This window comes from Parasteatoda tepidariorum, chromosome 2 (assembly GCF_982258835.1).
Source record: "Parasteatoda tepidariorum strain Cologne lab strain chromosome 2, Ptep-v5.0, whole genome shotgun sequence".
NCBI classification, from domain to species: domain Eukaryota; kingdom Metazoa; phylum Arthropoda; class Arachnida; order Araneae; family Theridiidae; genus Parasteatoda; species Parasteatoda tepidariorum.
Window position 1 is genome coordinate 115,858,390 of NC_141756.1, and position 131,703 is coordinate 115,990,092.

Here is a 131,703-nt window from a genome sequence, read left to right on the forward strand (position 1 = left end):
AAAAAAAGGAGAGAGGAAAAAAAAAATTAGTTTCATTTCATTTTTTAAAATTACATACGGTTGCTGCTCAGGCCGCATGTGGCCCGTGTGCCGCAAGGTGTGTATCCCTATATTTATGAAACTTTATCTCATAATTGCGTGTTTTCGTAGCTAACTATTTTGCAAACTATTAAATTATATTTTTTACATTTTTCAAAATCTTATTTCGAAACACAATCAAGTAGATTATATTTTCCATATTATCCTAATCAATTGTTTTAGTAAGTAAATGTAGGTTTTTCTTTAAATTAAACGTTCGTTTTTAAATTATTTTATTTTATAACAGTCGTATTAACAGCCGACCCAATTATCTCGATTTGCTCGACGGCACAGGGATTCGACGAATTATAAGCTATTATTCTTTCAAATTAGGAGCCAAAATCTTACATAAAACTTACGTGTAAACTTATTTAAATTCAATATACAGTCAAACCCCGCTATAGTGAACACGGTTTATAGTGAACTCCCGGATATAGTGAACAAAATGTTCGGTCCCGTGCCTTGCTATACATGTATAATGTTATTTTATGTGGATATAGTGAACCAAAAAAGTAAGGAAGTTGGATATAATGAACTTCTTTCAGTGATCAACTGATTTTTTTAAAAAATTTTTTGTAATAATTTTGAAATTTCTACTTCAAAATAAATTCATATACTGATTTTTAGAACCAGCTATATAGAGGAATGTAGCGATAAGCATTTTTTTATTGTTTGCTTCTTTTATTTCACTCTCACATCCCTTAACAAACCAAACAGATGTTTCCAACCCAGGCAAATGATGCACCTGTAAGGTGTCAGTGGGATGAATATGTATTTTCTGTCAGAGGGATTGAGTAATTATTCATTATTGGTCAAAGGGTTGGATGCTAATCTGTGTCGATAAGACCTTCATTTCATCTCCTTTTTGCTCTCAGCTCAGTTAAAAAAAGCCTGCAAACAAGTATCTCAAATTTAACTATGGTGAGAAGTAAACGTAAAACTCTCCATTGATGGTAAAATGAGCATAATCAGAAAAATTGAAAATGGATGCAATCAAGCTGATATTTGCAGGGAATATAAACTATCCAAATCTGCAGTTTGTAACATATGGAAAAATGGGCATTTAATTTTTGCTCATGAAAAAAATTTAGATGGCAGAAAAAAGTGGAGAAAAGCAGATCACAAGGATGTTGAAGAAGCATTACTGAAGTGGTTCACCAATCGAAGAAGCCGCTATCTTCCAGTATCTGGACAAATGTCGATGAATTTGCTAAGCGATTTTATGAGACTACTTTTATGTGCTCGAATTGCAGGTTTAAAAAGCGGAATAACGGAAATTCAGGAAAAATTATCTAAGAGTCGGGAAGTGTTTCCATATCTGATGTTGAGGATTGCTCATCAGCTAAAGATTACTAATTTTTTTTTGTACGCAAGACGAAGAAATGAAAAATAACACATTTTTTGCGACTGCATAATATTTTTCAGTCATTTATTTGAATAATGTGTAATAAAAGGGAGGAGTTTGGGAACCATTAGTTAAATTGCCTGCGTAACGGATATAGTGAACTCCCGGTTATAGTGAACCAAAATTTCGGTCCCTTGAAGGTTCACTATAGCGGGGTTTGACTGTACTTTGTTACTAAGTTGATAATACCAAGACTCTAAAGTGGACAAATGAAAAATGACATTTAACTTCAAAAAATATGAAGATGTCAGTAAAAATCGACATGTTTTGGGCCCTCGAAAATTCATGTCACTAGTCATTTACGTTAAGCAAGTTCTGAGATTGCCAGTGTTTAAAGCGAATGTTTAGCGTTCTCAAATATAGGCACCCATTTTCAAGACCAGCCAGATTTGAATGAGAAAAATAAGAGTGATTTGAAAAAAAAAATGTTTAGTTGCAAATGGAGGGCTTTTTGGTGGAACTAACCTGCATTTGCGTTACATGGAGAGGAAAGCCACTATTTTTTTTTTTTTTTTGAATTATTGTCAAGTTTTTATTAGAAGAAAGCTTAGAATTATTACTAGTTAATTGAAAATAAAACCTTATGAAGAAATTAAATACATTCTGCTGCTTTAGAATTACTTGATGCAAAACAGCTGACTATTTAGTAAGCATTTCTATTTTTTCGAAAAATTGATTATAAATTATTGATTATCTTTTTTATTGTTTCCTATTAGAGTAATGAAAAGTAAATGCATATATGCGCAACTCAAAAAAAAAGGAAAAAAAACTACAACAGGTTACTTTGCTTTTTTTAAAGGGAGAAAAAATTAATGAGTTGCAATTTTATCTTGACGTTCAAACTTATTCTCTCCCGCTATCTTTAAGAAAGTTGCCTTTTTTTTTAAAGAAAAAAATGAATTTTTTAAAATTTTATTTAAAGAAGCTTGTAATATTATTTTTCAACTTTAGCACAATTCACAAAGTATTTTTATAGCAGTAAAATGGTCGGTAGGACTTATTTTGTTTAACAGCAAATACTAAAAATGGAAAATTGTAAAAAAAATTCCAAAACCGTCCTAATTTTAGAATCGTCATATCAAAAATTCTTTCTTTTTCTAAGTTTAGGTTTTTCTTAATAATCATATAAAGTATATGCATTTTTGAATTTTAAATTATTTTATAGCTGTAATTATCATGTTCAGAAAATAGTTTTAATATACGTTTTCTTTCATAAATTTTAAATAGAAATTGTTTTTATTTCGCAGTAAGGAGTTAATTCATTAATGTTTATCGTGCTTTCATTAATGTTCATCGTGTTATCATTAATGTTCAATTAAACCGCGACAATGATTTTTTTTAACCCCAGAATTGAAATAATTTTGGACGATTTACTGCTTGAAACAATTTAACTTATTAAAATTATTAGAAATCGAATTTATTTCTTTACTTTGTTAAGACGGCAAGAAAGATAGAGGAAGGCAGTAAGAATTGCATATAATCATATAACTTGCGTAATTTTAAGTAAAAAATATTTAAAAAAATTAATGGGTGTATAATATAAACTCTATCATAATATGTCCTAAGTATATCTTAAAACATATCTAAATTAGATTTTGAATCGAAGAATAAAAAATCTATTCAAAATTTTCGAATCGGGGGAAGATGTCAAGTTGTTCGAAATAATTGACCTTTTAACCATTTAACATTGTATCGAGGGAAGATTTATATCATTGTTTCATTCGACTTTTCAAATTTCAATTGCTGACGGAATTGTTTAACTTGCCAGCTGTCAAATAAAACAATAAAATATAATTAAGTAAATTGCACTATTTTGATTTTTTAGAAAGTTGCGACGAATTACAAATCATTAATTTTTCAAATTAAAACCAAAAACTATTATCTTACTTAAAATTTATTTTAATATCATTGTGAACTTATTTTAATTTAATATACTTTGTTACGAAGTGTATAATGCCAAGACCCTGAAATAAATTTTTAGGTTTGTATTGTATTAAGTTTTGTATTATTGCAATTAATTTTGGCAAAATATTAGTCTAATTTTTCTTTTCATTTTTTAGTTTAGTTATAATGTTTTTCTTATTTATTTTATTTCATTTATATATTTTATTTTATTTAGTTATTTATTTCTGTTCATAGATTTATTAATTTTGCTTAAATACTAGAATTAGATTTTCTTTCCTTTTTTTTATATTATTTAGTTTTCATTTTTGTGATTTTTGAAAGTTTATACAATTTTTCTTAGTTTATTATTAATTTGTTGTTATTATTTAATGGCTCTATCACACGAAACCAAGAAGCGGAGGTCTTTGTTATCATTCTATAATTGTAAAAAATGTGTTATGAAGAGGTAATAATAATGTACTTTCTATTTACAGTGTATACAACAAGGGATCGGGGGTGCCCCAGACTTGCCAGCCGAATTAAACAACGCTCTTCAACCTCATTTCGGAGGATTTCATAATGATCTGGGATCTACAGGAAGTCGTTATACAGACTAAATAGACTACAAAAAGAATTAACTTTTCCGTATCAGTTTAAGAAACGACTATCTGTTAAAATGGTGTATTTCAAGAGAATTGATTATTCCCTGTACCGAATATCTTGGTTCTAATTCTGCAGTTAAAACAAAGTAGCGTGATATTCATTGTAATTAATATTAATGCAGGTTATTCATATACTGGTGGATGTAAGTAAAATAATATTTGGTGTTGGTGTCTTTATTTACTTCCGAAACATAAATTTTAAAATCGAATCTAGTCCTCACACATACATTTTAAATATAAAGAAAGTCATGTATGTACTCTAAATATTTTTACTCATATTGACCTTTACCAGGACAAACACAAAATGCTGTGCTGGAGATAAGGTGGTAAACTGTTGTAACGTGTTTTCTTAGCATTTCTACACATTCAAATAATTAAAATCGAAAAAGTTATTTTTAATTTACCCATACAGTTTTATAAAGAACATGCTCATATTATAGTCTTTTAATTTGCTTGGTATGAGCTATCACGTGATACTATCCATCAGGGTAGGTAATTTACAATAGGTAATTACACTAATATTATAAAGGAAACTTTTTTTTTTTTTACTTTTTCGGGGAAGGGGTGCGTGATTCAAAAATGATATACTATATGATACGGATGCAAAACAAGTGACTCACCAGCTGGCGCAAGTTGTTTACCCCTGTCGTATAGTGATGTACTACCCGCGGTAACCCCAGATTGTAATAAAAAACTTAGATTTTTTTTTTAAAAGTAAAGTACTGATATTTTTAAGTAGTGCACCGAAGTTTTAGAATCGTCTAATCTAAGTTTCGATCACTTTTCTCAATATTTTTAACGCAGCAAAAGAATAACGTAATACTTTCGAATTAATGTAATGACTTTTAAAGGTCTATGATACCTTTTCATAGTTAATGTAAGTTGCTTTTAGAACTTGCTGGTTTACTACGCGTTTCCTAAAATCCCAATCTTTTAAATACGATATTATAACTACTCGCAAATTTCGAAGCGAGTACTTTTGATGTGCTTAAGTGTCAATTTTATCGTAAATCCAAGTTTTTTATTTTCTTTAATTTTTTTTTATCCTGTTACATATTCTGTACTCAATTGTGCGACTTTATTTTTGCTAATATTATAGCAAATCTAAAAGGTTTATTCATTTAACAGATATTGCTGTTCTTTTTACCAGGGCTTCGAAAAACCTGATATTTTTAATCAGTCTAATAACGACTCGCAATTTTCTATTCAGGCAATCTAATCATCACTTTTAAAATTTGGTTTATTTTTGCCGATTTAATCATAGATCCATATTTTTTTAATTAGCCCACTTGATTCATGACTGTTCTCATTCGCTTAAACGAGAAAAAATCAAAAGGACACAGTATTTCACTTGTATGCATAACAATATAAACTGCTTAATAAGTGCAAGCACAAAATTATATAATTGCTCCTAAAGAGAAGAAAAACGTTCGCTAATTCTCTTTTTCACATCGAAAATTTAAAACATTTCACTATGGCAGACTTCATAATATGTAAAAGAAACTAGCAAATTATTTTTAAAAATAGTTAATCTTATTAGTAAACATATGATAAATTCAAAATAACTTATACATAAAATTGCAATATATATATATATATTATATGCATAAAATTGTTTTTTTATTAATTGAAGATTTGTTAACTATTTATAATCATCCCTTTCATTTTAATTTATGTAATTTATTTTGAATTAGATTAATATCAATTAATAAGGAATTAATAATTAAGATGGAAAGGAGAAATTTAGAAAAAGTGCGAAATCAGAACATGGTATGCACTTACCACATTGAAATGAAATTTATCTTATAGATATGAGAATAGAGCTCACAGTGAATTAAAAAATCTTATAAAATAAATTATTATTATAATTCATATTAGTAGGGATACACAGCCTTTTTTGACTGATGGCAATTATGGTTATTTTAAATTAAACAACAATGTTTCAGACACAATGCTTTTTTTTATCAGTCAACTAAGAAACATATTTGCATAAAATTAAAATTCTTTTAAACAAATATATTCAAAGCCGAGGAATACCACAATCTCACTTTGAAAAGATGAGGTAAGTATTAAATCAAAAAATAGATTTGAAAAAAAAAAATATCAAGATTGCGGAAACGTGATGATTTTTTTTTTAAAATCACATCACGTAATACAAAAGTGCATTTTAAAATTAATTAATCAAAATGCTCTTGAAGTGAAGTAAAAAATAAAGGATTATTTTATTGGTCAAATCTTATTAGCCAATTAAATATTTTAATTCGAGAAATTAAAATTTTTCGCATTTAAAGAAAGTTTCTTCCTTTTTAATAACATAGAAATTATAAATAATAATCACTACTAAATAATAATAAACCAACAACCTTGTTTACTCAGCTCGCTATTGACATATAAAAACGCAATCTTTAAATAATCCCAATCCTTTAAATAATCCCAATGTAGGGGACGACACTTCCCGTGTCCCTTACCTTCTGACCCTCTGGTCAGGGGTCAATCAAATGCGTGGGAGGGGAATCAGGATCCTGACAGCTTCTAATATAGAAAAAACAATTCAGAGACATGTTTTTTTTACGTAAAAAAAGATTTATGAAGCAGCATTTGTGCATCCGAAGTGAGTCAGTAATGTTTTTACTAAAACGCAAAAGATATCAATTTAGTATTGAACGATTATTTCTTTCAAAGTAAATAAAAAACAATAAACTGAATACTAAAAAATACTTCTGTAACTAACAAAGCTTTTAATACAAAGATCAGTTGTAGATATTTCTATGAATAAAAATTGTGATAACTTTCAGTTCTCGAACTATCACAAATATAATTTCAAATTAAAGTGAAAATTGACGTAATTTTATCTAGCAAAACACGTAGTTTAGATCATCACACGGAGAGATATTTTCATATAATTCTCGAATAAGCCACCTCAAAACTAGTGAGTTTACCTTTATACAGAATAAAAAGGAATTTCAGAACCAAGTATTGAAATCCCAAACTTTAGTTAATTGATCCTATTGCACGCGTTACTACGCTAACATAAAATGAATCGAAATGAAGGCTGTTCAAGCTTGATTTGAATGTAAAAATCTGAGTTTTCTTTTTATCTTCAGTTTGTAATAAAAAAGAAAAGCATTGTACTTTAGACGATTTTACATGTTTTAAATGCAAAGTTGAAATAAAATTATAAAAAAAGTGAATTGTGTTTTTAAATTACAAATACTTTGATTTATTTAAGAAACAAACTTAATTTCAAGAATTTATTGATTATATTTTATATATATTTAAAAAAAAAAAACTTTAAAATACCAATATTTCTTTCATATAAAGAAGTGTAAACAAATCTACAAATATTTAATTATTTGTTTTCAATAATTAATATTTCTATATAAATTGTCCAGGTGTATTTTTTACAGTTTAGAGACCTCAACAATTTTAAAATAATATTAAATCTTCATATTAAATACTTAGAAAATTTAAAATCCGCGTACTTAATATTTAAAATAAATTATTTATATTCAATATAAGTTAGAACTGTTGAACTCAATATTTATAATGAGTTTAATGTTTTTTGAATTAGTTTTTTCTTAATGGAGACAATTATATTTTTTTTGTTGAAATTATATTAGATATTTTGTTGTGGGAGAAGTAATTCTAAAAATTACTTATTAAATTTATATTTAAATTTTAGTTTATGTTCCTAAATGTCTCACTTGCTACATGTCTTGAGGATTTCCTTTAGAAATATTTAGGTTTTGGAAACTTAAAAAAAAAGATTGTCTTTTTCAATCTCATAACGTAAGTGCCAACTTGTATTTATTTTCGAATTTTTATATGCCCACTGAATTTTTTATATTCAATCAAATAATGTATATAAAAAAAGTTCTTTTCAAAAAAGACTGAAACCAGAGGGGCCAACTATTGCATTTATCTATATATAATAATTATAATTTCACAGTCAAAATTTCGATTTTATGGTTGAGTAATAAAAATTTACTTTTTTAGTATCTCATTAATAATCAGTGTAAAATACGTTTTTTTTCCCCTCTTAAACCACCAAGCGTTATCAAAACTTTGTTGTTTGCAACTGATCCACGATCATTTTTTTTCTGCTGTTATAAGAACTTTGGTCCCAGAATGGTAAAGAATTTAGTTTAAATCCCGGGTGACAGCGACTTCTTTAGCTACTCGCCATAATTGATCCGGATTTAGAACTGTTTGATCGCCAACTGGTGCAGATGCCCTCTAAAATGCTGTGGTTCTTGCGTATTTTCGCACCAAACCTTTTGTTTTCATCCAGTTCGAACATTCACTATTATCTCTGGAAATCTCCTCTTGAAAATGTGGAACTGAAGGGTTCCTACACCGAAGTGTTTTATCCACCATAAAGATGCTGTTACCTTCTGAGATATTTTGTTGGATGTGTGGATTTACTGTAACTTAAGAGTGTAGAGAAACACTTAGATAGACCGCTTGCTAATCTTCAAGCGAAATGTCGTCGTCAGTATGCTCTGCCCCTGTATTGCTCTCTTCGCCTGCTATTTCTCACCAAAAAACGGCCAATAATTTTTTTAAATAAAAATTGCAATTAGGTGAGGATCAATATAATAACTATAGTCTAATAGTAAATTAATATAATTATAGTCTCTTGTAGAACAGTAAATTAATGTAAATTTTTATTATTTAAAGAGTTAACTATAATATAGACTTTAAAATTGCGCAAATTTGCATTCCTTAAACGCTAACTGCATATTTTATTGAATTATCGAACTTCTGATGGAATGTTGGCACCTCTGGTATTTTTTTAAGAATTGAATTAATTGGTATTTTTTTAAGAAAGAATTGAGCTATTTGGAGTTTTTAAAATTTCTACATCTGTTATTTATTTATGTTTATAGTTAATAATTTGACTTGAAAGCATACAGAAAAAGTAAATTGCTCAAAATTTGAAATGTCAAAACAAGAAAAATGGTAACCAGCAATTTAAAGAAATAAAAGAAAAATTTTTAAAGAAAAAATTAATTAATTAAAATTAAAAAAAACTTAGTAAAATGATTAAGGATTCACAGATGTAAAGTTGACCTCTGCGCAGAAATGGAATCATGATTAGGTATAGAGTTTACAATTAAAATTTTGAGGATTTTCAATTCAATGCAAATGTTCAATTAAATTTAAATTTGTTCGATCGATCAAACCCTACAGGAATGAATCTTTACTTATTATAGTAAAAGGAAATGAAATGTTTTTTTTTTGTTGAAAAAAAGTAAACTTGTACTTTGAATGCATGCAACGAGTACTGTTAGATTAGTACTGTACATCACTGAAAAGTAAATACACCTGGTAAAAAAATAGAGTTCGTCGACATTACAGTAGGTATCTTATTCACCCCCTCCCCCCTATTTAGTTAATTTGGAAATTTCTAGTGTACTTAAGTATTGCTAAAACGTAAGTGGTCAAATTTCGAATTTATTGGTGATATGTTCTATAATTTTTTTCTTCCATTCTCTTTTTTTTAATAGATTTTAGTTTCGCAATTATTTTGGCGAAAATACCGATAACGGAAATTTCCCAAATTATAATTTAATATTTCTCCACTTAATATTTATATTAGACCACGTATTCTATCGCCGGTCACTAGTGTACACTACCAGAGGAAATATTTATAGTCTCATTATTCTGTCTTTCAACATAGCCGTATTCATTTTTTAATACTTACCCATAATATTCAAATTGGACCACCTATTATATTACGGGTACTAGTGTGTATAAGAAGTAATTTTAAGCCTAATAGGGGGCCCACAGTGTTGCCCTATATATATTTAATAGTGTGTAGTGTGTAAGAATAGCGTTAAAATGATGAAATTCGATGTCAATATTCTGTATTACGACATGGCCCTATATATCTCTTTAATATTGTCCCATAATATTCTAACTGGACCATGTATTATATTATGGGGTAATAATGTACCCTACTAGTTAAAATTATTATTAGGGGGCCCGATTCTGAACTGAATCGTAATAGCAATTCTTGAAAATATTTAAATTTGTAATCTTAAAAAAATCTGAAATAGAGATCCTAACATTGAGAAGGGTTAAAAAGTTTTAATGGAATTTTAAAAAAAAAATCAATAATTAAAAAAACCTTTTCTTATATTTCTATGTAAACTATTGTACACTATTTCAATTTTTTTTATTAAACTATTTAAGTCATTAAAAACTCGCTTAAAAATATTCTAAAGTAAATAGTCTAATAAAATGATTTATCAAATAAATTTTTTTTTGAAAACTTAACTTTTTTTAAAAACTCAATGAGCATATATTTTGAAGATATATGCTGCAGCAAAGCCTATGTTTATAATGGTGATCTGATCAACGAGTGAAAAAGAATTCGGAGTGAGCGATATGCATGTTAATTTGTGATCCGCCTAATAGTGGCCCGGGACAAAAACTTTTTGGGGGGTCCTCTCTACTTCAGTAATAAAGAACCGAACTTCACTTAAATTTTTTACCTCATTATAGATAACAAGAAAACCTAAAGTAGCCCTCCCTCTCCAATGATCAGACCGTTCTGCCCGTTTTATTGATTTCCTGACAATTCTATGTCCTGAATGTTGTTTTCTAAGTTTGTCAAATAGCTGCGAAACATTCATATCGTTGGTGACATTAGAATGCTGACATGCGGAATTCAGCAAAATTTACACAGTTAGGAAGGCTCAATTAAGCCAATCAGAAGCCTGTATTTTAGTAAACATATTGTATTTTGTGATACGTAATAATACAGGCTTTTAATTGGCAAAATTTGTCCATCGTAATTGCGAAAATTTAGCTAAATTCTGGCCAAGAAGGCCATGGATTTACAAAATATAGATTGTTTTCATACTATAGATTAATGAAGAAGCTAACATAAAACTAACTGATTTTACACAGTACTGATATTTTGTTTAAAAAAAGTTCATTAAAGAAGAAAAAATAAAATAAACTTTATATTTGATTTGAGGGCCTCCTTTGATGCGTAGGTTCCGGGGCAACTGCCCCGTACGCCCCTGCCTTAGTCAGGCTCTGAATGAAATGATTGTTGCTGAAAAGAATAAGACAAAAGAAGACACTTTTTATTGAATATCTTTATTTTAAGAACATGATTTTTTTTAAATAGACATATTTTGTCAAAAAAAACTGCACAGTAATTGATAAACAACGTAACTGCAAAACATTTTTTTAAACTTAAAAATGTATATAAAAGTATTATGATATCAAGCAAATACACAGATTTAAAGAAACTACCGAAGTTCTCATTTTGAATTAAAAATTCCGATATAAAGACTTATACAAAATCGTATAATTATCAATGATTAAAAATTCTTTTCCAATATTAATTTGCGGTGTGGGAAGTTACAACATAATTTTAAAAAAAAATAATGCAATGATTCATTTATAGTGTTCCAAGAATTTCTTCATCAAATGTTTCTCTTATCAGAATGGTGAAATATTTTAAAATGGTTATATGACGCAATTTAAGACTATTCTAATTCATTAAAAAAATAGCCTTATTCAATTAAATACAACTGTTTGACACAATTTCCGGTCCATAATTACTTAATGTTGTTCCCTTTTTTCTGTCCGAAAGAAAACAGTTGTTGTTTTAAAAAAGAAACAAACATGCGAAATAATATTTTTTTGTGTTTAAAGTAGAAGTATAATTTAAATAAATGAAATCTCTTTAAATAATCATTCTCACTGGATGCGACTTTTCACAATAGCAGAAAATCGCATCCGGAAAAAAATTGGCGAAATAATTTTAATCACGAAAACTTCGCTAATCACGTTCTCATTCGCATGCGAAAAAATTGCAGACAATGAGAATGGTCCTTAAACCTGGGAAACTTTGACAAAATATTTAATTATTATTATTATTGGCAACCCTTCAAGTTCTTGAAAAGTCTGTGTAATATAACTCAAATAATTATTGAGTTTGAAACAGTATTAATGAGTATTAAGACTTTCCAATCTACATATAAACTTTATTAATTTGCAAAGATTAAAATATTCAACACTTCATAGTGCTAGCCTTTTTGAAATGCAATATTTTTCGATTGGAGCAGATTGTGAGTAACAATGATTGTCGCTGCGGCAACAGTTATTTGAAGCTATAGGTCGCTTGAGTTGAAACATTTCTCTTCTGTGATTGAAAATTGCAGAACCTTGAATTGATATAATAGTTTACCACTGCCGTTGAACACTTGATCTATAACATATAGAGAATGTTCGGCACTTATGATTAAAGCAGTAACCTCATAAATTTGTACCTGATTAAAAAGACAATGACATATTAATCTGCCTAATTTAAGACTAAAATATTTATACAATATCCGACAACAATAACAACTGATTTTTTAGTTGATTAGACCATTGGGGTTTCAGAAGGTTAATAGATCAGTATCAAAAACTGGTTTAACACGGACAGGGTTCTATCTTCTAACAGTCTTAGTAATTTTGACCCAGGTTTGACAACGCCTAACTCTTCAACCAATGAAGGAACCTCTTTAGATTTAACATGCACGAGCAGACGCCGGATGTTTTTATCGGCTGTCAGAATTGTGACCTCTAGCTCTCCACCAGTACACAGAGTGATGCCTTTACAGCAAAACTGAACACAGCATTAAAATTGCACTGACACAATTCAAGTTTCATTTACAGCCTTTACTCTTTGTATGAACTCTTGTATATGTTACCGGCAAAGTATGAAATCCGGCATTGTATAGAATGCCTAGGCATTGTATAGAATGTCTAAAATTAGCCGTCAAAATATGAAATGATTTATATTACACCCATTGCGTAGGCATTCTATAGAATGCCAAATGAGAAACCGCAAAGTATAAAATACATCTCCGATTCGTCAAAATGTCATTCAAAAATGACAAATTCAAAACGTCATCCGATTTGATATTAATTTATTCTTGGATATAATTACATTTATTCGATATTTTAATACTTACTGATGATAGATCACATTTATTCGATATTTTAATACTTACTGACGATAGATTAGAAGAAACATCAGTGTTTGGAGTATCGGGCAAATATATACCGGGCAATAGCACTTGACCTTAAAAAAATATCAGTGTAGGGTATACCGGGCAAATGTATACCGGGCAGTGTCACTACACCTGGTATATATTTCGGACATTTATCAAAGGTCTAGTCATACTAGATCTAGTTAAGTGCCATTGCTCAGTATACATTTGCCCGATACTCCAAACACTGATATTTCTTCTAATCTATCGTCAGTAAGTATTAAAATATCGAATAAATGTAAGCATATCCATAAATAAATTAACTTCAAATCGTATGTCATAAATATTTCGGACATTCACCAAAGCGACTATGTGATTGTCAACATTCACCGGTGAAAGTTAACAACCACTGATTTCTGTCATTCACAGTAACATGCACATCTTTTACATAATAACCTCATCAGGACGTTTATTTCATACTTTGCCTAAATAGCATTTGGCATTCTATAGAAAGCCTAGGCATTCTATGTAATGCCTAGGGAAAGTATGTAGTAATTCTCACATTTCATTCTTTGCCTAAAAACATCCGATGTTCTATACAATGCCTATGCATTCTACACAATGCTGGCGTTTCATACTTTGCCAGTAACATATACATCAATGTGATAGCTTAATTCGTGTCTCACTCTATTTAACATGGTGCTATTCAATATACTGACAAGCACTTTTTCACACAAGATCACGCGCCAAAGGAGCTTTAAAAAAAAGTCTTCCACCTGCAAGACACGATGATAAGCCCTGTGGGAACTGATGCAAAAGAAATGCGTCATTTCTGGAGGCAATTGTGTCCTCTGGGCTTGAGGCTTAATCACTCACTCTGAAAGTCTCCTGAAACCCCAGTTATTAATAGTTCTGCATTTAGGGCATCTAATAATGTACTATTTTCAAAGCAGGAAAAAATCGAGTTAGGACAATTACTAGTTAGCAAGTTGAAATGACTTTGGTAATTACTTCAACCTGGACTATTAAAAAAGTTGAGCTCCGCTTACAAGCTATACCATGCACATTAAGATACAAACTATATTTTTTTAATAGTTTGGTATTTTTTGAAATGTCTAAAATTATGATTGGAGGCAACGTCACAAAAAAGTTGGTCTTTTTAATGTTTTGAGACCTAAGTAGAAAAAGTAATGTAAAGGAAATTTCAGAATTTTTAGCGATTTCACGCAAAACATTCTTATCATTGACTTGTTAAACTATAGAGCATTAATGCATTTTTCAAGTCTTTTAATGTTGCTGATCTAAAGAGAATGAAGTTACCAGGAGACAATCTTTAATGTGTTTTAGAGTTAAGGAGAAGATCATAAATGCATTTAGCAACAGGTAAAAACGTTAGAAAGTCTTTCTTTTTTTCTTCTTTTTTTTTGTCCCTCAAGAAATCACCGATAACTCCGTGGTTTCACACCAGGTAAAACTGAAAGTGACCTCATGCTGTATCACGCGACTATGTCTCGGATTCGCTTTAATAAACAACCGCTAAGAGTGCGGATACTGAGTCCCTAGTAAATGCAGAAAATATAGTATAAAATGACTAACATTTTGGGACACGTCCTCTTGACATTTAACACGATTGAATGCCTGCAAGTGACGTCATCGTTGGTAAATCGTGACATGTGTCGATTCAGAAACCTATCAGGTTCGATACACACGCATGATATCGCTTACAGATACCCAATTTAATCTGATTTCAGTCATATAGTTAAGACATAATCATTTTTCGAGTTGCAAGTACCGATTTACATAAAACAGCAGGATGAAAAATGATCACAGTACAATAAAATTTACGCATTTACACACTATGTAAACCGCTGAATGAATGTAAATGAAATATTTTAATGCTGTTCTTCAAAGTCTCTTTCATCTTCTAAAACACGAATAACTATTTTTAAGCTTATTTTGAGTTTGTATCATTTATTTATGACAGCTTAGTTAAACCGTTTTTAGTCATCATTCTATATACTGATTATAAAAATGGCGCAAAATTGAGAAAAAGTTTTGTTATAATGAAAAACGTTTGTTATCTAATTTTTTAATGTTTTAAAATAAGTGACACCAACTTTGTATTGTTTGTGCCTATAAGAACCTATCCAAAAATTAAAAATTGTTCGTTAATTTTCAAGAATTTTATCTAGGTGTTCGAACCAAATTGGCAACTCATTATAAATTTTATAATTTTTTTTCAAATTATCAAGTTGTTTATCTATTTTGATAGACAATTTTTTCCAATAGAAGAGCATATACAATTTCAACTTAAAGTTTTGCTTCGAATTTAAAGCTTCAGTCAAACTATGATTTTTTAATTATTTAAGGTTGCTGTTTTATGTAATGTAAACAACAATATCTTGACCCGCCCTACTTCCGGTTAGAAAGTATACAGCTGCTTACTACAGTTTATTTTGCGAGGCTATATTTTCAAACAGATAACTTTGTTTTTAATATAAGAAATAAATTATACAATTTATCTGTGCTCAAATCTGCTCTATTTCATAAGATATTAGGTAATTCTGGTGAGTTTGAAGAGAAAATTTGTTTTAGTTATTTAAAGATAAGATTTTAAAAGAACTCGATTTTTTGACAGTCCCGATTTAACCTCTTTTGTTTATTCCTGTCCGTTCTTGTTGCAAACCATGCATACGTTTAGCATCATACGTTAGAGTTAGTAAACTGTTCGGGCAGCGAGATTAAATTCATTTTACAAATTATCATTTAGTTTTAAATTTCAATATTGTTGTCAAGGTGTTTTATATCGATTCTTTTTTCAAATGACTATTCTTGAAATGACAGGTCTTCAAATAAAAACACTTTTAAAGACAAATAATAAATCAGGTATACAAGAAATACTACTCAAGAGAATCTCAAGACAAAATGATCACGTTGTGAGGCTTCAAAATACACCGGAAACAGTGACCCGGAAGTATAGGTTTCTACACCCTAGTGTAAGAAACACCATCCATTTATTTATTACCCATTGGCTGCCATTGGCAAAATGGATCTTGGTTTGAATTGCACACACTGTGTTCAAGAGTAATAATAAACAATGCGCATGCGTTGCTGTGGCGACAGCTGCTGTTTGTCTTTTTATTTTCATTAGCAGGCATTCTTAATGTATTAACATAATAATAATTTAAAGTATTTTTATTTCCGTTTTGTTATTAACGTATAATGACTGTCTTGACGGTGATTTCAATATAAATAGAAATGCTGAAGAAGGAAAAGTATTTTGTGACGTCTTGAAACACGTACATAGACAGGATTTGAAAACCAATCCGACGACAAACTTCAATTGGGACAGTTTTTGCGACCCATTATTTGAAATGTTGTGGAAAAAGCATTTGAGGAAAAGGCAGAAAGAAAAATCATTTGACATATGGGTAACCAATGATCTAATAAGGCGATCATAACTTTTTTGTCGATTTTTTTAAAAAAATTTTAGTAGTATGTTACGATATTTATAAATTTTATTTATTTTTATTGCGAAAAAGCTTCGAAGAACACGCTTTAAGCAAATTCTTTAGTAGTAAAAAATCCCCCAGCGGTTTCAATATTCCTAAGATAACTAAGCAGTTGTAATGCACTGATAAAAACGAAAGTACATATTCGTATGATGAATTCACAACGGAAACCATTAGCAAAGTTTTTAACTTTGAATTACTTTAATAAAAAAAGTCGGTGGGACATTGATTGATTGCCATATCGTCAGGATCCATCTTACAGGCCTCTATTCTTTCAACATTAACGTTTTCTATTAATTTTTTGTATCCACTATAGATACAGCTCGAATAATTGCTTGTGTATATTAATTGAAAATGAGTAAAAATTATTTCGCGCAATGAGTTTTAATTTGAATTTTAGTTATCTTTTAACCAATGGTACAGACATAGAAAAATAAAAACAAATTTCTCAATGATTTAATGTTAATAGTTTATACAATCAAACCTCGCTATAGTGAACCTTTAAAGGACCGAAATTTTGGTTCACAATAACCGGGGAGTTCACTATATCCATACCGCAAACAATTTTAACTAATCGTTCTGAACACATTATTTAAATAAATGATCCATTTAATGAAGCTCAAAAATGACTAAAAAACAATAACAGAAAATGTGTTAAATTTAATGACTCTTCGTCTTGGGTATAAAAAATTTAGGAATGGAAAAATGAGATAAAAGAAGCAAACACATTCCACTAAATAGATGGTTTTAAAAATAGGTAAATATGTAGAAATATGTAGAAATTTCAAGAATAAAAATCAGTCGAAGACAGAAAACTCACTTTTTTTGGTTCACTCTATTCACAAAAAATAACATTCTATGTGCACGTTTTGTTCGCTATATCTGGGAGTTCACTATAGCGGGGTTGGACTGTATTAATATAATAGGAGAAAGTTTCCAGTAATGCTGGATTATATGTAATGTCGCTATGTATTGTCTGCAAATGTTGACAGTTAACGATTAACGTTATATTTTCTAATTTAATTAACTTATTTTTACACAAGTCAATATTTCTGTTAGAAAGGAACTATATCAACATAATAGATAATTGCAGTTATCTATGTAGTATTCACGATATTCTACTTGATACTTATAGAGGCCGATAATGTTCACGCTGGTATCGTATTTGAAAATTATTAATACTTATAATACCTACGATATTATCGAATACTATAAAATAGTGAGCATTATTAGTATAGATAACGATTTGGCAATTATTATTAACTCGCAATATTATCCCACTCGATAATGATCGCGATAATAATGTATTTGATAATGATCGGAACGTTATATTCGATAATACTTGTGATATAGCAATCGAAAATTATCTTGATGTCGTTGTTTATAAATTTCCTATTTGCGATATCTTAAGAGAATACTCTTTAAAATAGTGTTATAGCGATGTCTAAAAATCGACATTTCACAGTACATTGATATACCCCCATCTCTACCAAAAGTAATTAGTCATGAAATTTCGAGGAATTGAAAGATCCCAGGCTTTATCGGCCTGTGTGGGCCCTGAATAATATCACAGTGTAAGTGTTGCCAACAAGAGCGGGCACTAAAATGTATAAATTTATTTTGTCATAAGTACATTGAAAAATCCGGCTCTTTGAAAATATCCTTAACATTTTGTAATCAGACAGGCTAATTGGAAACGTCCTCATTATTTTCTAATCTGTTGTACATTTTTTATGTCTATTTAAATTCATCAATTTTGCTTTCAGATAAGATAGGAAACGAGTAAATAACTAATCTGACTCGCTTATCGCAATCCATAAATCTATAATAATACTATTTACAATAAGTCCTCTCTGATCTTGGAGTATTGCCAAATTACATAAAAATAAATCAGACTGATTGCAGTATATATTTTTCAAAGAGCCGGAATTGTTGAATTATTCAACGACGCAATATATATTCCAATGATTACTGAAGATAAAAGTCTTGATTGTCGTAACAGCAGCACTCACACTCCTTAACAAACATATAACTCTAATAGAAAATTCATAAAAAGGATATTTTCACACAACACTGTCTATGCTATACGTTGAAGAAGCAAGAGAAGGCGTTAATGTTTCGACACTGGCCAGGGGTGGTTCATTTTTAGCTCTGCAAAAATAATTAACAATGGATTAGACAAAACGAACTCATGAAATGCTTTAGCAAATCTGCTATATACAGTGCCGAGTCAAATTATTCGACGCACTGTGAGATTCTATCTAAGATCTTTACTTTCAGGTGATACACTATACAGCTGTGTGCACGATTCCATCTGCCGGCACAGCCTGGTCGGTAGGGTTCTCGGCCCATGTCCGAGATTTCATGGCTTCGAACTCCGCCGGCCGAAGACTCCCCGCGTAGTAAAGTGACTGATGCACGTTAAATCTGTCGAGTCGCAAAAGTTCTCCCTGTTCCCATAACAAATCAAAACCTCTGGGGGTACTGAATTGGAGATCGATCGTTCAGGTATTCAGATCAAAATTACGATCTGTGGATGAATGAATGTATGTATGAATGGGTCCGCCTTATAAACGGGTGTGACGTATGGTGTGGCAGAAGTCGAATTCTTGGCCATAGATGGCTCCACTGGAAAATATGAACAATGGTACCCACTCTGCCTAAACTCTGCGTCAACAACAACACTATACAGCTGTATTATTTTTATGTAACTGAAACCGGTTTGCCAAATAGGATGTATATAAAAATCTCCTGAATAAGAACCCAGGACATGTATGTTTAAATATAAAAGTATCGCATATAAACGAGCACAAAACATGTAATTATTAAAACACTACAGTGCGTCTAATAATTTGGTCCAATTATTGCAATATACTAATATAATACCAGATATAATAAATATTTTATATAATATATCGTTTAATTTATCTAATCGCCGAATTTATATTATATATCGTCTAATTTAAACAATTGATACTCGAACGTAAATAAGTGCAAACCACGTAAAAGCAATAAAGCTGTAGAGTATCACCTGGTAATAAAGATTTTACATAGAATCTTACAGTTCGTCTAATAATTCTGTATTCTTGATGATTAATATGATGTTAAATTGAACCATATCATTCTATTTTTTAAACTTGGTTTCACGATATTATGATCAACTGATATATAGTTCAAATTAGGTTTCCAATATTATAATTACGAAGTTGTATCTGGTTTTTCTGTGTAGTGGAAAACCGCTCATTAACCGTAGAATTATTTCGAATTTTTTTAAAATTCATTTGGATAATTTGATTTTAAAAAAAATATGCTGTTTCCCTAATTATGCTATTTATTAAATGCAATTAAGATAATAAAATTATTCTACTTCTACTGGAACACTAATTATTGAAGGTTTCAACGTGCAGACGTGTTTCTGAAGTGACAATTTATTCATGTACTGCGCATAAAATTAGAGATGGAACACCTAAAATAACTTTTGATACAATGATTGGGATTACGCGTTCTAACCTCAGAAATAAAATTGCACTGCATATTTTAACATTTTACATAAATTTCTTTTGAAGAAAAATTAGAATAGAATTATTTTTATAAACAATAAGTTATGATTAAAATTTGTAATAGATTTTATATAATATAATACAAGTTAGTAAAAACTACATGTTTGAATTCATTATTTTAAAGAAAGAAAATTGCAAAAAATGTTTTTTCAGGAAAATAATCCAAAAGTAGATTTTTCAATCTTCCTTCTAAGTAGACTTTCGTTATAATAATCCCATTCTTCTGAAATGGTGATCAATCAAGCTCTCCAAATCGTCTTATAAATAATAAGTAAAAGTTGAAAGATTTCTAAAAAGATTTCAAATTTAACACATCATTTTAATCTTAACAATTTTGAAAAACAGATTTTAAAATTTTATAACTGGTGTTACATGTTTTTTTTTCGGGTGTATTGTGCAACTATTAATGTACTTGCTGATTAATGATATCAGTTTGTTCAAATATTCTAAGATATATTCATACCGTACTAAGAGATCACTAATGGCGACTTCTGGAACTATCTCATGATGATGTATGGGAGATTTCTACAATTTTGATCAGAAAATTTTGCATGAGTTGGATGCTTAAATGTTGGGTGATATAGGTTAAAAGAAAAACTGAATTTGTTGATGTTATGAAAATTATTTAGAAAAATTGGTATGTGAACAAAATATTATTCAAAGAAAAGATTGATGATATACAAAATTCCATCTCTTAAGTTATCTGTTTAACAACCAATTCATTTTTATTGGCAACCGAAACGGGTTTGCGCAGAGCAGAACTCTCTTCCTATGGACAATACCATTAGCTTGTGGATGGTCGTAGAAGAAGGAAGTACGGTAGTTTCTGTCATGATTTTTAGATAGATTAAAATTTTTCAAGCTAGGATGCTAAATCAAAAACTGCATTAAACATAGTTCTTAAAGAAAGCAAATTTGATATTTAAGAAAATATTTTTGATAATTAAATGCAAAAAATACTACACAAGGGGAAATTTTTGTAATACATTCCCATACAACTGCGCAGAGGGGGCGAAGATCAAGACATGGAGCCGGTCTTTTGCCCAGATGACGCATTTGAGAGTTGCGGTCATAAATAGGTCTGGCATTGGAAATGTGAGCTCCAAATGGCAAAAAGATGTTTATAAGAAAGGTAATTTCATTCTTTATTTTATATTTGCTACAATTTTTTTTTATCTGTCATTCTTATAATTGTTTAAATTAAAACGTCTTAACTTTTTCCTGTTTCCCAAATGATCCACTTTTATTGAACATTTGAACTGTATCTTGAGTAGAGTACTGCAATGAGTATTGCAATGAGTACTGCAATGAGTACCAAGGATAAAATTAAAATAAATGAAAGAGCTTACTTCCTTTTGAAGTGATGTTTGGGTGTGTCCGGTGTGGGTAGTGTCATGATGAGATATGGGCCCATTGGATAGTCTGATTTTCGACCAGAAGGCACTTGAGAAAAATAATCAAGGCCGCTCAAAGTGAACACTTCAATTTTCTTCGCCTGGAAAAAAAAATGCATCTATTATAAAGTTTATTAAAACAATGTTTTTTTTTGTTGTTACTAGTAGTTCTAAATTGTGCAATATTTTTAAAATTGCACAGAACACATTTTAAAAAAAATCGTGTTCTATCAGCATCGAATACTTTAATTTCAAAGATAATATTCCATATAGTTAAAGTACTGTCTAAAGTTTGATTTAGAAAAAAAAATGAGATGGAAAAGAACGTTTTGCTACATTCTGCGTTTAAAACCAGAAAAATTGTCTCGCTAGATTTCAAGTTTTACATTTGTAACGTAGTGACAAAGTTCATACCCAACTAAGAGAAAGTGTAAAACAATGTTTTGCATGTTCAGATGCTAATATTTCAATCAAAATGGTCTGCCATGTTGCAAAAAACATTAAATAGCTCTTATAGACTGAAGTGCCCTCCATAAGTTACGTTACAAATCTGAAAAGCAATGTAAAAAACATTTTCTTGTTTCCTTAGCAGAACACAGCACAACCGCACATTTTATTGTTCCCTTTGTTTCTTTTTTCCCCAGTAGAACGCCGAAGTCAAGCATCATCGGCTGTGGTCAGTGGTGACCACTTTGTTCAACCTGCGTAGGGACCGAGAGTGCGTGGTATCGGCCCTCGTTAAACTCTTAGACCGTAAAGTACTCGACTTCGCGTACAGCTCGTTGGGTTACCGAAGCGAGAGTGCCATCACCTCTGTCGAGGATAAAAATTATGATGGCATGTCTTCGGCTCAATCTCAGAGATGTTTCAAGGACCGTCGCCAATAGCCCATTGTGCAGCTCTAGTGTGACGTAAATGAACTACTAGCATGAACTACTGCTACTACTAACGAGTCTAGCACTTTACGGTAGAACAGTTTAACGAGGACCTATACCGCACACCCTCGGTCCCTAAGCAGACTGATCCAAGTGGTTACCCACCCGCACACTGACAGCAGCCAGTGATGCTTGACTTCGGCGATCTGCTGGGAACCAGGTCTTAACGATCAGTCCACTGCGGGATATATACTGCATGCATAGTATTAAAATAGGAAAACAACTGAACTATACAGTTGCGTATTAACTCCTTAAAACAACTCAATAATTTAAGAGGCACAGGGTGATTCGACATATCAGTCTCTGGAGAACATGCCCTTTGAATGAGCGGTTTGTATACAGTATGCACTCAAGAATGATGTTAAAAGCTATTGCGCAGCTCTCAGGGTAAAATTTCGAAAATTCCAAATAGCAGCACCCACTTTTTTATTACCAAAAACGTAATTTTTACAGAGGAAAACCTTGAATGGAATTGGAACGATACTTTTAGCAAACGAAATGGCTACGTTAGACTTTTGCCAAGCGTCACCAATTTTCGTGATCACAAATGGAAAGAAATTTTACTTTAATTTATAACCGTCGTTGAACAGCCGATCCAATTTTATGGGTTTACAACCACTCATGTTCCACTCCGTAGTCTTGTCATTTTGAACCCATCCAGAAGACAGGGAAACTCCTGGATCAGTACCCACAGAGGTATGATTTGCTATGGGAACATGGAAGACTTTTGTGACTCGATAAATTTAACGTGCATCTGTCACCATTTACTACTTCGACAGGCAGGGATCGAACCCACGACCTCCTGAACATGGGCCCAGTGCCCTACCCACCAGGCTATCCCGGCCGATGGAAAGAGATTGTGATGCTGTTGTTGCCGCAGGCCATTAAGGCACTGGAAGTGCGATTTTTCTTTTTTCCAGTGGCGCCATCTATGGCCAAGGGTTCGACTTCTGCCACACCTATTCGTTGCACCCGTTTATAGGGTGGACCCATACATTCATTCGTCCCCAGACCGTCATTTTGGCCCGAGCCTCAGAACGATCCATCTCCAATCAAGTACCCGGAGAGGTATTATTTGTTACGGGAACATGGAAGACTTAGTGGTCCGACAGCTTTAACGTGCACCCGTCACCATGGATAGTCTTCGGCCATCTAGATTCGAACTCCCGTTCTCACAAACGTGTGTCCAGTGCCCTACCGATCAGGAGAATGTGTTAAAGACTTTGAGGCAGAAAAGGCAGTGAAAGAATGACAAAGAAAGCAGTTAAGAAGAAAAAAAAATCTTGTTTGAACTTACTTTAACTTTCTTCCAGACTGTCTTATGGAGGCAGATGTAGAAGAGAAGTAAAGCGAAAAGGACGGCTGCCCCTGCATAGAATGCTTTGTTGATAACCACTCCACATATAAGAAGTGATGAAGCCAACAATGTTATGGCTGCCACCACAGATCTTCGAAAGAATGTTTGATGGCCGCAAAGAAAGAGCCGCTTTGCCATCTCTCATCTTCCCAAAAAACTAAAAAAAGTCAAAAAATATCATTCACAAACTTCAAACTGAAAAGTTATTCTATTCCCGTTATACAGTAAAACCCCGATAGAGTGAAACTTCAAGGGACCGAAATTTCGGTTCACTATAACCGGAAGTTCACTATATTCGCACTGCAAACAATTTTAACTCATTTTTTCGAACTGTTTCCTTTTATTATACATTATTTAAATAAATGACCCATAAAAAGTAATATAAAAATGACCAGAAAACAATATGTAATAACAAAAAAATGTGTAAACTTTTATTTTTTGTAAGTCTTCGTCTTGCGGCCAAACAATTTAGGGATGCCCTTTATTTAGGGATAGAAGAAGCAAACAAGAAAAAATGCTTATGGCTACATTTCACTCAATAGATGGTTTTAAAAATCAGTATATGTATGTTATGCGCAAATTTCAAAATTACTAAAAAATAAGGAAAAAAAATCAGTCAAAGACGTTAATCAGAAGAATCAGTCATAATACCATAAATCATAGTCATAATAAACCCCTGCTATACAAGTTCATAATATACAATTTCCTCTCCACAAAAAATAATATTATATGTGCATAGCAAGGACGGGGGCGAACATTTCGTTCACTAAATCCGGTTGTTCACTATCAACCATGTTCACTATAGCGGGGTTTGACTGTATCTTCAAAATTTCAGGTACTTATTCATTTTTTGGGGGTGAGGGGTGCATAAAAAATGCATTACCAATGTACAAACATTAGATACTTATTACATTAGGCACGTGTTACCATTGTAACAGTTTACCACTATTCATTCAGCATCATTGGCTTTCGTCCATCTGTCACGGCTGCTTTATTAAATACCAAAGTATCCAGTGCACAATTTCTTAATATACTAAATACCCGAGTACTAAGTAATAAATATCAATTTCCTTATTTATAAAATACTCCCAACGAAATTAGTATTAAGTACCGAAATTCTTTATTTGTAAAATACCTAAGTATTTTATGAGTAAAGAAATTACAAAAGTTTGGTATAATGCGTTTACTATCAAGTACCATTTTTTTAAAGTACTAAATTTTGAGTATCAAGCACCAAATTTCCTTAATTATGAAGCAATTCAATAATCTTTTGGAATCAATTGCAGCGTTGTACCTTTGCACCCAGTAACCAAATTTTCCAGTTTTTAAGTAGTTTTAAAACTTTTTTAAAGCTACTTTTCTAAAGCCTTTATGTGTCATTCGATTACTTATGCATTTACTAAGTGTGTGTTCTACCAAATAGTTGCAGTAAATTTAAATAAAATAATAAAATAAAATAATGAAATAAAATAATAAAATAAAATAATGAAATAAAGTAATGAAATAAAATAATAAAATAAAATAATGAAATAAAATGAAAAAATAAAATTTATAAAAATTAGAAATAAAATTTTTCTCTATCGAACCTCAGTAACATAAACACGAAATTATGTATGGTTGTGGCATTCTTGCAAGTAATTTCGACTATTTATTACGAGTAAAAAGAGTTTGGGTGTGTCCAGAATCGTTTGTGACCTGAGACGGTAGGTGCAAGGGGGGAGGGGAGATTTCACTTAGCTCGGAGACACTTTTGACGAATGATTTTTTTCTCTTTGGTTTAGCATTAGCCATACTTTAATTTAGCTGTAAACGATCATGTTTTTTTGAAGAATTAAAAGATATATTTGCAAGTCAGCAACTCTATTTAATTAAAAAAAAAAAATTTTTTTTCACTCTCTTTAACGCTTAATTAGCCGCAATCAGGAAAATAGGATCTAAATAGTTGAATTAGGAGAGCATTAGAAAGTTTGGTAGTATGAATAAAAAGTAAAAAGGTAATTTTAACTTTAAATGATATTGAAAACTTTAATTTTGCATGTCAAAATACAAAAATCTAAATGAAATCGGTTGAATAATTTCTAAGAAATCGAATTTTAAAAAAAGTCGTAAATTTAAAATTTGATTTATCGGGAAACTATTCGACCGATTTCATTCAAACTATGTATTTTACTAGGTAAAATTAAATTTTTTCGAACTGATGTGTAAACATTACATACCTTACAATTAAATATTTTTAGACTATTATTAAATTAAATTATATAAATATTTACTATAAGTTATTTTTTCCATGGAATTATCTTCGGATGAACGAATTTTATAATTAAATGCACAAATTTCACGATTCGCTTAAAAAGTTCTGTGGCAAAATGCGTAAAAAAGTAAAATTAAGATTAAGAGGTCCAAACTTTGGAACGCACTCTTGGCTATACTATTCGGATCATATTTCCGAAGGGGTAAAAAATCTGAATCCTTCAACAACAACAAAAAAATATGCTTTTAAAGTACGTTTTTGTGTCTGCTCTCTTAACTTAAAATATAGTCTAAACTTACTAATTAGTATAATTGAGATCATCCTTTCGAACCACTAAAATTGAGTCCTAAAACGCGAAGAACTGATCATTAGATCAAAAGTCATACAGGATGGACCGTTTTTATTTTCTAGAGCACAGTACATGCTATAAGTAGTATGTTTTCTATGGACACTCATACCGGAGAAAATTGCATAATTCTGGTTAATTTTCTCGATCGTGGTGAGTTTTATATTTTATAACCATCATTGAACAGCGGACCCAATTTTTGGATTTACGATCAATGTTTAACTCCGCGGCCTTGTCATTTTGAACCCAATCCAGAAGACAAGGGAATTCCTGGATCAAGTATTGGGTGGAATGTGCCTTCGTGGAGGACTTTCTGATGGAACTAAACAACATTTGAGTCACAGGGAGAGGAAAACCACCCATGGTTATTCCGACGACAAGGGGACTCTAGCCCATGATCCGTCTACCACTGAGTATATTTTACGTCAGCACTGTGGTCAGTGCAAGCCGGATGCGGAATTCGTATCGACCAGTCATAGCTGGGATTCGAACCTTATTCAAAGGTGAACGCTCTATCCCCTGAGCCATCACTGTTCTCTAACATGAGTGGGTCGGTCTGCCAAATGACACTGAATGCAGTTAATTTTTATTTAATGGGATAAGTTACTAAAAACCTATTTCGCTTAATGTCATAACATAAAGTCACCGGAAAGGGCAACAAGTAATAACAAGTAAAAAAAAATTATAATCGCTCTATCAATTTTGTGTGTATAGATCTTTCATTATTTGTTAATTGTTTCGTAACGTTAACAATGCCAATTTGGAGATCGTTTTTTCACTCTATACGAAGAACTGGCATTCAGTGATTGTTTATTACGATATGTACTTATGTGCCCAAATACTGGAATTTATTCTGTAATAAATACATTCGCAACAGTAAAAGAAATTGAATTCTTAAAACATGCGAGACTACAAATATTCTTGCATTGTATTCTATTGATGAAATATGAAAATGGTTAAATGGAAAGTTACTTCGAAATGTTTTCCCTTACAAAGTGTATCGATCACTCGTTAAGGATTTTTGCCTTACCACGCCCAACTACACATTATATCATAAATAATTTTAAGAATAAATTATCGTTTCTTGGAAAAGGTTCCGTTCTTTTCTATTCGATGGGAGCAAATGGTCCCTAAAGACGACAAATCATTTCAATTATTCATTATCAATTAATTTAATAAATAATTTCCATTCATATTTTTAAATAAAGTTTGTTTTTCTTGTTGAAAATCAGCCAATTTTCATGTCGAAATCATACATAAAATTTTTCAATTTTTTCATTCTACTAGTTGCCTGTCATTCATCATTGTTTTATACCTTAAAAGTTGTTAAAAAATTATTTTATTTATAAAATATATAATTATCATAATTTCATGTAATCACATTTCCCTAAATGTTAGTAGTAACGAAATGAAAAGATACTCGGATTTGAAAAATAAATAGTATTGTATACTTGGAAAAAAAATTATTATTACGATCTAAATATTATCCAGCAACATAATATTTTTCTCGCTAAGTTTTTAATTCAAAGTGGACCTATTAGGACATCAAATTTCAATTCTGTAGTTGCATTTCAGTGGGCAATAGATCAACTAAATATGGATTTATTTTACTATAAGTTTAACGTTTCATAATTTTCGAGCTGAATATTGAATTGTAATTTATTTATTATTTCATCGAACTCTTTGTACAATTTTCTTCACACCTTAAGCCTTATATTGTGGCATGGCAAAAAAAATTTAACTTAAAAAAAAGAAGAAAACAATCGCGAAAAAAACACAGAAAATTTTAATAACTTTCGAATAAATTAGAATTTCTGAAAAAGCTGGTGTTAAGTTCACATATAAAAATGGTTCTCTCAGCATATCAATTGTAGTAGCTTTCCTACTGCTTGTAAAACGGCCGCGTGGTTTGTTACTCAATAAGTTTAATGGTTAATAATTCTTGAACTAACTATCGAATACTATTATTTTTTATTCTATCGTATTCCCTGTACATTCATCTATGCACCATAGTAATTTCAAGTTTATTAGTTTCACAGTTTTAGCGCAGCAAAATAAAATGTCACGTTAATATAATACACTCAAAACAGCGGCATCGGAGGCCCTTGCGACTTTTTAACAACGAACTTTTACATAATCGTAATGAGCTTAATCGTAATAGATCTCGATGAGTTTTTTATTTTAAACATAGCTCGAAATGCATGTTTGAGAAAATGGGCACAACTGGAGATGCATGTTTAATAAAATGGACATGGCTCGAAATGCGCGTTTAAGAAAATTGACACAGCTCAAAAAGGGTGTTTAGAAAAATGGGCTTAGGAAAAAAGAAATGTTCGATGTTTCAATGTTCCATCTAAATTTAGCAACTTAACGAAGAATTTCGTACTTACTTTTTTAAAATGCTAATCATAATTCAGCAAAAGTCAAGTTGTGGAAGAAATGCCTGAAAAGTAACATCAAGTTACAGGCATCTGTTATATGATGTTACTTTTCAGACTTCTGCGTGTATTCAAAACACTAAACAAAAGAAGTGCACTATGTTGTAATATCTTTCGAAATTTAATGTCGAACAACCCTAAAAATTGTGTGAAAGAACACTTTTTTCAAGTTAACATCCAATTGAATTTACATATACAGTTTATGAAAGCTATAAACATCAAAAATGTATATATTTTACACCAAGATCTCTCGCCTCTACACCATACGTTAAGTATTTTCTCTTCCAAAAACTCCAATGCGTTTTGATTTTGTCTGTAATTGTTGCCAATCCATAATGAGTTGGCGACTGTTATCCATCTTGCTTTTTATTTGCAGAAACTAAAGTTCGTTGTTGAAAAATAAATATATATAGTTCTGCATTTTCTTAAGTATGCATTTTGACTTGTCTTCACTTTCTCAAACTCGTATTTCGAGCTGTGTCCAGTTTCACAAGCTCGCCGACGATATATTAACAATAATAGAATAACAATATTTGAAATGCACTTTTTCATAATTTTTAGGAAATTGTGATATCGGTAAAAAAAATTATTTAAATGCATATGAGACTTCCCATTTACCTTATGACTATGAAACATAAGTAATAAAATAAAATAGTTTTTAAAAACTAAGCGTAGTTTTTAATTATTTTCTTTTGTCTTATTATTTTTTTTCCATTTTAGTTTTGTTTAACGCGAAAAGAGGATTTCTAGAAACGATTATTCTAAAGTATTCTCAGGGAGAAGTCAAGCCATTATTTTTCCTGCAATCAAAATGTTTCAAGAAAGGTTATTTAGTATACTTACTTTTAAATCTTTTGGAGAAAAAAAAATTATTTTCTTTTACACGAGTTATGTTAAAAGATTGTTTCAGAGTGATCAGGTGTTTGCTAAGAACAAACACAATCTACATAATAAATCCAAAATAGTGGGTGTATCTCTGAAGACACTTATATAAAATTTCACTCTCAAATTTCAAATTCTAGCCTCCCCCTTTTGTTTTATTTCTATTTTTATATAAATATGCAGAAACATCCCATTTAATAATGTAAAAAATAATTGAATTAGATGGAATAACTTTTAATAATAATGAAATATAGGACGTCAAAAACAGTGCGTTTTTAGGGATCGCTTTCTAATAACTAAGCTAAAATTTAATTGAACCGTTGTTGAGATTGGGAAGAGCAAATGAGGGATTAAAATCATCAAAATTCGGTTTATTTAGCTGGAATACATTCGCCTTTCGCTAAGAGCTGCCTTTTAGCTGCATTCTCAGATCTTGCCAATTTAATTGATCGTAACAGTGATTGGTCATAGTTAGGGAAATTTTAATCTGAGACTTCTAATGTGCATTTTGATTCTTTTTTCCTTTAAATCAACTTTTATAAGGATTCTATAAGTATTTAGAGGGGTAGTTATTAAACACACTTACTTGTATTATGTAAGACCGAAACGAAATTAAATTTTTTTCCCTAATGCCGAAAAAAAATGCACCACAACATGTAAAATACATTGCATTAATAACGTAACTCTGATTGGTATTTTAAACAAGCTTTGAAAATTACATGGTTTTCTAGATCGTGAAAATTCTTTATTCATTCGTTCTACCTCGAAAATATTGCTGTATCATGTGGAAACCGTACTATAATCATAAAAGCGGTAACGGTCAAAATAAGTTTATATTATGAAATAACTTCATGGTGTTTCTGTTTTTACATTGCAAAATATTTTTGAAATTTCATATTTTGAATGAATTTTGAATATTTTGATGTTCCATAAAAATTTGTCTTACTTATTATTTTTCTATAAAATTCTAACGATTGATTGCTCCAACATTTTAAGTATGAATCAATTTGCAGTAAAAAGCCACATTATACGAAATAAAGAACTATTTATAAGATTATTTTGTAAATATAATTATGTAAAAAAAGGTTTCTTTGTGCAGATTTTACAATTTAAAGGATCTGTTAAAGATCTTTATATTTATTAAAGATCTTTATATCTACTGTTGCAATGACTTTATTTTTTTTCACACTATACACCAACCACTGCAATGATTTTTTATCTGCAGTGTGTATTTCATCATTAAAATAAAAATGAAAAAATTTAAACTTAAAAAAATGTATGACTAATTTTTATATATATATATATATATATATATATATATATATATATATATATATATATATATATATATATATATATATATATATATATATATATGAAAGGGTAGCAGTCATGGTGAGTGATGTTAGGCCACGCAGATAGCAGTTGGAAGGCAAAAAATATTTTATTAACTTCACATAGTATATTTAAGACATTTTCTAGCAAAGGCGGAGCTCCAAATCGCACTCAAAAACTGTGTGCTTAAGTTTTTATCTTAGGGAAAGTAGCAAAGGAATTTCCCTCTATTTTGTTATATTTGAGGGGAAAAGGGAAGTGATAAGGATTACTATTGGTTTATGAAAGAAATCTAGCTTTTCCCACACAGAGCATAGGGAGATATGTCCTGCTCTTAATTAAATGCATAGTTGAGCCAAAAATAGATTTAAGAACAGGATGTGGCTTTTAAAAGTGTGAGAAAGAATTTGGAATAGAATAATTAATTAGTAATAAAGTAGGAGTTGTTTTATAGCAAAGAAACTAACGTAAAAAGATTAATAGAAGCTTTTTATGTTACATATATATATATATATATATATATATATATATAAAAGTTCAAAATGAAGAATAAAACAAAGAAAAATTATAGACATATGAAAAAAAGGGGGTGGAAAATAATAAGTAAAAAAAAAACATTTTATTTAAAAAAAAAAAAATGTTAATTAAAAAACCGGAAAAAAAAAAGATATAATCTTTTCTTCAGCCCACACGATTATATCCGCAAAACAGAGTGCTTTCTGATATTGTATCAATAAAGCCAAAGCTAAATATATTAATACAATAGTGTGAGGAGCACTATTGTTTTTCTTAACTTTCTTAGTGTTTTCTTGTATTTATTTATTTATCATATATATATATATATATATATATATATATATATATATATATATATATATATATATATATATATATATATATATATATATATATATATATATATATATATATATATATATATATATATATATATATATTAAATTTCTGATACTTATCCGTTTCGGGGTAATACCACAGTATTAAAACCTATTACCCACTACCTTTACCGATTTTAGTTTTAAGTCTTTAATTGAAATAATCAAAATAAGAAACGTAATAGCAGAAAATAATAAGAACGGACGATTAATGAAAATATTATAGGTTTAAACCTTTAAATTATGAATAAAAATGTATTTTACAGGTAAATAATGTCTTTATAAACTTTATTAATTTTATGCTGATCACAACCAAAGTAACTTGTATGTTCATCTAAGAAAACTAGATCATATCATGTGATTAATTTATTCGATAAGAATGCATAAATTGACATTTTTTGTAGTTAAGTAATTGATATCATAATTTTGTTATTAATAATGCTTTAATTTATGATCTAGAATCAAAATATTTTCGAGTATTACTTAAATAGGTTTGTCTTTTGACTCATTGAAAACTGACTTTGAATATTCGCAGTTATTGTCTTCTTTGATGCATTTCCACTTTCCTCTTAATTAAAAAAAAAAATGTTTTGCTTATTGTTTTTTTTTTGTTACTGTATTTAATATTATTTCGTTATCATTAATTTTACCATAATTTTTAGTAGTTAATTATATTTGCTACGAATACTTTATTATTTTACTGATTTCGGTATTCATTTCTCTGTACAGACCAAAATGTTCTTATCTTTAAAGGATTTTGCATACTCGAATAACTGAAATTCACTCTTAAAATGTAATTTATTTATTTTTTTGCATAAAATGTCGCAAGTAGGGAGAAGATGTGTAGGATCTGTACACTAGCTGAAGTAAAAAAAAAAAGTATTAGAATCAAGTTAAAATATTTCTTTCAAGTTTAAACAGTTTAATTTAAGTAATTTCTAATGCTCTCTGAATCCTGCATGAAATATAACGTCAGTTATGAAAATAAAAATACCTTTTCTTAACATTACGAAGATAAAAAAATAATTTTACTTTTTCATAAAATTGCTTCACAATTTTTTATTGTAATGTGGAAATGGATTATGATTGGAACAAAGAAAATAACAAAAAAAGGAACTATTTTGTCCTGTATGGACGCGTTTATTCCTTATTTTTAGTCTTGTTTGAAGTATTAATATATCCAAAAGAAAGAAACTTTTCTTCATAATAAGTTTAAATAATCGTAAAAACAGATTCTATGCTTGCAAACTGAATTATTGGAAAAATTGATAAGTTAAATACTTAAATATGGCCTGTATATGAACTGGAACTATTTATGTAATACAATGTTAGTTTTCCCGTATCATCATTAGGCAAAGATTTCATTTTCCATATTATGTTCATACATTGTTTTTATCTTGTATGATGTTTTCTGTTTTTCAAATTCTGTTCTTAGAGCGTTTTTATTTTCCATATTATGTTCAAACAGGTGAAAGAATTCAGGAAATTTTTTTTTCCATATAAGCTAAATATGAATAATTTCAAAATTAAATACAATTAACAAAAAATAGACTTAAATGTTTCTTTTAAACCTCAAAAAGTACATGGCCCTAGGGATATTATTAATAAAATGACTATGACTATTCTAAATAATATCGTGGCTTAATTTGTAGTATAAAATATGCAGAATGAATTTTAATCAGTTTAAAACTTCATGATAAACATTTGCCTTTTCCCATATTATGTTCATGCAAAGATTTTATTTTCCATATTATGTCCGTGCATCGTTTTTATCTTGTACGATTGTTTCTGTTTTTCAAATTCTGTTCATAGAACCATTTTATTTTCCATATTATGTTCAAACAGGTGAAAATATTCAGGAAAAAACATCTTTTCCATCTAAGCTAAATATGAATAATTTCTTGCCAAGATTAAAAATGCCTAGATTATATACAATTAACAAAGGATAGATTTAAATGTTTCTTTTAAACCTCAAGAAGTACATGACTCTAAGGATATTATTAATAGAATGACTATGACTATTCTAAATAATAATTGTGACTTAGTTTGTAGTATAAAATATGAATAATGAATTTTAACCAATTTTAAACTTTATAATGTTTCACTTTTTTCAGGACCGAAAAATTGTAGAAATAAAAATAAACTACGCGACTGAAAGCGCTTTCAACGTTTTTATTTATTTACTTATTTTTAATGAGAAATTTTAAAAAGTTGCTCTTAAGTACAAACTGTGATCACAAGAGCCATTTCAGAGTGTCCAATCGATGAAATAAATATGAATAATAAAATAAAAAAGAGAAAAATATACACTTACAGTTCTTTGCCCTCCATTCGTACCTGCCGTCTCCAACTAACTGAAACACACCTGGAGTATGGGCTTCTCCTTCGATCAGCGCCATCTCTTTCACTCAATCTTTTTAATAAGACATCAATAACACAGGCAGTGTCTTCAAATATTGCATTAAGACTGACGTCATCGTATTCATATTTTCTGGGTGGTTTCTCCGAGTCTTCAAAAATTGTATGAATACTGTTATTTTCTAAAATAAAATTCGATGTTCATATTTTTTAAAAACTAAATTATTTGAATGTTGAATAATATTTATCGGATATTATAAAAGGGAGAAGTTTTTCGAATCTTCTAAAGGTGAATTTCTTATTCATATTTTTTTTATTCAAAATTAAAATGCTAAAAATACCTTAAAGGGGAAAGACATACATGATAAAAATACAGTCTAACATTAAATTCTGCATTTATATTTTTTAAAAACTAAATTATTTGAATATAGAATATTAAATAATATTTGAATATTATTAAAAAAAGGAAGTTTTTTGAATTCCTTATTCATATTTTTTTATTCAAAATTAAAATGCTAAAAATATATTAAAAGGAAAATACATTATTGCGTGATAAAAAATACATTCCAGAATTAAATTCTGTATTCATATTTTTTAAAAACTAAATAATTTGAATATAGAATATTGAATAATATATGAATATTATAAAAAAGGGGGAAGTTTTTCGAATCTTCTAAAAGTGAATTCCTTATTCATATTTTTTATTCGAAATTAAAATGATAAATATATAATAAAAGGAAACGTTTTTTTTTTTTTTTTTCGTCTTCAAAAATTATAATATATAAATAATGCTGTTGTCTTCTAAAATTTAATTCTATATTCGCATTTTTTAAAGACTAAAATACTAACATACATTAAAATTTACTCGTTTTCAAAAAGTTGAATTTTGCATTCATGTTTTTTAAAACTTAAAAAACATTAAAAGTGAACGATTTTTCCGAGTCTTCCGAAATTGTATTAAAGCTGTTGTCTTCTGGCATTAAATTTTATATTCAAGTTTGTTAAAAGAAAAATACTAAAATACATTAAAAAGGCGATTTTTTTTCGTCTCTTTTAACATTGAATTTCGAATTTATGTTCTTAAAAAGCTAAAATACATTTAAAAGGGACGGTTTTTTTCCGATACTGCAAAAATTGTATTAAGGCTTTGACTTCTAACATCGAATTTTGTATTCATATTTTTTTGGAAACTATTAGAAATACACTAAAAGTGGCGGGTGTCTTCAAAAATTGTATTAAAACCCTTGCCTTTCTCACATTCATATTTTGTATTCATATTCTTAAGAACTAAAATAAACTGAAGTGGATGGTTTTTTCATGTTTGCCAAAAATTGCATCAAAAATAATGTCCTCCTTCATTGGACTATGTATTCATATTTTTTTTAAAAAATGAAATATAATACTGAGCAACAGATACATGTTTTAGATATCCCAAGAAAAAGCAGCTGGAAAAAAAAATTGGGAAAAGAGAAAGAAAAAACCACTTTCGCAATTACGTGATATCAATAACTTATTCGATTTGGCCGGTTGATCTCGAATTTCATGTAATTAAATATTCATTCAAATGTAATCCGATAGTTTATTTAAAAATGAATTAAGACACAAACATTAGCGTGAAGTTTACGAAAAGGAAATTTTAATATTGTTTATATACATATATTTTTTTAATATTTTTAATTTTATATTTTTATAACGCTAAAATTATTATGCCCAATTAATGAACTGATAAATTATGTGATTTGATGGAAATATTAACCCGTAATATTAATATTGGTCTGGCAGGTCAAGTGGGCCTGCAGGCTAAGTGGGGTAGGATAGAGGAGCGACAAGGACAACTGCCATATATTTATAATACAGTTGGACCCCGATTTAACGAACCCCTATTTAACGAATTTCGCGATTTAACGAATTTTTTTTCAACCCCAACAAAAACAGAGTCAAAAACCCCTAATTAACGAATAATTAACCTCGAATTAACGAATAATTTCAGCATCCGGAAAAAATATTTTTCATTAATTTTGATCAGAAAAATATTGCATTTTTTTGTAATTGGCAGATTCTAAAGGGAAAAAAATCTTTCCTGGGAGGAATAAAATAGAAAAAGTGCATGTTCGTCTCAAACAAAAGAAACGACCCCAACAGGTAAAAACAAAATTCGTCTTGGGGAGGTGGGCAGAGTTAATAAGACATATTACACTTGCAAGGTCATTTTCCGGGGGTTTGTCACGTGGGCTATGAGTCAAACAGGAAATTCCTTTCTAATCTTTGATAGTCGTTTATAACTAGTAATTTTTAATAATACATATGTACAAAAAAAACAATTTTTTTTAACCCCGATTTAACGAATAAAATTTCCGGTCCCGATGAATTCGTTAAATCGGGGTCCGACTGTATACATATTTGCTATGTACATATTCATAATAATAAATTATTTAAACAATAATGATATGATTTTGAAACAAATTTAATAATGCAGTGTCCGTTCATTAAAATTTAAAAAAATTTTTAGTTAAAATTCTAGGTATTTTGCTGGAATTCGCAATTTTTTTTAAATTTTTTCTTGGGCATATAAATATGATAGAATTTTAAAAGAGTGAGCTTTTCTAAACATAGACTTAATTTCAGTCCCCGGCAAGATTTAAATATGTGCTTTCTATCTTAGACTTAATACAATTTCCTAAAAATTATAATATGAAACAAAGACATAGTGAGGAGACATTCTGGAATTTATAATCATTCATTTTATTTCAACTTATATTAATTTATTAATTGCAATTTAAATTATTTTAATTCTAATTAATTGGGAATTAACAATTACGATGGAAAGGTGCAATTTAGAAAAAGTATTAAACTGGAACATTGTATACATTTACCAACTTACATCAAAATTAAATTAATCTTAAAAATATGAAAAAATGACTCACTTTCTTGCAATAATTATAATCAAAGTAAAGTTAAGAGCTAATTTTATCTAAGAGAATTGAAAAAATATTTTATAAAAAAATATTTTTATTATTTATGTAGGGGTGCACACCCTTTTTCAATGAAGGGCGGCGTGTCCAAGTATTTAGATGTGTTGACAGCAATTAGAATAATTTTTATATAAACATCAATGTTTCAAACACAGTTCTTTTTATTAGTCAAAAGACTAAGTTTCAAACACAGTCTTTCTTTCATATTTTGATCTCTAAATGTTTCCGTTCAATTACATTTTAGGAAAAAATATCAAACATCATCAATTGCAATGATTACTCATTTCTTTAAAATTCCATCTTTTTTTGTGATAGCATGTTGCTTAGTCTTACTTTATATTCTTTTGTAACTTAAGCGCACTTCTTCGATTCGATTTTTCGAACCTATTCGATCACTATTCGAAAGCGATTCAGTTTCCTAATACAACAACTGTAACATTAGGCTACTATAGAAATCACAAGGTTGCTCAGCGAAGAAATTTGTCGCCTTCATGTGTGCTATATTCTTTTTCCAGTCCCGCAGTGGAATTATCGCAAAGGCGCGGCTCCCAGTAGAACACCGAAATCAAGCATCATTGGCTGCTGTCAGCATGCGGGTGGGTGACCACTTTGATCAGCCTGCGTAAGGACCGAGGTTGCGCGGTTCTGACTGTTCTACCATAAAGTACTCGACTTCACGCGCAGATCGTCGGGCGACCAAAGCAGGGGAGCCATCTCCTCCTCAGATGATCAAAATTGCGATGGCATGTCTTCGGATCATCGTCAGGGATGTTTACCAAACCATCGCCAATAGCCCATTGTGCAGCTCTAGTGCGACGTTAATAAAGTACCTGCCAATTTACATAACTATATTCTTTCTCCACCAATGAAAATATTCCTGGTCCCGCAGTGGACTGATCGTAAAGACACGGTTCCCAGCAGATCACCGAAGTCAAGTATCACTGGCTGCGGTCAGTGTGCGGGTGGGTAACCACTTGGATTAGTCTGCTTAGGGACCGAGGGTGTGCGGTATAGGTCCTCGTTAAACTGTTCTACCGTAAAGTGCTCGACTTCGCGCGCAGGTCGTCGGTCTACCGAAGCGGGGGTGCCATCCCCTCCACAGAGGATCAAAATTGTGATGGCATGTCTTCGGATCATCCTCCGGGATGTTTCCCAGACCGTCGCCAATAGCCCATTGTGCAGCTCTTGTGCGACGTAAATTAACAGCAACAACAAAATATTCTTGCAAAAAAAAAAGCTCGTTTCAAACCAGACGCTGAAAAGATTGTCAACACAAGTAACTATCCAGGTTATGCTGACCTTAACGCCTTTGTTTTGTTGTTGACTATGTCGCTAAATTGAATCCTCTTTCTTATAAATATCATTTATTCACACAGAAATAGCCTTTAAAACTCTTCTTATATCTGAACTTTGAACTCATCAGAATCTTGGCTACTAAAATAAGTAGAATTAGTCTAATCTTTGTATGCAAAGATTAGAATTATGTTAATTTTCAAAATATTTCTAGGTTTAACTTGTTATTCATAAATTGTTTTATTTAATGAAAATTTTACAAACGAGTCTTTTTGTGCTGCCTCCTTTGTTGTTGTCGTTTAAAGAACATTGTTGATAAATATATAGTATGATTTGTATTTTATAGCTTTCTTTCCTTCGAAAGTATTTAGTAAACTTATATTTATTTAGAGTTTTTAATGATAGCGTTTTACAGTTTTATTCTTTTTTTCCTTTCTTCATTTATAATTAAAGAACTATAATAGTCCTTTTGAATCTTCGTAATCTTCAAATGCATTTGTTCTATAGTACAAATCATATAGAGTATCGGAAATTTCACGAGAAAGTTTTACCACATCATTTACAAGGACTCAATAAAAAAGCACAAATCTATTACTTTGAAACTACTCTTTATTTATTATGTAAAAAAAAAAAAAAAAAAAAAAAAACAATGTAGTTAAACACTCGCATAATATTTATCTGAAACTTTTGTTTTCTAGTGTCGAGCTCAGGGGTTCAGAGTAGCGAAGAACTATTGTAGTCGCTACTATTTTATTTTTAAAGTAGTGTAATGAGTAATTTACAAACGAAGTAGTATTGTAGCGATTTCTGACTACTACTTTTAAATTTAATTTAGTAAGGAAACAAGATTCAAACCAACTCATTTTTTTAATCTGATTAGTGTAGTTCTTAGGCGGGTTTGCCAATGAATACGTCCCTGGATACATGTGCGTAATTATTACTGGATACGTATACGTATTCAATAATATTTAGACAGTAATTGGTATGTAAATTAGACAGTAATTATGATCAAAGTGATAGATGATTTTTAATAATTCCTAAGCAATTATGTATAATGACTATTCCTTAATTTAGACATTGTAAATAATTTATAATATATTTGATCTAGCCGTTACAAATAAGAGCTAATTTATTACTTCAATCAAATCTTTCATATGTCATTAGACGCTAAAAGAATAATAATGAAAGGAAACATATTTTGTTCTGCAATATTTGATATCCTTAATTTCTTAGAGAAAATAGAGGCATTAAACACTTAGCGAAATTTCAAATATATTAAAACTTCCTGGTATTAAATGTTCACTGTCAGAAACTGTATACAAAGTTGGAGGTTAAGAAAGCAAATTACTTAAAATTGTTTAGAATATCAATCTGGGCCTTGTAAATATAACTATGAATAAATATTTCTTAATAAATCCTCATCATTTCTAAATAATTCCTCATGATTCTGAATATTAGCAATTCTAATGTGCAAAACAGTTTTAAACATCAGTGTAAATTAAGCTCTAAAGCAAATTTTTTCTCCTGAAAATGGCGACAATGTTTCAAAAAGTTTGTAGTTACTACATTTTTTAAAAGAAAAAAAGTAATTTTGGTTATCTGCATTTATATAATAACGTAGGTTACAGTATATACTACAAAAAGAAATGAGTTTCTCTGACCACTGTCTGAGTTTATGTAAGCTTCACAAGACTAATAAAAATATCAAAAAAATTTATTTTATTTTTACTTGTTGATTTAATTGTTATGCATTTAAGTATTCAAGTAATTATTACAGTGTGAATGATTGTGCAGTTATTTAAAATTAATATTTACTATTTTAGCTTCAGAAAAAGGGGAAGAAATGGATTTTGTTGGTAAGCTCTTCCAGTTTCACAATTGCAGAATCTTAAGGAATTCTTCAATCATAAAAGAAGATCTTTGGATTCGAGATGGAATGATTATAAATCCTGAACCTGTGTTTTATGATGAAAAGATTGTGGCTGACATCAAAGTTGACTGCAAAGACTCTTTAATTGTACCTGGATTTATAGATCTACAAATAAATGGTATGTTTATTTTTGCTACTTATATATACAGGGTATCTGTGCACCTGGAAAGTCATGGAAAATCATGAATTTTGGTACTGAACAAAATTTGTCATGATTTGAACTTTTTTTTGAAAACAATCATGGAAAGTCATGGGTCTAAATGGAATTCACCCCCTAAATCTAAAATGGAATTCACCCCCTTCCCCAATTTCATGGTGTTCCGAATATCTGAATTAGTAACAAAATCCCTATTCACAGTCATATTTTACTAAAATATAAAATGTTTTTATCATGTACTTTAAAAATGATGGTGCTCTTTCAAAAAATGAAAGAAAAAACATCATTTCTTGAGTGAATTATCTTTTAAACTTCTGTGATTTAAGAATTTTTGTTATTATTCTTTTTATTTGATCAATTTCAAATTCTAGCTGGTGCAAGCCAGTCACTAGCGAATTTTTTTATTCCAAAATGAAAACAAAAAGATCAGGAATATTTCTTTCCTTTCCCATGAACAAGAAATGTATCTTTAGAATATAATTCTGTGCAGAGAGAAAAAATTTTTTTTTGCTTTTGTATTTTGTTCAGCTATTTTATTGCTTCAACTCTTTCTTTACTCTATTTTTTTTAATTTAAAATCTATAAATATGAAGATGCAGAGTGTAACAGTTTTGGTTATTATATCTATCATTTCAATTAATGTTATTGTAATGTTTTTTTAAATTGTGTTATTGTCAGACGAAATAGTAACTTTGTTAAGTCATGAAAAATTCTTGCAATTATTCATGGAAGGTCATGAATTTGAAAATCTAAAATGTAGCAGATACCCTGACTATTATTGAAGTACTCAATCTTTCTCAAAAATGGAGAATGGGGTAAAAATTGTAGGGAAACCTGGAATTGTCAGGGAATATGATTTGGGAGGAGAGATAAAAATAATGCATTTTTCAGCCAAAGGCTTGAAAATAACCAATCTTAGCAGTGCTCAAAATTAAGGGTGATCCCAGACCACTTAAATTTGAATCAGGTCACCATTAAAATAATTACCATACATGCAATCGATGTAAAGGGATAGTTTGCCCTTTTTTATGTATTTCCAGTTTCATGTTTTAGTTTTTTGTCCCAAAATAGTATATTTTATTCTTATTGTACAATCTTACATTCTTTGTATTGTTATTTTTTATGTAAATTCTCTCCATTAACTTATTAAAAAAAATAATACTAATTGAATTGCACACTAGCTGTTGAGAATGTGCTAGTAACATCTTTTAATATGGACTGAAATATCATTTAAATCAACTAATTTTTTTTTTTTTTGAAGAGAAATCGTCAATTAAAATTTTTATACAAAGCATTTTACTATTAGATTATTAAAATTTTTTATTGATTTTCATAGCTTTAAATGTTATTGCAAATATTTTGATAACTTTCAGTTAGCAAAACTTACTTGTCATTTAATAAATTACATAGGGTGTGTAGTGTTTATTTTTGTTTTTTAAAAGCCTTTAAAGGTGATTTTTTAATTGGGTTTTTTGTAAAAAGTGCTTCATTTTCTCTTTACCAAAATAAAATTATTTCTTAATCATGCCAATTGCAGTCCTAAATTCCAAATAAAATGTGGTTTCCATAATATATTGTTCAACATTTTCATTATTTATTCAAGCACAATCCATTTCAGCTTACTGACGTCCTTATATTGGGAAAGCGGTTATTATTTATTATATTTTATTATATTGTACTCATATGTCCGCATCATGTTTACTGAGCTGGATTCAGTTAGAAGAATTCTTGCAATCACATGTATTGCAAGTGACTTATTGATTATTGATTTCAGACCTCATTCAAACCGACAAATCTCTAAAGTTTTTGCTGATTGTGGGGACCAACTGAACATTTGCAAATATGTTTTGCCTAATTTTATCTTACTTTCCTGTTAATTTCTTTGCTTGTGCAGCACCATTGTCTGCATCACAGGCACAAGCCCTGTGACTCAATTTTTTTGGGCTTTCTGCAACGATCCTCTCTAGCGTTATTATTCTGCTGCAAGATACTATTAAAACCAACAGCTGTACCTGTTACTAATTTAAAGTAATGGAACAGTTGTATTTACTAAGAAAAAGTGTAGAAAACCCTATTTGAATAAAAATGAAATTGTAGATTTTTTTTATTGAATATAATATTTTTTATTCTAATATTATGGGCGATATTCTTACATTTTGTTGGAAGAAAAACATGCACAATATATTTCCATTCCATCAGCTTGATGTTTTGAGGAAATTTTTCACTGTGTTCCTCTATGACTGCACCAAGATTTTTTTAAAAAATGTCCAAATGACACACCTGAAAGTGAACTTTTGACAAAACATAAAAGAACATTGTAATTTTTTGTTGTTGAATTTCCAAGCACATTTTGTATAATTCATTTGAAGTTGTGGTCTTTATTATTTCCCAAAAATTTATTGACAACTTCTTTAAAGGAACTCCGCGCTTCCTTTTAAACTTTTGTCGTAATTGCTTAAAATACTTCGCCTTTCAAAATTTTTTGAATATCTTGTCCTACAAAAATACTTCAGTGTATTCATTGCAGAAAAAAAATGGGAGAGAATTTCTCACCCTTTCTCAAAAATAGGTTGAGATTTCAAAAAGTTAAGTGAGATTTCTAAAAATTAAAAAAACACGAATAGACTTGGAAAAAAAATTATTTCTTTAATTATAATACATTTTTCACATCTTCTAATTGAGTATTTTTGCTGCATCATCATATGGAAAATGTTCTATATCTACTTTTTCATCGGCTATTATACTTATTTGGCTGAAAAATATCCGTATTTGTTTCGTTTTAACCGCTTCTACCGACATTTGTTTCATTTTCAATTGTCCGTTATGGAGTAGAAGATGTCGCCTTAACAAGGTATTTGTCCATCTTACATTCATGCACAAAAAATGCAAACGTCTTACATGAAGAAACCTTACCTACGGTGAACACGTGGTTGCAGAGAAATGTGTTCTGAAAGGGATTCCGTGGTTCGGGGGGGGGGGTGTTCTGCTGTTCACACCGGTTCTGAACAATACTTATAAATAGGGAAGCTAGATAACAAGGACCGATGTTCAAAATAATGAAAGATCAAGGAAGAAAAGTGAAACGGATTTTATTCAAAATTGCAAAAGACGAAATTTTTTCCAAAATTCGTGCATTTTGAAATTGATTAATAGAGTGCGTGAACTTCTCGCGTTAATCATTTTTTATTGCGAGAAAGGAAAAAAATATGCGAGATTCTCGCGTTCTCGCGCTGTAGTGAAAAAACTGTACTTTTCTTCTCTTTCACGCATTTATGATTCGGGAAAAGCATGAACCAAATGCTTGAAACGCATTCCTTCTTTGCCTTTCATGAATTGTTTTACCAAACTAAGTTTTATCTTCGGTGAAGGCAAAAGAATCTCATCTTGGTTAACCAAAGCTTCCTCATTAAAATTTTTGCTACAAATTTCCCCTCTTACTTAATCCAATGTTAACTTCTTTTCCTACTGTCTCACTCACGCAGGAAACATGGATAGTTCATATCCTCCCGTGAAGTCGAAGAAGTATGCAAATACTTTTAAATCATCTTACATGATCCACATGTGATGCTTTTGTTTTCATCATTAATTCGAATTAATATATATGTTAATTTAAATTTTACAATTAAAAACCTGCAAATATAAATCATTAAAAATCTTTAAATCTGACTCTTAAAATCTCGGAATATTCTGTTTTGTCTGGAGAGAATCAACCCTGGGGCAATTATTTTTTTAAAAAAATATGCTAATGAAAAACTGTATAATATAAATTCAGGCAGCATTTTCTTATATAGACAAGAGGTTCTTCTGACTGCGGAATTTCCTTATTTCTTAACTTTAGAAGAGAATATAATTAAAGATAATTATTTGTAAAATGTCTATTTTTTCATATTTCTATATTACATTGTTGTTTTACTTTATTATTATTTTTTCTCTTTATTCACGATTTACATTCAAAGCTTAACAGTTGGTTGGACTGTCAATGTACACATACAGTTAAAAAAAATTTTTTTAATTTTTTTGTCTTTTAGATAAAAATAGTTTCACAAGCTGTTTTATTTATTTTTTTTCATAATTTGAGTAGATCAATATTTTCAGACCTTCTTCTTTTTTCCCCTCACTCTTATGCCTGCTCATAGTTCAATTTATTTTTAATAAATGTCTTAGTTAATTTGTGTTTAAATATTTGTCTACCTGTAGGTAATGTCTAAAGCAACCTTATTTATTTTGTCATTCTTTAAGAGAAAAAAAAAGTCTGTGAAATTTATTTTGCGATTTTTTTTTTTTTCTCCATTTGTCCTACCTTTTTAGTAATTTATTATGATACATTTTTATTCCATTTTCAATTGTGTATTTTCATGTGTTATGTATTATTAGTGTAAAACTATTTTTTACTTAATAATATAATTTCAATTATACTTTGTTTTATTTTTAATAATATTTCAATTAAATTGTTTATAAATTTTAGCTAATTATGAACTATAAATTCTCAAAGCATCTTTAAGAAAATCCCATTTCAAAACAATAATCTGCTCTTAATCATATTTATTTGCTGGCAAAGGGGTTTAAGTGTCCAAAAGTATTAAATACTTAATTAGTTCTTTGTTTATATGTTCTATTTTCTAATATAATTGTTTATGTAAATAAAAAAAATATGTAAAAAATATTACTTTTACCACTGCCAATAAAAAATACACTGATATTGCTTTTAAATTTAACTAATTTAGATTTTTATGTATTGTTTTAATACTAAATATTTCTATTTATAGGTGGGTTTGGTTATGATTTTTCAAATCCTGAAAAGGATGTGTCTAGCAGCATTGATGCTGTATCTAAAAATCTTCTTCAGCATGGTGTGACCTCTTTTTGTCCCACTGTTATAACATCATCTCCTGATCAATATCATAAAGTAAATTTACATTTTTGATATATATCTTTCTGCCTAGTTGTATGTATTACATTATTCATAATTCCAGTCGAGTTTTTAGAGAGCAAATACAGCAAAAAGGAGCATTGCACTACATACAGAAAAGAAATTCAAATTTTATCTCTAGTCCTTTCAAATTACTACAGGATTGTGTCAATGCAATGGTCCAGTTCCTATCAGATTCCATTTAACATGGTATTAACAACAGTATGTACAGTGTATGAAATTCTTTCATAGACTTCTTCTCAGGAAAAAGTTACTCATGCTGACAATTATCATAGTATCATGTTGAATAGTCTTGCAAGAAATGGACAATAGCATTGATGTAACCTGGGCTCTTGCTGTTTATTAAAATTAATATAAACTGTAATAATGTAAATAAATATAAAAACTAGATTTCTATTTTTACTATAGTTAATATATTTATTGTTCTTTTCCATACTATTTTACCATTTTTTTAAAATTAGATTTAATGTTTATATACTAATCAACTGGATTTGTTGATTTGAATCAACTTGATTTAAATCAAATGATTTTTTTTAGTATATATATATTGATAGTACAGTACCATCTAAACTGTGCAATCACTTAGGAAATGAGAAAGCTGGAAAACTTTTGTTTCATTTTATACAGTTTAGCAACAAATTACAAACAAAATATTGTATTTATGTTATCCTTAATATTGTGCATATTAATTTCAAATCACAAAATGAAAATGTCTATGTTATTAAATTAAATAACCCAGAATTAGAATTGCGCTGTCTCTTTTATCAATAAGTATTTTTTTCTCATAATATGTTTACAATATCTTTGACATTATCAGATTTTCTATAAAGAAATTTTGTGAAAAAAATTCCAATAGATTTTAGTACATAGATTTTTAAAAAAAAAAATTTTAGCTTAAATTATCTATTTTGATGTAGTATTAAAAATTAATATTTTAATTTTAAAATATGTTGATCAAATATTTTTTTGTCAAATATTTTATTATTGATGTTGATCAAATATTTTATTATTGATGTTGATCAAATATTTTATTATTGATATGTTGTTGTTATATATGTTGTTGATCAAATATTTTATTATTGACTACATTTATAAACACAATCAGTTTCATTTATTTTGTCATTTTAAAAATCAAGAGGAAAAAAAAAGAAATCACAATTTTAAATTAAAATTATGGTTTGCTAATTGAAACTTTGTATTAATGGTTAAAGTATTCTTTCAATTCTCAATTTCATCTAGTCTTTAAATTTGAATCATGCATTTTTTTCAAAATGGTTGCTATGCATTCAAAGCTATGTATTATAATGAAAAATTGTTTTAAGTAGTTAGATCTTCTAAAATATTGTTATAATATAGTTTTAATATTAATTTAATTTTGATTAAACATTTATAAAGTTTTTTAAATCAAAAAATCACAAACCTTGCTAATCAATTAATTCCTTACTTTCTATGGTTTCTTTTTTTTAAGTCACAAAAAACACAATACCATCAGTAATTCTATATTTTCTTTAATTTTGCAGATAATACCAAAGATAAAAACTCAAAAAGGTGGTAGACATGGCGCAGGGATATTGGGTATGTCAATTCAAGCCACTCTTTATTAAAAGTAGGTTTTATTTTAATCAGTTGTACAATATGAATTGCTCAAGTTCTTATTTGAAATTAGGAATTTAAAAAGACTAAAATTGTTGCAATGCCATTATAGGCATTGCAGATTTCCTAGCTTTTAAAATCTCTATAAATTTTATGAATGTCATTTTTTAATTCAATTAAACCAATTATTTAATTTTTATCACATTTTATAAAAAGCCCATATAAATATTTTATTCTCTTCTTAGTAATCAATGTAACGGCTAACTTTTTAATTCAATACAAATGTATAACCCATTAATTCACTATTTTGACAAAATTGTACATTAAATTACTTTTGTTCACTAACCACAAAAATGTTTCAGTTATAGGCTTATATTCTCACAGTCTTTTTGGTGATTAAGCTATAGTCGAATTACTTCAAATTTAATACTCATAGTGCAGGGTTGGCTTTGTTTTTGGCTTTCAATAAATCACCACTCATAAGCATCCATTGGGAACAATACAGTCACTGCTTATTTAAAATTCTTGGCATGAGAACTGGAGGTTTCGCCTCTCACTCTGACTGTTATTAATTTACACAAAAATTTCACGATGTTTAATAATGCATCTCTTTGTCCCCATAAAGGGAGCAGCCTATAATTTTGATATTTTTCATTTTTATGGCCATAGATGTTTAATTTTTAATTCGTTCTCAATAAAACAGTCATTGATTTATAAATGCAATAATGCTTATGTACAACAGACCATTACCACTACTACAATAGTTATTCTTACATAAAATCTAAAAAAAAAAAATGACATCAAAGTTGAATATCTCATATTTTGTTTAAGGGAACTTCATACTAAAAATCTTAATTTTTAATTGATACATTCTGTTTTGAAAAAAAAAAAAAAGCTTTTCAAAAAAAAAAATTTTTTTTTCTCCTTTTTAATAATTATTATTATTTAAAAACTTTTATCTTAAATATCTAAATTTTAACAGATAATTTATAAAACAACAAAAGATGTATTAAAATACTAGCTGAATACCCATTCTTCCCTAGGGAATATTTAAAAATAAATAATTAAAAAAAGCAAATCAGTATTGAGAAACATTATGAAATCAAACTGAAAATCATATATCGACATAATTTAGAAACTTGGAAGAACCAGATAAGTGATATTTTTAGGGGAATTAATGAATCAGAATTAATAAGATTTAAAAAAAGTGTCGGACTAAATACGGGTATGTTTAATGCAACAGAACTGTTTTTGTTTTCACTTAAATTTCAACATAACTAATTACATCAGTTTTCAGTATGCTTGTATGATTTTTATTTCAAATTAGGTCACGGTAAATAAATAGAAACAAAGAAATATTTGTCCCACTTTCTAATAAGTTGAAAATTAAATAGTTCAGATGCAACTTTTTTTTCCCCTACAAATGTCATTAACCTGTTTCTTCCACCAAGTTTTTCAATTAATATAGCTCAAATAATTTTAATTTAATGTTATATTTTGTTATATTCGATGGCTTTATATTATTGAGGTAAGCAAAGCTTGTTGTTTGTAATTCATGCCATTGAATAAAGATGAAATGTATTTAACATCTCTTGGCATGATGCTATTGCTCACGGCCGATTCATGATAATTAAAATTCCCCTTAAATTAAACACTTAATTCCAAAGTACAGGTATCAAAACTGCTTGGTGCAGTTTTAAAAATCACCAAATGTATCAATATAATATTTCATACCTATATAAGTATATTTGATACTTATTATATAACCCTTCAACATTTGAAGTTATAAATATTTGTCAGTGGCAGCCAACTAAAGCCAATTTTTAAAAAAAATATATGCATTTGAACTTCATGAGGATTTTGGAGCCTGACCATTTCTCTATCTGACTTTTAATTTACTGGTAAAATATTTATAAGTAGCGGTGTAAAAATATCTTTTATTTCTAATTTTTTGAAATATTAATACACTGGATATTAATACCACTGGAAAAAATATTTTCTGAAACTGTTGATAACCCGTTATAGAATTCTTATCAGAACCAATTTGTCAATTACCATAATACCAGTAGTACATATTACCATCAGTGATACCTGTGAATTAAGCGTCATCTGTGAATGAGAATTTTTTACAGTTTTCATAAACAAATTTCCCATTAATCTTTCTTCCATGAGCTTGGCTCTTGAGGGTATAGCTTATTTTATTTTACTTCAATTAATACAAATTATCAATATTAATTGAGCTTTAGTGTCAATAATAATATGCAGATTTTGAAACTATCTATATGCCAAATTTCATTGCTTTCTGTCTGATAGTTTAGGAGTCTATAACGGACACCCAGACAGACACACATTCATTTATATATATATACTACGCATTTATATTTATGTATGTTATTTGTATATATGTATATATATATTTACGCATGTCATAATTAAAACAAGAATCCTTTGAAAACAATGTATTTAATATAACGAAAACCATATAATGCAATGACCAAATATATCTTCAATAATTAAATCATAAATTTAAATTGTCCACTTAATTTATTATACTAATAATTAATTCATATAAAAAGAAATTTTAATTTATTTTTATTTTCGGTTCATATAACAGTGTATTAAATAATATGCTAATAGCTTGGAAAAAACTTTTTAAAAATGCAATTTAAAAAAAAAAAACAGAATTTAATAACTTTATTTTGTTACAATATAAGAAAGAAAAATGGAGTACTATCTATTGAACTTAAAATAAATTAAACTAGTTAAATTAAATTGGTAGATTCTCTTTTTGGTAAAATTCAAACTATTGTTAAAGTAGATTCTAATAAAGAATCTATAGTAAAAAGAAATACCAGTTCATTTTATAAAATCTTAAGATAAACAGGATTCATTTAAAATAGATGAACAGGATTATTCACTCATCTGCAAACATTTGAAAAAAGAGTATTAGTTTCAAGACATCCTTTTAATGCAGTTTTTCAGTGTACTTTCTAAACATGATATATGAAGAGCATTTTTTACCCCCATGATCAACTTAAGTAATCATTCGGGTGGAACAATTATTAGATCATTATTCATTTGTAATCGAATTTTTTTTCATTTTTAAAATAGTTTTTATCCCTTCTGTTTAATGAGCTAATTGATATGCTAAGAGTCATATAATTGCATTAACAAATCTGACAAACCTTGATTTAAAGCAGATTATTTAATTCAACCCTTAAACAGAATAACACGGACGATAAAAAATTCTTTATGTAATTATGAATTAATAATTAATTTTAAAATATAATGAAACAGTTAAATAACAAAAACTCTTTGTGTATAATAATTTTTTATTAATAGATGACAAATGTCATGTTTGTTTGAACTTGTTTGGAATAAATTCAAGAAATTGCTAATTATTTAAAGTAAATAGTATAATTAAGTATTTTTAAAGTTAAAACTATAAAATATTTCTTAACTATATTATTTTTTAATTTATAATGTTATTCATACAGTAACTTTCAATGAAGATTTGTTGCAAAGTTTCCTCAATTAAGACTATTTAAACAATGTCAATTGAAATACAAGTCCTTTTAATAAATGTTTCTAAAAATTTCTATTTTTTCATATTATTTTTTTATATTTATTTGAACTTTAAAATTAGTTCAATACATTTTTGTTTGTAATTGTTTACTTACATAATTTTTAAACTAAATGCCCTTTCTTTCTCTTCTTTTTCCCTTTCTTTTCTTGTTTTGTATATAATTTTTTATTTTACTTTATGAATAAACAATTAATTTACTTTTTCTTCTCTTAGTTTCCAAATTTCCCTTTAAAAGCTGCGCAAATAAGTATGGCACTGTATTATTAAAACAATTAAGTGACTAATTCAACAATTTTTGTAGGTGTTCATGTAGAAGGTCCATTCATTAATATTGATAAGAAAGGAGCTCATCCTGTCCAACATATCAGGCATTTAGATAATGGTATTGAGGATGTCATAAAGACATATGGTACTTTGGATAACATCCGCATTATTACTTTGGCACCTGAACTCGATCCTGATAATACAGTAATCAAAGAGCTTGTTCAAAGAGGAGTCACTGTTTCATTAGGTATTTCATTTTTTTATTCTTGTAGAATCCTATTACAAGTTCTGGAACAATTAAAATCTTAATTTATGAATACAACCTTATTTACTCTTCAATTTTTTTTCTATGTGTTTATGTTCAGAATTTACCAATTGCTAAAACTTTTGATAGGATTTAAATGTTTTTTTTTTTTTTTACTTTAATGTATTCCTGTTCACACTTTCTTTTTACTTGAATTAAGATATTTTATTTTATATCCATCGTCGAACAGCCGACGCAATTTTGGGTTGATGACAACTAAGGTTCGACTCCGTAGCCTTGTAATTTTGAACCAATCTAGAATGCAAAAAAACTCCTGAATCAGTAGTCCCAGAGGTATGATTTGTTATGGGAACATTAAGGACTCTGTGACGTGCTTTAACGTGCATCAGTCACCATTTACTACACGGGGAGTCTTCAGCCGTCCGGGATCGATCCCACAAACTCTGGGCATGGACATGAGCCCAGTGCCCTACCGACCAGGCTATCCCGGCCCTTTGAATTAAGATTGTGTAAATGCTATTGTTATGGCACAATCTCTTAAATAAATTAAAAATTAAATTATTTCTAAGTTCAGGTTATCCGCGCACCTGGAAAGTCATGAAAAATCATGGAAAGTCATGAATTTCAGTATTGAACAAAATTTGTCACGAAATGTTCTGACTTTAACTATTTTTTTAAAAAGATCATGAAAAGTCATGGATATAGGTTGCCGAAAAATCTTATTTTTAAAATGGAATATCCCCTCAATTTCTTGGTGTTCCGAATATCTGAATTCGTAACAAAATCCCCACTCACAGTCATATTTGATTAAAATATAAAATGCTTTTATCAAACTCTTTAAAAATTATGGTGCTATTTCAAAAAAATGAAAGAAAAAACATTTCTAGAGCGAATTATCTTTTAAACTTCTGTGATTTCAGAATTTTTGTTATTATTTTTTATTTTATCAATTTAAAATTTTAGCTGAAGCAAGCCAGTCATTGGCGACTTTTTTTATTCCGAAAAGAGAACAGAAAAATCAGGAGTATTTCTTTCCTTTCTGATGAACAAGAAAAGTATCTTTAGATTGCAATTCTGCAGAAAAAAAAAGAAAAAAAATTATTTGCTTTTGTATTTTTTTCAGCTATTTTATTGCTTCATCTCTTTCTTTACTCTGTTTTTTAAATTTAAAATCTATAAATATGAAGATGTAGAGTATAACAGTTTTGGATATACCTATCATTTCAATGAATGTTATTATAATGATTTTTTAAATTTATTGTTGTGTTCTTGTCGGAGAAAATACTAACTTCGTTAAGTCATGAAAAATTCTTGGAATTAATCATGGAAAGTCATGAATTTGAAAATCTTAAGTGTAGCAGATACCCTGTAAATTTTTATGAGACTATAGAATTGGCAAACAATTTCACTTTTAAATCTCAAAATATAATTTTTTTTTTAGCAAAAGGAAAAAAATCAGAATTGAATTTATTTAATGACTTCTAATAAATAAATATTTAATACACCCTTCCTTTAGTTATCAACAAGCTATGAGATATCTTCAAAATTTCCATGATCCTAATTTTAGAACTAGAAAAGAACTAGATTTTTAACTGTGGCCTGGATCGCGATTGAATTCTGCAGCGGCTCTGGCGGTATCATTATGCCTGTTATTTCTCTATAATTCTATTTATTTAATATATTTTATTCACTCTATAGGTCACTCAGCTTGTCACCTCTCTGAAAGTGAAAAAGCAGCAAATAATGGGGCTTCATTTATAACACATTTGTTTAATGCGATGCTTCCTGTAAGTTGTGATTATTTAAATAAACCAGTTTCATCTATTTTATTTTTGATTCAGCACAGTTTATAACTGTTGAAAACCTAAGTCTAATACAAATGATTTTGTAATTAAAAAAACTTCTAAAACCCTATTTACATTTTCAGATTTATATTCTTATAAAACTATATAAATAGCAGCAAAATTTTAACTTTAAATCTTTTAATGAAAAATAACCTAAATCTAGTTGTTTGTATAAACAAACAAGGAAAAAAATCTTCTTATTCAGTAAATTATGAATATTGAATTTTTTTTCTTTTTAATTAAACAGAAATATTTCTTCTGTAAAGTTATAATGTTTTTAACTTTCTTATAATATTTCTTCTGTAAGTTCTTTTTATTTACTTTTTACATCAACATTCTTTTGGTCAAATTGAAGCAGTCCAAGTGTTTTCAAACTATTATTTATTATTCAAAAATCTAGTAAAAATTATCCTAAATTCTAACCTTTAAATTTGCTTTTTATCCAATTTTAATTTATAATTTGTATCTTTGTTTAAAGTTATTTTCTTCTAAATTATTTAATCTGTTATTTAAAATCTCAACGATTTCTATAATAGTTTAATTTTTAAAAATTGTATTGAATGATTATTTTTTGAAAGTTAATTTGTAAATGTCTTTCTTAATTCTGTGTAATCGTGCAAAATTGAAACATTTATCTGAAAGAGTTATGTGAAATTAATTTTTTACTTTTGTGTAAATTGGGATTTTATCATATGTTAAGTTTTTTTTTCCCTTCTATTTATTTAACTGTTTGAAGGTATTCATTTAAGCATTATTCAAAAATTGTATTTTAAACTAAATTTATACTACTTAAATTTTTTAAAATTATTATTTGCAAATTGTAGCAAGCATAATGATATGGTCCTTTTTGTTAAACAGTGAAGTACTGCAATTTTAAAACACTTTTATAATTTACTTTTTTTTCAGGAAAATATATTTATTCTGTTTTAAGTTTAATTCATTGCATTGCTTGATATTAATTTTTCTAGTTCCATCACAGAGATCCAGGTTTGGTGGGATTACTTGCAAGCCATAAAATTCTCCCTCCTAATAAAGTATTTTATGGACTTATTGCAGATGGTATACACACTCATCCTGCTGCTCTTAGGATAGCTTTTCGCACAGATCCTAAAGGTAACAGACTTACACATTATATTTATATTTAAGCAACTATAAAATTCTTTATATGAACACTAAAATTTACTCAATATATATCTGATAATTAAAACGATGGACTTAATTGAATTATTTTATAAATGAAGTGCAGTATTAAAGAAGTGTGGGGAGATGAGTTTTTGACAATGTCCACTTTCATCTATGAAAAGGTATCCCCATCATAAAATCGAGTTAATCTGTCTTAAATACTAGTGAATTGGAATTTTATTTCTGTAGTGGTAGACACACAACAGTACACCCCCACCAGAATTATATCTGTGATAGAATTCGATGGATTGTGGATTCATTGCTGTTTGTGAGAAGCCGGGAGAGCTGTATTAAGATCACCTTACATTTTGCTGATTGTGAGAGCTGTATTAAGTTCGCGGTCGTGGGTGCTCCTGTGTTGCCATTAGCAGTCGAGTGTGTGCAGGCTGGCGTTGTGTGTGATCGTGACTGAGTAGCAACAGCGCGAGGAGAAGGTCAATTGCTCAATGTGGACAATCCATCAAAGTAGGCGTGTTCAAATCGAGATGGGAGTTTCTGTCGAGGTGGGCGTGTTCACATCACTTCCAAAGGTCATCAATGTGGGTAGAGTTGTTGTCGACAGTGTCAACCTTCATCTATAAGAAGGTACCCCACCATAGAATTGAGTTAATATGTCTTATATATTCTAGTGAATTGTAATTGTATTTCTGTAGTGGTAGACACTCTAAAGAAGTAATGAAACAAGAAACTTTCAAAGTTTTTAAATACAAATTACTAATGCTAAATTTTCTCTCGTTTTACTGTCAAACAAGTAAGTGATTTCCAAACTTGTTTAAAAAACAGAAGTACCTAACGTTTAGTCAAAATAATCACAGCAACATAGTGGTCATTTAGGCAACTATTATTTCTCAAGTAATGGAAAACAAAATTTTCTAGTTTTCTTATTTCTTTGGTGAGTAGACTATTCACTGTCAATTTACATTTTATGAAGTAAAAATTAATTGATATGGGTCGGTCTTTTTAAATAAACCTGTATTATAGATGTCTTATCGGCTAATAAACTCTGAATTTTCAAGAGTAATATGTTTTTTTTTAAAAGCTCATTAAGTTTCTGTAAAAATCATTGTAGTAAAAAAGCTTAGTTGCATAGCTATTAGTTTGTGATTCGAACAGAATTCAAATTTACATAATTCAAATTTACATAAATTCAACTTAGTATTTAAAAGTGTTTTTTGAATTGTGTAAATGTTAAATAATATCACATTATTGTAAGATAATATGAACATAAATTGAACTCATCAAGTTTTTAAGAATATGTTTTGAATTGCGTAAATGAGACTGTCAAAAATGTCAAATGGCTGTCAAATGAGACTGTCAAAATTAAGTCACATTGTTGTAAGATAACAAATAGTGAATGAATAAGAAAGAAAAAAAAATTTAATTTATTTGTGCAATTTTTTTCAATTAATTGTAATAGATATTTTGAAGCAGACAGTATTGATCCATCAATATAATCTTTTTACTTGACTCAGCAAGATCTCATACTTACATTTGAATAAATACGGCAATGCTTCAGCAAAAATAGGCCTAAATGTATTATTTATATAGGCCTAAATGTTGCCAATTTCCTAAATGTAACCATTGTGCTTGTACTTAATTGTTTTCTGAATATGGGCCATGATGTTAAATAAAGTAAATAACCTAATATACAGTGATTGAAAGGAGTGACGGACTGTATCTATTGCATTATTATTATCATTATTTTAGAATATTATAAAAAAGTATTTATACAATTTTCCCATTATACAAGATGGGAAAGGAAAATTTTCTATGCTATTTTAATTGATTCATAAATTTATTACTGAGTTATTTATCAAATTATATATTTTCTTAAATGTTTCAAGATCGTGTTCTGGATCTAACAATATTATGCCGATTTTCCGTGAGAAAAAAAAAAAGGAAATGAAGTCCCATCCATTTCTCTTTTCTTCTATTAAATTTTTGAAACTGAAAATCAAGCATAAAATTTCAGCTTTATTAATGTATGTGTTTTCATTTTCAAATAATGAACTTACTTCTCTGCTTTTTAGTGCATATTTTAAATAGAACCTTTGTAAATATATTTTTTCAGATTTTATCACTCATTGTATTTTTTGTTTTCAAAGGTTTGGTTTTAGTAACGGATGCCATATCTGCTATGGGATTGAAACCAGGTACTTATAATTTAGGTGATCAAGCAGTGACTGTTACCGAAGACCGTGCTGTTGTTGCCGGGACGGATACTTTGAGTGGAAGGTAAAATACTTTATTTTTTGTTGTTTCTTTTTTTTTTTCATTATTCCATTAACTTTTTTTTTCTTTTTTTTCCCACAGTATTGCTACTATGGACTTTTGTATTAAATTTCTTCTATCAGCCACTGGTAAGATATGCTCACACTATTTGTTTTATCTATCTATTTAGAGTCATTTTTAAAATTGTCTTTCTGTGACTGTTACAGATTTAAAAACATTTGTGCAGGAGTATGAGTGGTGTCAAATTTTTTTAGCAAACTATAAATACGATAAAATAGAAATATCTATCCTTTATAAGATTGTGAGAATAAGATTAAATATACATAATATTTTGTTACTCGGTATTCAATATCTGCACACTTAATATATTATATGTTATAGTTTTTTTTTACCCCACAATGGACTGATTGTTTAGACACAATTCCCAGTAGGTCTTCTGAGGGGCCAAGAATATGGGGTATCGTTCCTAGTTAAACCGTTCTACCGTGAAATGTTCGACTTCTCACGCAGGTCACCTGGCCAATACAGCTGGAGTAAAGGATCAAAATTGTGATGGCATGTCTTTGGATCATCCTCAGTGATGTTTCCCAGACTGTCGATATTAGTCCATTGTGCGAGTCGTGATGGCTCTGGGGATAGAGTGTTTGCCTTCCAATGAGATGAACCGGGTTTGCATTCCAGCTACCGCCAGTTGATACGAATTCCGAATCTGGCTCGGACGGACCACGTGCAGGCGTGAGATGTCCTAAGTAGTAGAGGGATCATGGGTTAAAGTCCCTTTGCCGTCAGACTAACCATGAGAGATTTTCGTGGTTTTCTTCTCGTGGTTAATGCAGATGCGGATTAGTTCCATCAAAAAGCTCCCTTTAAAGGCAAATTTCTCCCTATACTTGATCCAAGAGTTCCCTTGTCTTCTGGATTGGGTTATAAGATATAATATCCTATTGTGCAGCTCAATGTAAATAAACTACTTCTACTACTAGCATTCATAAGTGATTAAAAATCATTAGTGTCCTCATGGGATTAAGTTTTCAGTACTTTAATGTATTTCTGGCTTTTTAATAAACTTTTAAGACTGAAAAAGACAGAACAAGAAAAGTTTTAAGAGTAATGGCTAAATAATATAAAAATAAATAAATAGTGCTTCAGTGGAACCATTTTTTGTAATGGGCTTAGTAAGACAATAGGAGAAATTTGATTTTTTTTTTTTCATATTGAATTGTGTGTACTGTTTAAGTAATTAGGAGTAAAATATTTTTTCTACATCAGAATTTAAAAATTGATTAAGTAAAAAAATGAAAACCTCAAATTGGAGAATGATTCAGATAAATTTGATTTGATTTAATTAGCGTTACATATTGAAGAATTAGCTATTCTCCTTATCTAATGATAAAAATTTAAGCAGTCATCTTGTTTATTTACTTATAAACTTTTTTGTCCATATTTCTGTCTTTAGAATTTTAGAAATTTTTACCCATGGTATCCTTTCATTATCTCCTACTCATATCAATGGAAAAGCATAATACAACCAAGGTTATTATAAATTAAAAAGTCAATGTTTTTTTTTTTACAACATCATTGAACAGCAAACTCATTTTTTCGGTTTACAACTACCAATGTTCAACTTTGTTGCCTTGTAATTTTTAACCCAACCCAGAAGGCAAAAGAACTCTTGGATGAAGCATTGGGATTAATGAGTCTTTATATAGGACTTTTTGATGGAACTAACCAGCATTTGTGTGAAATAAAGAGGAAAATTGCAAAACCTCCCACAGTTCTAATCCGTTTTCCACTGAGGATATTTTTCATCAGCACTGTGATCAGAACCCATTCGTTCAGGAAGTAGAAATGCCTGATGCACAACCTTTGATTGATCATTTATTTCAAAATTGTCAGGTATTCACTTTAATGACCCCCTTGGTCCGCAATCAACTGTCGCAAGTGTATTAAAAGTTTTTTTTTTTCTTTCCTTTTAAATAGCAGCACAATTTTTCCAATTATATCCCATCAGTATATCATTTTTGGTCCAGAATAGTAGTTACTATTCTTTCTAGTTTTAAATAATACATTTTAATTTCTCTTTTGACTATTATTCTTGCCTTAAACTAACACCTGTTAAAAATGCATTTATTTTTAAATGGAGAAAAATGTTTATGTAGTTTAGATAATGTTGGCTGATTTTAATAGTCACAGTATGTATGTTTTTGTTAAAAACCATTTAAACTGTAGTTACAATATTTTCTGGTGTAAAAGTAAATTTGTTTTTTTTTTTAATTTTTATTTGATATTTTTTAAATAAGCGTCAAGATGTTTTAAATCATGTCAGCAAATTAATTTATTTCTTTTAAGTCAATTCATTTTTTTTAAAATCATTTATTCAAATCAGCTTAAATAAAATTCTATTGATTTAAAGAAAATCATGTATCCAAGTAGTAAATATTTTCCTAAAGTTTAATTTCATTGATATTAAAAATTTTATGTTGCTCAATAATGCTTAAAGTATTGTTTGATGTTTAAAATAAACTAATTAATAAAAAAAGTAACAAGTGAAGATAAATGTGCCTAATTGAAAACTTATTAAATATTTAGTTTGTATACATATACAATCATCTACACTTGCTCTGGCAAGGGTAATTTAGAATAATTTATTTATGTTTCCTTATTTAAAATAATTTATTTTTAATTTGAAATTTAATTGATAAATTGAGTCTTTGTGTTCACAAATTTATAAGAGTGTTGAGCTGTAATAGCTACTATTGTTTTTTATTCAGTGATTAATTTGTAATGAAATAATTATTTTAGTAAAAAATATTAAGTATTTAAGTAATAATGCAATTTTACATAATAATGAGCATAACTTGTACAATTTATCAGAGATTTAATTAATAAATGTGAAGAAAAAAAATTTTTCATTTAAATCAAAAAGAATATGATTTAGAGAAGAAAAAATCCAACTTTTTTAAACCATTTACAAATATATTGAACCATGTTTAAAATATAATTTTTGTGTTTCTCCTTAGGTTGTACCCTTGTTGAAGCACTAGAATGTGCCACTCTGCATCCCTCTCAAGTACTTGGTATTACTTCAAAGAAGGGTACCCTTGATTTTGATACTGAAGCTGATTTTGTACTCTTAGATGAACAATTGAATGTTCAAACAACCTATATAGCTGGTGAGAAAGTATGGGGAAAAGATTTTCTTACAAATTAAGATTTGTAAAGGAATATATATATACAGTGGAACCCCAGTTTTAAATTGTTCATATCGTATGTTATCTTGCTTCCTGCGTCATTTTCTGTTGGTTCGTGGAAATTGCCGATACTGTTAATGTTATTATTCGTGATCTTACGTTACCCTTTTAAAAAATTCCCATTTTATTCATTAAGATCAAAATTATACTAATCTCGCACTAACTTTTTACAATTTCTTTCTTCTTTTTTTCTTCTTTAAAAAGTGTCTGTGAGAAGGCACTTCCTCTTTGAGTACCAAAAATCTGGGATGAGAGCTTAAATTGAAAAACTTTTGAGTGGAATTTTTTTACAATCCAGTCATTTAAAGAATGTTACATCAGTTTAGTTAATAATTTCTTGTTTCTTGTAACCTTCAAAGTGTTATTAAAGCAAAATTAAATGATCTGTAAGCTGTGAATTTGATTTCTGCAAAATTGGACAGTGTCGACTAAAATGGGTTACAAATTGGTTTAATAAAGCAGGCTCCTCCATATAGGCCCTTGCGAGTAAAGTTTGGTGGCCGAAGATCTTTTAAAATCGATAATGCATGTATTAACTGCAACACACATTCCATTACTTTTTAATTCCTTCAGTGTCTGATTTAATGCCTTCTCTAAATGATAGTGAGGAAAATGACAAAGATGAGTAAAAAATATTGAAGAATATACCCAAAATTGATCAAGAGTTCCAAAGCATAAAAATTCTGAAATGATATTATTTGCTACTCCCACAAAGCTGATAACAATATTTATTTATTTTTGAAAAGCAAATTTGCGAACCATAGTAAGTACTGTTTGAGATATTGTCAAAATAATATCTATACACGATAAACAAGTAAATTTTTAAAAAAAAATTCTACTAATTCATATTGTAATTATAAAATTTTTAAAAATATGCTTTTATGTTTTTTGGCGACTTAACATTGTTCCGCTTCGTGCATTTTTTAATGCTAGTCCGGCTGAAAACTTAAAATTGGGAGTTCCATTGTGTGCATATATATATTTCAGATTTAGCTTATATTGTGTGTATAGGGCAAAATAAGAAAATATTGTTACCGGCCAGTGGCTATTTTTAGCTTTTTGATTGTTGCCACTTTTTTAAACAATTAAAAATTCTATAATTAATTTTAAGAAATTAAATTATTAAAAAAAAACATGTTAATTTTACTAGTGCAACACATTTATTTTGAAGCATTTCTCAAAATTTGAGAAGCACTACAAAGTCCAAAATTAAGAAAAATTTATTCCAAATAGATTTATGTGAAATTAAGTTCTTACACATAACATTTTTAACTGCCAAAATTTGGGTATTGAGTTTTTGAGCCAATAATGCAACATAAAATTTATGTTTATGAACAAAAAATAAGACTTACCCCTTGCAAAATAAATTTGAAATAATTGTAATCATAATGTTGAAATCATATTCATTGGATTACTTTTGAATATTTTGAAGAAGAAAAAATATTTTGAAGTTAACTTTATTTCAAATGAAGCCATTGATAACCCAATTCAGTCCCCCTTAAATTTTAAATCAGTCTTAAATAACCTGAATGTTCCAGGGATAATTACAGATTTCTCAAATAATAAATAACATGAGAAGTTGATAGCACATGTTTTTGAGCACACATGGTGCATTTTTGGCAAGAAAGTGGCAATTAACTAATAAATTATTTATCAAAAAAAATTTTTTGAGTTGCTCTGTGTCTGGTGTTGACCTTTAATTTTGCCCTGCATTATATTTAATTCCCTACATTTCATTATTATATTGATATAACTGTGCCAAATTTTAACGCATTTGTATTATTGAATTATAAATACATAAAATTATATATGATTGTTTGAAAAACATTTTGTTCACTAATGTTCTTGGCCAGTAACCGCCTTATTGTAAAGTACATAACAAAATTAGAACTTACTATGCTATGAAATATTTGTGAAGTTTTTGATGATTTTAACTTTAAAAAAATAAGAAAAATGCAACTTTTTATTTCTATACAGATTTAGCTATATTTGAAGTAATGTGGTTTTATGAAGTTGAAAATTGTAAATTTAGTAATAGAAATGTTATGTCAATCACCTTTTAACATTTAGAACTTATTTTTTTGCAAAGTAAAAATGAAGTTATTTATACAATTTTATATAATGACTATCTCCATTTTAACTTTTAATCCAATGAACATTAAAAACTTAAATTCTCATGTTAATATTATGATAAAAAATTAGCTTCATATATACATTAGAAGAAAAAAAATTCTAAATTTTCAGTTAATGATAAATAGAAAACATGCCATGCAAACATTTAGGAAGTATGATTTACGTAAGAAATAAACTTCATCGACACAGTATAATGCCATTATTATTTGCCATTACATTTCTGACTTGTGCTAAAAGAATTATAGATTAAATTTTGAAAAACAAAAATATATTTTTATTAATTTTGTCAGCTGTATTTTTGTGTGTGTGTATGTTTGTTGCAGATTTAGAAAACTCAAATTAAATAAATTTATTTGTTTCTGTAACTTAATGTTCTTGGATATATAGTATTCACAAATATTTAAAAATGTTTTGCTCACTTTTATATATTGTGGATTACTTTTGACTCTAATATTGATTGTTATTATACGTATATATTTTATTCATTTCAAAGCAGTATAAACAATATACATTCATGAACTTTAAGTTATTTTGTTTTGTAATTAGATAAGAAATACAATTTTAAACGTAACTATATTTCTAAATTTTATACAATAAAGATATATTTTGTGATGAATATAGTTATTTTGTTTATAGTACATTGTTATTTTTCTTACATAATTAAGTGTCGTATTTAACATTAGTTTAATTGATGATATTTTTTGGAAATTTACTGAGGGTTAGCAATACTAATTAAAGTGTTGAACTGGTTAAATAGAGTTATTAACGATTCTGTTTGTAACAAGGCACATATATTTCACTTATCAATAATTTAGAAAGAATTCAGACAAGTGGCTGCAGTCTTTTCTTGCAAAAAAAGAGGGGGGGAGGGGAATTAAAAAATCTGAGAAACTGATTTAATCCAAAATTATTTTAAAATAATCCTACTTAGTCCCCTTTTTTTCTCAACCAAGTTTCTAAACTTAAAGATACTTTAAATCAGGGTTCACCCAGCCCAAAATCCACGATTCATACATTTTCTCAAAATTTACAAATCAAAGTTTTTATTCTAAAACAAAATAATCGAAAATTAAAATCATTTCTGAAAAAAAAAAAAACTAACTTCCAAGCAATTGAATATAAGTTTACTTGATACATAAATTAAAATGCATTCAACTTGATTTTGAGAGCAATGCTTATATGTACCTTTAATTAGGATAGAAAAGCGATGTATCTGTTCTTATGAAGAACAAGAGATTGGTGCTCCTCAAGTTTTATGAACATTTTTTAATTTATATATATTATTATTATGTTTTTACTAATCAAATTTTCATTACAAGTGCTTAAATTTTGACATGTTATAAATTTTGCATTTAGTGAATACATAGGCTGATTGCAGTGATTTAAATTAAATATACTGCATTTATAAAAAAAATAATCAGTTTATAGGAAATGAAATTAACGTTATTTTCTTAAGAAAACTCTAAGATATAATTTTTAAGTTTAATATATTATTATAAAATATATAAAACTAAGTAGTATTCAATATTTTATGATTGCGATAAAATTGAATTAAGTTTTTCCTTAGTTTAATGCTATTTAAATTCATTGTAATGAATATTTTTATAAAAAAAGTTTTAGAGTATAAAAAAATGCTATTCTGCTTAAGAAAATTTAAAATTTTTGAGCCAAGTTGTTTCATATGTTAGCAATTTAAAGGTACAACAAATAAATGTTTTGTTGTTCAATGTTGTTAGCACATCACTATTGACCAGAAAATTATTATAAGATATTATTCCTTAATTAACAAATATCTAGATTACTTTAATTGTCATCAGCATAAAGTTATCGCACAATATATAGATATTTTTTAACTATAAATTATTTCTTTATTTGAAGGTATTTATTTGAAATATTTACAGGGCGCATAGCGTTTTTAAAAAGTGCTTATTTTTGATTTTTGTTTTTTAATATCTCTTAAAGGTTCTTTTTTCATTGGGTGTTTTTAAAAAGTGCTTAATTTTCCCTTTTCCAAATTGAGATTTTTCCTTTACCATGTAGATTTTCGCTACGAATTATGCAGAAAGACACTGTTCACATTGTTCTATTCAACGTTTTTACAATTTATTCAACTCCAATCTATTTTGGCGCATCATCCGTCCGTAGCGTATGAAAACGCCATTCGATTTACATGATTCAAAAATTTTGGCAATTGTCAAAAACAATGCCAAATGTTTTTTTGACAATAAGGTTAAAACCGTCAATTTTCAAAAACTTTCGAACTCTGCCTAATTATGATATTTTTAAAGTTCTTAAAAATATTATTTGAGCGCTTAAAAGGTGCTTATTTTTTGTTGAATAATTTGGCTACGCACCCTGATTTATTATCATTTTTTTAATATTTTTCTCTACTATATTATCCCAATTTAAAGACCATCAAAGTAACAGTGGTCTTTTATTATGAAGTAACCTGTATTATATAACACACCAGCAGACTCTCAGTAACAGAGAAGGCTCTTTCAGGAAAACAAATAACTAAACGATACATATTGTTGAATTGTGGGTATCCTTAGTGTTGTATTCCAAGTTAGAAACATGATAACTTAAAATATATCTTTAATAAACCAACAAAACGTAACAATTAACATGCTAGCAGCCAGTCACGAAGATTAGCGAATGAACATCCATTAGCAGGGCTGATTGTGGTCCAGAAAAAAATCTGGATTTCCGGAATTTTCGCTAACAGTGATCCAGAAGTTTCCGGAGATCGATGGTCCAGACATTTAAAGAAATCATTGATCACAGAAGTTTCCGGAAATCAAATTTTCAAAGGTGGAACTTAAAAACACAGTTTATTTTATTTGTTTGTAAGGGAGAGCCAGAGAGATACTCTACAAGCTTATATTCATGATTAATATTCATTTTTTATCAGTAAATAGTTGTTATAATCGTGAACTCAAGAAAGAAAGACATATATTTGTAAATTTTAATTTCTTCTCCAGGTCATCATAGGTATGTGTAAATGGTATAGGTATGTGTAAAATTTTAAATCTATTTTAAGTAAACTAAGAAATATTGAGAAAAAGGAAGAGAAAAAACCTTGTTTAAATTTTTTTTCAATTTAAAAAGTTTTTTTTTTAACTCGAGAAATTTTCCAGAATTTTGACTTGGGCTCACAATTACCCCTGTATTAGTTACGTGCTTATATACTCTCTGGAAAGGTAAGGCAGCGCCGCTGTTCAGAAACTACAGGCTGTCGTCATTGACTCGTAGTAATGACGGAAGGTGACGTCGGCTGACATCACAACATATATCACAGTCGATCGTTCCACATCAGGTACATAGACAAACATATTAGGCTTTCTGACAGACCATCACGTGGAGTAGCATTCTCGTAGAAACAGTCTCAGCTTGCATAGAAATAATGTGGCAGAAGATGACCCATAGTTTGTCTATGTAAAGAACTCCCCATGTCATTCGTCTGGAGGGGTGGCGATTACGAGGTCTAACTATTTGAAGTAGGGTATTTGGGTCATTATTTATGGCAAGATTTGGCTCGGGTCGGAGAGAGAAAAGGAGTCAGGGGAGCCTTAGACTTCGTGGCGAGGGGTGTTCTTTCTATAGACAAACTATAAATGAACAAGTGCGTAAATAAGTAAGTAGTGAGTCGGCAATGATCACCTGTTTGCATTTATTCAATGAACCTATTTACATGAACTGTATGCCAACAGCTAATTGCTTAACATCCATATTATATAAAACGCTAATACGTATGTATCAATAAAACCGATGATATTTCTTTTCTCGCGTTGGCAACAGTTTTCATTTTTCATTGATAGGCTTCGGCGCGCAAGAGCACGTAGTGAGCATCATATGTCTAATCGGGTGAATTCTCACCGAATTATCAAAAAAATTCTCACAAAATTATCTTCATCGAAGCCGATGCTTTACATCCGGCGTTCAGTACTATTTCATATGGATGGTGTTTTCAGTAGAAATGTAAACAATAACAATCTCGAGCTCGGGACCTACTCTAGTTCCGGTTAAAAAGTTTGCAGCTGCTTACTACTTGTTATTCTGATAGGCGATGCTTTCAAACGGATAATTTTGTTTTCAATAAAAGAAATAAACTAGATGATTTCTGAGCTCAAATCTGCCGTATTTCATAAGATATTAATGTTCTGGGGAGTTTGGAGTGAAAATTTGTTTTAGTTATTTTGTTATTTATTATTAAAAAAGGTGACATGGTTGCTAGATTTTGAATAACTCGCTTTTTTGGCAGTCTTGATTTGACCTCTTTCCATTTGTTTATTACTGTTTGTATTTAGTTTCTTTTAGTATGGTAAACAGTATTGTTATCATTGTAAACATAAGTAATCAAATGCATTGTTTGCAAGAATCTCAAAACACAATGATGCTAAATGGCTTTAAAATACAACTGAAACAGTAACCCGGAAATTTAGGCAGTTCCGAGCTTGCAGCGCTCCCTATTGTAGAAAACACCATCCATTGTTTTACAACACATGGTTTTAGCCCTCTGGTGGGAAAGACTTTAAAACAAAACTTACAACAGTTACTTTTCTCAACAACTGAAATTTAGAATAGTGTGATTAAGAAAAATATGTGAACTGTTTGCTATTTCAAATTAATATTGAAATGCACAGGTTTAGAATTTTCTACAGTGAAAAGTTTTCGGAACTTCATTGCGAAGCAATCCGAAATGAACTGCGAAAGCAGTTCCGGGGGTCGGCGAGTGCCAGCGAGCAGGGGGCGAAGCCTCCTAGTTTACTATTAAAATATTAAAGAAAGTTACTTAAATATCCTACTCACTGTAGTTATTGTAGAGAAATATTTGGTAATGCCTTACTGTTGACGCTCATTGTGCCCACACAGCCTCCAACAGGGTTTCCACGGTACCTGTAAAACCTTAGAAGTCTTTGAATTTTGTTGGAAAAATTTAGGGCCCCAAAAAGTTCTTAAATTCTGTGATAGGGCCCTGGGAAAGTTTTTGATTTTCTCAGAATAATTTTTGAAATAATAACTAAAACTCGAGCATGTGATTTCTCGTTTTCTTTCTTTCCTTTTTTTAAAAAAAAGAAGAAGAAAAACCTATCTTAATTTGCAATCCTGTGATATAAAGGAAGGGTATAATATAAAGGAAGGGTGTGGGGAAACCAACAGTGAAAAGGAAATATTGAACAAAACAATACCTAGCATTAGCCATTTTTAACCATGTTTATAGAATGCACTAATTTTTAAAACACGTACGATTTCTTAAACTTTATTTTATTTGCTTATGTGTGAAAATAAAAAGGTTCTATTTATATTCGAAGAGAATGGAAAGTGCTTATCAAAATTACGATATTTTTTTTTTTTTTTTTAATTCCGAAAATCTGGTAATTTCTGATTATGCATTTTATAATGCTATCAAATTTGAAATCTTAAAGAAATTTCAACTCAAACATTTTTGAAAAGCTCCAATGAGTAAGCATACAGAAGATGTATACATATATTTTTTTTCTTCCACGTTTTTTTCTCTCTAGATTATCGTTCACCTTGTTAAGAAAATCTGAATCTCTAGCAAATAATTTTCACTTTTGTGCATAGTCTTAGTTACCATTCGATATACAGTATTTCTTCAAATTTTAAATATAATCGTCGTTAGTTTTCTGATTATGACGGATAAATGTTATTAATACTTAACCCAGTGCTTTCCAAACTTTTTGTACCTGTGCCCCCCTCTTTGGAAAAAAAATTTGTTGTGCCCCCCTTAATTTTTCTAACAATCCAATTTCATAAACACTCATCTGATATTGTAATTTATTTAATGGGCTACAAAATAATATACAATATTATGTATAAAAATACATAAAAAATAATTATCTATTTTAAGAAATAATAATATAATGTAATAAAAACAAATCTTACAAAAGTACAAAAAATAGAATTCAACATTAATACAACATTATAAAAATTTAATGTGAAGGGTGAGCTTGTTTTTCAGCACAAATTTTGTCAAACCATGGTATCATTGAAGATATCGCGGTTCTCAGTTCCTTTTCAATCTTTAAGCAAGATCGATACTTTGTCTTTAAGACAGCTACTGCAGAAAACCCAGTTTCACATAAGTAAGATGTTACAAAGGGCAATAAAATTTCTAAAGCTTTATTTGTTAAAGTAGGAAACTCGTCCTTTACTCGTAACCAAAACGTGACAATATTATTTTCGTGTTGAAACATCTGCTTTAATGTGCTGTCACTAGATAAGTCAATTATCATTTCCTGCTCTGCTGTCGTAAGGCCAAAATCATCATATTTTTCAATCACAAACTGGTTTCTAATCCATTCATATTTGGACATGTCAAGATCTTTAAAGTAAAACGAGAATTGCTCCCTTAAACTGGTCAAGTGTTTATTAATAAGAACTTTACTTTCTTCTATTTCATCTGCAAGACAGGTAATTTTAAAAGTGGGAAATATGTCAAAGTTATTATTTTTCAAACTTATTATCCACAGTTCCAATTTTCTCATAAATGCAGTAACCTTGTCTTTCTGGACAAAAGCATGAATTTGAGGCCCTTGCATTGATTTATTTAAAGTACTGAGTCTTTGAAAAATATCCACTAAATACGCAAGTTATACAAGGAATTTCGTGTCATAAAACAAGTTTGCTTCATCTCTATTATTATCAGTAAGGAATATGGCGATCTCTTCTTTTAGCTCAAACACCCTTTGAAGTACTTTGGAACGAGAAAGCCAACGTGTCTCACAATAATATAGAAGTGATGCATATTCTGAACCCATGTCATTACACAATTTTGCGAAAAGCCTTCCTCTTAATGGGCTATTTTTGATAAAATTTACAACTCTTATAATAACTTGAAATACTGTTAGTAAATCTTCACCCATATCTCTTGAAACAAGTGATTGTCTATGAATCATGCAATGCGCCCAACTTGCCCGAGGAGCCACCTTTCGAACTAGTGCCTGTAGACCAGCGTTTTTTCCTGCCATAGATGGAGCTCCATCTGTGCATAGTCCAACACAGTTCTCCCACAGAATGTGTATTCATTGAAAAATTTATCAATCATATTAAAAACTTCACTTGCTGTAGTATTGCCTTCAATAGGTTTACAGAATAACATGTCTTCTCTAACATCAGTTTCCACAACATATCTTACATATGTAATCAAGTGTGCATCCTTAAGAACATCTGTAGCCTCATCTACTTGCAACGCGAAAGAAGATAGTTTTACTTTTTCTATTAATTGATCGCAAAGATCTTCAGATATATCGGATATTCGTCTTCCCACCGTATTATCTGCAAGTGGAATGATTTTAAGTGGATCAGCATATGATTAACCTAGCATCGTAGCTACCATGTCAATAGCTGCAGGTAGCACTAAAGTTTCTCCTATTACATGGGGTTTTTTGCATTTAGCAATTCTATAAGAAACCTTTTAAGACGCAAGCAATGCTTTTTGTGTAACAGACATGGTCTTTGAAAACATTTCTTTTTGTTTATTTAAATTCTCCAATTTTCTTTGGAAAAATTCTATTGTTTTGCCAACGTGATCTGCATGTACGTTTTCGAGATGCCGTTTTAATTTATTTGGTTTCATGCCGTTTAATTTATTGGTCTGAGGCCAAAGTATTCAGACACAGCAAACACATTGGTCGTTCTTGGCCATTAATGACTTTACATGTAAATCCAAATGATAAGTACATTGGATCATATTTTCTACATTTAGGTTTACTATTTTGCGAAGATGTTCCGCTATTTTCGTTACCTCTTCTTTTGCCGTCTGCTTCTGCTTCATTCAATTTTCTTTTCAACCCAGTTACGTATTTATCCATCTAAAAGAGTTATCATTTTAAATCAAATAAAAATACTTTATAACAGTTTTGAAATTTACCTCAATATTAATTTAGAAGTGTACCAAAGCGAGTTTGTAGAGTTTGTAGACAATCTGCGTGGATACGGTCGAGTTTAACCAGCGTTTCTTAAAGAAATGCCGCGTGTCTGCTCTCGTCTGGGCGCACGCATCCAGGTGTAGTCGCGTCGTCCGAGTTTGAAAAACCCCGCAGTCGCGCGCAATTGATGATAATTCCACACCAGATGTAATGAGCGCTACCGTCGTCGAATTAACGACTGCCTTGGCTCATAAGCCTTGTCGGGGCCTGCTGCCTGCTTCTGTTTACTGAAGTTTGGCGGGAGTAACCCCGAGAATACCCGGGATGATCCGAGTGCTTGTCTTGTGTTTCCTCGCGCTCGGCTCCAAACGGGAAAGCAAGCTGTTTTCGTTCCAGCAAGAGTATGGATGGATTTTTTAGCATTTATAGAAATTCGCCGAGAAATTCGCGGCGAGGATTGTGGATTACGTATAACCGTTTTTCTGATTAATTTTTTTGACACCTATTCGACTTTTTTGGTTTGTATTCGAAAATGATATTTTGGAATCAGCTGCGTGCCCCCCCTGAAACAGTCTCGCGCCCCCCTAGGGGGGCGCGCCCCACAGTTTGGAACACACTGACTTAACCTATTCATTTTTTTTAATAAGGATCAATCGTTTTTTAACATTTAGGTACTAGGATTTTTAACATTTGTATGGACGCGATTTAAAAATAACGCATTGTGAATCGTATTCACAAAATTTAAAAAATCAACCTTTGCTATTTATGATCTATTCCACAGAAAAAAAAGTTGTTAAATCTTAATTTGTTATCTGCAAAATATCGTACTACAAAAGATTTTATTATGTTCAAAATGCATTTTACATATTCTGAAGTAACAAAAAAATATATGTTTTCGAAATTGATACAGATATGCTAAATATTATTTTTCAATTAATTCTAATAGGCTTCATTAAATTGTTCATGAAACGTTTTACTGGTGCCAGTTTTTAGAAGCTTGCAAGTATGCCTAGCTTAATTGGAAATTTTTCTATAATCTTAAAAGCTGATTTAAACAACAATGTAACTATCAAACCATCGCTGTGGACTACTCGTATTAAAAAAAATGCTTGAACTATTAATCAATGTAATAAAATCTGGTTAACAATGTATTTCAACATACTAATTATTACTCAGTAGATCCTTGACAAATTTGATTTTAGGTCCCTTAATTTTTTTTTTCTTTTCAAATTGATTGGGAACCCTGGGCTTTGCACAACCACCAGAAGAGGCATTAGCAACCTCTACTGTAAAAAATAATTAGGTTTAAATTTGATTCCAATAAACTCTGGAACTAAACCTTTGTTTTCGCAATAAAAATTTTTTAAATCTTATAATTGAGTTATCTTAAATTTTTATGTAAGAATCTGTCGTCAAGAAGTAAAAATAATAGCCTATCAATCTAAAACCTCCAGAGAAAAAAAAGAATTGTTACATTGGAACAAAACGAGTTATTAATAGTTTCCAAATATTTAAATTTCAAGTTAGGAGTAAGTTCTTCAATCTCATTAAAGACTCCAAAAAAAAAAAAAAACAGGTTTTTCCTCAAAAACTAAAAAAGGTTGGTTTGGTATTTTTTTTTTAAAAAAAAATTGTTTTTTTCAAACCTTGAAACAGGCTTTATACTTTTTTCTTATTCAGTACCAATGTAAGATTTATACTAATTCGATAAATATGCTTTCTTAAAAAAATATTTTAGCAATTTTTTTTTTAAATATGGAGAAAATGAGTTATATAAATAGATATAGTAAAAATTTCTTAAAAAAATATTTTTATTGAAATATTACAAACAAATATCAAAACAATCGTAAAAAAAAAATTATGTATAATATGATTGTGATAATAACACAATATATGATGATGATGTAAAATTCTTTGCTTATATGGTGATTGTTATAAGATGAGTTAAAATTCTTTGCTTATGACATGGAAATAAAAACTAATAGTAATTCATTCATAGATAACATAATATAAAACATTAATCATTGATTTAAAATGTATTTCTCAATCTCATCGACATCGTGCACAATATCTTTTTGATCCACTAAATTACCATGGTCACACGTCACTTCAGAGTTAGTTATAAGCAATGCATTCCAGCCAGCAGCTTTCGCCGCCAAGTAATCTAATTTAACATTATCGCCCACGTGAATGGCGTCTGACGATTCAACACCGGGAATTTGATCGAGAGCCATATCGAAGATTTTCTTTTCAGGTTTGGCAGTCTGTACGACGTATGATGCAAGAATAAAACTAAAATAGGATTTCAAACCAGTTGAAGATAGGACACACTCTAGACGCTCATCAAAGTTTGAGATGACACCCAGAATCGCATCACTTTTATTTAGGTTCTCCAATAACTTTGCAGTACCAGGCAACACTTTCCAGCACGTTTCAGTCTTGTAAATTTCATACAAGTGACCAGAAATCGAATCCAATTGCTCGTGCGTTATTTGGCAGTTTTCGGCGTAAAACACCCTCCTCACCATTTCTTTCCACCAGAACTGTGACGTCAGTCCGGTACTTCGTCCGTAATTTGGATGATCTGAATTCATGACCTTCCAATTGTGCAGAAAAGCGGCCGTTAACAGTTTTGGATCTCTTTCGACTCCGTAAATACGACCTATTTTTGCATATTGTTCACCCACTGGAAGCTGAAATTTGAGTAGAGTGTTGGTGATATCAAATGTGCAGAGCTTGAAATGAGAACGCATGATAGAAACCTGCCAATTAAAATGAGAAGAACACATTGTATCATTTCAGCATTTCTTTTTAATGGCAAGTCAGATAAATAAAAATAAATATGGATTAAATAACTAAAACTCTATTAGGTGTAGTTGGAATATAATGAATTGATCGTTAAGTAAAACATTTACTCAGTTTACCACTCCTTAAGTACCAGTGGCATAGCTTTAATATAGGTTCGAGGGGGGTTATTGGTTATCTCCCTCTGTTGTTGTTGTCGTCGTCGATCATTGAGACAGATGGGGTACGATTCCTCTTTTTTTCCTGTGGCGCCATCTATGGCCAAGAATTCGACTTCTGTCACACCCGTTTATAGGGTGGACCCATTCATACATCCATTCATTCATCCACAGATTGTAATTTTGACCTCAACCAGAGAATGATCCATCTCCAATGAAGTACCAAAAGAGGTATAATTTGTTATGGGAACATAGAGGACTTTGTGACCCGTTAGATTTAGCGTGCACCAGTCACCATTTACTACAGGGGGAATTTTTGGCTGGCTGGATTCGAATTTTCGTTCTCACGAGCGTGAGTCCTGCCAACCAGGATATCCCGGTCCTATCTCCTTCTAATATATATATATATATATATTGTAAACGTTTAAATTACAAAAAATTAAATTTTTCATGTCCATATCCTAGTTACAAGATAATAAGCAAGTAATATATATAATTTCGGAGAGGGTTTTGTCCCCAAACCCTCCCCAAAAAATGTGTTAAAAATTTTTTTTTATGAAATTGATAACTCAAGAATCTTAAATATTATATTGATATTTCATAAATTAAAAAATTGTGTATAAAGCAGTATAAACAAAAAAAGTAGCACGAAAAAATTAGTGATTAACTTTAAACGCATTTTACTTGAATGGAACTTTTTTGAATTAGTGGGACCTAATAAACGCTAACAGTAACCTTTTTTTTTAACAAAAAAATAAATAATCATATAAGCGGTCGTTGATAAACAAATAATTTTTTTAAAATCATTGATACATTTTTATGGTTTAAGTCTAAATTTTTGAATGTTTATTTTGAATGCATAATTTGAATGTTTTGTTCAAAGTGCAAAAATTTTGTTGTTTAGTTTATCAATAACATTATTTCATAAACAAAAAGGTTTTTTTGTTTTTGATTTTCAATGATCACACATTCACAGATTACACATTTAGGAAGATGTTCACATTACCTGGTGTTTACAAGATGTTAGTGATCAAATATTTTTTCAATCATTTAACAAGAAAGTATAATTTCAATTACTTAATTCTGAAAAATCATTTAATTAATAATTTTCTGGCTGTTACATGTATATCCTCCTTAAATGATTGGATAACCATAGGCTTATGGAATAAATCTTTGTCTCTTTTAGAAAATTTTGAAAGGTTTAAATTCAGAAAATATTAAAAGGATCTAGGCAACCAATTCTTGTTACCGCAACAAAAAACAGGGTACAGTGATCTAATCTTTTGACTATCTTCCCATCAAAAAGGGAAAAATTAATCTGATATGTACCTTTTTTCATACACAATTACTATATATCTACTTCATGCATTACTTTATACTTCATCTACACAGTTACTATAAAATCTACTTTTCAGAAGAAAAAACTAAATAGCTCTCTTATTTCAAGATAGTCAGACTTAAAAATTCGAATATCTCTACTCAGTTGTTAGTATTATTATTTAAGTTTGGCAACAATCAAATATAAAATTTCAAACAGAAGTAATTTTAATGATAATTGGGTGAAAAGTGAAATTTAGCTAATTTTTCAGAATAGGGCTTTATAAGTATGATTCACATTTCTTGATTTAATAAATATGGACAATTCTTGATATCATACCACATTTTGTTACATAAATCATAAAATTCACAATCTTTCTTAAAAATAATTTTATAATGTAATCTGATTATCTATATGCTTATTGTTTTCAACGAAACACATCACTGATCTTAGAAAACTAATAATGCTAGAAATTTTTTAAAAAATATCGATGCTAGATAAAATAAGTGTCTTGCTTCATTAGGAGCAAATTTGACAAACAATAATTACTTCGTGAAACACTGGACAATATTGGAAGTCCTAAGTAATTCAACAAATCAATAAAATACTTAAAATGAAAGGACGAATAATTCAAAATAATTTACAAAAATGCTAAATTATTATTAAAAAAAAGTTTTTTACCATTACCTTCAACATAAAATTAAGCTTCAAACGAATTTTTCTTCTGATTTTATTTTCAACTCCATTTCATCACTTCACACATAAGTATTTTAATTATTTAACTAACGATTGACATTGAGAGAAAAATAAAATATTTATTGAAGATAAACACTTCAGATAAGATCTCATTTTGTGCATCTTGATGTTTTGCAATTTTGTTTATAATTTCTCTTCTTGTAATGTTGGCTTGTCTGGGTCAAAGTTGAGGAATTGTTTGTTTATTTATTTATCAGTAGGTGTTTATGAAGTCAGCTGAGAATTAATAGCTTCTGTCTACTTCTTTTTGTATCAAAATAGCAAGATGTGTAAATGAATAAATAAATTTAAGGCAATAAACTCAGATTATTGATCAATATTTTAATCTCCAAAAGCATATTTTAATTTTAAAATATTTATTTTTTCAAAATATATCTCTTAAATGATGTTTTTAAGATAACTCTAATTGTGTGTGCACGCTTTAAACTCGAAGAAATATAGCGGAAGAATAAATTGAGCATAATTTGAAGTGAAGTAATCAAATTAATTTGTTTGACTTTTAAGGATCATAAGAAAAAAAGATACAATTAGGATATACACCTCATTGAGTATGCACACAATTCTTTCTGTTTCTTATGATTTTTTAAATGATGATTATGGGCCTATTATTTCAGTTAGAAAGTTTTACTTTTATTTTAAATGACATGTATTTAGAAATCAATACGTCATTCAAATTATCTGTTGCATTGTTCCTCCCCTTCTTAAAAAGAAAATCGTGTACCGCAAAATTGTAGCATTATTAATAGTAATATTATACATAAATTAATAATACAGAAACGAAGTAAAGTGTTAAATAAAAACTTAGCATTTAACATACATTGTAACTTTAATTTATAATATTTACTTTAATTTTCGTTATAATTTGCTTCAAAGATGTGCTAGAAGTTCTGTTTATAATTAAGATTAGATAATTTAGTGAATTTTGTAGTACATAAATGTTTGTCAGAAGCAGTTTTGTAAATTATGTATTTTGATTGCAACAACAATGAAAATATTTGAAAGGAAATGTTTAAATGCACTTCTTTCATTCTTTTCTCATGAAAACTCTGATTTGCAATAATATGCTTATTTAGCTGTTAATTTTATAATAGCTTATCTATTGTAATTCAGATATAATAAATGAAAAAAGTTTTCATGAGTAATTTTTCAATGTCTTCCAATAAACTGAAAGTTAATAAAGATTGGCAAATTTCTTTTCTTCAAAATATACTGAAATCACTTAGTTCAATCTTCCAAAGAATTTATATTTTAAATTTTTAACTGAAAAAGCTAACATTACTTTTAATTTCTAGGTGATAGGTTAAGTGGTACCTTTGTTGATTACTCAAAAGTCTGACAGCAAATGTAAAACAATTTTTGCAACAAAGCAAAAAAAATTAAGGTGTACTTTGAATTCAATTTTGATACATTAAAAGTAAAAAACATTTGCAAAATTATATCTCTTTCAAAAGTTGCCTAAACTGAGCACGTTAATATGATATTTTGTATTGCCCTTTTTAAGCAAGGTTTGTTTTTTTAAACCAGTTTTGATATGAACCAAACTATTTATTTATGTTTTATTATATATATCTATAATGGAAGAATAAAATTTATTATGAAATTTAAAAGCACTTTTGACTTTTATACAACTTTGTTCAAAGTTTTTATTGATTTTTACAGCCTTAAAATTTATTGTTATGTATTACTGCATTTAATTTGTAACTTTAACTTAGTAAAAATACGTATGTACTTTTTGTGTATTACAGCATTTAATATTGGTATTTAAAAACTTAATTTTTTTTTATTTTTCATATTGTAAACTGAGAACAAACTGAAGATTTAATGTTGTTACATTTATGTATACAGACTTATATAAAATTAAAAACTTAATGTGAACATAAAATCTCTGTTAAAAATATGTTAAAAATTAGCTCTGTTGGTAAAATTTGCTTATAAATCATTGATTTTTTTTTAAAGAATGTTTCAATGTTTATAAGATTCAATTTTGATTCATACCACAGGGATGAGTTTGGTAAAAAAACCAAGAATGCTGAAAATAGAAATCCAAAAATTTTATGTGTCAAAAAATACCTAAAATTTGAGCAAGAAAAAAGTAAAGTGTATGTAGAAGGATTTATTCTAAGAATTTTATTAACATATATATAAATATGGAGGCAAGATTATATATATTTATTTCAATTGTGTAAATGTGAATATCAATGTGTGATTTTTAAATCACACAAATGCAAATCTAAATATATTTAATTTTAAAATTTTGTAAATACAAATGTTGATGTTTAATTTTAAAATTATGTGAATAGAAATTCAAATGTATAATTTTTAAGTCATTTGAACACGAATTACCTATAATAGTGGGTTTAAAATCATGCGAATAGGAATTGCAATATTTCATATAAAGTAGGAATGTAACGAATAGTGATTTGGCTGAATAGCAAAATTTTAAAAAAAAATCATTAATAAATATTTTTTATACATACATAAATTAAGTCATTGATAAAAATTAATTAAAACTTAGCTATATTATTGGTATGAGGTAAAGAGGGAAAAAACTATAATAGTTATCCATTAGAAATATTTAAGATAAATAAACTAATAGCTATGAAAAATGAAGTTGTAAAGTTGAGAAAAAAGGAAATGAGAAATTGAAAAAAAAATCTTCTTAGTTCATAAAATAGAACTTTAATACAAAAAATATTTTTTTGAAAAGGAAGTATCCCTAAAACGGTAATTTTGTCAATCAGAAACTTTTTTAAAAATTACGCACTATCAGAATAGCACCCATAAAAACAAAAAATTATGTGTAGAAGCAAAACAAAAAATAAACATTAATCTTCATTTTCGAAAAAAAATTTTAAGGCTGAACATTTGTTTACCAATTTCTGTATTTTCATTCTTAAACAAAAAATTTAATGCTAAAAATCTCGAGCTAATTTTTTTACATTGCCGTATTTTGTTTTTACAAAAAAGTGACAATAAAAAATAACGTTCATTAGAAACGCTCTTTAAAAAATGCTTTATTAAAATAAAAGCACCGATAAAAAGGAAAGCTAATAGAAAAAAGCAAGAAATTTTTTTTTCTTACTTCAAATATTAATTACACATTGAAAATTGCAGTTTTCTATGTTACTGGTTTTTACCATACAAAGAAAAATAGGGGGGGGGGCAATGAAACCTATCAGAAACACTCTGATAAAATGCTGCATTATAATAGAAACAGAAAAGCAGCAAAATTGAAACAAACAAAAAACCTTCTCAATCATTATAACAAAAGGTTTTGAAATGGTAGACTAAATTAACTGGAATGAATATATTTGAAACAAAAATTCATGGTTCAGCTTAAAGTAATCAAGTTTCAAATTTATTTTTTCCACATTTCTTTCAGAACATAAATTTATTAGCAAACTGTGTGCAAATTTTAGAATTTAACAAAAATGTGTAAAAGCTATTTCTTATGTATAGTAAAAAAGCAGGATTTTTTATTATTCTATATTAAATTTATTCAAATTCTAAAAAAAAGGGGGGGGAAACTTGGTTGAAAAATATTTTGCCCAATATTTGGCTCAACATTCGGCCGACTGCATCTTCAGCAAAAGGGCTGATAAGGCCGAATACCAAATAGTGGCCAAATATTTCATTGCATTCCTATTATAAAATGGTGAAAATAAAGAACACAGTGTGCAGTCTTAAATCGCGTAAATACAAATTTGCTATGTGTGGCTTTAAATCATGTGAATGTAATTTTAAATTGCATTTGCCTTATTAGGGAAGAATGTTTGAACAAATATCTTTTTTATTTGGGGGGGGGGGTATTTGACAAAGATGAGATTTCTTTGAAAAGGCTGAGTTTTCTTTTTTTAATTAATTGAAAAAAGTGGAAAAAAACTAATCCTTGAAAATCTAATGCAATGACGTAATCATGGGAAAAGTACATCTGCATGAAGTAGGGGGGAAAAATTCATACATCAATCTCAGCCAGATTGACCTGCATGTTAGGATAAGGAAATTATGACCAATTTTGTTTTTTAGTAATTCTTAAAACACACATTCATGTATATTATACATTACATATCTGTATATATATACATGTGTATAAAAAGTAATTATCAAAAAAGATTTTCTAGCAAAAAGCATCATTGTTGTAAAAATTTTACCAATTCCTAGTTGAAAAATACTATTTTCAAAACCACATTTTATTTTAATATTGCTAATATATATCTGAATCTTTAAGTATATACAGTATTAAATAGAAATCATCCTAATATCACATAAAAAAGCTGTTTAAAGGCAAATTTAGATTGCCTTTTCCTCAGGTGTTATTTGTAATTACTATTAGTCAAATTGCAGTTTTGATAAGGTATAACACAATTGATTTTGTGTTTTTTTATTTTTTCCAGTTTTTTAGTAATTAATAAAAATATATTTTTCTGCTTTCAATAAATTTTAATCATACATTTGTTATTTTTATGTACTATTAATATGATATAATTTTAATATGGTACTATAGTTTGAAATGTATTGTTATGATTTATTTTTAATGATATTTCAACTATTTTTCTACGATTTATAATTTTTTTTCTTTAAGTACCTATTTTAAGCAAAATTTAATTTGATTTTTTTTTAAATTTTAAATAAATACATAAATACAATAATTATCATAAACCTGCTTTCAAGAGATTCCTAAATAAATGTTTGAAATTTTATTTTCAATGGATAAAAATGTCCAAGTTATGTTATTAATACCAAGTTATGGGTTTTGTATTATATCCAAGTCATATAGCTTAAATGCACATGGTTTTCAGTTAATTATTATTGTTTTTTTTTTCAGGCAATAAGTTTGAGATGTTAAAAGATTGTTGAAATTTCAGTTTATTTATCTGGTCATGTCTACTCCTTTAACTACTAAGAGGTAATATAATGTATTATAAATTAATGTTTGCTGTGTAAATGTGTGTCATTGGTTAAATTTATTAGTATATTTTCTTATACTTTCGCCAGTTGTTATTAGATATATTTCATTGCATATAAAATGTTTTATTTCTGAACATATGAAAATAATCTAGTGAACAATAAGTATTTATTTCATATACACATCTCTAAATCTCATTTTCTCAACTTCAGTCACATTTCAATTATCCTTTTTATTAGTATATTATCTCCTTTATAAAAGTTATTTTTAAGTAGATTAATAATTTTATGGTTAAACTATAATTCACATTGTGTTAAAAGTTTTTTTTTATTTATATTAAGACTAGAAATTTGGCCCCAAACCCATTAACTGTAGTCTTTCAGCCCAATACATTAAAGCAGTAGGAAATAAAAGAGTTTAATGCAATGCATTTGTCATTATGCTTAACATTCCTAAGTTGTCCAGATTCACTAAGACTGCTAACCGGAAAGTCCTTAAGACCAAATTTAAAAAGATGGACATTCAAGCTAGATAAAAAACCAAATAATGCTACAGGAAGAGGAAAATCTGAAACAGCGGGCTTTGACCTCATTGAGACCCTCCCAGGTCTTTCCCTTAGCTTTGTTTAAAAGATTAGTGGTAAACCTCCTCTTGAATTCAAATCTAATCGGGAGTTTTACTGTATTGAAAAATGTTTGATTGTAAGTTTTAATAGAGTAACAAATAAAAGTATCTTTCTGTGCTAAAAAAATCTGCGTTTTCATTTCCCTCTATATCACAACGAGCACTCGAGGTATTTGTGTTTAAATTCAAAATGTAAAAATAGTATAAAGAAATTTTTTTTTTATCCAAAGTGCGTCTTGGAGCTATGCTCTTATTTGCTTTTGTATATTATGATCTGGCATTGCACATTACAAGTGCAAAAGTAGGGCTGTATCTAGTGTTCTATAATAAGACTTCTGATGATTGTAAATGTTCTGCAGGCATTAATCAAATTAAAAATTTAAAAATTAAAAAAAACATTGACTCATCAAATTGTTTTAGAAATAATTAAGATCAAAAAATAATCTGCTTTTGTTTTAAAGTAATTTTTAATTTCTGTCCTGTTGATAAAATTTAATTGGCATCCTTTAAAGATCTTTTAAGTGTTGATAATTTTTGTGGCGTTTGTTACATATACCTTGGCTGCTTGGGGCACATATGAGCATGTATTTTAAAATTTATACTTAAGGGAATTCAATAAGTATTGTCAAACATTGTTGGGACCATGAGCTCAGATTTAATTACAAAATTCTCTCCACCCCTGTCAGATCAACTCGTTTCATTTTGCTTAGAAATGTATCCTGACCTGCTTTACATCTTTTGATCAGCCCCATTCCCCTCTATTATATTCATTTCTCTATTTTTCCCACTTTTCTTTTCATTTTTTTTTTTGTTTTTGTTTTTTTGTTAGCAGCTTCATGTTTGAATCTCATCATTCATCTCTGGTGGGTACTGAGAATAAGTGCATGAAAGCTTTTCAAAACTTTTTCCACCCTATATATATTTGTGAATCAAAGTTTTTCCATCGATGAATATAAATTATTATCCGCTAAAAAAATTAGAGAGAGAACTAATGACTTAAATTTGCAAACAGTCATATTCTACACCCCAGTTTGAGGTGCGTAGGAAATATATTATGAGATCTCACTGTTGCTAACCATAATCGCTGTTGCTTCAAAAATTTCCTTGCTGACACTTTGAACTCTCATACATTGTAGATTTTGAATGCTTTTTGCATTACGGCTGGGAAATGTCTTGGAAAAGTGGCTAGTTTCTCACTTGAGCTTTTTACTTGTTTATCAATTTTATTTTTTTCTGACTTAATTTACTTTATATTTAGAGAAGGCACGAGGTTGCGCAATTCCTGCCTTTTTTCTCTTATACTTCCTTAAACAAGCTATACTGAAAGCAGGGTACTTTGTTAAGCAAAAGATTTAATAATGTGGTGGAAAATTAGACACAAAGTTTTGCAAATCTTCGATGAACCCCTTGTTGTCTGAATATCCAGTTGGGGCTACTACTATGTGATGCCTGAACTGACTTCGGGTAGGAGAAAAATTAACGTTTCTATTTTGTGAAGCCCGAGCTGAGTTAATTTCTACTTAAGGATACTTAATTCACTATTTTTCCTAATAGATGGCATTAGTGGTCCTAATTTTTCACTTATTACAACTTCAGTCAAGGGAGGGAAATCTGAGTAACGGTTTTGGGATATACCATACTGTAAAATATTTGTAAAATTTATGTATTGAAAATCATATTGTTGTGTTTTTATATTATACTAGGAGGCTTCGCCCCCTGTTCGCTGGCGCTCGTCAACCCCCGGAACTGCTTTCGCAGTTCATTTCGGATTGCTTCGCAATCCAATGCTCGCTTTGCTCGCTCACTGGATACGTTCTTAGCGTCTAGCTTTTGTATACTTTTTTTAATACTGAAGTTCCGAAAACTTTTCACTGTAGAAAATTCTAAACCTGTACATTTCAATATTATCTGGGCATTTGGCGATACAACACTTATAGAATTGAAGGATTTGTTACGTCAAGCACTCAGTTATCATAATTTTGATCTAGTTGCGCTTCCATGTCATTTTGATTTATGTTGCTAAGTTAACTTTCGAGAAATTCTATGGCTGGCAACAGCAGTTTTATTTTTTAAGTTGTTTATTTTTATTTCCTTTAGAATTAGTTATTTTCTTAGCGAAATGTTTTTAAAACTAACAGAATTCTTTGCCGACTGTTCTCTGTATATATGAAGAAATTAAAGTAAATATTTAGGTGTTGTGAAAAGAATCTTATTTAGTTGTACAAAGTACTTCTTTAAAACAGCCAAATACAGCCAAAATTTGGAAGCCACGTAAGAGAATTATTTATAATAGATTATACTAGTAATATTATGTTTAATTGCAAAATTTTTAATTTTTGTTTAATTCAAAATTTTTTTTTAATTTGCTATAATTGAATAAGATGTGTGTGTAATCCATTACTTTTTTTATGTGTTTGTAAAAATTATAAAGACAATAGTAATTGCATTAAAAATTTTATTTTTGCAATAAAAAACCATTTTCTAACTTTTATAATGAGATAGAGAACAAAATTAAACAATCAAAAAAAAAATTTCCATTTTTGGTCCATTGTTCTGAAATATATGTTAAGGGGTTAATATTGAAAATATTTTACATACTTTTACCAAGATACCTAGAACTAAAATACATTCTGCATAAGCAGTTATTAATTATATATCGGGTTGTACAGCATCATCCTTCTAAATCAATTTACTAAATCAAACATTAAAACATAAAGAACTATGTAACCACTACAAAACATATCCCCACAAAGTGAAGTAAGTTGGAATCTGTAAAAGGTTTATCTCTTTAATCATCTGTTTTTAGGTTTATTTAATTCTGTCACTCTTTTTTTTTCCATTCATGTAATAGATTCAATGCTAATTTTGTAGTGTAGGTCAAATTTCAACTTTTTATTTTTCACCTATCTTAAATTTTGAATAACCTATAGGTCGTTTAAAATATTTTGAATGTAATTTATTAAAAATTGCTTTTTTCTTATCCTTTTTTCAGTATTCCCTATTCATTTATATAAAAAAGATTGGTATAAATTTTTGTGGTCAGGGCCATCAGGTTTTATTTAAATCTAGATAGCCTGTTTCTTTTAGTGAGTTAATGATTCTTTTTATTTTTTAGGCAACTCAAAAATACAAATACTGGAATAGATATTTCAGTTCCAGGATTTCAAGAAGAAAGTGCACCACTCGGAGGAGTTTCAATATTGTATGAAATTTCTGTTTTAACCACTCTAGAATTATTCAAAACATCATTACACAGTGAAGAAGATGTTGTCCATTTTTCAGTAATATTTTTGCTTCTCATTTTATTTATATACTGTAAATAGTTCATATAATCATTAAACAGAGATCTCTAAAAATAAAAAAGGGCAGGATGCTTTTTCAAAAACAATGGCACTCTCAGTTTTGAAGGGCACTAATCTTGATAGTTATATCAATTATAGTTGTATCAGCTAGATTAGTGCCCTTCGAAATGGAATTCAAAATATTCAAATTATAAGAAATATTTTATGCATATTAACTTAGCCTAAAAATAATTTTCAGTAGTTATGGTTATCTGAAATTTCTGATTTCTGCTACTGTAATATTTAACCAAACATTTTTACAAAAGGGGTACATTTAAGTCTATAAAAGGGCAGTCAAAATGAGCCACCCTTATAAGAACATTTAGGGAGAACACTAAAAAAATTGTTGTTTCCACTATACAAACATGTTCTTTGTTCACTTTGAAGAAGTTTTTTTTCTTGCAATTAAAAATTATCATTAAACATTAGATATCAAATATATTTGACATCCATAGAGATGCACATACTTTTTTGTTTACTTTAATTAAAGCTTAGGTGTATCTATTGAAACAAAACTGAATATTTCAATTAATTCTGAAAACTTATTAAATTTTAAAAAATGATTAAAACAATTATGCTACATGAAAATTCTGGGATATAAAGCTGTTCTCTAAATTCTCTTATTTTGAGTTCAATTGCTTGAACATAAAATATGACAAATTCTTTAAGTTTAGTATTTTGAGTACATGTTCATTTTAGAAACCGACTCAACAACTTTTGGGGTAAATAAACTATGCTTTTAATGCTGCACTTATATTTTTTTGGATTATAAACTGAAATTTGCAATAATTTTATACTTTTTGTTTTGTTTGTATTATTAGGAAATTTGTGAACTATTTTAATTATATCAAACGTTCTATTTTTAAAAATTATGATATGTCGGTTAAAAAAAACAATCCTGCATTTTGTATTGTTTGTAAAATCTGTGTGATTTTTATTTGGGCAAACTTAAATTGTTGTTACCTTCAAAACAAGACATAACTCCATTTTTACAGTTTTAAAATGCTAAAAATATGTTTTTTGTATCATAGAGCAGTGTACTCAACTCCTTATTATCTCAATCACATTTCTTTTTACCAGTAAAAACTGATAAACATTAAAAACTGCCATAATTGCTGCATTTGATGACAATAAAAATTCAACAATAAATTTTCTACTACAAACTCTTAATGAACTAATAAATTTTGTTATTTAAGCAGCATATATGATTTTATGTTGCTCAAATAGCAACCACCAATTTAAGTTTTGTTTTGAAAGAAAAAATTTCGTTTTAATTTACTATTTATTTATTAAAAAAATATCATATTTTCATATATGTTATATACAAATGATCATTTATGCTATCTAAAGATTCTTATATTTTTTTGTCAACTCCTAACCATGAATGTAAGATTTTACAAAAAACATTTGAGCTATATTCTGTATTCAAATTTGGTTCTCAAAAAATTAACACGTGATATCTTAGCCATTCCTGAGTTGAAGTTCAATAAACTTTGAAAACTTGAATCATTTTAAAAAGTTGGAAAATCATTTTTAGAAAAATGATGATTATTATTATTTATTTATTTATTTGCAAGGATCAGCAAAATATTATGTTGTAGACACATGCGTTTAGATAAATATTTATTTTAAAATATTAAATAGAAATCAAAAATGAAAGAGTAAGTGATTGTTTAATTTTATTTATGACAAGAATTTTAAAAAAAAGGTAACTTACTGTTTAAACTAAACTTATCAAAAGAATTCTAGTTTTTTGGGGGTTTTATTTTGCAACACTTTCTTAACAAAACTATCAAATTTTGGATTGGGCAGTAAGAACCATATTTTATTTTTCCGTGCCTAAAACTCATGATTTTTTCCTATGAGTTTTACCATTGTGTCCAAATCGTTACATATCTTGTTAGAAATAAGATTTGAGTTAAAAAACTTAATAACTGAAAAGGAAAATTTCTAATTCAGCTAAAACATAATAAGTCGCTGATCTTATCTAATATTGTATTATCTTTTTTTTTAAAACAAATTTAAAATAGTTGTTCTTTGAAATTGTTTCTGATACATATTTTTTAATTGAATGTTTAGATTTTCAAAGCCTATCGTGAAATCAATGATCTGCAGAATAAGTTAAGCAAAAAGTTCCCCAAAGCTGATTTACCTCCTCTTCCAACTGCTGATAAGCTGTCATGTGATCAGAAAGTTGAAACTCTTGACACGTTTATGCAGTCTGTAGCCAAGAATGTTGATTTATGCAGCTCCTCTACTTTTGTGCAATTCATTGGTAATTTGTCACTTTTTTAATCGAAAAATTCATTAATATTTAAGATGTAAAAATTTATTTTACTTCTTGTGATGTTTTACATCAAATATGTGAAGTTTGTTTTTTCTTTTTTGGGGTGTGTATTTTTGTGCACACTTTTATAAATTTGGATTCTCACTTGGGAATGGGCAAAATTGAAGGAATGTTTCTTCCAATACACTATTTCCTGCTCTAATAACACGGAAAAACTAGTTTTTTCTATGCGGAGAAGAGTGCAGGTTAAAATACAACTTTTTACGTACGGAACCGTCAGTGGGTCAAATAATGTTTTTGTTTAAAACTACTCAAAATGTTAGCCAAGTAAATTTTTGAAATAGCACAAAAATTTAGTTATTGTAGTTTATAGAATACAATAGAGAATCTATGTAAAACAATTCGCATTAACTTTACAATAGCTAAAGCTAACCAAAATTAATAAATTTAACAGTTTTTAATAATAATGTTCTTGATAATTTAATTTTTTTTTTTCTGTAAATAATAAATACTTAAGTGCATACTTATTATATTCTGAACTTTTTGCATTTAAAAATTATTTTTTATAATTACTATGGATTTGTCCCAAGTAATTTCTAAAGTAAGTTGAATGGTATGTAACATGATATATATATAACACAAAATATTTATTTATTGCCAACCTTACGTTTCAAGGTTGCATTATAAAGTTATTCAACTATTATTCGAAATTCCTTAAAAGAATCTGTTCTTACTGTTTGCAGTTTCATCTAGGGACTGTGCCCTGCATTGATAGTGGATTAAACCTTGTATCCTGCAATTTCTATATTAACTGCCATAGTTTTAAATATTCACAGTTTTTATGAGAAAGTGTGCATAAAATGCTGTAGAGTTTTAATAATCTGACTTACATAGGGATAGCATGGGGGGCACACTCTTTTGTTTTTAGAAAACCTATTTATTATAAGTTTTATACATGCTTACATTTATGTATAAACACTTAACATAACTTGCACAACACTTAAAATAAACAATTTTCTAAAATTCTAAAAACAAAAAGCATTCAAATAATGTTTTGATTATTAACTTGATGATCTTACTGGCATGAGATTCAACACTTCCTTTGATTAGCAATTTTCTTTTATTTTTTCCTTCTTTCAAATCTATGTTTCTTTTTCTGTCCTGTTTTTGAAGAGCCTGAAAAAAAAAACCACTTATCAAAAAAATTCTTTCATGCACATTTTTCAATTTAAACTACTTTAAATCCATATATTTATTAAAATTTAGATGAGGTGCTTTAATTTTGAATTCTTCATTGTGGTTTGCTTATTAAGAGGTCATCCTCTAACTAAGTTTTAATTAATTATTTCTATTTGATTTTTCAATTTTACTTTCGAAATCTTTTGTTTTATTTAATTAAAACATTATGTTACGGACATTACATTATTCCGAGATAATTTAATTTTTTCTTATGCTAGTAACCTGTTGTAAGTTTAATAAAAATTATTTTAAATAACTATTATATAGTACACATGTAATACTCTTCACCCATTAAAGCCTCTTATTTACAAAAAATATTGTTAACAAACAGAAAAAAAGTATTAATTTATAAATAAAACAGATAAATCTTTAATCTCCATCAATAAGCATTGAAATTTGCATTTTTTTTATTGTTATATAATGTTGATATTTTTTTTTATACTTTAACAAATACTATTTTATTTCTTTACTCTGTTTAGCAAAAATATTTGAGAGCAGAAATGAGTGTTCTATTGTTCAGCTGTTTATTTTTGTAAGTAATGTAATGGCTATAAACTGATTACAAATTCAATTTTGTGCAGGCTTAAATTCTTCAAAGCAGCATAATGTTTCTAAAATCGGTTCTGCAGCTACTCCAAGCGAATCAGAAGTTTTCCCTAAAATGAAATTTGGAGAGAAAAGTCAAACATCTTCAAGTAGCTTGTTTGAACAAATGAAGATACCCGGAGAAAGCAGTAACTCCAAAAACATTAAAACGTAAGAAACACTTAACCACTTCACTGATTACCCCGAATTAACTCGGGAATGTATAGATTGCAAATATTTATTATCCCGAGTTAACTCGGGTATGTATAGATTGCAAATATTTATTATCCCGAGTTAACTCGGGTATGTATAGATTGCAAATATTTATTATCCCGAGTTAACTCGGGTATGTATAGATTGCAAATATTTATTATCCCGAGTTAACTCGGGTATGTATAGATTGCAAATATTTATTATCCCGAGTTAACTCGGGTATGTATAGATTGCAAATATTTATTATCCCGAGTTAACTCGGGTATGTATAGATTGCAAATATTTATTATCCCGAGTTAACTCGGGTATGTATAGATTGCAAATATTTATTATCCCGAGTTAACTCGGGTATGTATAGATTGCAAATATTTATTATCCCGAGTTAACTCGGGTATGTATAGATTGCAAATATTTATTATCCCGAGTTAACTCGGGTATGTATAGATTGCAAATATTTATTATCCCGAGTTAACTCGGGTATGTATAGATTGCAAATATTTATTATCCCGAGTTAACTCGGGTATGTATAGATTGCAAATATTTATTATCCCGAGTTAACTCGGGTATGTATAGATTGCAAATATTTATTATCCCGAGTTAACTCGGGTATGTATAGATTGCAAATATTTATTATCCCGAGTTAACTCGGGTATGTATAGATTGCAAATATTTATTATCCCGAGTTAACTCGGGTATGTATAGATTGCAAATATTTATTATCCCGAGTTAACTCGGGTATGTATAGATTGCAAATATTTATTATCCCGAGTTAACTCGGGTATGTATAGATTGCAAATATTTATTATCCCGAGTTAACTCGGGTATGTATAGATTGCAAATATTTATTATCCCGAGTTAACTCGGGTATGTATAGATTGCAAATATTTATTATCCCGAGTTAACTCGGGTATGTATAGATTGCAAATATTTATTATCCCGAGTTAACTCGGGTATGTATAGATTGCAAATATTTATTATCCCGAGTTAACTCGGGTATGTATAGATTGCAAATATTTATTATCCCGAGAAAAGTCGGATGTAGCAGAATTTGTCAGAACGTTTTGTTTTATCACGTTTTCACTTGGTTGGAAGCAAAAAAAAAAAAAAATTAATAATATTAATCTGCTGTCGTTGGAAGTTTGCGAGTTTTTCTGTTGGATTGTGGGACTGCACACGTGTTTTGTGCAATCTTATACACGAAGGTTGCTGAATTTACATCGGAAAAAAAAGGGTTAAAATAATGGCGCATCGCTTCACTGGTGTTCGGAAACTATCATTTTTGTGTTGTTCCTTGTTTTAAAAACTATCATACAAAGACTAGTATTTAATTTTTTTTCCCCTTGATAACTCGGGATAGTAAACTGGTGGTAAATAAAATGTTTTTCATACATAAGAAAGATTAAAATTTCAACTTTAAACTTGTATATTAGGTTTCGTTTTAGTTCCTTGTATTTATTAATAAAAAAATATGCTAATTTTTGGCTTTTTTCTTTTTAAAAAAATTGGTGCGGGAAGCAGTTAATGGATAAGTGCTGTTGGTAATATTATGTGAATAAAAGGTAGCAGAGATAAATATTGCTTACCTTTGTCTTGTGCATGGTTACGTGTGCATAGTGTTGTCTTCACTTTATATTCTTCAATAGTCAGGGGTCTGCTTAGAAGAAATTTCCCTTCATAAAATAACTTTTCATAAAATATTCGCAAAATATTTTAACTTAAAAACGGACCCTTCACAAAATAGTTTATATTTTAATCGGACCTTTCACAAATTGTTTATCTTCATTATTGTGTGGTTGATCGAATGAACCCTTCCCAGGAGGGAGGGAAAGAAGGACAAATGTAAACGAACTAAGTTTTGTCTTCGGCAGACGCTTCTTCCTTTATTCGTTCGAAATTATTATTCTGCATTCAGTAGTATAGGCTAAATACCAAATATTTGTATGTTGCATCTCTAATATAGTAGCAGCAATTGCCGTTTATTTTTTAAAATTTAATTTTTTTTTATTATAATTTTACAGTGTTGAGTATAATCTTGTATGTCTTTACAATTCAAAAACTTCTTGAAAAAGTTTTTTGCAATAACAGGACTCTATTTGCACAAATTCACAAAAGCAGGACCCTGGTTGAATGAATGTGACTTAACGTTTATTTTATATTCACAAATTACAAGCAATTTTTTCACAATTTTACAAAAACGGACCTTTCGCAAAATGTCTGGACAGACCACTGATAGTGCAGGAATACCTAGTGTGACATTGCTCAATAAATATAGACATTGTTAATTCAGTAAAAAGTTCAGGTTGCTTTTTAAAAATACAAGTTTATTATTAAATAAACATGATTAGTGGATAGAAGTGAGTGATTTCAACACAATGGATGAGTAGTGAAGTAAAACTTATTGAAAGTTGTTCATTACATAATTAAACTGAGACATCCAGAGGCTAAAATAATAAACAATGAATCATTGAATTGGAAGATTAGTGATAAAATATTTATTATATAACAGTGCTTCATTTCATAATCATTCCATTGTTTTACTTTATGACTTTACGATTGATGTGTTAAAATTGCTATAGTGTTAAAATCAGGGATGGTAAGTTTCTTCCAAAATGGAAAAAAACAACTGGAAGAAATTGGTTTCTTCCCACCCAAGTGGGATAAACTCTTTTTCAAAAAGAAAAATCAAAATATTAAAAGAAATTTTCATTCAGTTTAAATAATAGTCATATTGTTTTCATAGCTATTTAATGTATTATTCTCAGTGAAAACTAAAGAGCAATAATTGAAAAGAAAAGTAAATTTAATATATGTTTTCAAAAATTAACATGACTGTAGTCCTTCAATGTTTTAAGCAAATGAATAAAGTAAAAAACATCAAGCAAATCGCAGAAGCAGTAATCAAGACTCATGGAAACATTTGATTCGGCTATGTCATAGACACGACAAAAAAAAATAATAATAAAGTAAAAACTTTAAAATTATATTAAGATCTGGTAAAATTTCATAATTAAATTTTATTATTACAACTAAATTAAAATCACATACTAAATTTATACGCCAATACAAAGCACATGTTAAATTCACAATTATAAATAACATTAATTTTTTTTAGTATCAAATACTGTTAAGTATGAACACTCAAACTAAATTTTAAATTATATGGATTTTAAAATATAAATTGAAATTAATATATAGATTCTAAAATTCTGTATGAAACTAAAATGAATAATCGGAAATTATTATTTTCTTTTTAAAGAACTGATGTTGAAAATTTTTAACTTTCTTGTACTAAATTTAATTTAATTTCAATTTAAACTATTTCCATAATACATACATATTACTAAATAGCTGTCTTGTCATTTTTAATTTTTTCCATTTTGACCAATATTTTTCTAGTGTCTTCGAAAAAATAGGGTTTTTCTGAGTAAAATTTGTGAAATTATCAGCTCCAAGCAGTTAGCATTTAAAAATCATACCAGGGGAGTTCTTCCACATTGGATTGGTCTAGAATGCCTGAAATGGAAAAGCTTAACAGATTTTTACTAGATTTCACTTCTTCATCAAAGCATTGCGTGACAAAGATATTGCTTAATCAAAACATTGCACATATTCAAACCTGAGTGCTCTGGATGTGTAGTAGGTGGAGATGTTACTACCCGCAACCAACTGCATATCCAGAGCACTCAGGTTTGAACATGTGCATGTTTTGATCATGGAATGAAATCTAGTAGACAGGTTTAAAAAAGTGGAATTACTTAAATTCAGGGAAAATTATCGGAGAGTCGAGAAGTGTTTCTATATTTGATGTTGAGGATTGCTCATCAGCTACAGATTACTATTTTTTTTAACACAAGATGAAAAGTAATAAGAAATAAAAGTTAGCACATTTTTTGTTACTACATGTTATTTTTCAGTCATTTTTGTATTTCATTTTATTGGTCATTTATTTAAATAATGTGTAATTAAAGTGGGGAGATTGGAACCATTAATTAAAATTATTTGTAGAACGGTTATAGTGAAGTGAAATTTCGGTCCCTTGAAGGTTTACTATAGTGGGGTTTGACTGTATATGTAAATATATGAATATATATATGTAATGCTTTCGTGCCAAATTATCCTTTTTCATATTACAAAACTTAAATATTTCATTTTCAATTTATGTTTCTCAGTATTTTATTTTGCAGTCATATTTAATATTCCTTTTTTGTAATGATAATTCCATAATAATTTTTTCTAAGCATTTATTCAGGAAAAGAGTAAAGAAAAGCTATGTGCAAATATGCATGTCACGGAAGTTTCTGGAGACAAGTTCACTGCATTATTTCCAAAGGACAAGTGTGCACTATTTTCACCTGCTGCATATAGTTATTTTCTCATATCATGTAATCTGCAATACCCAGACTTCCTTGTTAGAAATGACGCTGTAAGATGTAATCATAAGATTGGATGCAAGATGTATTAAGATCTCAAAATATTTATTAAATTGAATGATTTTTGGTTTCATAAAGGCATTTTACTACGCATTATGTACTCATTTAAAAATATAGATTACATTTCTATTCAGTTGAGGATAATATATATGTTAAGTGCTTAGTTTATTATGTGAAAGAGAGTATTTAATGTTCTCATCTGTTAGAAAGGCTAGTCTACAATTAAAATATAATTCTTCTAAGGTTTAGTTTTAAGCTCCTTTAATTCTATTAAGCTATTATTTTAGATGTTGCATATATATGTATATGCAATTTAAGTTTCACTAAATATTTTTTCGATGAATATTTGCCTTCATTTTCATGTTTATTTTGGTTTTTGCAGTGCCCCTCAGAGCCTCTTTGATGAGTTTGATGATGATAGTTTATTCAGTTCAAAATCATATCAGAAAAAGAAAGAACAGTCTAATGAAACTGAGAAAAAAACAGAGAAGAAAGCTGTTTCAAATAAACAAAAATCTGTGAAATCTGACTCTAAGAAAGTTGTTGAATCTGATATTATAATTCAAGATAGAAAATTTGGTAACTCTATTTCTTTTGCATTCTAAAACAATGATGTAATTTTTTTGCCTTAATATTTTTGTGAATAGAAGGGAAAAAACTTTTACTCCATTATATGAGCTAAAATAGTGTATAAGTTTTTTTTAAATTTTTTTTTTATTTAGAAAATCTATTTCAATTTCTCTTGGAACAAATTATGCAAACAAAAATTACTTGCCAAAAAAATTATAAGTTTCATTTTTTGCTTTTATAAATATAATAATTATAAATGATAATTTCTCTAAATGATAAATTCTCTTAATAATAAATATTTATTTATTATTTTTGAGTTAGGTAAGCAAACTTTTTATATATCAGGGTTCCCACTGTCCTTAAAAGTCTTTAAAAACTCCATAATCTTTATTTTGGAAAATAAGGGCCTTTAAAAGTCCTTAATTTTCAGCATCACTATAATAAATAGGAACTTTCTTTCAGTCTTACAAAAGTATTAAAAACAAAAATCGTTCTTTTATCGCTTAGTATGAGACCACTCATCTAGGGTAGAGCATTTTAGAGAGACAAGAAGAGCAAGGCAAGGGGAAGAAATCATGTCCTTCTTACATTAATATATTGGTCTTCTAATAATATATTGGTGCTCTATATTATATTATATATTGGTCCTCTATATATATATTGGTCTATTAATATATTGGTCCTCTGACTGGATGCCTCCTTTAAATTCTTGTAATGGAAACTTTATTAATAATAACAATAATTATAATTTTATATAAATTAAAACATTCATAAGGTTAAAAGAGCTCCATTGTTCTCTCATAATTAAATGCACATTAGTATGCTCTTTAAGCAAGTTGAATAACATTTGAATTTACGTATCTTGTTAATTTATAATTAATTATTTGAAAGTCTTGTTCTAAGGACAATTATTTTGTTTTTTAAACAAAACCTAATGATCTCGTTCAATAACTTAAAAAAAAAAAAAAAACACCTTAGAAAGAAGTTTCCAGAGTCGCAAAATTTGCCTGGACCCACTTTGGCAAAGCCTGGTAATAAATACAATTGTATCAGTACTTGCATTATAATAAAGTTGTTTTATAATTTATTTATTTATTTATTAACAAAAAGGTAAATAATTGTCACTTTCACTAGGGGTATATGTATACTTAAAGATAACAGTTATTATACTATTTTTAAAATCCTTAATTTTTCAAAAAACCTTTAATTTTTTCAAAAAAAAGTACTTAATTTTTGCTTTGTTAAAAGAGTGGGAACCCTGTATATCAAGTTGAACTTTTTATAAATTGGGTTTCTTTTTTAAAGCAATTATATTTTTACTGGAACAATTTTTGTTTCATTAACTAGCAAGTAAACAAAGCAAAAATTATAAGTCACAAAAATGTAAAAAAAAAAAAAAAAAATGAGTTTTACTTTTGTCACTAGAAAAGTTGTAAATGACAATTTTGAAAAATGTGCTAAAACCTTTCATATTTTCTTACCTGAATTAGTTTTGAGATTGAAATAAAATATTTGTGGCTTTGTATAGGTCAAAGAAATAAGCCAATTTCTATTAAACCAATTTTTTTCATAAGTAAATAAAACAAATATTGCAAGCCACAAAAATTTAAAAGAAAAATCAAACTAAGTTTCACTTTCTACTTCCATCACTAAAAAAAAATTCTGAGTCACAGTTTCTCAAAAAGTAAGAAACTAGGAAAAAGTGAGTGAATTATGATAATTTTAAAAAATTCCCTTTAAATCAAAGGAAGAAGTATATGTTAATGTTTTCTAAGATTGCTAGTGAACAGAAGTAATTTAATATGTACTTTTCGCGTGTCACTGAAATACCTTTGCAGGTTTGCCTTCTGCTTGCAATAATTGCCTTGGCAAATAATTTTATGATACTCTTTAAATATTATCCTGTGGTGCTCATAAGTAATTGAATTACTTAGATCTCCAGATTTGCATATATTTAACAAATTAATATGATTTTTTTCTCTTTTTGAGTTTGATGTCCAAAAACCCACAGGCTGATATTTTTTGTTTGAAACTTATATAATTATTTAATTTATATATTTTATATAGATATCATTAGTTGTCTTTTGGAATGAGGAGTTTTGCGTTTAAGGGCTTAAATAGTTTCTGTAAATGTTTGAATAAATTTTATTTTCTAATTCTATACTTTTGACTTGTATGACACTTTTGTGTTAAAAATGAGGAGTCTACTGCTTTCTTTTCTGCTTTCTCTATAATGATGAAAGACTAAACAAGATTTTTAAATTTTTAATACTAATATATATATATATATATATATATATATATATATATATATATATATATATAAATAAATAAATGCAAGAAAACACTTAGAAAGTTAAGAAAAACAATAAGTGAGTGAATAAGTAAGTGAATTTTATTTTATTATCTGTTTTTACATGTTATATTTACTTTTTATGATCTATTTTTATGTAGTTATTTTATAAAAAAATTTTTTTTGAGTGCTCCTCACACTATTGTATTAATATATTTTGCTTTGGCTTTATTGATACAATATCAGAAAGCACTCTGTTTTGCGGATATAATCGTTTGGGCTGAAGAAAAGATTATATCTTTTTTTTTTCCGGCTTTTTTTCCGGTTTTTTCCGGTTTTTTAATTAACATTTCACTTTTTTTTTTTTTTTTTTTTTTTTAATAAAATGTTGTTTGTTGTTTTTTTCTTACTTATTATTTCCCACCCCCTTTTTTTCATATGTCTATATTTTTCTTTGTTTTATTCTTCATTTTGAACTTATATATATATATATATATATATATATATATATATATATATATATATATATATATATATATATATATATATATATATATATATATATATATATATATATATAGACCCTGGACAAATGGCCCATTAATTATGTTCAGGAATACCAAAAAATTTTAATGTTCAAGTGTCAAAAATAATTATGTATTTTTTAAAATCTTTTTTTAATAATAAGTATCTCAATAAATAAACCTTATTTTTGTATGTTAAATACATGTCAATCTTCTCCATTTAGGGGATGTATCATTATTTGATGAGCAAGATTTTGGTGATTACATCACAAAAGATGAAGAAGCTTTATTTTTAGTGACACCCTCTGATGAAAAGAAAAAGAATAATACCTTAATTACTAGACCTAATGATACATTTCTATCAGCTGAAGAAATCGAAGAGTGAGTTATTTTATGCTTTAAATCTGTTTATTTGTCACTTTTTTAAAAAAAGTAATAAATAAATAAAGGAGCTCATGAGAGTGAAGTTATACTGTTAAACTTCCATAGTTTTTATTTATTTATTTTAAATAACGATAAATAAGAGTTGAGAAAAAATGGCAATCCTTGTTTGAAGAATATTTTAGTATTTATTACATTATGAAAAAAAAGAGGATAGTTTATTCGTTCCTTATGAAAATTAGAATAATTTTTCTTTAATTATTAATGCTCCAAATGAATAATAAATTTGTGTGAGTATATGAAGACAAGAAGTTTTCATTTGTGTTGTGTTTGTGTATGTTTATATATATTATATTTTTGTTGGCATGGTTTTTTATCTAAAAAATTTTTTTATCTTTCAATTTTTTTTATCTAAATTTTTTTTTTCTTTGTTCATGTGTATTAGACTGCTTAAAGCATGTATTATATCTAACTTTGAAAAACAATTGCATTATATAGAACTGTCTTAAGTTATTGATATTATTGAAGATTTTTTTTCCTTAGCATGTTTGACTTATCAATTTTGTAACTAATTCTTCCAGCTTTATGGCCATTCAAGTGCAATGTGCATAGACAGAAGTGGAATTTTAAAAAAAAATCAATAATTAACCACTGGACTAGTAACTAAATGATATAAGAAGTCCCTACACATTTTCACTGAACCATTTACGTGTATTGCTTAAACTTTGTTTTTAAAAAAAATTTATAAAATGAATTTAAAGGAGAAATTACTGTTCAGAGATGTTCTCAGTTATAATGAAATATGTTAATTTGTGACAATAATGCAGATCAAAACATTAAACTGAAAATCAAAACACAGTCACCAGAATATTCTCTGGCACCAAAGTTATTTTAAATTTCCTTTTTTAATGTTTATTTGTAATTGTTTCTTTATTGTTTAATACAAATATTTTTTCATAAATCCTTGAAAAATTTTTTAATAAATTATTGTGTATTCTTTTAAATTTTATTTTCATATTTCTTAATAACAAAAGTGAAATTGTTATTTCACTCTTGCTTTTTATTTATCTGAGTTACTTTTCAGTGAAGTTAGTAAAAATGGATTACGCACTGGTATCACTACTTAAATTCTAGATGATGAATTTATTCTACTTAATTTATAGGAAAGAGTGGTCTGCCTTCGAAGCATTTACATTTCCTGTTTAGAAAAATAAAAAAACTTTGTGTAAGCTTAGACTTGAAGAGGATGTTATTTTCATGTAGAGAGATGGGTCTAACCCGCGAGCGTTACTTTTATAATGCCTTGCCCTTATATTTTATATTTACTTTTCTAAATTTGATTTTATAGCCATCAGTTAAACATTTAAATATTTACAAATTGAAATGAACTACATTCTTAGTTAATTAAATTTGTTTACCTTGAATTATTTTTATACCTATATGATGTGATGGTTCCTTATTTTCAGTTAAAGGAAATATTTGTATTACATGTTTTTAATATTAGTGTAGTTATTATTATTATTATTTTTAATTGTGTTGTTATTCTTATTTCTGGTGTAACCCCTGAACGACTTGAGTAATACCTTACCATTTTGTTTTTCTGGAAGAATGACTTATTTCAAATCCTCGTGAGCATGACAGTCACGACTAGTTCCATTGAGGCTAAGAATTAATATGACAATTTTCTCAATTAGTATTAATTTTAGTAATTTGTATAATTGGTTATTTTTGATAAGTTTTAAACAGCTTGAAAATATTGTGCAGGAATGTCAAAACAAATAGTAATGTGCCTTGTGAATAATTAATTTCTTGGATTATTATTACTATAGTATTCAGTATTCTGTTGTCTGAGAAATAATAAGTGATTCTAATGCAGATAATTTTTCCTGTGAATTTTAAATTTTAAATATACCACCTCTAAAATAAACTAAGGTAAAACCATTCTTTTTAAAATAAAAATTACTAGTGCTATTTTTATTCATCATTATTATTTGGAGTTCATTCTTAATTTAGAGGAAATGTTGGATTGTATTGAAATTTAAAAAAATTATTATATTTTTTTTTTAATTAAATGTTTTTTTTTATAAAATTCTACATCTTCAGAATAGACATGCGATAAAATTTTTTCTCTTTCGAACTATTGTAAAATTATTCATTAGTTGTTTGATTACATAAATATTTCTCTATAGCGATTGCTGTGTAGCATATCAAAAACGTTAAACTTTTGTAAGGCTGTAAACTTTTCGATTGTTTACACAAATAAAATTGTAAAAGGTAATTTTTTGTTTCTTATCTCAACACTCTCGTTTTGTGAAACCCAATGAGAAGTAGTATTTATTTATTTCTCAATGATTTTAAGTTAACTTCATAATTGAAGCATTTGTAGGTGTTTTTCTATTTCTATTAAGAATTATGTTAGAATTTTGATTTAAAACTAAGTTTTAAAGTAGTAGTGAAAGATGTTTTACTACTGTTTTTTACAACAATAATTTGTGATAAAAATATCCTAAGTTGTTATGGTTACTTCTCTTCAGTAATGCTACACAAATATTACATTATTTAATTAGTTAGATGAGAAAAAATTTCCTTAATTACTTTTTTTACTCTACCATATTCTATTGTAGGATAATTTATTCTATTATTCAGTTACGTAAATAAAATTCTAAAATGATCTACCATTTACATGGATAAGGAGCAGTATGTTTGTTACAAACATACCATTCCTTTATATCGATTGTTAAACCAAAGGACCACTAAAAATTATTTTATGATTTTCCAAGTCAAGTTTCAGTGGTCCGACCACTCATAATTCTAAACCCTGCATACGGGATCCTAAAATTATAAGTTTAAAGTACATTTTAAAAATTTGTGAGATATTTCTTTAAATTGAACTTAAAGACTACAAATTTTCATGTCATGCTAACAGATCTAGATCAAATTGTAATGCATAATTATCAAAATTAATTGTTTTCTAGATCAACAATATGGTTACTTGTGTTTTTAAATCTTAACTAAAATCTTTAAAGCAATTCAATTATGTAACTAAATGGAACTAATCATATTCAGAATTGATTTTCTAAAAGAAAAATATAAATATTCTTTTAAAACATTCAATAACAAAGGTAATAATTTACAATATATTAAGATAACTCTGTAAATAAAGAAGAAAAAGTATAAAAGGCCCTAAGTGACATTTAAAATAAAATTGAGATTTATGAGATTATTTGACTCATTTAACTGTACAACATTATCATTGATTTATTATGCCAAGTTTTGAACTTAATTTTGGAAATATCAGTGAAGGAAAGTACTAAATTACAGTCTCTGAGAATTTTTGGAGTAAAAAACATTTAAAAAAAAGAGTCCTTATTGAAAAACGTACATTAGTTATTATTTTCTCAGTCCAATATTTTTTCATATTTATAATTATAACACCTTTTTGAATGAATAGTATTTATAAAAAGGTTGAATAATTACAGAACAAAAGCAAAATGAATTACATTTTTATGCAGTAGTAATTTTAAGCATGGTTCTTCCGCTTCTCATTTGCAATGTCTGTAACTACAGAATTGTTTGCTGAAATTGCTTTTTTTTTTAAATTCAAATAAAATAAGCAAATATTTAAAAAAAAATTGAACCTTTCTGATTTGTTCCAATTGAATTTATTGAAAATAGTAAATAAAGTGATATACTTTTTTTGTTCTTTAAATTGTAATTGGGTATCTTTTTCATAAAAATAATCTGAATTTCAAAAATTTTCAAACAATTGAAGTGCTAAATTTAATTTCGTATGCTATATTTAAGTCAATAGACTGTTTGTGAAGCACATTTTCTGTCTTGTAAACTGTTTTGTTAAGTGACCAGGCAGAAAAGAAAATTTATGTTTTATAAGGATTGGCATTTCATATGGAAAGAATCTATTTTCTTCCATGACATTTTATTTTATTTTATAACCGTCGTTGAACAGCCGACCCAACTTCATGGGTTTACGACTACTAACGTTCAACTCCGTAGCCTTGTAATTTTGAACTAATCCAGAAGACAGGGAAACTCCTGGATCAGTACCCCCAGAGGTATTGATTTGTTGTGGGAACATGGAGGACTTTGAGACTCGACAGATTTAACGTGCATCAGTCACCATTTACTACACGGGGAGTCTTCGGCCGGCGAGGATCGAACCCACGACCTCTTGGATATGGGCCCAGCGCCCTACCGACCAGGCTATCCCGGCCCCTTCCATGACATTTGAAAAAACTTGAAGAATGAAAAAAAAAAAAACTTGAAAGATCAATACAAATGTTTAGAATTAGAGCAATAGAATAGCTAAATTTTAAGCAAATTAAATTTAATATAGTATCAGATAGTTGATAATTCATATCATTTAAGAGTCGATTTGAGTCTTCATACTTAGCAGTATTTGATTATAAAACTTAGTATACTATTTGTAATTGTTTTTTTGTGTTTTCTTGCCTTTTAGTAGTGCGTATGTTTATTATGCTATTTGTTAATTTAGTATTAATAATGCATATTTTAACAACTCTTTATATAATAATAAAATTAGGTTTGACTATACTCATTTACATAGAATGACAGCTGTTTTAATTTCTTAAGAAATTCATTCAATTTATTTTTCTTTTCAATCGTTTTTTAATATTCTTTCATTTAAAAATAATAAAATTGACGAAATGATTCATTTAAAATGCTTGCAAATGAATGCTGTTGTTTAAACTATATTGCAATTATAAATTGTTTAAAAAAAATAGTGTTAATATTTGATCTTTCTTTTTGAAAAAGATTTTCTTCCACTTGAGCTGGAAAAAATACATTTCATCTCGGGTGGTTTTTTCCACAGTAGAAGAAACTTGCAGTTCTTGTTATCTATACACGTAACTTTTCATTACATGTTATAAAAAATAAAATAAAAAAACATCAAAATGTAACTTTAGAACTTTCTTCCATTATCCTCTTCATTTGTTTATAATTAGTAGACAGTTAACAAATTTAGAATCATTAAATTTTATTGTTATTCATTTCTGTAAATGGATAAATGTTAGATGAATATCCAAAGCCTCAAACATCTCATTTATGATTGAACAGTTTGCCTCTTTTAAAAAAAATAGAATAGTGAATTTGGGATACGAGGATAAGTTTTTTTTAAAATCTATTTCTGCTGTGAAATCAAGTAATTTAAAAATGGCTACAGAAAAATAATTAAGAAGTTTTTTTTCTCTTTAGATAAAAAAATAAATTAATAAAATAAGAAATTCGTAGCAAAGAGACCATCCATATATCAATTGAAAAAGTATTTGATCTTGTTGTTGATGCGGGATAACAAAAGGGGGGTAATTTATCCATGAATATTCCCTTCTAATTAATGCGGACTGTAATATCGCTGGTAAGACCTAAAATTAGTTATTTTTCTAAATCTGGTAAATGCTAACATTGGAATACGACAAGAGAGAGAGAGCACCACTACAACCTTATGACAGCTTGTTTATTGCTACTCTGAGTGTTACAATAGAAGTTACTGTAGATGGCGCTGGAGTAAAGATGCAACAGATCTAAAAAAAAAAATGAAGATTGAAAAAAATTACTGAGTTGATAAGCCAAAAAATAATATCAAAGCGAAGCTATTGAATAACCAAAACAGCTACGCAATATGAGTTTTTAATTCGAGAGTTTTTGACTTATTTTTTTTTACTTATTTTTTCCAGATGAAATAAATAAACCACATGATCTTTATCTAAAGTGAACATTTTAGAATTATATTTCTTATGCCATTTTAAAAATACTTATGTTCACTTTAAAAAAAAGAGGTAAAAGTATACCATTGTTTTTGTTTATTTTCAATGTTTTTGGTATTGTACAGTGCAAAAAAAATGGAAAGTGGGCACCTTAAATAACTTTAGATCTAATGATCCACCCTTCACGTACTAGGATTCAATCTTAATAATTCAAGGGCTTAGCCTTAAATACGCCAATTAATTAGTGCAAACGGCACTTGGAGCTATGAATCTAGTCACAAAAGTTTGTTTGTTTTCTGAATAAAGATGCGTTTTCTTTGACAAATTCTTGAGCGGGAAACTGGAAAATATATAGTTGTGTTAGGAGAGCGGTTGAAAGTATGGTGTTTCCGATTCATGTCCATCTCCCAAGTGTAGAACAGCCTATTATAATGTGAGGCAAAATGTCTCACCCAATCACCGACTAGCCCAAATCCTCTCACAGTCGAACTTTTATTCTGCTTGCGTCGAATTGATCTCGGCTTTTATTACATTAGACTTTCGTCGCAATCCCGACACAACAATTCTTATTTTATATATATATATATATATATATATATATATATATATATATATATATATATATATATATATATATATATACAGGGTGCGTTCTGAAAGTAATGCTCATATTCTGGGAGAAATAGATTTATTGATCCTATGGGTACAAATGGTTAAGATTCTTCAAAATAGTTCCCTTGTGCATCAATACACTTGCGAAAACGATTCTGCCACGCCTGGAAGGCACCCAGGAACTCCTCGACAGGATTGCCTCTCAGGAACCTTGTAACATGAGCTTGGATGTTCTCTACCGACTCCCAGTGCCTTCCCTTCAGCTCTCTTTTCAGTCGCAGGAACAAAAAAAAGTCACACGGTGCCAAGTCAGGGAAATAGGGAGGCTGGGGCACCAAGGGGGTCTTACTTTGGGTCAGATAGGTTTTGCTCCTCCGTCAACACCTTCGGCACAAGCTTCGCACAGACATTTCTCATTTGCAAATCCTCCTTCACAACCCCATGTACCACACATTTTGACAAGTTCAGGGTGTTGGTGATTGCCTGAATGCTTAACCGACGGTCTGACTTCAAAACTTCACGCACACGCTGGACGTTTTCATCTGTTCGGGCTATTGTTGGGCGTTCAGAACGAGGCTCGTCGGTGACCTTCTCCCGACACTCCTTGAAGGCCATATGCCACCTTCCACACTGAGATCTCGAAATGTATTCCACCTTAAAGGTGTCTTGAAGCATGTCATGAGTTTCCGTCGCATTCTTCCCAAACCGCACACAAAACTTTATCGCTTTCCTGCGAACACTCCATCACGCTGTGACTCGATCGAAAAAAAGACTTTGCGCAAAGACACGTCCTACCGCTCCTACTACTCGGAGTGACCTGAGACCAGGCGTATTTGGAAGGACAAATTCCCTACCACATTTTTAGACCAATCTGAGTGCGCTGCGATTGATAGTCGCGTCGCAATAAAATCATGCGCATTACTTTCAGAACGCACCCTGTATATATATATATATATATATATATATATATATATAGAGAGAGAGAGAGAAAGCACAAAAAGAAGAAAATCAATAAGTTTATTATAGATATTGGAAAGCACTCCTTTTTGTGGATATAATCGTGTGAGCTGATGAAAATATTGTCTTTTTCCTTTTTGAGGGATTTTTATTATTATATATTTTTTTTAAATAATTTTCTTCTCTTTTTTCATTTTGTAATTTTTTCCATGCTTTCTCTACATTTTGAACATATATATGTAGCGAAACCTCCTGTTATGGACACTCGCGTAACCGGACGCGGGTAGTCCTTTTTGCTCTGAAATGTTATTTTCTTGTGATTGCTCTTGTGAAATCATTTGGACAGCAGCATATATTGATCTTTTCATCTGGACCACACCGGTTATGAGACCCCCTCAAGTTGCAATGAAGTCGTCTTAAATGCTCTCAATGCTTCGACCTCACTTCTTATCAATTTGAAGACTCATGTATTTAACACAGCTGGGGTAAGAAAAGAGAACAGAAGTATAATCTTTGAGGTGTTCATATAAATGAAACATTTATTCAGACGCTTGATAGATAATCAATTGTGAATTATCAACTCCATGAATCCTCAGGACTTTTACAGGTACGCATTGCTTTTTTTTTCCTGCGAATCGTGGGAGGTTTACTTTCAAGCAGGTATTAACCACGTTTCCTATCAAGTGAAAGGTAGGTTTTATAAATAATTGGAACCCATTGAGGACTTAAATTTTTTTTTTAAAGTTATAGATTGTTACGCTATTATTTTTATTTCCTAAGGATAAGCAGATTGTTACATAAAAATTTAAGTCTACTCAACTAAATGGTCCTTAGATTTTAATAATCATTTTATTCAGTTAACATTGCAACTTAATATACTGTTTTTAATTTTTTTTATTTTAATATTCATGAAAAAATAGCTGCGCTAAATTTTACCATTCAGTTACAATGAAATCATTCAAAATGGAATGCAGATTAGTTTCATAACTTTTACGATCTGAATGGCGTTAACTTTTAATAATCTGAAAATATTTTTAAAAATTCCGACCCGCGTTTACAAAAATTACCTGGTATTTCGTTGGCTAGCCCTGTTAATTAATACAATTATATCAGTGCTTACATTATAATAAAATTGTTTATTATTATTATTTTTAATTTTTTGTTTTAGAAATGTAAATAATTTGCACTGTCACTGGTTGGCATATGTTTATTCGATGATAAACAATTATACTGTTTTTAAAGTCCTTAATTTTTGCAAAAAGTTTTTTTAAAAAAAATGTCCTTACAAGTGCTTAATTTTTGCTTTGTTAAAAGAGTGGGAACCCTGGTCACATTTTTACTCGATCGGAAGCAAGTAAAAATAATTTGCTTTGATTGGAAGTTAGGCAAGTTTTGTTTGGGAGTTTTGCTGTTGGCTGCATACGTGTTTTGTGCGATTGTATATTCGAAAGTTCCTGAAAGTTACAAAGAAAAAAAAATAGCTGGCTTTTGGAAATTATCACTTTCTGTTGTCCCTTGTTTTAAAAACTATCATACAAAGACTAATATTTAACTTTATTCATTTGCCCGAGATAAATCGGAATAGTAAACTGAAGGTAAATTAAATATTTCTTACTCTTATTTACTGTAATGTAAATTAATATTTTTATAAAAAAAATCAAAATTTCAACTTGTGTATTATGTTTTGTTTTAGTTCCTTGTAGTAAAAAAATATAAGTAAAAAATATAAGAAGTAAAAAAATATGTTGTTTTTTTGTGAATTTTTTTTTCTCCAAAAAAAAATTTGGTAAAAGGAAGCGGTCACAAAACTGGCTTTAATAAATTGCCTAAGTTTTCCATAGCAATAATTTTCGGACGTCTGCGTAAATCTAATAATTACCATCACACCTTTCTTAATAGCTTATTATAAAGTTGTTATTTGTAAAAATAAAAATAAAAAAATCCCTCATATTTTTAGTTATATTTATTACCTAGTATCGAACATTCTCGAATGATACGACCACCCCCCTTAACGACATTCTTCATGAGATGAGACGAGGGTAGAAACTTCGGAGGTGGTGTGCAATCGCTCTTTCCAAAAACAGAAGATGATTCCTTTGCCTGTTGCATTTAATTCAATAAGACTTTGCGGATGTCCCTTACAGCTGAAATATCGCGCTCTAGTCGCCAGTGTTCGGGCGCCATTATTCTTTTGTCCCGACTGCTGTCAGCTCAAATGATGATCAACCATGATTTCAGTAAAAGAAATGTTGCTTAATGCTGTTTTATCTTTGAGAGTTCCACCTTCCACAAAAGGAAGATTGGGTTAAATTGATAGGATGCCGTTTCTCTATCCCGTTTTTGGGAAACCAACGATGAAAAATGATTCCTTGGCGAGGAAAACAGTTGTGTGTGAGATTTGATGTTGATATATAGGGACGTTATTTTGCTATGTCCTTTCAGAGATAAGTTCGCAGATGAGAGTATAATCATAGCATTTCATAAGTTTTCAGAAACTTCAGATATTTGTTCTTCCAAAATGATTCTATGAGTGTTATTCGAACATTTTTTGAAAATCTGTTCTTAGAAATACGTGATTTTTTAGGTTCATTTACCTGAGCTTATTATAAAAGTAGCACAAAGTTAGAAAAGCCACAGTTTTAAGAGAATAAAAGAGCATTTTTTGATCTGATACTTAAGTATTTTAAAAATAACTCTACCACTCCATTATTTGGGCTCGTCGAAATCTTGTACAAATTGAGAATTGTCATTTATTAAGGCTGCTTTTTGTAAGATTTATCGTCACTTCCCTATTTTCATAGCTGCTGTCAGTTTGCAACAGTTATTTGAGACTGTTAGGTCAAGTTTAGTTTACTGTGTTGTTAAATCGGAAATTAAATCGGAGGGTCCATACGAAGAAAAGTTACGGTTTTGTGGAAATGACAAGCGTTTGTGATCTCTTATTTTAAAAGTTACTCTAAATCTACATAAAAACTTGTAAAAATTACGGATTTGTCATTAATTTTGATAATTTTTATTTGAATGAAAAAATCTTGCCTTATTGGTGATTTTTAAAAAAAATATTATGACATTCAAAATATTTAAATTTTTTTGACCATTCTAAAAAACCACATAATTCATTAATGCGAGATGATATTTTGAGTTAAAAAAAATTGAAGCTTTGCTTCGTAGATAAAGTACTTAAAATATGGATTTTTTTATTTTTCCTGTCGGAAGAGTTTCGAACAAGGTCCGTACGCAACGGGAATTATCAGGGACGACGAGAATCGAAAGAAAGAAAAAAAAGTTAGGGAACAGCGAAATTTTTCTCCAAAACCGAGAATTGTGAGGAAATTTGACACCCTATCCTATTTCACTCCCGTTTGCATCCCTAATATACGCCGCTTCCGCAATTAAGGATTTAGAAAAAAGAGAGACCGTCATGAAGTGTATCATCGAGATTCTATTGTTCTTAAAGCTTTTCTGCGGAAGTGTTCGAGTGGATGCTGGAGTTAGGAATTTGAAACCTCTTCCTTGAGAATATTGACGTGTTTTTTTAAATTTTTTTTTTAAGTTTCGCCGGAATTTTTCGTAAATCTACCTGCAAAAGTCAGGGAGAATATTTCTTATTTCTAAGTATGAACTCTGTTCGAAAAATGGAAAAACCTCACCAAATGGACAATTCGGATAGATGAAGATATATATATCCCAAAAAGTATATGAATTTTCTGTGTATCGTCTGCGTAATTGATCCATTTAATGTAGGGTGATTTTTTTTCCTTTAATCATTTGGGGGGGGGGGGGAACTTTGCGAATACAAATTTTTATTCTAGAACAGTATAGAACACGAAAGATAAATTCAAGTATATCTTAATGTAAAACGCTAGTGCATGACAATGGTTTTTTTTTTTTTTTTTTTTTCAAAATTTATTTATTTCAGTCCACTTACTCCCGAGTACAAGATGTAATTGTTTAATATTTTAAAACTAAGTGATTTTGTATAGATTTTAATGTCATTCATTTTAGTTCCGAAGATCAACTTCAAAATGGCGGATTCGACAATTTGACCAGGGCTAAAGAGAATACAAGGGCTAGTTCACTCCGCTCTTAGAGCTGAAGCTACGATTTCCCTCCTCATGACGTCACTGTGTCCACAGATCTCGGAGATCGCAAGCAAAGATATGATAACTTTGCATCTTTCTCTTTGTAAAAATAAGTTAGACTTTTTCTGGTTATTAGCCTTCAAACTTTACGTAATTAACACATTATTTCCGTTCATAAACATAGTTCAAAAAAAACTTTCTTGGTTATTATATTAAAAAAATACCATTTTAAACTTATAAAAATGTTTTGCTAGTTGGTGAAAATGACACGATAAATACTTTATTTTAAAAAGTTCAGTTTTAACTTTAACTATTAAGAAAAATGAAGGCATATATCGACACTTTTTTTATCTACATATTCTTTTATAAAGGTAAGTTAAGTTAAATTTAGAATCCCTGATTTTAAAATATGTCGTTAATAGCAATCTGTTCATACTTCATCATTAGGAAACATCAACCTTAAACGCTAATTACTGAAACAAAATAATAATTTAGGTTCATAATGACATTAGAAATTTTACAATTGTTTATAGACATTTAAATTTACGATGATATAATTTATAGATATTAAAATTGAAGAGAATATAATTTTTAAAAAAAATTGTAAATATTTAGAATAACTACATTAAAAAATATGTTATGAAATTAGGAGAATTTCAACTATATACTATATATTTTATTTATACTTTTTACTTACATTTTAATTTTCTTTGACTTTATCTATTTTTTAATTCTTTTCACCTGCCTTTCTTTATGAAGTAACGAGGCGGTTTCTATTTAGATAATGAATTTTTATAAAAGTTCTTTACGACAGAATAAACGTATTGCTGTTTTATATTAACTGTGTCATTTCGGAATCCATTCTTTACATAGTTGTTCATTTACTTTAGGGAACACGCGAAAAATTATACTTTTTCCTTTTGTTTTTATATCAGAATTTTTGCAAGTTGTTATCGCGCAAACTGGCATTTCGATAATAGTTTTAAATTCTTGTAAATTCACTGCAAAAACTGAGGAAAGTCATTATAGAAAATAACAAATGTCTTAGAATATCTCGAAAAAAGAAATGATCCAATGTTAGTTAGAGCTAGTAAGGCCAAACGCTCCGTTCTTGAAGTAAAAGTGCGAGCTTTGCGCCAAAGTGACGACACTAGAGTGACGTGGGAGGATCGGCGCGGCAAGAGATACTTCAAAGGAGTGAACCAGCCCTTCTATTCTCTTTAGCCCTGCAATTTGACAATCGAGAATGTCAGATCGTAGCAATTATTCATGACTGTCAGGTTAAATTTTGTCCAAATTTCAATAAATTATTTTCCTATAGAGCTAAACTAAAGCTCTGCTTCGAGTTGAAGACACCCAAACTGTGGTTTCTTTATTTTCCTCGGTGTTAAGAGTTTTGAAAATTTTTTGCAACATTACATTTTTGTTGCAACAAAAATAAACATCAGGAACTGTGAAAAATTAAAGATTCATCAGATTAACTGAAACTAATAGAATAGGGGTATATTTTAAGCCATCTCGACGTCAAGCTCAGAACTATTGAACCTTATTACAAATTAAATGAACCGCAATATTTGCCAAATTCTTTAAGGGTGTTTTTCGAAGTTCGTTCACCTTTAGAGAAAAAAATCACAATCTAAGTATCTTAAATTGAAATATATTTATTTCAAATGTTTGTCTACTATCTTGCAATAAATAATTGTCTGAACTTATGAACGGATAAATAGATAAAATATTTTAGAATGTTATGAAACTTTTTTTTTTAAATTTGGCTGACAATTTTCGCCTTGATAACACATGCTTTCTATTTTTACAAAATTCTGTCTTTTTTTTTCATTATGACCTGTTGAGCCATTTTCATAATTAGCAAAGAAACCTTCTCTCTGAAGGTGAGCCGAACTTAAACAAACACATAGCTGCCAACTGTACTGGATTTTCCAATAGACTACTGGATTTTGCCAGTTTCTCTTAGTCTACTGGTTTAATTAAAATTCTCCTGGTTTTTGTACTTTTTAGAAAATTCCCTAAGATTCCTGAAAAAATCCCTGTTGAAATAGAGTTCTTGTACACATTATTGCTTGCTTGCTTGAGTATTTAAATAAGTATTACTAATGCATAATGAGGTGAACCTCTTTAATAGAAATCAGTTCAAAACTTTTTTTGTTCTAAAGTGTTCTTTTTTTCTTTTTTTTTTATTCAGAGCTCTCTTTTTAAATGAATTTAAAAAGAAATTTTCGACTATCTTTGATGAGTTAAATGCCTATTCATATTCGAAATTATGAGCTCACATAATGCATAACATTTCAAATATGTTTAATGTCAAAATAACAGTTATCCAAAATAACTGCCACAGCAAATGTCACATTTTTCGCTACAAAGCGTTTTATCATGTGATGACCGAACCCTTAAAAAATACTATACTAATGGTGTAGTATACTAATAACCAATGACTTTTGTAGTCTTTATTATTATTGAGATTTTTTCTTACGTCTTTTTTTCTTCTCCGAGTTAAATAGTTTTTATACTCCTGAAAAAAAAAAGCTACAACAAAAACGGTGTGATGCATGGCTGATTAAAGAAATATGCATGATGCATCTATCAAATGTCACGTTCTATGCTTTTAAGAAGTTAAAAAGACTTTTCGACGCGGCTGTTTTACATCGGCTGAGTATGAAATGAATATTATTTTTAAGTATGAAAAAGAAGAGAGAGACGTCTTTTCTGATTGATCAGAACTTGATGCTGCATTTCAGAAGTTTTCATGCAGTATAGAGGGGAGAGAATAAGAAAGAATGGCGCATTTAAGTTGAGCTCACGCTAGTTTGCGTGGATGAGTAATGGTGGTTCTTGAAAGATCTCCATTTATGTTGCGTTATTTTATTTTTTTAATTTAAAAAAAAAAAATCGTAAACAGGAAATGTTACTTAAAACTTCCTTAACCTGTTTGTTTGCTTATTCATTTTCCATTATTACTAGTGATTTGTGGGGCAAAGACGGGGAAAATGCAATAATTAAGTTAACAAATTTAATAAAATAAAACCCTAGCAACCATCTTACCTTGGCCCCAGTGGTGGGTCTCAAAATGGGCGTTCCTATATGAACATACACCGAGGGACCACTATTGGGATGTCTAGATTTTTTAAATAGGGGTCCTATAGGAGGCCAATATCGGGCTATATACAATCAATATACGGCTTATATTAGCTGAACAATGACTGTAAAATATCGGATGAATGGGACAATTCTATATAGGGCCGATATGGGTTGAAAAGTGGCTGTGAAATATCGGGTGAATAGGACAATTCTACATAGGGCCGATATGGGTTGAAAAGTGGCTGTAAAATATCGGGTGAATAGGACACTTCTACATAGGGCCGATATGGGTTGAAAAGTGGCTGTAAAATATCGGGTGAATAGGACAATTCTATATAGGGCCGATATGGGTTGAAAAGTGGCTGTGAAATATCGGGTGAATAGGACAATTCTACATAGGGCCGATATGGGTTGAAAAGTGACTATAAAATACCGGATGAATAGGACAATTCTACATAGGGCCAAGTTTCGTGTATGTAGTGTTCGTTCAATGAGGGCCCAAGATATTTTGCTGCTAGGGAAGGTATAACAATTAATACTATCGACATCGAAAGCTGGAAGTTGGCTGCACGCAGCACTGCAAGTTAAAGAATAACTAATTAGATAGTTTTTTAAACATTGAAATCAATCGAAGTTCAATACAGGGGCGCTGCTGAATGAAGAAGTTGGACGGATGATTCTTTCGAGGATAATGGTCTCGTGGTCCAATGACTATTTCTTATGCTGAATCTATTAATAAATGTTTCATTAAAGTTAACCGTGTTCAGCTTTTGCCTTTTTCAGAGTAAAATATTAATAAATTATTAATAAATATTAAAAAATTGAAATGTATTATCTATATTATTTATTTTACTCTGTTATTATTACATTTTTAATTTTGTTTGTTTTCTAAATTGAGAGTTTAAAACCAAAAGAATTGAACGAAATTATATGATTTTAAAATAAACTTATTTGAATCGTTGTCTAGAAATGAAGATCGGATTGACATGACTCAGTCAATATTTCATCTATTTTTATTCAGCAGTTAAAAATATCATTTATTACTAAAGCCCTGCGATCAGTACATTTCATCATCATCAATGGCTCGACAGCCCAAGGTGGGCATTTGCCTTCTCAAGAAGTTTTTTCCAGGCTAACCTTTTTCCTGTTAGTGTTTTCCAGTTTTTAAGACCGAAAGGTCTTTCTCTAGGCCATCTATCTATCTCAAATTCGGCCTGCCTCTTTTTCGTGTGACAACTGGTCTGGCATTGAAAACTTTTTGTGGTACTGTCTTCATCCATTCTGATTACGTGGCCTTCCCATTTTATTCTTTGTTTGTAGGTTTAGGCTATTAAATACATTCAGTGTCAAAATTATTTTAGCTCAAATATTTTAATTTTAAATAACTAAATATAAAAATCTGAAGTCAAATTACTCAAGTGTGGCACTTAGTGACAAGCGTGGTAGGTAGGAAGAGATAAAGAAAGTTCTGTGCCTAGGACCCCCGCATTTTTTGATCAGGCCCAGCATGAGCATTAAAATAACTTTAACACAGAGAGTGACACATTCCTAAATTCTAATTTACTTGTTCTTGTGATAGCTTAAAAATCAATGAATTGCTTCCACGGAATAGTTAAGTAGTAATTGTTTCAGCTCAAAGGAAAATTTGGATGATTTGCTGGACTTGTCGCCCTTACCTATTGTTCCTCCTCCATCTGAAGTCAAGATAGAAAGTAGTGAACCAACTATCTCATCAAAACCCGTACCCTTGCCAAGGAAGAAATCTTTAGGGAAGATAGAAATGACCGAGAATAAAAAACCAGAGGTATTTCAACTTTATGTTTGTTTTTTGTTTTTTTTCGCATAAGAAACCTCTTCTTTTTTTTATCATTATTATCAGAATAGCAGAAAGATTCTTTTGGCTGGCCCTTTTCTCTACAGAATTAATTATTCTTAGGAGAACACTATACCACGGGAGAAACGTATCTATTCAAATTCTGCTTTACGTGCACTAGTAATTTAAAGTATATAAAAAGGTAAGTTCACGTAAACCATGAGGTTTCAAGTGCTGAAAAAGATTTCTTTTCTTCTTCAAAATATAAGCAAACAAATTATGACAGGATAAACGCATTGGCGAACGTAATCCTGCTCTATTTTGTCTGCATTTTGAGAAAAACACTTTTTCAGCACCTGAAACCTCATGGTTTTCTCTTGCTTTACCTGAACTTGGTCTTAACTGTGTTTTAAATTACTGATGCAGATAATACAGAATGTGCCAAGCCGTATTGTGTATCTTCTTAAGCGGAAGTACCGTACTTTTTATTGTGTGTGTGTCACTTTAAATTATTATTTTATTTATTTTTTTTATTTGCTTTATAGGTTAACTCTGTCATTACGGAATTATAATTGAAGTCTTTTTTTCGTAGGTCAAAAATATTTTATATATATATACAGTGGAGCATCGTTTATACGACGATCACTTATACGACGATCACTTATACGACGTTTACATTTATACGACGTTTTAGTGTGGTCCCAAATCATTCCTATTCATTTTAATGTAAAAATATATCGTTTATACGACGCACAGAATCGGTTATACGTCGGTTTTTAGATTTTGTTCACGTTTATTTAATTTTTTATTTTTTCTTGTGTATTTTAAAAAAGGGTGGAATTTGCCAACATGAATGATACAGAAAAGAGTGACAACAAGAATGCTTAGATGACGACCGTAATTTTTACTAGATGACTGAAAAAACTAGACAATATTATGAAGAGGCAAAAGCGTAAAATTTTGCTATTTATCGACCTATGTCCAGCGTACCCATCGATACTAATTATTTTGGAAAATGTAAAAGCTCTCTTTTTTCCTGCAAATTGCACAAGTGTGCTTCAGCCATTAGATTTGGCCGTGATTAGAAATTTAAATTGCGTCATAGAAAGCAGTAAGTTCAACTCGCTATTCAAAGCATTGTAGAGATCAATAGCAAGAAAATATAATTAAAGGTAACATGCATTCAAATTGCTCACTGCAATTTTTCTTCTTTGGTTATTTGTTTGTTTTGCTTTGTCTAATTTAGAAATGTATGTAAATCAACACGTTAAACATTAAAATTAACTGAAAACAGAGTTAGTTTCAGTTTTAGAAGTAAAAATCGATTATACGACGTTATCGTTTATACGACGTTTTTCGGTGGTCCCTTCGTCGTATAAACGATGCTCCACTGTATATATATATATATATATATTGTAAGTATGCGTAAAAATATTTTTTTTCCTACTTATAAGCTTACTAATAATTATTTAAAACAGGATTATTCATTTTTGTGGGTCAAAATTTTTTTCGCATGCGTGCCAGAATAAAAGACAAATTCATTCGACATTTTGTTCCATTTCAATTTTTTTTTTCTTAAATAGATTAATTTCAGTTTCTTTTGTTACGATATCTCGCTTAAATATTAGAATATTAGTTAAGGACCTATAGTGTTTGTACTTTTTTCATACTGAGAGCAATGATTACGAATAGCCCATTAGTAATAACTAACGCCCGGATTTTGATGACATTTGCATTTTTGGACATTTTTTGTCTTTTAGAGCATTTTTTTAGATTTATAGGGCATTTTTCTTGAAATTTTGGGGCGTATTTTGCATTTTAATGCATTTTAAGTTTTCTGTTAATTTTTTACAATTTTTATTATTTTTTATCAATTTTCATTATTACACTGGCTTCCAAACAATAAAGAAAATCTATAGGATATTAACAGGTGAAGCAACATCTTTACAAATTGAAGAAGAATTGTCAGTAAGTAAGACCGTCTTTTTCAAGTACGCACCTATAACATCAGTAGACGTTGAAAGAAGCTTTTGCAGGAATGAAAATTTACTTTCAGACAAGAGACGCTCGTTTACATTTCAAATTATCAAAAAACATTTAATAATCCAATGTAATTCTGATATTTAGTAATATTATGAGATGGAAGTTGTTATATCCATTAAAGTTTTTATACATATAATAAAAATATTTTGGTGTCAATATATTTTCCTTTTTTTTGTTATTTTAGGATATAAAACATATTTTTCAAACTTTAATGAGCGTAGAACAAGTATTGCATTGCTTTATATCTTTTAAATGACTCATAATAATTTTGAAGAGCAAAACATTTTTTTAATTCAATATTTTTACTTTATTTAAGGCATTTTTTGCGCAATTTTTGCATTTTTAAGGGCATTTTTTGCACTTTTTAAGGGCATTAGTTGAGATTTTTTAGGTCATCAAAGTCCGGGCTCTAGTAATAACCCATTAGTAATCATTGCTCTAATTATGCATGATTAATTGTAAAGCATAATGTACTTTTTATTGATTTATATAAGTATTAATACAAAAATGTGTTCTACCTATTTCAAAATTTTTCACATTAATCTTATTCAAAAAAAAAAAAAATTTCCTGATTTCTAATCCAAATGGTACAAAGCATTCATCTTACGAAATAAGAGCAATTCGCATGTTGTACTAGTTTTACTAAATTGCAACTTTGAATTTTTATTTTTTTGATTGTTTTAATTTATATAAAAAATACTTTTAAATAAAATATGATTGATTGAAAGTTTTAAATAAACTTGCATATGTTGTATAGGTGTTGCCCCGTAAAGTGTTTTTGAACAAGAATGAAAATGTTTCAAAACCTAAACCGCCAGTCACTTCGCCGAAACCAAGTGTAGGAGGGATGAAACCAAAACCACCTCTGAAACCAAAACCGCCACCAAAAACCTCAAAAAGGTCGGAAACTGGATCTGCTGATTTGGATTCTGAGAATGCTAACAAAGCTGAATCTATTGATAATTCATCTTCTAGCATAACAGATGGATTAAAAGAATTAGATATTATTAAATACATCGAGCAAGAGGAAAAATCTTTGGTTTCAAACCTAAGTCTTTTTGATTAACTGTTTCGAGAATAAATTATTATCACCACTTTCTATCATCCTATTAATAATGTATGTATTTTTTTTATTAAAAAATTTTTGATTTTAAAGGAGATAGTGACTTTTCGTGTTGTAAAAATAATTGAAAATTGTATAATTTCACAGTCTATCTATCATCTATGTTTAAATGCATTGTGATTATTTCTACAAGTATGTTAGCTTTCATTGAAATATTTTTTTCTGAAAAAATTTGGCGTAATCGATTATTGTTAATTTTTGTACTCATGATTTTATTTGAATTTAATGATTTTAATTAAATTATTTTAATAATGTTATATAATAATTTCAGTTTCATGATTTTTTTTCCAAGTAATATAATTTGTTTTCATTTTAAAATTTATTAAAGCTCGTAATTTTAAAAACTAAAATTATTCATGAAGCTATAACTTTTTCATAAATTTGAAAACTTAATAAATAGATTACATGAAAATTTTTACAAATGAATTTATTATGTTTTAATTTGCATAGTTTCTTCCTCCCTTCTTGATAATTTTTAGGTTAATTTTGATCAATTTTTAGCTTAAAATTCTCTAATAGAGCCATTTATAAAACACCTTCGAATCATTTTTACAAAATTGAGTTTTTAAAACTTAAAATGCACTTCTTAAAATTTTATCTCTCTGCATGTTCCTCTAATTAAGTGATCGAGTATGAATTTTTGAATATTGCATGTATAGACGTGTTGTTTAATGTGTTTTAGGTTGCTGGTTAAATTTGTTAGAATAAAAAAAATTTTTTATTACTGCACGTGCTTATCATTTCCACACTGCTATCACCATAAATGTTTCTAACTTTGGTCTGATGCATTCTATCAACTTGCCAATAATTAAGTATGTATGTTAAATTAGATTTTATCCTCATGTGTGTAATCTTGTGTGATTAAATTTTTGTTTCCTTGTGTTACTCTGCAAATTATGGTACTTAGCGGGGGGAAATCCATGCATTGCTGAATCCTCCTCTTTTCAAGATATTTTATCCTCCGAAAATTTAAATTTTCTATAAAAATTTGTAATTTAAATAATATTTTTCTCAATAAACTGTTATAAAAAGGAAATGAGTGACTGAAAATTTAAGAACAAAGCTTTTTTGAATTCTCTACCATTACAAGAAATAATGAACTAATTATTATTATTATTATTTTTTGAAGATCTGTTTAAGAGATTTTTAAATAAAAGGACTTTTTGTAACAAGAATAAAAAAAAACTCAATCTAAATATTTTGGAACTAAATATTTATTGAATGCATTATTTATGAACTGATGTTTTTAGAGTTTCTCATTTATTTTATGATATACATTTAAGACAGTGTTTGATTTAGCTGTTTAAATTTTTATTTGTCGTCAAAGTATTTTTTTTTAATCATTTATTAAATTTAAAGTAGGTTGTTTATTATACAAAATTATATTATTTGTTAAGATGAATTTTGTAAATAAAATATTTATAATTGAAATTATTCTTTGGCTGATTTCTTTGTGTGTGTTTAATCTAAAAAATTTTTTTAATCTTTTATTCAGAATAGTATTTTTCAACCATTTGTCTCATAATGTTTGAGAAGAAGCGCTGCTATTTCTTTTGAATTTTTTTCTGCAATAATGTGGAAAATCTGCCATTTACTGCTAAGTTTCATTAACTTGCAGTAAATGGCAGATTTAGATGAACTATTTGATATTGCAATCAACGAGGTTCATCCACTTTTTCACTAAATAGAGCACTTATCTCTACTGGAGTTTTGTACCCGATAGCTATGCAAGTTTCGATCGTTTCCCTACATTTACAAGCAAAATGTATAGTAGTTTTTTCGCCAATGAGAATTTATTATTAATTAAAAGTTAGACCACTTATAATACTGCTATACAGTTAGTTAGTATTACTTCTACTATTGAAGTAAACCTCGTTAAAAGTAAAAGATTTTAAACATTTCTTTTTCTAATTTTCAGTTTTTGTTGGTATGAGCTCACCGTTTTAAAATAAATGAAAAAATTATATGTCTGTTACAATTCGAAATTATGAAATCAAAAATATAAACATTTCTTATTCAAGTCCATTTGATATCGATCATGAATGGGAAATATTTTTAATTTAAACTTATAAATACTGCAGTATTATTGTTCGCATGTATTATTGAGTGCAAAAAAAATCTTAAAATCCTGTATTTTAGCTATTACGCTCTAGTTAACATGAAATTAATATTATTTCCTAAATAATCTTTGATAATAGGAGCTATGACTCAAAATTTTGGAAAGATATTATTGAAATGTTGCTTTAGTCTCTCGATAAGTACTTCGCTTTTTAGCAAATTTTAAAAAAAGTCTATTTATACAGCCTCAGATGCACTTAATCTTCGCCCTTGACATATATCTTTTTTAGAAACGAAGTAAAAAAATGCTCGTTAGGGGTCGTAAATTAACGCACAGTTATTTAAAAAGATGGATCTCATTTAAGTAATTATTTTACGAAATATAAATAGATATGCTAATAAAAAGGCACATTAAACGTTTTTATCAACATTTTGGGGTTGATGTTTTCGTTAAAATTAAATCATTTTTTGTACAAATTATCTAGCTAATGTGCAAATTAAGATCTCAAATTACTTAGGTCATCTGCAAATTACGTACCAGGCATTCGCTAAAGCGAAAATACTAAGATATCACTCGATTAAAAAACTTTAGTGGCTTTGAAAATCTGCAAATGGAAATAAAAGTCTACATGTTTCAAGCGTTTAAGAAATTGTTCCCATTCTTAAGACTTGCCAAACGTGATCGAGAAGAAACATTTGAAAATTTTTCAAGTCTTGAAAATCTTTATTATAAGCACCTATTTTCAAAAGCTTGAAACATGTTGATTTTTTATTTCCATCTGCATATTTTTGAAGCGAATGAAGTTTTTTAACCAAGTGATATCTTTACTGCTTCAGTTTCTTGGAATTATTCATTTAATGCTAAGATTTTTGGTGGAAGAACAGCAACATTTTTGTACGCTTAAATTGATATAATGTCGCTATCTGAAACATCAAGTTACTTCAACCAAACAATTAACGAATGAGTTAATAGAATCAATCATTTTAAAAACTGTAATACAAGGAATTAATTAAACTGTTTAAAATATTATTAAAATTAAGATAATTAACTAAATTTTTTTTTCATTAACATATTTATTTATTTTTCAACATCTGACGAAACTAGTCTAGTCAATAAGTGATACTAAAATATCAACAACTTTGATAATAGAATGAGAGTAACACACTTTTGAAATTAAACGTTTCGGAGCCGCTATTGCGCTCATTAAAAATGTGGAAAACTCTTGTTCCACTAATTAATCTAATTAATTTATTTTTCATAATCATATTTAGTTATTTTATAACATCTAACAACAACATTTCAATATCTTACAAATAAGATATGCTTTTTCGCGTGTGGGACGAGATTGGCTATTGCTAGGGCTGCAAGTTTGTCGCGGGAAAAAAGACCCTAAATTCGCGGGAAATTTTGAAAATTACACAAATTCTAAACTTAAAAAAATTTATTACATAAATGATGCAAAAGACAGAAATTGGGCAAATAATAAAGAAAGCTTAAAAATACACAACAAAAGTACTTCTTTGAATTTCAAGCAATATTAATATTTTTATTTAAATGAATAGAGTTTTGGTACAATGTATTGTACATTGTCAGATTATTCTCATTTATCCTTCGTCTTTCATCATTTAATACATTTTTATACTTAGTAAACGATCTTTCGGCGTCAACGCTGTTTTTAGGCACCGACAAACTTCGAATTGCCACTTTTGAAGCTTTCAGTCTTTGATGTCCAAAACTCGATCAATTTTCCTTCACCATTGAGCAATTCCTTTACCGTTGTTTTGTAAGAAGTAATTGCTGTGAAAACTCAAACATTCTACATTCAAACTACTAGATACAAGTCCGTAGTAACTACTAGTCCCCCCCTTTCATCTAGAAACTGATCCATATTTAAGAAATCACAAGAAGTCGCCTAGGAAAAATTAACTGGATATGTAGAGAGGCAGTAGAAATTTCATTGCCCAGTGCAATAGCATCAGGGGTCTGTCCAGACATTTTGTGAAGGGTCCGGTTTTAGTGAAATTGTGAAATAATTACTCAAATTCTTTCAAACAGGGTCCGCTTTTATGAATTTGTGCAAATAGGGTCCGGTTATTGCAAAAAACTTTTTCAATGAGTTTTTAAATTGTAAATAGATACAAGATTATGCTCGACACTGAAAAATTATAATAAAAAACAAAAAAAAAATTCAAAAATAAACAGCAATTGCTGCTTCTAAATAAGGAAAATCAGCATACAAATATTTGATATTTAGTCTATACTGCTGAACGCAGAATATTCATTTCGGAGGAAAAATCCAAGAATCGTCTGCCGAAGACAAAACTTAATTCGTTTACATCCATCTTTCTTGTTTTTTGCCCTGTTTTTTGCCTGTTCGATTAAAAAAACAATAATGAAGATAAAAAAATTTGTGAAGGGTCCGATTAAAAGAAAAATCATTTTGTGAAGGGTCCGTTTTTAAGTTAAAATATTTTGTGAAGGGTCCGTTTTTATGAAAAGATATTTTGTGAAGGGTCCGTTAACGGACCTAAATTTCTTCTAAACAGACCCCTGAGCATGTATAACAATTTTTCTGTCTAAGATTTGATTTATAACATTTTCCTTCTTTTGTGATTCTAATTTCTTTTGTACTCTTACTGACTTCAGGAAGGTAATTACCCTCCTTAGGTGTAGAAAGACCACCTTAGTTGACAAGATTGTGATTATCTCTGAACTATTTTCATGTCATTTTGCTATTGATTCACTCCCCTAAATATCTAATCAATTTTACATGTTCAATTTAAGGTTCAGGAAAATAAAAAATTCTGCTTAATAAAAATAATAAATTAAAAAAATTCACATTTTAAGCAATTTTCGCGCAAGTCAAGACATATTGAGAAATTCGCGGATTTTAGGAAAAAAGATGACAATTTCGCGCCGCGACAAACCTGCAGCCCTAGTTGCTTAATTTTCCGCCCTGAAGCAAAGAAAGGACACATTAAATATTTATAACCTGTGATGAAAAAGAATTTGAACCTCGCTCTCTCTTTTCATGTAGATAGTTCATAACCAAATTATACTTCATTCAAAATAAATTGTTTCAATAATGCCTATCTTTTTGAACAGCGAGTATTGAAGCGACGAAAAAACAAAAATTTTATCGAAATCTGTCAATCTTTCAAAATGATAAAAGTATCAAAACCACTTCAATGGGTAAGTGAGGTAATGTGGGTATCTCGAGTCTGATTGGCTGTTAAAACGTAGACTCTGGTTTGTGTTCTTTCCATTCTATTTCGAGTTAGCTTACCCAGTCAAGTATCAATTCTCTTAAGTGATACATTCTATAATCCTTCACGATGATTTCAATTCTTTCACCCTATGTTTCTTACTTAACACAAAGACGGGAACGAAGTCATTTAGAACATAAACAAACTAATTATGCAATGAAGTTGCTAAAACACAAAACAAAAATATATCACGTGTTATAATAAAATGCATAAACAAATAATAAATCTGGGAAAGAATTATATTTCAACAAATTGTGCAATGTGCGACAATAACAACAACGTGCGATAAGGCACTGTATTAAATTAACATTCTAACTTATGTTGAAAAACTTAGCTCAACTTTGACTCGCCATTTTGTTTATGGACGATCAGCTGGCTCTGACGTCATAGATCACGTGTGTGGGTTTGTTGATATTCTTCTTGAAGTGCAAGTATCAAATTGCCTGATGAAACATATAGGTGGCTCTAATAATCACTCTGTTTTCACCGGGCAGGCAATCAAACAAGTTATGGCATTTTCAGTGCCATCTTAGACTGTATTAGACGTTTAAGTAATTAGACTGTATTGGTGCCAACTTAGACCTTTGATTCCCCCCTTCCAATTGTATATTTATTTCCGGTCCCTAATGTGCATCCTTTTTTAAACTTCCTTTTTGACTAAAAATATGTATTAAGGGTAGTCATTACGGAACACCTTGTTACTTACTCTTATGAACCATATTCAGTGAAGCGCACTTTTTAGAACTTTACAAGAAGCTAAGTCGGGAAAAATGCAACCTATAAATTGTAAGTTAACGATTTCTATGTTCCCTTTTTAGGAACTCGGACTGTTCCCATCTATGTTTTTACATTCTTCTGTATGTTGTTCCCGAGGGAGGGACTGCCATTTTGTTTAAAGGTGACACATTTGTAATAGCGTCTGGCGATCCGTCTTCTTCAAAAATTATGACATTCTGTGTTGACCAGGAAGAAGGATATATGTAACGCAAAATATATACCATAATATATTTTCTTTTCCTCCTCTTCTACTAAACAAGCTTTCAAGGAAACAAGATTTAAAGGCATTACTTTTTGGGTAAAAGGGAGTTTTTGACGCCCTCACAATACTGATTACTTCTTCACGTGAAGACAAAGTACATCTCTCCTTAGTTTTCATTTTATTTATTTATGTGTTTTTTTTTTTTTTTTCGTCTTCGAATGATGGTTGATACATTGTTTTATGCTAAATGAAATCAGGTTAACTCATTTGTTCACGAGTCGTCATTTTATCTTATTTTCTGTTTCCACAATGCAGAAAAGTCTTCAACATCTTGAGATTTTATTATTATTTAAAAAAAATAATTGTGCTTTGAAATGATGAACAAATAGTAGTTCTTCATCTACATTGAAACGTGAGGTATTGATACAATACTTTGATACTGTATTATGTCCCTTATTATTCTTAACTGCAAAAAATTTTGGTGTATAATTGCCGCAATTTTTGATGTTGAGATGAGTTTTAAGCACAAAACTGCAAAAAATATAATAAAAATATCAATTGTTTAGAATAATTAGTGCGAGCATATATCTAAAAATTTGTTTGTTTTTAAAGGAAACGTTTTTGCATTAGGGCCATAAACTTATTCTAATACTCAAAGAAATATGTGTTGTCAATAAATAAACAAACAAAAAATAATTTAAAAGAGAAATAAAATTATAACAGTGAAAGCGCAAAAAAAAATTGTCTACAAATTTTAGTTTACTGTATTACAACCATTGTCAGTATTTAGTCACTTTAAAAAAAAAAAATTAGTTTATCTTTACCACAAAAATGGTGACAACTACACAAAAAAAACTTTACAGTGTTGTAGCGTACTCCGTAATTTGCTTTCTGTCTATATTAAAGAACGTGAACAGCGGCGCTACTGCTGCCGCGGTTCAGCTTTTCGTTGCGCTCCGTTTGGTGTGCAAAATTTATAAAACTTAGAAATTTGAAATTGCAAAGGTATGTAGAAAAACGTGCGGAGTACGATAAAATAAAATAAAAAAAATTATATTTGATAGTTATTTAAAGTATTGACTACTTTTAAACTTGTAGTAAAAAATACCCTGAAAGCCGATCTGCGTCTCGCTGAAAGGCAACAATGAAGTTAAAATTTGACTTGTTGAAATAACCATTTTTAATTTTGAACTGAACCCAAGTTTTTTTTTAAACAGAATTCCATTTTTTTTTAAAGTTATTGCAATTTTTAGTGTTTTTTTTTAAATATTAACTATTTATTAATTATAGAAAATCTCTCCTGAGAATCGAGATCTTCATTTCAGCTTGCTTTGATGTCAGAAGTAAAAAAAAAAAAAAAAAATCGAGAGATATTAGATGCTGCCAGATATAAATCATTACGTGTATTGACATTATTAAAAATAAAAAATTTAAAAGAAGAGATTAAATCTCCTTTAACACTAAAAAGACTGAAACTTAGTATGTACCTATGTAACTAATGTGTAACGAAATTTGTTTAAAATTAATTTTTAATATTTTTTATATTATTTACAGTCATACAACAAGTTATTAGTAAATATTAACTATAAAGGAAAATTATATGTTGTACAAAAGGTCACAAAATTCTGAGAAATTGTGTCATTATATACGTCATTGTTCTTCCAATTGAAATTAAAAAGCAATCTAGACAATCAATTAAAATGACAATCTAGTGTTAAAAATGGTTTGGCAACTAACTTAACTCTGAAATGAGTCACCAAAATAATTAAATTACGATAAAACAACTATTTCTGAACCTATTAGAATTCAATTTTTCACAATAATATTTAGAAAACATAAAATTAGGGTGTTTTAGCTTCATAAATGCACCTGTTCAGAGGCGCACGAACAGAAAGTTCATAATAGGGAAGCGTCTCTAGCGGCGTACGATGACATTATCAGCCACGGGTTGTTGTGCAAGTCTCAAGCCTTATTTTATGTGGTATACCTTCCTTAAAGTGAGTCCTTATATCTATGAGATACCCTGTATGAAAAAATACAGGCTTATTACATATTTAAAAGTACACCTTGCTGTTAAAAGTACATAATTTTAATCAACAAACTCATCGTTTTTTAAAATTTAATCTGAGTTTTTGGTAAATTTAATGTCTGTTTAAATATACATTTTTTAAAGTGTTTATTTGTTTAGCATTAAAGTAACAATTGTGTAATTTATATTGCCGGTAGAAGAAGTAATACTCATAATGTATATTACTTCTGCTCGGCCAAAAAAGGGACGCATAAAACAGCTTTTGCATCAAAATTCCGCGATAAAAAAGCTAAGAGTCATAAAATTTACTAAAGTGTCAAAAGCACCATTCGCACTTCAATATCTTAAGTTTTATATTTTTTTTTTTTCTTCCTCGCCCACGTTATGAGGGAGTTTTTGAATTTGCTTTTTTTTATTCCTTAGCCGCAGATCAAGTTTATTCGCAACCGTATTCGGTTGTGAACATAAAAGCTAAGTACGTTTCATTGTATACATGGAAAAGCTACGTCCCTATATTACTGGATAAGCAAGGGATTTTAATGCGAAAGGGAAAATAAAAGTGTATTATTCTCCATCCTCGAAAATACATCCTCCAAAAATCTTGCGGCTTTCTTTTTTTTTTTATTCTTTTTTTTTCTCCTCCTTTCCAGTCCCTCGCGTAAAGTGGTAGATAATGCGAGTAAATATCGTTTGCCAAACGGAGAAAAATGGCAAGAACACCTTGCGTTGATTCTAGAGAAAATGGCTATTGACGTAGTAGGCAACGCTATAAAAATTGAAAGAGGGGCCTAAGAGAGCATGCAAACACTAAAAAAAGGTATGGTGGAAAAGACAATAATCAGGCTGAAGTTAGTTGGGAAACATTAGTCTCCTATAATGGTTAGTCATTTTCGAATAGAATTTTTATCGTTTGCACTTGAAGTTTTTGTCAAAATGGCAACACTCACCATCAAAAATGCATCACGCAGAAATGCTATGTCATTTGACGAATTTGTCCATAAATAAAATTTGCTTCATATTTCACGGTTGGTATTTTTGTCTATCGAAATGTATTGCCAAAAAGTGGAAAGGAAGAAAAAAATGTGAAAAAAAGTGAGGAAAATTCCCCGGCTAAAAACGCTCCGTTATTTTCCTTTTCAAAGTTTTCTTTGGTGAAAGTAAATAAATAAAAATTTCCTTCTGTACTCGCAGCAAATCCAGCTTTTAAGCATTGTTTATACATACTACGATATGTAATGCTCCGCCACTATAAAATTGTTCGTTGCATATAATCTTGTTATAAGTGGAGCATTCTATTGATAAGAATAGTAATAGTTATGAAGGATTTTCTTAGAAAGAACTTGAAAGCCCCTTAAATTTATTTGATGGAAAAACTTCCTCACTGGCGAAAAGAATAACAAGCTTGGCCCACTTACTGGTGTGCATTTCGGACATTTTTTGTTGTAAACCTTCTACGTAATTTTTTCTCCTTTTGCTTTTTAAACCCAAATCAAATGTCTATCGTTTTATTTATTTAAGCTTCAGTAACAATTTTTTAAAAGATTGAAACCTGTGAAAAATTTCAAGCAACCGGTTATCAATTTCAAAACAATCGGTAAATCGACGCGCAAACCCTAATCGGTTGTATTGCTCAAACTTAAACAATAACCGATATGAGTCGTGATAAAAACGATTCATGATCAAACAATGTAATAAATTAAATTTGTTATGGAGAGGGAAAAAAAAAACATTACAGTTTGCCTGAAAAAGCAATATTATAATTTGCATCACTGATCGCAATTGTTAGGTTGATAATGTAGTCTTTGTTTTTAATTCTTCTCAAAAGTATAATTTATTTACACATTTTATATATAAGGCCTCAGTAGATATAAGTGTATCTACTGAATTCAGTGTATCTATGGAACTGTTTCAGTAGATATAAGAATTTATTTTCATTATTATTTTTAGTTAACATAAATTTGGATTTTGGTCGATAACTTACATTGCATCTATAAGTTTTATAGACTTTTTGACTAAAATAAAAGCAAAAATTTCTGAAAGAATTTATTACTATTATATATTATTATTTCAGTCGATTTTATCATACTGGTAATTTATAGTTGCATTTTCCAAAGTTTTCTTTATTAAAAAAATATAATTGAAATATTAATGAGTTGACTTATATTGGAAATAAACTGAGTGAGTGGATTTTTCCTCCTGCTGCATAATATTATCTTCACAGCTAAATAATTCATGATTGTCTATAAAAACCAAAATTGATAATGAAATGCAATAACATTTTATTTAAAAACAAAAGAACTTGAATATTTAAATTAATTAAAATTAGATGACGATTTTGAAAACGCGCTCTTTAAGTCCGAAACTACCCACTCTAAACTACCCTCACAGCTATTGGCGTGCTGAAACGGCTACGGCTATAAAAACAACAACTATGTATTACAATTTACTGTTAAAAAATTGACTTTTAGTCATAAAATCTAAGGAAAATAAGATAAATCCATAAAAACCATCTTCTCCCTATTTGAAAAATGTAACAAGAACATCAGTGAAAAATTTCCTATAGTTCTGACACGCGAAAATGTAAGACATCGCTTGTAACTTTCAAGTTTTACACTTTACCATCCGCCAATTCCAAAATACAACATCGTGTGCAAAGTACCTAAAACTCATGTTTTCATCACTCACATAGAATCCCCTTCTAGTGATTGTTTTGGTGGCATAAAGAAGAAGAACACTCTCTCCTGAGGGAAAGGGTTGAGGGAGACGTTCCCCTCCGCCGGTCCCTTGATTGAATTAGCGAACCCCTACCTTGTCCTTGGAGGGACTTGATTACAGGATTCTTTACTGTTGGTAACCCTATCTCCTCCATCACTTTTCCTTTCCCCTTGTAGCAACTTTGGAGTGGTGACAAAATATTGTTCCAAAAAAGAATTCCATCGCAGTGGTTTCTATCAACGTGAGTCAAAGTTCGATTTAAAATACAGTCCCTACCGACATTATGAGACGCACTGTAAGATTCTATGCAAAATTATGATTATCGGGTGATACTGTATTGTTTTTATTCGGATGAAACCGGTTAGCATTTATTTACATTCCTGTAACAATCGGTTAACACTGTAATGCAATACGTTAAAAATAAATACAAATGGGAAGTATGTAAAAAATCTCCCGAATAAAAACCCATTACATGTATGTTTAAATATAAAAGTATTGCCTATAAACTCGTGAAAATTATGTCATTATTAAAAAAACTACAGTGCTTCAAATAATTGGATCTAATTATTATATTATACTAATATAATGCTTGATATAATAATATTCCATATTTAATTTATATAATATATCGTCTAATTTATCCAATTGGATACACGAACGTAAACAAGTACCACATAAAAAAAGTTTCAGTCACATAAAATGAATAAAGCTGTATAGTATATACAGTAGGGAACCGATTATCCGGAATGATTGGGACCATCGCTATTCCGGATAACTGATTTTTCCGGTTTTCGGAATCGCTACAAAAAGCCGTTTTATTATTGTTAAACCCAACTAAAAAAAAAATTTGGAAATAATCTTGAAAAGAAGAAAAAACGATGAAGTAATACACTAATGATTATTTCCAAAATGATGGTAAGGTGAACATCTTTCAAAAAAGAAAAATCCTAAAATCTTATAAGGAAAAAAAAAAAAAATTTTTAAAAATGGCGGGAAAATTTATCGAATTTCGTTCCGGTTTTTTGGTTTTCCGGTTTTCTGTTTTCCGGATAACGGGTTCTGTACTGTACTGATAATTAAATGTTACAAATGTTAATTAAATGCTACATAGAATCTTATAGTGAGTCTAATACTGTAGGTAAGACACTAGGGGAGAAATATTTTCTACCAGCGTGAAAGAACAATGAACACACTCATTAAAGATTGGAATCCTTTATGGTTACCACTGTTTTCTTAAGTCTATTCATTCGTATAGACTTAAGAAATAGTTATATTCATATTGGAATAATGAAGCTAAACTGTCATAATAGAATTTCCTAAAAAAAACATACAATATGGGGTCGGAAAACAAAGTGAGAGTCTTTGTTTTTTGATTCCCAAATCTTCCGATCCGTTCTTTGTAGATTTTTTTTTCTTCCTTGAAGCATCTGAAAAGCATTGTGTCTAATGTTATCCATCCAATCACCAAAGAAAAGAATATAGAAAGATTAGTATATTCTTTGACCAGCGTACACGCGAATTATGCCGTAGCTGCAAGACTAGGTGGAACTTGAATTTCTGCAGGATCCACCTCTGCAAAGTTGGTTTTTGCTCATTTGAGTATTTGTTGCAGTGTATCCAATTATAAATATCTATTGCTCTCTTTATTATGCTCTATTTTCCACTATTCAGATTTTTAACGAGTCTCCCTATGCTTTCTGACTCCACCTTAGTGAAAGTTGTTTGTTCTGGTAAGTTATATGTGCTTTCACAGTTGTGGCCATTAGTTTGGGTACGCCTTGGTGTTCCGAGACCACGACCCTTAAAGTATATTTTAGCAACATTGTCAAAAATGAAGTAAATAAAAAAATTAAATGCATTAAAGGTCCTAAATTAATATTGAACGGAGGAAAAATTCAAAAAACGCTATTAAAACATGAAGTAATAAAACAGTTTAAGCCTGCTTGATTGTCAGATAAACGCTGATAAGCAATTATAAGAACAATCATACTAATCTTGATGTTTTAATATCATCTTCTTCAATGATGGCTCGTCAGGTTTTGGTAACATTTTTTATTCGTTAAATATTAATTTGAGACGCCCAATGTGTCCATTTTTTTTACTTCATTTTTGACAAAGTTGTGAAAAATGGCGGTGGTGAATATTCAAGTTTTTAAAATTAAGATGAATGAATTGAATTGAATAGATTGAATTGAAATTTTAGAATATTTCAATCTTTGCATCATTTTTGACAATGTTGCAGAAATACAACAATGTAGTGTCATTTAGTATAAGGTTGTAAAAATGCAGTAAATTAATTTTTTTAATAAATTTTTAATTTAATTCCATAATTTCTTCATATTTTTTATTTGCTTAAAATAATGTATTCTAATGTATCAGCAATTTTTTTTTCTTCAAATCAGAGATTTTGAGATCTAAAAGTTAAGGGGTCCAAACTTTCGACCTCTCTAATGCCTTAACTATAGGAACCCTATTTTATTACCTTATTTTCAGAACCCTATTGCATAGCCTTATAATTTAACATTTCTTCAAAGATGTTTGATCTCATAAGTTAAAATCTGCACTCATTAATTAACATATTTCAGGCCTTCGAACCTATAAGATTAAGTCTTTGTATGTGAAAATTCGATTAATAAATCCAAAGTTATTAGATGCGTTTACTTCTGTACAATAAATATATCATTTCCATTATTTAACCCTCGTGGTCATTTAAGAAAAAAAATTGGCAGCTAAGGAACATCAAGTATAAATAATAAAATTTCGAAGAAAAAAGTATGGAGCAATGCAATATAACTATTCAAATAGAAATGACACTACACACACACAAAAAAAGAAAAAAATGATTACCCAGAATTTTTTTTTTTTAAGCTTCATCAATCTTTTTTTTTGACGATGTTTGAAAAAAAAAGGAAAAAAACTGGTGCGTGTATACCTTCAATCAATCAATCAGTGATACATCGGTAAAAGGCGTGAAACAGTAAATATTAACCACAACTTCAACAAGGTGGTTTCCTCTTTTTTCTTTTATTTCATTTCCTGAAAAAGCATTCGGGGACTTTTTATGACATAGTGGATGGGGAATGTCACATCTTGACCCTGAGTGATGGCTCCCCTGATGGATGATCTGTCCATACTTTCCTCTTATGGGGGGGGGGGAGTTGTACTCACATGAAGCTACCTCCCCCTCTCAAAAAAAAGTAAAGCACAATTTTGATTTTTGCTACCATGAGAGCTGATGTCCGATTTTGTTTCTGTGTAATACAATGAGAAAACATAGTTTCCATAAGGTATGGAACTCACTTGAAAGTTACTCATTTAATAAAAGCAAAAAAAAAAATAAGACAATTAACTTAATTTAAATTAACTTAATTAAACTGACTTAATTCAAATTAAAAATTTGATGGAAACAAATCCGTTTTTACTAGTGCAATCAATATTTTGCAAAATCCGCTAATCAAAAACAATTAAAACTTTTCACTCAACCTAACTATTATATCCTATGTCAAACATGTAATGTAATTACTCAGTTATATTATTTTTATTTTATCCTTTTGAGAGACACCTGAATATTGAATAAAATTTAAATTAATAATGTTCTAAGATTTATTTTATTCATTTATTTTTTACTTTATTTATTTATTTTTTATTTTATTTATTTATTTTTTATTTTATTTATGCATTTCTTACTTTATTTATTTATTTTATCTTAATTTAATATAGTTTTATTTTATTTTAAGTGTTAATTTTTCTGACATTATTTAAAGCTTGTTTGTCAGAAGGTTAAAATTCAGTTTAACCTTTAGTTAATTTGTTTAATTCACTTTAGCCGAAATAAAAGGTTTTATTTCGGTAGTTGGTTATTTTCTAAGAACCGTGCAGTTCAATCAGAAAATAAAACAAATAACTTTTTTTTTGTTGGCCGAGCGGTCAGCATACCAGACTGCGAAGAAAATGGTTGCAGGTTCGAATCCCTCTCAGGGCATAGATATTTCTCTCTGTGTTGTTCTCTATTGTGTGATATGTGAATGTGGCCCACCCTATGAGCCGATATCTGTGGCATTGTGGCGTGTAATGCTGCTTGCCTCCGTGACTTCGGTTCACAGGTGCCACATCGGTTAGCGTTATTTAACAGCAGCACTTCCGGTATCTTCCGAAACAAAGAACGAGTGTTCGAGTCTGCCATTAAAAAAATTATTCCAAGTTTAAGAAATATCTATATTTTATTATGAATTGAAACGAGATAAATTTTAATTCAAATTTTCTTTGAAGGAATTGTAAGTTTAGGTTTTGAAAGAAACATAAACTTAGCTTCATTCACTCAAATTCAATTCTAGAATATTTGACCCTAGATAAACGCTGATCTATACTCTCATGACTATCCAGGTAAATTTTTCAGCACATTTTGAGCCATGAATGACTCCTTATGATATTACTTTAGGAGTCACTCCTCACTTAATGAACTTTCTTCCGTTTCCCAAGTCAAAATTCTTGATGGTCCTATCAAATCATTTCGATCGTTTAGGTTGGTTTCAGCGCGATTCATGATGGTCACCATCATCCAACATTATGCATTCAGGGTTTTTGATATGCCTGCAAACTTCCATCATTCCATGATGAAAAATGCTACTTTCATACTCAGTATCAGCAATCAACAGAAGTTTCATTCTCATGGACTAACAATCCATGATGACCCGTGATGGTTCATGATTGTTCAACTATTCATTTCCATGATGGTTTAATGGGAATTTTTGTTGGTTCTCAGGAATGTACCATCAATACAATTTTTTTATGCTGGCCCATCATATATCAGTCAGAATTAATACATTGGGATGATGGTTGTTCATGATCGTCCCAACAGTTGATTTCTAAGAAAGTATGATGGAAATTTCTTATGGTTCAGCAAGAACAGACCATCAAAACAAGTTGATATTTTTATGTTGAA

General features: G+C 29.1%; 5 protein-coding genes and 1 long non-coding RNA gene across 8 annotated transcripts in view; 3 read left to right on the top strand and 3 right to left on the bottom strand.

The window, feature by feature from the left end:
* LOC147816086 (uncharacterized) overlaps window positions 1-5,101 on the top strand; it is a 21,827-nt gene extending 16,726 nt beyond the window's left edge. Inside the window, exon 4 of the long non-coding RNA XR_015431033.1 lies at window positions 3,862-5,101. This is a non-coding gene — a long non-coding RNA (uncharacterized LOC147816086). The remainder of the gene's footprint in view (window positions 1-3,861) is intronic.
* A 12,213-nt stretch (window positions 5,102-17,314) lies between these two features.
* On the bottom strand, window positions 17,315-34,442 carry LOC107455741 (uncharacterized). Its single transcript, XM_016073420.4, has 4 exons — window positions 34,249-34,442; window positions 23,730-23,946; window positions 21,453-21,598; window positions 17,315-18,694 (listed from the first exon to the last, which is right to left on the bottom strand). The coding sequence occupies exons 2-4, from the start codon at window positions 23,925-23,927 to the stop codon at window positions 18,607-18,609; spliced, it is 432 nt and encodes a 143-aa protein (XP_015928906.2). The 5' UTR covers window positions 23,928-23,946; window positions 34,249-34,442; the 3' UTR covers window positions 17,315-18,606.
* Window positions 34,443-38,399: 3,957 nt separating this feature from the next.
* LOC107455729 (N-acetylglucosamine-6-phosphate deacetylase) lies at window positions 38,400-59,939 on the top strand. Of its 3 annotated transcripts, none has more exons than XM_043044847.3 (10): window positions 38,400-38,540; window positions 40,381-40,605; window positions 45,411-45,550; window positions 47,095-47,149; window positions 51,055-51,264; window positions 52,981-53,069; window positions 54,095-54,239; window positions 56,414-56,543; window positions 56,622-56,668; window positions 59,561-59,907. In XM_043044847.3, the coding sequence occupies exons 2-10, from the start codon at window positions 40,401-40,403 to the stop codon at window positions 59,749-59,751; spliced, it is 1,212 nt and encodes a 403-aa protein (XP_042900781.2). In that variant the 5' UTR covers window positions 38,400-38,540; window positions 40,381-40,400; the 3' UTR covers window positions 59,752-59,907. The 3 variants fall into 3 exon arrangements, with proteins under 3 accessions (XP_042900781.2, XP_042900780.2, XP_042900779.2); XM_043044846.3 differs by having other exon boundaries at window positions 38,412-38,552; XM_043044845.3 differs by lacking the exon at window positions 38,400-38,540 and adding an exon at window positions 38,567-38,883 and having other exon boundaries at window positions 59,561-59,939.
* A 7,939-nt stretch (window positions 59,940-67,878) lies between these two features.
* On the bottom strand, window positions 67,879-68,487 carry LOC122268746 (zinc finger BED domain-containing protein 5). Its single transcript, XM_087156707.1, has one exon. It carries the CDS (start codon window positions 68,485-68,487, stop codon window positions 67,879-67,881), a length of 609 nt encoding a protein of 202 aa, XP_087012833.1.
* A 3,122-nt stretch (window positions 68,488-71,609) lies between these two features.
* Window positions 71,610-75,094, bottom strand: LOC107455747 (rhythmically expressed gene 2 protein). Its single transcript, XM_016073429.4, has 2 exons — window positions 74,785-75,094; window positions 71,610-72,578 (listed from the first exon to the last, which is right to left on the bottom strand). The coding sequence occupies exons 1-2, from the start codon at window positions 74,791-74,793 to the stop codon at window positions 71,838-71,840; spliced, it is 750 nt and encodes a 249-aa protein (XP_015928915.2). The 5' UTR covers window positions 74,794-75,094; the 3' UTR covers window positions 71,610-71,837.
* A 125-nt stretch (window positions 75,095-75,219) lies between these two features.
* Window positions 75,220-117,145, top strand: LOC147816087 (uncharacterized). The gene is made up of 9 exons (XM_087158134.1): window positions 75,220-75,401; window positions 79,679-79,759; window positions 83,499-83,664; window positions 85,804-85,999; window positions 87,832-88,006; window positions 92,861-93,057; window positions 96,090-96,246; window positions 112,367-112,538; window positions 115,348-117,145. Exons 2-9 carry the CDS (start codon window positions 79,734-79,736, stop codon window positions 115,654-115,656), a joined length of 1,398 nt encoding a protein of 465 aa, XP_087014260.1. The 5' UTR covers window positions 75,220-75,401; window positions 79,679-79,733; the 3' UTR covers window positions 115,657-117,145.
* The last annotated feature ends 14,558 nt before the right edge of the window (window positions 117,146-131,703 follow it).

Bases quoted from the DNA above. Each gene is read 5' to 3' on its own strand.
- LOC107455741 (XM_016073420.4), bottom strand. From the start codon at position 23,927: ATGGCAAAGCGGCTCTTTCTTTGCGGCCATCAAACATTCTTTCGAAGA. The intron at 21,599-23,729 runs GTAAGTTCAAAC...TTTTTTTTCCAG, and splicing joins CAGTCTGGAAGAAAGTTAAA to GCGAAGAAAATTGAAGTGTT. The intron at 18,695-21,452 runs GTAAGCTCTTTC...TTATTTTTGCAG, and splicing joins AAACATCACTTCAAAAGGAA to AGCTAAAAATGAACCACCCC.
- LOC122268746 (XM_087156707.1), bottom strand. From the start codon at position 68,487: ATGCAAGGGCCTCAAATTCATGCTTTTGTCCAGAAAGACAAGGTTACT.
- LOC147816087 (XM_087158134.1), top strand. From the start codon at position 79,734: ATGTCTACTCCTTTAACTACTAAGAG. The intron at 86,000-87,831 runs GTAATTTGTCAC...AATTTTGTGCAG, and splicing joins TACTTTTGTGCAATTCATTG to GCTTAAATTCTTCAAAGCAG. The intron at 93,058-96,089 runs GTAACTCTATTT...TTCTCCATTTAG, and splicing joins AATTCAAGATAGAAAATTTG to GGGATGTATCATTATTTGAT.
- LOC107455729 (XM_043044847.3), top strand. From the start codon at position 40,401: ATGGATTTTGTTGGTAAGCTCTTCCAGTTTCACAATTGCAGAATCTTA. The intron at 40,606-45,410 runs GTATGTTTATTT...TTCTATTTATAG, and splicing joins TATAGATCTACAAATAAATG to GTGGGTTTGGTTATGATTTT. The intron at 53,070-54,094 runs GTAAGTTGTGAT...TAATTTTTCTAG, and splicing joins TGTTTAATGCGATGCTTCCT to TTCCATCACAGAGATCCAGG.